Raw genomic sequence first — 144,179 nt, forward strand, 5'->3', positions numbered from 1 at the left:
AATATACTAGTTTTATCCAAAATCTAATGTTTTTGGACCTTCCAAACTATACACATGAACTTAGTGATTAATATAACTCATAAGTCTCATTCACGTTGTAATTTACGTGAAGGGTGACTACGGTCCTTGCCAATTTGAGAAAAATATCGAATTTACGACTCTTGATTTTTCTAAATAAAATATTTTAAATTAAATAAAAATTATCAATAATTAATGTTTGTTAGTTTTTACCTTAGTTAGTCTTTAGTTAGTAATCTTACTAGCTTATTAATTTGACTAACTAACTTACAAACCAACCAACTAACTTGTATTGTGCGGAGATATTACATCCTCCTCCCCTTAGAGAAATCGAGATGTCCTCATCTCGAGAGAAACAGGGGGTATCATCTTGGAATATGTGGGTTATGGAACACCACGCTTCTAATGCGCTACTTTGATCTCTCACAGACATACGGTCTTTTGAAAAAAACAACCTATGATATTTGATATATTTGAGTCTTGGTTACAATAGAAAATTTATTGTAGTTACATCTCATGGATATCTTCTAGGTTTTTCCTAAGCACTCGGTATATTCTAGATCATTGGAGCTTGTACGACTTCTTTTCCTGTAAGCTTAAGTTCTCTTCGAGCTCTGTTGGGACAATTGATATAGTTATGTCCAATGTTGTGGCACTCGGAGCATCGGTGTTTAGGGTGCTTTGGACATTCCCTTTTGAAATGACCTAACTCCCTGCAATAGGAAACAACGCGGAGCTTTATCACTTGTGGTCACAAGATTTTTGGTTGTCCTTGGTAGGATTTTCTTCTTTAGACCAAAGTGTTCTAGGATTCTTTTAGCAGATTGGAGTGGTTCTTTATCCCGGAAACTACATTTCCAAATTTTCATGCCCTTAGTTCGAGACTGAGCTCCATGGACAATTGGCTTTGCTTGTAATACTAAAGAATACTTCCAAGCTTCGACATTCTGGTAAGACCCAGTCTATATTAGTTGAGAAGGAATGACTTAAGAGAAATTCATTGCACATTATGACTATCATTCCTTGCCAGAGTATCTCTAATCATTTGCAAGTTCTAGGCTCAAAATAGATGCAACTCATATTACTCAAGTTAACTGTAGTCACAAGAGTAAGGTTTATTCCAATACAAGTTGTATTTCATGTCGACAAAATTTCTAGGATTTCTAATAATCCTAAAGTGGTGTAGTAGGTTCTAAGTTTCCATCTTCATCTGATTCCTCTATATATCCGAAGACTGCAGTTGTGTAACTTCGTTTTCTTGGAGACTCCGTATCTTTTGGAGACTTAAGTCAGGGCAGTCTACTTGGACATGTCCTAGCTCATTGCAATGGAAACATTGACGGTAGGGACATCTCCTACGGATGTGCCCTATCTCTCCACATGTATGGCATCTCTTACCCAGATCTTGGGAGTCATCTTTACTAAAATTTTCCGATTTAAATTCTTGGACGATTGGATTCGCTCGGAGTAATGCGTCTTGCAAGTCTGTTGGATGCATTGCTTCAAGACGATGGTTCAAAGGAGTGTTTAGGCCATGGCAAAACTTGGATACTTGCTGCGCAATATCCATAGGTGGTGCATATTTTAGTAGGGTTACAAACTTTGAGTAGTAAGCTTCCAAAGTTAATTCTAGTTGCTTTAGCCTGAAGAATTCATTCATCTTCAAAGTCTGGTAGGTTGGCGGAAGGTATCGTCTGCGTACAGCATCTTTCAGCTGAACCCAAGTAACAGCGGCTTCAGAAACACCTTCATCTTTGCACCATTGCTTCCACCATAATCGAGCCTGGCCAACTAACTAAAGTTTGGCTATCATTGCTTGATTGGTAGAGGCAGTTCCTGAAGCAAAGAAATAGTCATCCATCGACTCAATCCATATCTCTGCCTCTGCTGCAATGTCTATCCCTTCTCCATCAAACTTGGGTACCTTAATTTGCTTGAGAAAGAATTTCTTCTCTTGCATGTCAACATTCATGGGTGCAGAAGGTGCCTAACAATCAAGCCATACTGCTTAGATTATTTTGTTTAGGATATGTCTACAAACCATTCGTTAATCAATCACGTATCATTACAAAATTTTGCTCTGATACCAACTGTGAGGTGCCTGCCCATCGGCTTTCCAGGCACTCTTTTAGCGGCCTATCGAGAAACGAATCTAAGCATCGCTACTCGGCACTCCCAGGGAATGTTCCGAGTTTTGTTGCCTAGGGTTTCCCGAATCCGCCTCGCAACGGAACGTTCACGACCGACCCACTAGGATTGACCTGAAATTTGAGTTCCTAGTTGTCAAGGCCTCCTGTTAGCATTCTAGCGTCGGGTATTGGACATCCTACTTTACACAGAGATACCCAACCCGAAGCAGATCTATGCCGCACTTGGTTCAAAGAGAATGGGAAACGAGAGGGATGTGTTGCTCAACCTCTCTGCCCATAGGGCATAGTCCCATTTCGGTCCCCTAAAACAGCATGAATCGGGTTCTAACCTATCAATACCTAAAGGTCGAATGACGATAAAAACTTGTGAGAAGCCTCCCAGTTCTCTGGGACCACCCTGCCGTAGGATAGACCCATCGGGGATTCCGTCCACCCGCTTCCCTTGATAGCTTTAGTTTTCTAATTAGGTCCTACCACATTTATGTGTGACACTTAAAATCAGCTTCATTAATTAAGCCTTTTAGGGAACAAGGTTCGTTCGCGTAAATTATAGCACAGACACGAAAACAGAGCAAAGCAATCTATTGACAAACAAGATCAAACAAGTTCCTTAACTTATCTTCAAGTTAATCTTTGTCTCCCGCCCATACAGGAGAAATTATGTTTCGCTTCTGTCCAATAGAAGTATCCCTTCTGCCCTGCAGAAGTAACTGGTCCAATTCACATGGCACCAAAACTCAATCCTTTATCTAGAATAGGATCTCCCAACATGCCTAGATGTTGGGGGCCACGAAGGTTTTCAACTCCATTCTCGACCTAGCAAGGGGTGTCCAGAGCTCCAACTGACCTACAAGCTGTCTAGGAGCGAAACATCATTCCCGTGGTTGGCCTTTTCACCACTCGACCTTCGGCCCGTGAATCGAGCAGTGCCCTTTTGGGTTAATACGCGGTGCGACCATGGAGGTGATCCACCCGTACAATATATCCTTCCTTAATTAAATCCTTTAAGAATCAAGCACAAACAAGGCATTCAGCCTAATAACATTTTCTAAGAAAAGATTCCTTTATTCCCATGGCGACTTGTCATCACAGACTCTTGCCATGCATTTGCCATAAATCACAAGCACTTGGAATAATCATCCAAACAATAACTAACAACCAATTGAATGTAAAAAAATTTAGGATGTTGTTCGATCAATCAACAAAACCAATTGCATTCTTTCCAAACAATGCAAGAATAGATGATATAACATTTCCATCGTATATTTGCTCCCTCCCTTGGGATCTAAGAGCAATACCATGCAAACATGTTCTTAACACTTCCTTCCTTCGGCTAGGGCATATGTTAAGGGCTCAAACACTATTCATGATGTAAGTTCTATAGGTCACTTACCTTGATTGATAACCCAACCCTGAATTTGGATTGGCAAAAGTCATCCTTATCCAACGGATCTCAAGACATCCTAGTTTTAACCCTTATGATCAATTTCTTGTACTAGCTCTTAGTCAAGTCATGAGGCAAATAGAAATTTATCCTCATATATCAAATATGTTATAGGCATAACATATAAATACTTGATAAGATAAGTGCGAGATGATCTCAAGTAATTAGACTCCAATAGGCCTCGCATTGACCTAGAATCTAGTTTTTCTTAGTATTTGGCCTGTTAGGCTAAGTACTTTTGAAGTATCTAAACTTTAAACTAGTACTTCTCCATTCACGATTCTTAATGTCATATTCTTTTAGCAATTATGCTATCTATAACCCTTGACTATACTTTAATCTAGCATTTCTATGCCCAATCTTTTTTATGTCGTTCTTTTGACGACTATGCCATTCATAACGCTTGACTAATTCTTCCTTGTAATTGCTCTACTAGCAAATAAGTTATATGTAACTAGGTGCAATTATCTTCCCTTGATATATGCACTTCACAAGCTCCATCTTTCGAGTAAGCGAGATGAAATTTATCCTTTCCCATGACCTATACTCGTGCATCGTAGTATGGGGCCTAACGTATCTCATACGAGAATCAAAGCAAGAATCTATCAATTTGAAAATACATTACTTACGACCGGAACCGCAGTTGGATTGACGATGATGCCTTTGCCCGAAGCCTTGTTGCTAGTTGCAAGATTGTCATCCACACGCGACATTCTTTGCTTGGAGGCCATCGTCCGCAAATAGACTCAAGAGATTAAGAAGGTAGAATAGATTCAAGATAAAAGATCGTAAGAGAAGATGGTTAAGTCGAGGACCGAGATAGAGGGAATTGAGCTAATTCTCTTCCTTGCAGCCTGCGCTCTCGCGCTCTCTCTCTCTCTCTCTCTCTCTCTCTCTCTCTCTCTCTCTCTCTCTCTCTCTCTCTCTCTCTCTCTCTCTCTCTCTCTCTCTCTCTCAAGCTCTCTTTCAAGCTCTTCCTCACAATCTCTTGGAGGGGTATCCTTCTCTCTACCTCTCTCTCGCAGCCTCTCGGTGTCTCCTTATGCTTCTTATGCCTCTCCCATGCCTCATATTTATAGTGAATTAGAGAAGAGGGCTTGTGGTTGAGAAGTGGAGCTCTTTATGGAGGGGAATCTTGGAAAGATCAGTGATCTGATGCTCAGATCATAAATCTGATGGTTCCATTGGCTCCGAAAGGGGGGTAAGACCCCAAGACACTTGATTAGAAAGCTCTCAGTTCACTCTTTCTTCTTTTCTCTGTTCGAAGTGCTGTCTACTGCCTGTAAACCGCGATCGCGGCGCGCACCATTTCGCCAGTCACTTTTCTTTATTTTTCTTTTTATAAAATCTTCAAACTAACTAAAATATCACTTGTCTTTTCTTTTTAAATGACATCCAGTTCTAAAAATCTCCATATCTTTTTCTTTTAGGATAATATCTAAAGTATCTAAAATATACTAGTTTTATCCAAAATCTAATGTTTTTGGACCTTCCAAACTATACACATGAACTTAGTGATTAATATAACTCATAAGTCTCATTCACGTTGTAATTTACGTGAAGGGTGACTACGGTCCTTGCCAATTTGAGAAAAATATCGAATTTACGACTCTTGATTTTTCTAAATAAAATATTTTAAATTAAATAAAAATTATCAATAATTAATGTTTGTTAGTTTTTACCTTAGTTAGTCTTTAGTTAGTAATCTTACTAGCTTATTAATTTGACTAACTAACTTACAAACCAACCAACTAACTTGTATTGTGCGGAGATATTACATCCTCCTCCCCTTAGAGAAATCGAGATGTCCTCATCTCGAGAGAAACAGGGGGTATCATCTTGGAATATGTGGGTTATGGAACACCACGCTTCTAATGCGCTACTTTGATCTCTCACAGACATACGGTCTTTTGAAAAAAACAACCTATGATATTTGATATATTTGAGTCTTGGTTACAATAGAAAATTTATTGTAGTTACATCTCATGGATATCTTCTAGGTTTTTCCTAAGCACTCGGTATATTCTAGATCATTGGAGCTTGTACGACTTCTTTTCCTGTAAGCTTAAGTTCTCTTCGAGCTCTGTTGGGACAATTGATATAGTTATGTCCAATGTTGTGGCACTCGGAGCATCGGTGTTTAGGGTGCTTTGGACATTCCCTTTTGAAATGACCTAACTCCCTGCAATAGGAAACAACGCGGAGCTTTATCACTTGTGGTCACAAGATTTTTGGTTGTCCTTGGTAGGATTTTCTTCTTTAGACCAAAGTGTTCTAGGATTCTTTTAGCAGATTGGAGTGGTTCTTTATCCCGGAAACTACATTTCCAAATTTTCATGCCCTTAGTTCGAGACTGAGCTCCATGGACAATTGGCTTTGCTTGTAATACTAAAGAATACTTCCAAGCTTCGACATTCTGGTAAGACCCAGTCTATATTAGTTGAGAAGGAATGACTTAAGAGAAATTCATTGCACATTATGACTATCATTCCTTGCCAGAGTATCTCTAATCATTTGCAAGTTCTAGGCTCAAAATAGATGCAACTCATATTACTCAAGTTAACTGTAGTCACAAGAGTAAGGTTTATTCCAATACAAGTTGTATTTCATGTCGACAAAATTTCTAGGATTTCTAATAATCCTAAAGTGGTGTAGTAGGTTCTAAGTTTCCATCTTCATCTGATTCCTCTATATATCCGAAGACTGCAGTTGTGTAACTTCGTTTTCTTGGAGACTCCGTATCTTTTGGAGACTTAAGTCAGGGCAGTCTACTTGGACATGTCCTAGCTCATTGCAATGGAAACATTGACGGTAGGGACATCTCCTACGGATGTGCCCTATCTCTCCACATGTATGGCATCTCTTACCCAGATCTTGGGAGTCATCTTTACTAAAATTTTCCGATTTAAATTCTTGGACGATTGGATTCGCTCGGAGTAATGCGTCTTGCAAGTCTGTTGGATGCATTGCTTCAAGACGATGGTTCAAAGGAGTGTTTAGGCCATGGCAAAACTTGGATACTTGCTGCGCAATATCCATAGGTGGTGCATATTTTAGTAGGGTTACAAACTTTGAGTAGTAAGCTTCCAAAGTTAATTCTAGTTGCTTTAGCCTGAAGAATTCATTCATCTTCAAAGTCTGGTAGGTTGGCGGAAGGTATCGTCTGCGTACAGCATCTTTCAGCTGAACCCAAGTAACAGCGGCTTCAGAAACACCTTCATCTTTGCACCATTGCTTCCACCATAATCGAGCCTGGCCAACTAACTAAAGTTTGGCTATCATTGCTTGATTGGTAGAGGCAGTTCCTGAAGCAAAGAAATAGTCATCCATCGACTCAATCCATATCTCTGCCTCTGCTGCAATGTCTATCCCTTCTCCATCAAACTTGGGTACCTTAATTTGCTTGAGAAAGAATTTCTTCTCTTGCATGTCAACATTCATGGGTGCAGAAGGTGCCTAACAATCAAGCCATACTGCTTAGATTAATTTTGTTTAGGATATGTCTACAAACCATTCGTTAATCAATCACGTATCATTACAAAATTTTGCTCTGATACCAACTGTGAGGTGCCTGCCCATCGGCTTTCCAGGCACTCTTTTAGCGGCCTATCGAGAAACGAATCTAAGCATCGCTACTCGGCACTCCCAGGGAATGTTCCGAGTTTTGTTGCCTAGGGTTTCCCGAATCCGCCTCGCAACGGAACGTTCACGACCGACCCACTAGGATTGACCTGAAATTTGAGTTCCTAGTTGTCAAGGCCTCCTGTTAGCATTCTAGCGTCGGGTATTGGACATCCTACTTTACACAGAGATACCCAACCCGAAGCAGATCTATGCCGCACTTGGTTCAAAGAGAATGGGAAACGAGAGGGATGTGTTGCTCAACCTCTCTGCCCATAGGGCATAGTCCCATTTCGGTCCCCTAAAACAGCATGAATCGGGTTCTAACCTATCAATACCTAAAGGTCGAATGACGATAAAAACTTGTGAGAAGCCTCCCAGTTCTCTGGGACCACCCTGCCGTAGGATAGACCCATCGGGGATTCCGTCCACCCGCTTCCCTTGATAGCTTTAGTTTTCTAATTAGGTCCTACCACATTTATGTGTGACACTTAAAATCAGCTTCATTAATTAAGCCTTTTAGGGAACAAGGTTCGTTCGCGTAAATTATAGCACAGACACGAAAACAGAGCAAAGCAATCTATTGACAAACAAGATCAAACAAGTTCCTTAACTTATCTTCAAGTTAATCTTTGTCTCCCGCCCATACAGGAGAAATTATGTTTCGCTTCTGTCCAATAGAAGTATCCCTTCTGCCCTGCAGAAGTAACTGGTCCAATTCACATGGCACCAAAACTCAATCCTTTATCTAGAATAGGATCTCCCAACATGCCTAGATGTTGGGGGCCACGAAGGTTTTCAACTCCATTCTCGACCTAGCAAGGGGTGTCCAGAGCTCCAACTGACCTACAAGCTGTCTAGGAGCGAAACATCATTCCCGTGGTTGGCCTTTTCACCACTCGACCTTCGGCCCGTGAATCGAGCAGTGCCCTTTTGGGTTAATACGCGGTGCGACCATGGAGGTGATCCACCCGTACAATATATCCTTCCTTAATTAAATCCTTTAAGAATCAAGCACAAACAAGGCATTCAGCCTAATAACATTTTCTAAGAAAAGATTCCTTTATTCCCATGGCGACTTGTCATCACAGACTCTTGCCATGCATTTGCCATAAATCACAAGCACTTGGAATAATCATCCAAACAATAACTAACAACCAATTGAATGTAAAAAAATTTAGGATGTTGTTCGATCAATCAACAAAACCAATTGCATTCTTTCCAAACAATGCAAGAATAGATGATATAACATTTCCATCGTATATTTGCTCCCTCCCTTGGGATCTAAGAGCAATACCATGCAAACATGTTCTTAACACTTCCTTCCTTCGGCTAGGGCATATGTTAAGGGCTCAAACACTATTCATGATGTAAGTTCTATAGGTCACTTACCTTGATTGATAACCCAACCCTGAATTTGGATTGGCAAAAGTCATCCTTATCCAACGGATCTCAAGACATCCTAGTTTTAACCCTTATGATCAATTTCTTGTACTAGCTCTTAGTCAAGTCATGAGGCAAATAGAAATTTATCCTCATATATCAAATATGTTATAGGCATAACATATAAATACTTGATAAGATAAGTGCGAGATGATCTCAAGTAATTAGACTCCAATAGGCCTCGCATTGACCTAGAATCTAGTTTTTCTTAGTATTTGGCCTGTTAGGCTAAGTACTTTTGAAGTATCTAAACTTTAAACTAGTACTTCTCCATTCACGATTCTTAATGTCATATTCTTTTAGCAATTATGCTATCTATAACCCTTGACTATACTTTAATCTAGCATTTCTATGCCCAATCTTTTTTATGTCGTTCTTTTGACGACTATGCCATTCATAACGCTTGACTAATTCTTCCTTGTAATTGCTCTACTAGCAAATAAGTTATATGTAACTAGGTGCAATTATCTTCCCTTGATATATGCACTTCACAAGCTCCATCTTTCGAGTAAGCGAGATGAAATTTATCCTTTCCCATGACCTATACTCGTGCATCGTAGTATGGGGCCTAACGTATCTCATACGAGAATCAAAGCAAGAATCTATCAATTTGAAAATACATTACTTACGACCGGAACCGCAGTTGGATTGACGATGATGCCTTTGCCCGAAGCCTTGTTGCTAGTTGCAAGATTGTCATCCACACGCGACATTCTTTGCTTGGAGGCCATCGTCCGCAAATAGACTCAAGAGATTAAGAAGGTAGAATAGATTCAAGATAAAAGATCGTAAGAGAAGATGGTTAAGTCGAGGACCGAGATAGAGGGAATTGAGCTAATTCTCTTCCTTGCAGCCTCTCGGGGTGACTCTCTCTCTCTCTCTCTCTCTCTCTCTCTCTCTCTCTCTCTCTCTCTCTCTCTCTCTCTCAAGCTCTCTTTCAAGCTCTTCCTCACAATCTCTTGGAGGGGTATCCTTCTCTCTACCTCTCTCTCGCAGCCTCTCGGTGTCTCCTTATGCTTCTTATGCCTCTCCCATGCCTCATATTTATAGTGAATTAGAGAAGAGGGCTTGTGGTTGAGAAGTGGAGCTCTTTATGGAGGGGAATCTTGGAAAGATCAGTGATCTGATGCTCAGATCATAAATCTGATGGTTCCATTGGCTCCGAAAGGGGGGTAAAACCCCAAGACACTTGATTAGAAAGCTCTCAGTTCACTCTTTCTTCTTTTCTCTGTTCGAAGTGCTGTCTACTGCCTGTAAACCGCGATCGCGGCGCGCACCATTTCGCCAGTCACTTTTCTTTATTTTTCTTTTTATAAAATCTTCAAACTAACTAAAATATCACTTGTCTTTTCTTTTTAAATGACATCCAGTTCTAAAAATCTCCATATATTTTTCTTTTAGGATAATATCTAAAGTATCTAAAATATACTAGTTTTATCCAAAATCTAATGTTTTTGGACCTTCCAAACTATACACATGAACTTAGTGATTAATATAACTCATAAGTCTCATTCACGTTGTAATTTACGTGAAGGGTGACTACGGTCCTTGCCAATTTGAGAAAAATATCGAATTTACGACTCTTGATTTTTCTAAATAAAATATTTTAAATTAAATAAAAATTATCAATAATTAATGTTTGTTAGTTTTTACCTTAGTTAGTCTTTAGTTAGTAATCTTACTAGCTTATTAATTTGACTAACTAACTTACAAACCAACCAACTAACTTGTATTGTGCGGAGATATTACATCCTCCTCCCCTTAGAGAAATCGAGATGTCCTCATCTCGAGAGAAACAGGGGGTATCATCTTGGAATATGTGGGTTATGGAACACCACGCTTCTAATGCGCTACTTTGATCTCTCACAGACATACGGTCTTTTGAAAAAAACAACCTATGATATTTGATATATTTGAGTCTTGGTTACAATAGAAAATTTATTGTAGTTACATCTCATGGATATCTTCTAGGTTTTTCCTAAGCACTCGGTATATTCTAGATCATTGGAGCTTGTACGACTTCTTTTCCTGTAAGCTTAAGTTCTCTTCGAGCTCTGTTGGGACAATTGATATAGTTATGTCCAATGTTGTGGCACTCGGAGCATCGGTGTTTAGGGTGCTTTGGACATTCCCTTTTGAAATGACCTAACTCCCTGCAATAGGAAACAACGCGGAGCTTTATCACTTGTGGTCACAAGATTTTTGGTTGTCCTTGGTAGGATTTTCTTCTTTAGACCAAAGTGTTCTAGGATTCTTTTAGCAGATTGGAGTGGTTCTTTATCTTGGAAACTACATTTCCAAATTTTCATGCCCTTAGTTCGAGACTGAGCTCCATGGACAATTGGCTTTGCTTGTAATACTAAAGAATACTTCCAAGCTTCGACATTCTGGTAAGACCCAGTCTATATTAGTTGAGAAGGAATGACTTAAGAGAAATTCATTGCACATTATGACTATCATTCCTTGCCAGAGTATCTCTAATCATTTGCAAGTTCTAGGCTCAAAATAGATGCAACTCATATTACTCAAGTTAACTGTAGTCACAAGAGTAAGGTTTATTCCAATACAAGTTGTATTTCATGTCGACAAAATTTCTAGGATTTCTAATAATCCTAAAGTGGTGTAGTAGGTTCTAAGTTTCCATCTTCATCTGATTCCTCTATATATCCGAAGACTGCAGTTGTGTAACTTCGTTTTCTTGGAGACTCCGTATCTTTTGGAGACTTAAGTCAGGGCAGTCTACTTGGACATGTCCTAGCTCATTGCAATGGAAACATTGACGGTAGGGACATCTCCTACGGATGTGCCCTATCTCTCCACATGTATGGCATCTCTTACCCAGATCTTGGGAGTCATCTTTACTAAAATTTTCCGATTTAAATTCTTGGACGATTGGATTCGCTCGGAGTAATGCGTCTTGCAAGTCTGTTGGATGCATTGCTTCAAGACGATGGTTCAAAGGAGTGTTTAGGCCATGGCAAAACTTGGATACTTGCTGCGCAATATCCATAGGTGGTGCATATTTTAGTAGGGTTACAAACTTTGAGTAGTAAGCTTCCAAAGTTAATTCTAGTTGCTTTAGCCTGAAGAATTCATTCATCTTCAAAGTCTGGTAGGTTGGCGGAAGGTATCGTCTGCGTACAGCATCTTTCAGCTGAACCCAAGTAACAGCGGCTTCAGAAACACCTTCATCTTTGCACCATTGCTTCCACCATAATCGAGCCTGGCCAACTAACTAAAGTTTGGCTATCATTGCTTGATTGGTAGAGGCAGTTCCTGAAGCAAAGAAATAGTCATCCATCGACTCAATCCATATCTCTGCCTCTGCTGCAATGTCTATCCCTTCTCCATCAAACTTGGGTACCTTAATTTGCTTGAGAAAGAATTTCTTCTCTTGCATGTCAACATTCATGGGTGCAGAAGGTGCCTAACAATCAAGCCATACTGCTTAGATTATTTTGTTTAGGATATGTCTACAAACCATTCGTTAATCAATCACGTATCATTACAAAATTTTGCTCTGATACCAACTGTGAGGTGCCTGCCCATCGGCTTTCCAGGCACTCTTTTAGCGGCCTATCGAGAAACGAATCTAAGCATCGCTACTCGGCACTCCCAGGGAATGTTTCGAGTTTTGTTGCCTAGGGTTTCCCGAATCCGCCTCGCAACGGAACGTTCACGACCGACCCACTAGGATTGACCTGAAATTTGAGTTCCTAGTTGTCAAGGCCTCCTGTTAGCATTCTAGCGTCGGGTATTGGACATCCTACTTTACACAGAGATACCCAACCCGAAGCAGATCTATGCCGCACTTGGTTCAAAGAGAATGGGAAACGAGAGGGATGTGTTGCTCAACCTCTCTGCCCATAGGGCATAGTCCCATTTCGGTCCCCTAAAACAGCATGAATCGGGTTCTAACCTATCAATACCTAAAGGTCGAATGACGATAAAAACTTGTGAGAAGCCTCCCAGTTCTCTGGGACCACCCTGCCGTAGGATAGACCCATCGGGGATTCCGTCCACCCGCTTCCCTTGATAGCTTTAGTTTTCTAATTAGGTCCTACCACATTTATGTGTGACACTTAAAATCAGCTTCATTAATTAAGCCTTTTAGGGAACAAGGTTCGTTCGCGTAAATTATAGCACAGACACGAAAACAGAGCAAAGCAATCTATTGACAAACAAGATCAAACAAGTTCCTTAACTTATCTTCAAGTTAATCTTTGTCTCCCGCCCATACAGGAGAAATTATGTTTCGCTTCTGTCCAATAGAAGTATCCCTTCTGCCCTGCAGAAGTAACTGGTCCAATTCACATGGCACCAAAACTCAATCCTTTATCTAGAATAGGATCTCCCAACATGCCTAGATGTTGGGGGCCACGAAGGTTTTCAACTCCATTCTCGACCTAGCAAGGGGTGTCCAGAGCTCCAACTGACCTACAAGCTGTCTAGGAGCGAAACATCATTCCCGTGGTTGGCCTTTTCACCACTCGACCTTCGGCCCGTGAATCGAGCAGTGCCCTTTTGGGTTAATACGCGGTGCGACCATGGAGGTGATCCACCCGTACAATATATCCTTCCTTAATTAAATCCTTTAAGAATCAAGCACAAACAAGGCATTCAACCTAATAACATTTTCTAAGAAAAGATTCCTTTATTCCCATGGCGACTTGTCATCACAGACTCTTGCCATGCATTTGCCATAAATCACAAGCACTTGGAATAATCATCCAAACAATAACTAACAACCAATTGAATGTAAAAAAATTTAGGATGTTGTTCGATCAATCAACAAAACCAATTGCATTCTTTCCAAACAATGCAAGAATAGATGATATAACATTTCCATCGTATATTTGCTCCCTCCCTTGGGATCTAAGAGCAATACCATGCAAACATGTTCTTAACACTTCCTTCCTTCGGCTAGGGCATATGTTAAGGGCTCAAACACTATTCATGATGTAAGTTCTATAGGTCACTTACCTTGATTGATAACCCAACCCTGAATTTGGATTGGCAAAAGTCATCCTTATCCAACGGATCTCAAGACATCCTAGTTTTAACCCTTATGATCAATTTCTTGTACTAGCTCTTAGTCAAGTCATGAGGCAAATAGAAATTTATCCTCATATATCAAATATGTTATAGGCATAACATATAAATACTTGATAAGATAAGTGCGAGATGATCTCAAGTAATTAGACTCCAATAGGCCTCGCATTGACCTAGAATCTAGTTTTTCTTAGTATTTGGCCTGTTAGGCTAAGTACTTTTGAAGTATCTAAACTTTAAACTAGTACTTCTCCATTCACGATTCTTAATGTCATATTCTTTTAGCAATTATGCTATCTATAACCCTTGACTATACTTTAATCTAGCATTTCTATGCCCAATCTTTTTTATGTCGTTCTTTTGACGACTATGCCATTCATAACGCTTGACTAATTCTTCCTTGTAATTGCTCTACTAGCAAATAAGTTATATGTAACTAGGTGCAATTATCTTCCCTTGATATATGCACTTCACAAGCTCCATCTTTCGAGTAAGCGAGATGAAATTTATCCTTTCCCATGACCTATACTCGTGCATCGTAGTATGGGGCCTAACGTATCTCATACGAGAATCAAAGCAAGAATCTATCAATTTGAAAATACATTACTTACGACCGGAACCGCAGTTGGATTGACGATGATGCCTTTGCCCGAAGCCTTGTTGCTAGTTGCAAGATTGTCATCCACACGCGACATTCTTTGCTTGGAGGCCATCGTCCGCAAATAGACTCAAGAGATTAAGAAGGTAGAATAGATTCAAGATAAAAGATCGTAAGAGAAGATGGTTAAGTCGAGGACCGAGATAGAGGGAATTGAGCTAATTCTCTTCCTTGCAGCCTCTCGGGGTGACTCTCTCTCTCTCTCTCTCTCTCTCTCTCTCTCTCTCTCTCTCTCTCTCTCTCTCTCTCTCTCTCAAGCTCTCTTTCAAGCTCTTCCTCACAATCTCTTGGAGGGGTATCCTTCTCTCTACCTCTCTCTCGCAGCCTCTCGGTGTCTCCTTATGCTTCTTATGCCTCTCCCATGCCTCATATTTATAGTGAATTAGAGAAGAGGGCTTGTGGTTGAGAAGTGGAGCTCTTTATGGAGGGGAATCTTGGAAAGATCAGTGATCTGATGCTCAGATCATAAATCTGATGGTTCCATTGGCTCCGAAAGGGGGGTAAAACCCCAAGACACTTGATTAGAAAGCTCTCAGTTCACTCTTTCTTCTTTTCTCTGTTCGAAGTGCTGTCTACTGCCTGTAAACCGCGATCGCGGCGCGCACCATTTCGCCAGTCACTTTTCTTTATTTTTCTTTTTATAAAATCTTCAAACTAACTAAAATATCACTTGTCTTTTCTTTTTAAATGACATCCAGTTCTAAAAATCTCCATATATTTTTCTTTTAGGATAATATCTAAAGTATCTAAAATATACTAGTTTTATCCAAAATCTAATGTTTTTGGACCTTCCAAACTATACACATGAACTTAGTGATTAATATAACTCATAAGTCTCATTCACGTTGTAATTTACGTGAAGGGTGACTACGGTCCTTGCCAATTTGAGAAAAATATCGAATTTACGACTCTTGATTTTTCTAAATAAAATATTTTAAATTAAATAAAAATTATCAATAATTAATGTTTGTTAGTTTTTACCTTAGTTAGTCTTTAGTTAGTAATCTTACTAGCTTATTAATTTGACTAACTAACTTACAAACCAACCAACTAACTTGTATTGTGCGGAGATATTACATCCTCCTCCCCTTAGAGAAATCGAGATGTCCTCATCTCGAGAGAAACAGGGGGTATCATCTTGGAATATGTGGGTTATGGAACACCACGCTTCTAATGCGCTACTTTGATCTCTCACAGACATACGGTCTTTTGAAAAAAACAACCTATGATATTTGATATATTTGAGTCTTGGTTACAATAGAAAATTTATTGTAGTTACATCTCATGGATATCTTCTAGGTTTTTCCTAAGCACTCGGTATATTCTAGATCATTGGAGCTTGTACGACTTCTTTTCCTGTAAGCTTAAGTTCTCTTCGAGCTCTGTTGGGACAATTGATATAGTTATGTCCAATGTTGTGGCACTCGGAGCATCGGTGTTTAGGGTGCTTTGGACATTCCCTTTTGAAATGACCTAACTCCCTGCAATAGGAAACAACGCGGAGCTTTATCACTTGTGGTCACAAGATTTTTGGTTGTCCTTGGTAGGATTTTCTTCTTTAGACCAAAGTGTTCTAGGATTCTTTTAGCAGATTGGAGTGGTTCTTTATCCCGGAAACTACATTTCCAAATTTTCATGCCCTTAGTTCGAGACTGAGCTCCATGGACAATTGGCTTTGCTTGTAATACTAAAGAATACTTCCAAGCTTCGACATTCTGGTAAGACCCAGTCTATATTAGTTGAGAAGGAATGACTTAAGAGAAATTCATTGCACATTATGACTATCATTCCTTGCCAGAGTATCTCTAATCATTTGCAAGTTCTAGGCTCAAAATAGATGCAACTCATATTACTCAAGTTAACTGTAGTCACAAGAGTAAGGTTTATTCCAATACAAGTTGTATTTCATGTCGACAAAATTTCTAGGATTTCTAATAATCCTAAAGTGGTGTAGTAGGTTCTAAGTTTCCATCTTCATCTGATTCCTCTATATATCCGAAGACTGCAGTTGTGTAACTTCGTTTTCTTGGAGACTCCGTATCTTTTGGAGACTTAAGTCAGGGCAGTCTACTTGGACATGTCCTAGCTCATTGCAATGGAAACATTGACGGTAGGGACATCTCCTACGGATGTGCCCTATCTCTCCACATGTATGGCATCTCTTACCCAGATCTTGGGAGTCATCTTTACTAAAATTTTCCGATTTAAATTCTTGGACGATTGGATTCGCTCGGAGTAATGCGTCTTGCAAGTCTGTTGGATGCATTGCTTCAAGACGATGGTTCAAAGGAGTGTTTAGGCCATGGCAAAACTTGGATACTTGCTGCGCAATATCCATAGGTGGTGCATATTTTAGTAGGGTTACAAACTTTGAGTAGTAAGCTTCCAAAGTTAATTCTAGTTGCTTTAGCCTGAAGAATTCATTCATCTTCAAAGTCTGGTAGGTTGGCGGAAGGTATCGTCTGCGTACAGCATCTTTCAGCTGAACCCAAGTAACAGCGGCTTCAGAAACACCTTCATCTTTGCACCATTGCTTCCACCATAATCGAGCCTGGCCAACTAACTAAAGTTTGGCTATCATTGCTTGATTGGTAGAGGCAGTTCCTGAAGCAAAGAAATAGTCATCCATCGACTCAATCCATATCTCTGCCTCTGCTGCAATGTCTATCCCTTCTCCATCAAACTTGGGTACCTTAATTTGCTTGAGAAAGAATTTCTTCTCTTGCATGTCAACATTCATGGGTGCAGAAGGTGCCTAACAATCAAGCCATACTGCTTAGATTATTTTGTTTAGGATATGTCTACAAACCATTCGTTAATCAATCACGTATCATTACAAAATTTTGCTCTGATACCAACTGTGAGGTGCCTGCCCATCGGCTTTCCAGGCACTCTTTTAGCGGCCTATCGAGAAACGAATCTAAGCATCGCTACTCGGCACTCCCAGGGAATGTTCCGAGTTTTGTTGCCTAGGGTTTCCCGAATCCGCCTCGCAACGGAACGTTCACGACCGACCCACTAGGATTGACCTGAAATTTGAGTTCCTAGTTGTCAAGGCCTCCTGTTAGCATTCTAGCGTCGGGTATTGGACATCCTACTTTACACAGAGATACCCAACCCGAAGCAGATCTATGCCGCACTTGGTTCAAAGAGAATGGGAAACGAGAGGGATGTGTTGCTCAACCTCTCTGCCCATAGGGCATAGTCCCATTTCGGTCCCCTAAAACAGCATGAATCGGGTTCTAACCTATCAATACCTAAAGGTCGAATGACGATAAAAACTTGTGAGAAGCCTCCCAGTTCTCTGGGACCACCCTGCCGTAGGATAGACCCATCGGGGATTCCGTCCACCCGCTTCCCTTGATAGCTTTAGTTTTCTAATTAGGTCCTACCACATTTATGTGTGACACTTAAAATCAGCTTCATTAATTAAGCCTTTTAGGGAACAAGGTTCGTTCGCGTAAATTATAGCACAGACACGAAAACAGAGCAAAGCAATCTATTGACAAACAAGATCAAACAAGTTCCTTAACTTATCTTCAAGTTAATCTTTGTCTCCCGCCCATACAGGAGAAATTATGTTTCGCTTCTGTCCAATAGAAGTATCCCTTCTGCCCTGCAGAAGTAACTGGTCCAATTCACATGGCACCAAAACTCAATCCTTTATCTAGAATAGGATCTCCCAACATGCCTAGATGTTGGGGGCCACGAAGGTTTTCAACTCCATTCTCGACCTAGCAAGGGGTGTCCAGAGCTCCAACTGACCTACAAGCTGTCTAGGAGCGAAACATCATTCCCGTGGTTGGCCTTTTCACCACTCGACCTTCGGCCCGTGAATCGAGCAGTGCCCTTTTGGGTTAATACGCGGTGCGACCATGGAGGTGATCCACCCGTACAATATATCCTTCCTTAATTAAATCCTTTAAGAATCAAGCACAAACAAGGCATTCAGCCTAATAACATTTTCTAAGAAAAGATTCCTTTATTCCCATGGCGACTTGTCATCACAGACTCTTGCCATGCATTTGCCATAAATCACAAGCACTTGGAATAATCATCCAAACAATAACTAACAACCAATTGAATGTAAAAAAATTTAGGATGTTGTTCGATCAATCAACAAAACCAATTGCTTTCTTTCCAAACAATGCAAGAATAGATGATATAACATTTCCATCGTATATTTGCTCCCTCCCTTGGGATCTAAGAGCAATACCATGCAAACATGTTCTTAACACTTCCTTCCTTCGGCTAGGGCATATGTTAAGGGCTCAAACACTATTCATGATGTAAGTTCTATAGGTCACTTACCTTGATTGATAACCCAACCCTGAATTTGGATTGGCAAAAGTCATCCTTATCCAACGGATCTCAAGACATCCTAGTTTTAACCCTTATGATCAATTTCTTGTACTAGCTCTTAGTCAAGTCATGAGGCAAATAGAAATTTATCCTCATATATCAAATATGTTATAGGCATAACATATAAATACTTGATAAGATAAGTGCGAGATGATCTCAAGTAATTAGACTCCAATAGGCCTCGCATTGACCTAGAATCTAGTTTTTCTTAGTATTTGGCCTGTTAGGCTAAGTACTTTTGAAGTATCTAAACTTTAAACTAGTACTTCTCCATTCACGATTCTTAATGTCATATTCTTTTAGCAATTATGCTATCTATAACCCTTGACTATACTTTAATCTAGCATTTCTATGCCCAATCTTTTTTATGTCGTTCTTTTGACGACTATGCCATTCATAACGCTTGACTAATTCTTCCTTGTAATTGCTCTACTAGCAAATAAGTTATATGTAACTAGGTGCAATTATCTTCCCTTGATATATGCACTTCACAAGCTCCATCTTTCGAGTAAGCGAGATGAAATTTATCCTTTCCCATGACCTATACTCGTGCATCGTAGTATGGGGCCTAACGTATCTCATACGAGAATCAAAGCAAGAATCTATCAATTTGAAAATACATTACTTACGACCGGAACCGCAGTTGGATTGACGATGATGCCTTTGCCCGAAGCCTTGTTGCTAGTTGCAAGATTGTCATCCACACGCGACATTCTTTGCTTGGAGGCCATCGTCCGCAAATAGACTCAAGAGATTAAGAAGGTAGAATAGATTCAAGATAAAAGATCGTAAGAGAAGATGGTTAAGTCGAGGACCGAGATAGAGGGAATTGAGCTAATTCTCTTCCTTGCAGCCTCTCGGGGTGATCTCTCTCTCTCTCTCTCTCTCTCTCTCTCTCTCTCTCTCTCTCTCTCTCTCTCTCTCTCAAGCTCTCTTTCAAGCTCTTCCTCACAATCTCTTGGAGGGGTATCCTTCTCTCTACCTCTCTCTCGCAGCCTCTCGGTGTCTCCTTATGCTTCTTATGCCTCTCCCATGCCTCATATTTATAGTGAATTAGAGAAGAGGGCTTGTGGTTGAGAAGTGGAGCTCTTTATGGAGGGGAATCTTGGAAAGATCAGTGATCTGATGCTCAGATCATAAATCTGATGGTTCCATTGGCTCCGAAAGGGGGGTAAAACCCCAAGACACTTGATTAGAAAGCTCTCAGTTCACTCTTTCTTCTTTTCTCTGTTCGAAGTGCTGTCTACTGCCTGTAAACCGCGATCGCGGCGCGCACCATTTCGCCAGTCACTTTTCTTTATTTTTCTTTTTATAAAATCTTCAAACTAACTAAAATATCACTTGTCTTTTCTTTTTAAATGACATCCAGTTCTAAAAATCTCCATATATTTTTCTTTTAGGATAATATCTAAAGTATCTAAAATATACTAGTTTTATCCAAAATCTAATGTTTTTGGACCTTCCAAACTATACACATGAACTTAGTGATTAATATAACTCATAAGTCTCATTCACGTTGTAATTTACGTGAAGGGTGACTACGGTCCTTGCCAATTTGAGAAAAATATCGAATTTACGACTCTTGATTTTTCTAAATAAAATATTTTAAATTAAATAAAAATTATCAATAATTAATGTTTGTTAGTTTTTACCTTAGTTAGTCTTTAGTTAGTAATCTTACTAGCTTATTAATTTGACTAACTAACTTACAAACCAACCAACTAACTTGTATTGTGCGGAGATATTACATCCTCCTCCCCTTAGAGAAATCGAGATGTCCTCATCTCGAGAGAAACAGGGGGTATCATCTTGGAATATGTGGGTTATGGAACACCACGCTTCTAATGCGCTACTTTGATCTCTCACAGACATACGGTCTTTTGAAAAAAACAACCTATGATATTTGATATATTTGAGTCTTGGTTACAATAGAAAATTTATTGTAGTTACATCTCATGGATATCTTCTAGGTTTTTCCTAAGCACTCGGTATATTCTAGATCATTGGAGCTTGTACGACTTCTTTTCCTGTAAGCTTAAGTTCTCTTCGAGCTCTGTTGGGACAATTGATATAGTTATGTCCAATGTTGTGGCACTCGGAGCATCGGTGTTTAGGGTGCTTTGGACATTCCCTTTTGAAATGACCTAACTCCCTGCAATAGGAAACAACGCGGAGCTTTATCACTTGTGGTCACAAGATTTTTGGTTGTCCTTGGTAGGATTTTCTTCTTTAGACCAAAGTGTTCTAGGATTCTTTTAGCAGATTGGAGTGGTTCTTTATCCCGGAAACTACATTTCCAAATTTTCATGCCCTTAGTTCGAGACTGAACTGAGCTCCATGGACAATTGGCTTTGCTTGTAATACTAAAGAATACTTCCAAGCTTCGACATTCTGGTAAGACCCAGTCTATATTAGTTGAGAAGGAATGACTTAAGAGAAATTCATTGCACATTATGACTATCATTCCTTGCCAGAGTATCTCTAATCATTTGCAAGTTCTAGGCTCAAAATAGATGCAACTCATATTACTCAAGTTAACTGTAGTCACAAGAGTAAGGTTTATTCCAATACAAGTTGTATTTCATGTCGACAAAATTTCTAGGATTTCTAATAATCCTAAAGTGGTGTAGTAGGTTCTAAGTTTCCATCTTCATCTGATTCCTCTATATATCCGAAGACTGCAGTTGTGTAACTTCGTTTTCTTGGAGACTCCGTATCTTTTGGAGACTTAAGTCAGGGCAGTCTACTTGGACATGTCCTAGCTCATTGCAATGGAAACATTGACGGTAGGGACATCTCCTACGGATGTGCCCTATCTCTCCACATGTATGGCATCTCTTACCCAGATCTTGGGAGTCATCTTTACTAAAATTTTCCGATTTAAATTCTTGGACGATTGGATTCGCTCGGAGTAATGCGTCTTGCAAGTCTGTTGGATGCATTGCTTCAAGACGATGGTTCAAAGGAGTGTTTAGGCCATGGCAAAACTTGGATACTTGCTGCGCAATATCCATAGGTGGTGCATATTTTAGTAGGGTTACAAACTTTGAGTAGTAAGCTTCCAAAGTTAATTCTAGTTGCTTTAGCCTGAAGAATTCATTCATCTTCAAAGTCTGGTAGGTTGGCGGAAGGTATCGTCTGCGTACAGCATCTTTCAGCTGAACCCAAGTAACAGCGGCTTCAGAAACACCTTCATCTTTGCACCATTGCTTCCACCATAATCGAGCCTGGCCAACTAACTAAAGTTTGGCTATCATTGCTTGATTGGTAGAGGCAGTTCCTGAAGCAAAGAAATAGTCATCCATCGACTCAATCCATATCTCTGCCTCTGCTGCAATGTCTATCCCTTCTCCATCAAACTTGGGTACCTTAATTTGCTTGAGAAAGAATTTCTTCTCTTGCATGTCAACATTCATGGGTGCAGAAGGTGCCTAACAATCAAGCCATACTGCTTAGATTATTTTGTTTAGGATATGTCTACAAACCATTCGTTAATCAATCACGTATCATTACAAAATTTTGCTCTGATACCAACTGTGAGGTGCCTGCCCATCGGCTTTCCAGGCACTCTTTTAGCGGCCTATCGAGAAACGAATCTAAGCATCGCTACTCGGCACTCCCAGGGAATGTTCCGAGTTTTGTTGCCTAGGGTTTCCCGAATCCGCCTCGCAACGGAACGTTCACGACCGACCCACTAGGATTGACCTGAAATTTGAGTTCCTAGTTGTCAAGGCCTCCTGTTAGCATTCTAGCGTCGGGTATTGGACATCCTACTTTACACAGAGATACCCAACCCGAAGCAGATCTATGCCGCACTTGGTTCAAAGAGAATGGGAAACGAGAGGGATGTGTTGCTCAACCTCTCTGCCCATAGGGCATAGTCCCATTTCGGTCCCCTAAAACAGCATGAATCGGGTTCTAACCTATCAATACCTAAAGGTCGAATGACGATAAAAACTTGTGAGAAGCCTCCCAGTTCTCTGGGACCACCCTGCCGTAGGATAGACCCATCGGGGATTCCGTCCACCCGCTTCCCTTGATAGCTTTAGTTTTCTAATTAGGTCCTACCACATTTATGTGTGACACTTAAAATCAGCTTCATTAATTAAGCCTTTTAGGGAACAAGGTTCGTTCGCGTAAATTATAGCACAGACACGAAAACAGAGCAAAGCAATCTATTGACAAACAAGATCAAACAAGTTCCTTAACTTATCTTCAAGTTAATCTTTGTCTCCCGCCCATACAGGAGAAATTATGTTTCGCTTCTGTCCAATAGAAGTATCCCTTCTGCCCTGCAGAAGTAACTGGTCCAATTCACATGGCACCAAAACTCAATCCTTTATCTAGAATAGGATCTCCCAACATGCCTAGATGTTGGGGGCCACGAAGGTTTTCAACTCCATTCTCGACCTAGCAAGGGGTGTCCAGAGCTCCAACTGACCTACAAGCTGTCTAGGAGCGAAACATCATTCCCGTGGTTGGCCTTTTCACCACTCGACCTTCGGCCCGTGAATCGAGCAGTGCCCTTTTGGGTTAATACGCGGTGCGACCATGGAGGTGATCCACCCGTACAATATATCCTTCCTTAATTAAATCCTTTAAGAATCAAGCACAAACAAGGCATTCAGCCTAATAACATTTTCTAAGAAAAGATTCCTTTATTCCCATGGCGACTTGTCATCACAGACTCTTGCCATGCATTTGCCATAAATCACAAGCACTTGGAATAATCATCCAAACAATAACTAACAACCAATTGAATGTAAAAAAATTTAGGATGTTGTTCGATCAATCAACAAAACCAATTGCATTCTTTCCAAACAATGCAAGAATAGATGATATAACATTTCCATCGTATATTTGCTCCCTCCCTTGGGATCTAAGAGCAATACCATGCAAACATGTTCTTAACACTTCCTTCCTTCGGCTAGGGCATATGTTAAGGGCTCAAACACTATTCATGATGTAAGTTCTATAGGTCACTTACCTTGATTGATAACCCAACCCTGAATTTGGATTGGCAAAAGTCATCCTTATCCAACGGATCTCAAGACATCCTAGTTTTAACCCTTATGATCAATTTCTTGTACTAGCTCTTAGTCAAGTCATGAGGCAAATAGAAATTTATCCTCATATATCAAATATGTTATAGGCATAACATATAAATACTTGATAAGATAAGTGCGAGATGATCTCAAGTAATTAGACTCCAATAGGCCTCGCATTGACCTAGAATCTAGTTTTTCTTAGTATTTGGCCTGTTAGGCTAAGTACTTTTGAAGTATCTAAACTTTAAACTAGTACTTCTCCATTCACGATTCTTAATGTCATATTCTTTTAGCAATTATGCTATCTATAACCCTTGACTATACTTTAATCTAGCATTTCTATGCCCAATCTTTTTTATGTCGTTCTTTTGACGACTATGCCATTCATAACGCTTGACTAATTCTTCCTTGTAATTGCTCTACTAGCAAATAAGTTATATGTAACTAGGTGCAATTATCTTCCCTTGATATATGCACTTCACAAGCTCCATCTTTCGAGTAAGCGAGATGAAATTTATCCTTTCCCATGACCTATACTCGTGCATCGTAGTATGGGGCCTAACGTATCTCATACGAGAATCAAAGCAAGAATCTATCAATTTGAAAATACATTACTTACGACCGGAACCGCAGTTGGATTGACGATGATGCCTTTGCCCGAAGCCTTGTTGCTAGTTGCAAGATTGTCATCCACACGCGACATTCTTTGCTTGGAGGCCATCGTCCGCAAATAGACTCAAGAGATTAAGAAGGTAGAATAGATTCAAGATAAAAGATCGTAAGAGAAGATGGTTAAGTCGAGGACCGAGATAGAGGGAATTGAGCTAATTCTCTTCCTTGCAGCCTCTCGGGGTGACTCTCTCTCTCTCTCTCTCTCTCTCTCTCTCTCTCTCTCTCTCTCTCTCTCTCTCTCAAGCTCTCTTTCAAGCTCTTCCTCACAATCTCTTGGAGGGGTATCCTTCTCTCTACCTCTCTCTCGCAGCCTCTCGGTGTCTCCTTATGCTTCTTATGCCTCTCCCATGCCTCATATTTATAGTGAATTAGAGAAGAGGGCTTGTGGTTGAGAAGTGGAGCTCTTTATGGAGGGGAATCTTGGAAAGATCAGTGATCTGATGCTCAGATCATAAATCTGATGGTTCCATTGGCTCCGAAAGGGGGGTAAAACCCCAAGACACTTGATTAGAAAGCTCTCAGTTCACTCTTTCTTCTTTTCTCTGTTCGAAGTGCTGTCTACTGCCTGTAAACCGCGATCGCGGCGCGCACCATTTCGCCAGTCACTTTTCTTTATTTTTCTTTTTATAAAATCTTCAAACTAACTAAAATATCACTTGTCTTTTCTTTTTAAATGACATCCAGTTCTAAAAATCTCCATATATTTTTCTTTTAGGATAATATCTAAAGTATCTAAAATATACTAGTTTTATCCAAAATCTAATGTTTTTGGACCTTCCAAACTATACACATGAACTTAGTGATTAATATAACTCATAAGTCTCATTCACGTTGTAATTTACGTGAAGGGTGACTACGGTCCTTGCCAATTTGAGAAAAATATCGAATTTACGACTCTTGATTTTTCTAAATAAAATATTTTAAATTAAATAAAAATTATCAATAATTAATGTTTGTTAGTTTTTACCTTAGTTAGTCTTTAGTTAGTAATCTTACTAGCTTATTAATTTGACTAACTAACTTACAAACCAACCAACTAACTTGTATTGTGCGGAGATATTACATCCTCCTCCCCTTAGAGAAATCGAGATGTCCTCATCTCGAGAGAAACAGGGGGTATCATCTTGGAATATGTGGGTTATGGAACACCACGCTTCTAATGCGCTACTTTGATCTCTCACAGACATACGGTCTTTTGAAAAAAACAACCTATGATATTTGATATATTTGAGTCTTGGTTACAATAGAAAATTTATTGTAGTTACATCTCATGGATATCTTCTAGGTTTTTCCTAAGCACTCGGTATATTCTAGATCATTGGAGCTTGTACGACTTCTTTTCCTGTAAGCTTAAGTTCTCTTCGAGCTCTGTTGGGACAATTGATATAGTTATGTCCAATGTTGTGGCACTCGGAGCATCGGTGTTTAGGGTGCTTTGGACATTCCCTTTTGAAATGACCTAACTCCCTGCAATAGGAAACAACGCGGAGCTTTATCACTTGTGGTCACAAGATTTTTGGTTGTCCTTGGTAGGATTTTCTTCTTTAGACCAAAGTGTTCTAGGATTCTTTTAGCAGATTGGAGTGGTTCTTTATCCCGGAAACTACATTTCCAAATTTTCATGCCCTTAGTTCGAGACTGAGCTCCATGGACAATTGGCTTTGCTTGTAATACTAAAGAATACTTCCAAGCTTCGACATTCTGGTAAGACCCAGTCTATATTAGTTGAGAAGGAATGACTTAAGAGAAATTCATTGCACATTATGACTATCATTCCTTGCCAGAGTATCTCTAATCATTTGCAAGTTCTAGGCTCAAAATAGATGCAACTCATATTACTCAAGTTAACTGTAGTCACAAGAGTAAGGTTTATTCCAATACAAGTTGTATTTCATGTCGACAAAATTTCTAGGATTTCTAATAATCCTAAAGTGGTGTAGTAGGTTCTAAGTTTCCATCTTCATCTGATTCCTCTATATATCCGAAGACTGCAGTTGTGTAACTTCGTTTTCTTGGAGACTCCGTATCTTTTGGAGACTTAAGTCAGGGCAGTCTACTTGGACATGTCCTAGCTCATTGCAATGGAAACATTGACGGTAGGGACATCTCCTACGGATGTGCCCTATCTCTCCACATGTATGGCATCTCTTACCCAGATCTTGGGAGTCATCTTTACTAAAATTTTCCGATTTAAATTCTTGGACGATTGGATTCGCTCGGAGTAATGCGTCTTGCAAGTCTGTTGGATGCATTGCTTCAAGACGATGGTTCAAAGGAGTGTTTAGGCCATGGCAAAACTTGGATACTTGCTGCGCAATATCCATAGGTGGTGCATATTTTAGTAGGGTTACAAACTTTGAGTAGTAAGCTTCCAAAGTTAATTCTAGTTGCTTTAGCCTGAAGAATTCATTCATCTTCAAAGTCTGGTAGGTTGGCGGAAGGTATCGTCTGCGTACAGCATCTTTCAGCTGAACCCAAGTAACAGCGGCTTCAGAAACACCTTCATCTTTGCACCATTGCTTCCACCATAATCGAGCCTGGCCAACTAACTAAAGTTTGGCTATCATTGCTTGATTGGTAGAGGCAGTTCCTGAAGCAAAGAAATAGTCATCCATCGACTCAATCCATATCTCTGCCTCTGCTGCAATGTCTATCCCTTCTCCATCAAACTTGGGTACCTTAATTTGCTTGAGAAAGAATTTCTTCTCTTGCATGTCAACATTCATGGGTGCAGAAGGTGCCTAACAATCAAGCCATACTGCTTAGATTATTTTGTTTAGGATATGTCTACAAACCATTCGTTAATCAATCACGTATCATTACAAAATTTTGCTCTGATACCAACTGTGAGGTGCCTGCCCATCGGCTTTCCAGGCACTCTTTTAGCGGCCTATCGAGAAACGAATCTAAGCATCGCTACTCGGCACTCCCAGGGAATGTTCCGAGTTTTGTTGCCTAGGGTTTCCCGAATCCGCCTCGCAACGGAACGTTCACGACCGACCCACTAGGATTGACCTGAAATTTGAGTTCCTAGTTGTCAAGGCCTCCTGTTAGCATTCTAGCGTCGGGTATTGGACATCCTACTTTACACAGAGATACCCAACCCGAAGCAGATCTATGCCGCACTTGGTTCAAAGAGAATGGGAAACGAGAGGGATGTGTTGCTCAACCTCTCTGCCCATAGGGCATAGTCCCATTTCGGTCCCCTAAAACAGCATGAATCGGGTTCTAACCTATCAATACCTAAAGGTCGAATGACGATAAAAACTTGTGAGAAGCCTCCCAGTTCTCTGGGACCACCCTGCCGTAGGATAGACCCATCGGGGATTCCGTCCACCCGCTTCCCTTGATAGCTTTAGTTTTCTAATTAGGTCCTACCACATTTATGTGTGACACTTAAAATCAGCTTCATTAATTAAGCCTTTTAGGGAACAAGGTTCGTTCGCGTAAATTATAGCACAGACACGAAAACAGAGCAAAGCAATCTATTGACAAACAAGATCAAACAAGTTCCTTAACTTATCTTCAAGTTAATCTTTGTCTCCCGCCCATACAGGAGAAATTATGTTTCGCTTCTGTCCAATAGAAGTATCCCTTCTGCCCTGCAGAAGTAACTGGTCCAATTCACATGGCACCAAAACTCAATCCTTTATCTAGAATAGGATCTCCCAACATGCCTAGATGTTGGGGGCCACGAAGGTTTTCAACTCCATTCTCGACCTAGCAAGGGGTGTCCAGAGCTCCAACTGACCTACAAGCTGTCTAGGAGCGAAACATCATTCCCGTGGTTGGCCTTTTCACCACTCGACCTTCGGCCCGTGAATCGAGCAGTGCCCTTTTGGGTTAATACGCGGTGCGACCATGGAGGTGATCCACCCGTACAATATATCCTTCCTTAATTAAATCCTTTAAGAATCAAGCACAAACAAGGCATTCAGCCTAATAACATTTTCTAAGAAAAGATTCCTTTATTCCCATGGCGACTTGTCATCACAGACTCTTGCCATGCATTTGCCATAAATCACAAGCACTTGGAATAATCATCCAAACAATAACTAACAACCAATTGAATGTAAAAAAATTTAGGATGTTGTTCGATCAATCAACAAAACCAATTGCATTCTTTCCAAACAATGCAAGAATAGATGATATAACATTTCCATCGTATATTTGCTCCCTCCCTTGGGATCTAAGAGCAATACCATGCAAACATGTTCTTAACACTTCCTTCCTTCGGCTAGGGCATATGTTAAGGGCTCAAACACTATTCATGATGTAAGTTCTATAGGTCACTTACCTTGATTGATAACCCAACCCTGAATTTGGATTGGCAAAAGTCATCCTTATCCAACGGATCTCAAGACATCCTAGTTTTAACCCTTATGATCAATTTCTTGTACTAGCTCTTAGTCAAGTCATGAGGCAAATAGAAATTTATCCTCATATATCAAATATGTTATAGGCATAACATATAAATACTTGATAAGATAAGTGCGAGATGATCTCAAGTAATTAGACTCCAATAGGCCTCGCATTGACCTAGAATCTAGTTTTTCTTAGTATTTGGCCTGTTAGGCTAAGTACTTTTGAAGTATCTAAACTTTAAACTAGTACTTCTCCATTCACGATTCTTAATGTCATATTCTTTTAGCAATTATGCTATCTATAACCCTTGACTATACTTTAATCTAGCATTTCTATGCCCAATCTTTTTTATGTCGTTCTTTTGACGACTATGCCATTCATAACGCTTGACTAATTCTTCCTTGTAATTGCTCTACTAGCAAATAAGTTATATGTAACTAGGTGCAATTATCTTCCCTTGATATATGCACTTCACAAGCTCCATCTTTCGAGTAAGCGAGATGAAATTTATCCTTTCCCATGACCTATACTCGTGCATCGTAGTATGGGGCCTAACGTATCTCATACGAGAATCAAAGCAAGAATCTATCAATTTGAAAATACATTACTTACGACCGGAACCGCAGTTGGATTGACGATGATGCCTTTGCCCGAAGCCTTGTTGCTAGTTGCAAGATTGTCATCCACACGCGACATTCTTTGCTTGGAGGCCATCGTCCGCAAATAGACTCAAGAGATTAAGAAGGTAGAATAGATTCAAGATAAAAGATCGTAAGAGAAGATGGTTAAGTCGAGGACCGAGATAGAGGGAATTGAGCTAATTCTCTTCCTTGCAGCCTCTCGGGGTGACTCTCTCTCTCTCTCTCTCTCTCTCTCTCTCTCTCTCTCTCTCTCTCTCTCTCTCTCAAGCTCTCTTTCAAGCTCTTCCTCACAATCTCTTGGAGGGGTATCCTTCTCTCTACCTCTCTCTCGCAGCCTCTCGGTGTCTCCTTATGCTTCTTATGCCTCTCCCATGCCTCATATTTATAGTGAATTAGAGAAGAGGGCTTGTGGTTGAGAAGTGGAGCTCTTTATGGAGGGGAATCTTGGAAAGATCAGTGATCTGATGCTCAGATCATAAATCTGATGGTTCCATTGGCTCCGAAAGGGGGGTAAAACCCCAAGACACTTGATTAGAAAGCTCTCAGTTCACTCTTTCTTCTTTTCTCTGTTCGAAGTGCTGTCTACTGCCTGTAAACCGCGATCGCGGCGCGCACCATTTCGCCAGTCACTTTTCTTTATTTTTCTTTTTATAAAATCTTCAAACTAACTAAAATATCACTTGTCTTTTCTTTTTAAATGACATCCAGTTCTAAAAATCTCCATATATTTTTCTTTTAGGATAATATCTAAAGTATCTAAAATATACTAGTTTTATCCAAAATCTAATGTTTTTGGACCTTCCAAACTATACACATGAACTTAGTGATTAATATAACTCATAAGTCTCATTCACGTTGTAATTTACGTGAAGGGTGACTACGGTCCTTGCCAATTTGAGAAAAATATCGAATTTACGACTCTTGATTTTTCTAAATAAAATATTTTAAATTAAATAAAAATTATCAATAATTAATGTTTGTTAGTTTTTACCTTAGTTAGTCTTTAGTTAGTAATCTTACTAGCTTATTAATTTGACTAACTAACTTACAAACCAACCAACTAACTTGTATTGTGCGGAGATATTACATCCTCCTCCCCTTAGAGAAATCGAGATGTCCTCATCTCGAGAGAAACAGGGGGTATCATCTTGGAATATGTGGGTTATGGAACACCACGCTTCTAATGCGCTACTTTGATCTCTCACAGACATACGGTCTTTTGAAAAAAACAACCTATGATATTTGATATATTTGAGTCTTGGTTACAATAGAAAATTTATTGTAGTTACATCTCATGGATATCTTCTAGGTTTTTCCTAAGCACTCGGTATATTCTAGATCATTGGAGCTTGTACGACTTCTTTTCCTGTAAGCTTAAGTTCTCTTCGAGCTCTGTTGGGACAATTGATATAGTTATGTCCAATGTTGTGGCACTCGGAGCATCGGTGTTTAGGGTGCTTTGGACATTCCCTTTTGAAATGACCTAACTCCCTGCAATAGGAAACAACGCGGAGCTTTATCACTTGTGGTCACAAGATTTTTGGTTGTCCTTGGTAGGATTTTCTTCTTTAGACCAAAGTGTTCTAGGATTCTTTTAGCAGATTGGAGTGGTTCTTTATCTTGGAAACTACATTTCCAAATTTTCATGCCCTTAGTTCGAGACTGAGCTCCATGGACAATTGGCTTTGCTTGTAATACTAAAGAATACTTCCAAGCTTCGACATTCTGGTAAGACCCAGTCTATATTAGTTGAGAAGGAATGACTTAAGAGAAATTCATTGCACATTATGACTATCATTCCTTGCCAGAGTATCTCTAATCATTTGCAAGTTCTAGGCTCAAAATAGATGCAACTCATATTACTCAAGTTAACTGTAGTCACAAGAGTAAGGTTTATTCCAATACAAGTTGTATTTCATGTCGACAAAATTTCTAGGATTTCTAATAATCCTAAAGTGGTGTAGTAGGTTCTAAGTTTCCATCTTCATCTGATTCCTCTATATATCCGAAGACTGCAGTTGTGTAACTTCGTTTTCTTGGAGACTCCGTATCTTTTGGAGACTTAAGTCAGGGCAGTCTACTTGGACATGTCCTAGCTCATTGCAATGGAAACATTGACGGTAGGGACATCTCCTACGGATGTGCCCTATCTCTCCACATGTATGGCATCTCTTACCCAGATCTTGGGAGTCATCTTTACTAAAATTTTCCGATTTAAATTCTTGGACGATTGGATTCGCTCGGAGTAATGCGTCTTGCAAGTCTGTTGGATGCATTGCTTCAAGACGATGGTTCAAAGGAGTGTTTAGGCCATGGCAAAACTTGGATACTTGCTGCGCAATATCCATAGGTGGTGCATATTTTAGTAGGGTTACAAACTTTGAGTAGTAAGCTTCCAAAGTTAATTCTAGTTGCTTTAGCCTGAAGAATTCATTCATCTTCAAAGTCTGGTAGGTTGGCGGAAGGTATCGTCTGCGTACAGCATCTTTCAGCTGAACCCAAGTAACAGCGGCTTCAGAAACACCTTCATCTTTGCACCATTGCTTCCACCATAATCGAGCCTGGCCAACTAACTAAAGTTTGGCTATCATTGCTTGATTGGTAGAGGCAGTTCCTGAAGCAAAGAAATAGTCATCCATCGACTCAATCCATATCTCTGCCTCTGCTGCAATGTCTATCCCTTCTCCATCAAACTTGGGTACCTTAATTTGCTTGAGAAAGAATTTCTTCTCTTGCATGTCAACATTCATGGGTGCAGAAGGTGCCTAACAATCAAGCCATACTGCTTAGATTATTTTGTTTAGGATATGTCTACAAACCATTCGTTAATCAATCACGTATCATTACAAAATTTTGCTCTGATACCAACTGTGAGGTGCCTGCCCATCGGCTTTCCAGGCACTCTTTTAGCGGCCTATCGAGAAACGAATCTAAGCATCGCTACTCGGCACTCCCAGGGAATGTTCCGAGTTTTGTTGCCTAGGGTTTCCCGAATCCGCCTCGCAACGGAACGTTCACGACCGACCCACTAGGATTGACCTGAAATTTGAGTTCCTAGTTGTCAAGGCCTCCTGTTAGCATTCTAGCGTCGGGTATTGGACATCCTACTTTACACAGAGATACCCAACCCGAAGCAGATCTATGCCGCACTTGGTTCAAAGAGAATGGGAAACGAGAGGGATGTGTTGCTCAACCTCTCTGCCCATAGGGCATAGTCCCATTTCGGTCCCCTAAAACAGCATGAATCGGGTTCTAACCTATCAATACCTAAAGGTCGAATGACGATAAAAACTTGTGAGAAGCCTCCCAGTTCTCTGGGACCACCCTGCCGTAGGATAGACCCATCGGGGATTCCGTCCACCCGCTTCCCTTGATAGCTTTAGTTTTCTAATTAGGTCCTACCACATTTATGTGTGACACTTAAAATCAGCTTCATTAATTAAGCCTTTTAGGGAACAAGGTTCGTTCGCGTAAATTATAGCACAGACACGAAAACAGAGCAAAGCAATCTATTGACAAACAAGATCAAACAAGTTCCTTAACTTATCTTCAAGTTAATCTTTGTCTCCCGCCCATACAGGAGAAATTATGTTTCGCTTCTGTCCAATAGAAGTATCCCTTCTGCCCTGCAGAAGTAACTGGTCCAATTCACATGGCACCAAAACTCAATCCTTTATCTAGAATAGGATCTCCCAACATGCCTAGATGTTGGGGGCCACGAAGGTTTTCAACTCCATTCTCGACCTAGCAAGGGGTGTCCAGAGCTCCAACTGACCTACAAGCTGTCTAGGAGCGAAACATCATTCCCGTGGTTGGCCTTTTCACCACTCGACCTTCGGCCCGTGAATCGAGCAGTGCCCTTTTGGGTTAATACGCGGTGCGACCATGGAGGTGATCCACCCGTACAATATATCCTTCCTTAATTAAATCCTTTAAGAATCAAGCACAAACAAGGCATTCAGCCTAATAACATTTTCTAAGAAAAGATTCCTTTATTCCCATGGCGACTTGTCATCACAGACTCTTGCCATGCATTTGCCATAAATCACAAGCACTTGGAATAATCATCCAAACAATAACTAACAACCAATTGAATGTAAAAAAATTTAGGATGTTGTTCGATCAATCAACAAAACCAATTGCATTCTTTCCAAACAATGCAAGAATAGATGATATAACATTTCCATCGTATATTTGCTCCCTCCCTTGGGATCTAAGAGCAATACCATGCAAACATGTTCTTAACACTTCCTTCCTTCGGCTAGGGCATATGTTAAGGGCTCAAACACTATTCATGATGTAAGTTCTATAGGTCACTTACCTTGATTGATAACCCAACCCTGAATTTGGATTGGCAAAAGTCATCCTTATCCAACGGATCTCAAGACATCCTAGTTTTAACCCTTATGATCAATTTCTTGTACTAGCTCTTAGTCAAGTCATGAGGCAAATAGAAATTTATCCTCATATATCAAATATGTTATAGGCATAACATATAAATACTTGATAAGATAAGTGCGAGATGATCTCAAGTAATTAGACTCCAATAGGCCTCGCATTGACCTAGAATCTAGTTTTTCTTAGTATTTGGCCTGTTAGGCTAAGTACTTTTGAAGTATCTAAACTTTAAACTAGTACTTCTCCATTCACGATTCTTAATGTCATATTCTTTTAGCAATTATGCTATCTATAACCCTTGACTATACTTTAATCTAGCATTTCTATGCCCAATCTTTTTTATGTCGTTCTTTTGACGACTATGCCATTCATAACGCTTGACTAATTCTTCCTTGTAATTGCTCTACTAGCAAATAAGTTATATGTAACTAGGTGCAATTATCTTCCCTTGATATATGCACTTCACAAGCTCCATCTTTCGAGTAAGCGAGATGAAATTTATCCTTTCCCATGACCTATACTCGTGCATCGTAGTATGGGGCCTAACGTATCTCATACGAGAATCAAAGCAAGAATCTATCAATTTGAAAATACATTACTTACGACCGGAACCGCAGTTGGATTGACGATGATGCCTTTGCCCGAAGCCTTGTTGCTAGTTGCAAGATTGTCATCCACACGCGACATTCTTTGCTTGGAGGCCATCGTCCGCAAATAGACTCAAGAGATTAAGAAGGTAGAATAGATTCAAGATAAAAGATCGTAAGAGAAGATGGTTAAGTCGAGGACCGAGATAGAGGGAATTGAGCTAATTCTCTTCCTTGCAGCCTCTCGGGGTGACTCTCTCCTCTCTCTCTCTCTCTCTCTCTCTCTCTCTCTCTCTCTCTCTCTCTCTCTCTCAAGCTCTCTTTCAAGCTCTTCCTCACAATCTCTTGGAGGGGTATCCTTCTCTCTACCTCTCTCTCGCAGCCTCTCGGTGTCTCCTTATGCTTCTTATGCCTCTCCCATGCCTCATATTTATAGTGAATTAGAGAAGAGGGCTTGTGGTTGAGAAGTGGAGCTCTTTATGGAGGGGAATCTTGGAAAGATCAGTGATCTGATGCTCAGATCATAAATCTGATGGTTCCATTGGCTCCGAAAGGGGGGTAAAACCCCAAGACACTTGATTAGAAAGCTCTCAGTTCACTCTTTCTTCTTTTCTCTGTTCGAAGTGCTGTCTACTGCCTGTAAACCGCGATCGCGGCGCGCACCATTTCGCCAGTCACTTTTCTTTATTTTTCTTTTTATAAAATCTTCAAACTAACTAAAATATCACTTGTCTTTTCTTTTTAAATGACATCCAGTTCTAAAAATCTCCATATATTTTTCTTTTAGGATAATATCTAAAGTATCTAAAATATACTAGTTTTATCCAAAATCTAATGTTTTTGGACCTTCCAAACTATACACATGAACTTAGTGATTAATATAACTCATAAGTCTCATTCACGTTGTAATTTACGTGAAGGGTGACTACGGTCCTTGCCAATTTGAGAAAAATATCGAATTTACGACTCTTGATTTTTCTAAATAAAATATTTTAAATTAAATAAAAATTATCAATAATTAATGTTTGTTAGTTTTTACCTTAGTTAGTCTTTAGTTAGTAATCTTACTAGCTTATTAATTTGACTAACTAACTTACAAACCAACCAACTAACTTGTATTGTGCGGAGATATTACATCCTCCTCCCCTTAGAGAAATCGAGATGTCCTCATCTCGAGAGAAACAGGGGGTATCATCTTGGAATATGTGGGTTATGGAACACCACGCTTCTAATGCGCTACTTTGATCTCTCACAGACATACGGTCTTTTGAAAAAAACAACCTATGATATTTGATATATTTGAGTCTTGGTTACAATAGAAAATTTATTGTAGTTACATCTCATGGATATCTTCTAGGTTTTTCCTAAGCACTCGGTATATTCTAGATCATTGGAGCTTGTACGACTTCTTTTCCTGTAAGCTTAAGTTCTCTTCGAGCTCTGTTGGGACAATTGATATAGTTATGTCCAATGTTGTGGCACTCGGAGCATCGGTGTTTAGGGTGCTTTGGACATTCCCTTTTGAAATGACCTAACTCCCTGCAATAGGAAACAACGCGGAGCTTTATCACTTGTGGTCACAAGATTTTTGGTTGTCCTTGGTAGGATTTTCTTCTTTAGACCAAAGTGTTCTAGGATTCTTTTAGCAGATTGGAGTGGTTCTTTATCCCGGAAACTACATTTCCAAATTTTCATGCCCTTAGTTCGAGACTGAGCTCCATGGACAATTGGCTTTGCTTGTAATACTAAAGAATACTTCCAAGCTTCGACATTCTGGTAAGACCCAGTCTATATTAGTTGAGAAGGAATGACTTAAGAGAAATTCATTGCACATTATGACTATCATTCCTTGCCAGAGTATCTCTAATCATTTGCAAGTTCTAGGCTCAAAATAGATGCAACTCATATTACTCAAGTTAACTGTAGTCACAAGAGTAAGGTTTATTCCAATACAAGTTGTATTTCATGTCGACAAAATTTCTAGGATTTCTAATAATCCTAAAGTGGTGTAGTAGGTTCTAAGTTTCCATCTTCATCTGATTCCTCTATATATCCGAAGACTGCAGTTGTGTAACTTCGTTTTCTTGGAGACTCCGTATCTTTTGGAGACTTAAGTCAGGGCAGTCTACTTGGACATGTCCTAGCTCATTGCAATGGAAACATTGACGGTAGGGACATCTCCTACGGATGTGCCCTATCTCTCCACATGTATGGCATCTCTTACCCAGATCTTGGGAGTCATCTTTACTAAAATTTTCCGATTTAAATTCTTGGACGATTGGATTCGCTCGGAGTAATGCGTCTTGCAAGTCTGTTGGATGCATTGCTTCAAGACGATGGTTCAAAGGAGTGTTTAGGCCATGGCAAAACTTGGATACTTGCTGCGCAATATCCATAGGTGGTGCATATTTTAGTAGGGTTACAAACTTTGAGTAGTAAGCTTCCAAAGTTAATTCTAGTTGCTTTAGCCTGAAGAATTCATTCATCTTCAAAGTCTGGTAGGTTGGCGGAAGGTATCGTCTGCGTACAGCATCTTTCAGCTGAACCCAAGTAACAGCGGCTTCAGAAACACCTTCATCTTTGCACCATTGCTTCCACCATAATCGAGCCTGGCCAACTAACTAAAGTTTGGCTATCATTGCTTGATTGGTAGAGGCAGTTCCTGAAGCAAAGAAATAGTCATCCATCGACTCAATCCATATCTCTGCCTCTGCTGCAATGTCTATCCCTTCTCCATCAAACTTGGGTACCTTAATTTGCTTGAGAAAGAATTTCTTCTCTTGCATGTCAACATTCATGGGTGCAGAAGGTGCCTAACAATCAAGCCATACTGCTTAGATTATTTTGTTTAGGATATGTCTACAAACCATTCGTTAATCAATCACGTATCATTACAAAATTTTGCTCTGATACCAACTGTGAGGTGCCTGCCCATCGGCTTTCCAGGCACTCTTTTAGCGGCCTATCGAGAAACGAATCTAAGCATCGCTACTCGGCACTCCCAGGGAATGTTCCGAGTTTTGTTGCCTAGGGTTTCCCGAATCCGCCTCGCAACGGAACGTTCACGACCGACCCACTAGGATTGACCTGAAATTTGAGTTCCTAGTTGTCAAGGCCTCCTGTTAGCATTCTAGCGTCGGGTATTGGACATCCTACTTTACACAGAGATACCCAACCCGAAGCAGATCTATGCCGCACTTGGTTCAAAGAGAATGGGAAACGAGAGGGATGTGTTGCTCAACCTCTCTGCCCATAGGGCATAGTCCCATTTCGGTCCCCTAAAACAGCATGAATCGGGTTCTAACCTATCAATACCTAAAGGTCGAATGACGATAAAAACTTGTGAGAAGCCTCCCAGTTCTCTGGGACCACCCTGCCGTAGGATAGACCCATCGGGGATTCCGTCCACCCGCTTCCCTTGATAGCTTTAGTTTTCTAATTAGGTCCTACCACATTTATGTGTGACACTTAAAATCAGCTTCATTAATTAAGCCTTTTAGGGAACAAGGTTCGTTCGCGTAAATTATAGCACAGACACGAAAACAGAGCAAAGCAATCTATTGACAAACAAGATCAAACAAGTTCCTTAACTTATCTTCAAGTTAATCTTTGTCTCCCGCCCATACAGGAGAAATTATGTTTCGCTTCTGTCCAATAGAAGTATCCCTTCTGCCCTGCAGAAGTAACTGGTCCAATTCACATGGCACCAAAACTCAATCCTTTATCTAGAATAGGATCTCCCAACATGCCTAGATGTTGGGGGCCACGAAGGTTTTCAACTCCATTCTCGACCTAGCAAGGGGTGTCCAGAGCTCCAACTGACCTACAAGCTGTCTAGGAGCGAAACATCATTCCCGTGGTTGGCCTTTTCACCACTCGACCTTCGGCCCGTGAATCGAGCAGTGCCCTTTTGGGTTAATACGCGGTGCGACCATGGAGGTGATCCACCCGTACAATATATCCTTCCTTAATTAAATCCTTTAAGAATCAAGCACAAACAAGGCATTCAGCCTAATAACATTTTCTAAGAAAAGATTCCTTTATTCCCATGGCGACTTGTCATCACAGACTCTTGCCATGCATTTGCCATAAATCACAAGCACTTGGAATAATCATCCAAACAATAACTAACAACCAATTGAATGTAAAAAAATTTAGGATGTTGTTCGATCAATCAACAAAACCAATTGCTTTCTTTCCAAACAATGCAAGAATAGATGATATAACATTTCCATCGTATATTTGCTCCCTCCCTTGGGATCTAAGAGCAATACCATGCAAACATGTTCTTAACACTTCCTTCCTTCGGCTAGGGCATATGTTAAGGGCTCAAACACTATTCATGATGTAAGTTCTATAGGTCACTTACCTTGATTGATAACCCAACCCTGAATTTGGATTGGCAAAAGTCATCCTTATCCAACGGATCTCAAGACATCCTAGTTTTAACCCTTATGATCAATTTCTTGTACTAGCTCTTAGTCAAGTCATGAGGCAAATAGAAATTTATCCTCATATATCAAATATGTTATAGGCATAACATATAAATACTTGATAAGATAAGTGCGAGATGATCTCAAGTAATTAGACTCCAATAGGCCTCGCATTGACCTAGAATCTAGTTTTTCTTAGTATTTGGCCTGTTAGGCTAAGTACTTTTGAAGTATCTAAACTTTAAACTAGTACTTCTCCATTCACGATTCTTAATGTCATATTCTTTTAGCAATTATGCTATCTATAACCCTTGACTATACTTTAATCTAGCATTTCTATGCCCAATCTTTTTTATGTCGTTCTTTTGACGACTATGCCATTCATAACGCTTGACTAATTCTTCCTTGTAATTGCTCTACTAGCAAATAAGTTATATGTAACTAGGTGCAATTATCTTCCCTTGATATATGCACTTCACAAGCTCCATCTTTCGAGTAAGCGAGATGAAATTTATCCTTTCCCATGACCTATACTCGTGCATCGTAGTATGGGGCCTAACGTATCTCATACGAGAATCAAAGCAAGAATCTATCAATTTGAAAATACATTACTTACGACCGGAACCGCAGTTGGATTGACGATGATGCCTTTGCCCGAAGCCTTGTTGCTAGTTGCAAGATTGTCATCCACACGCGACATTCTTTGCTTGGAGGCCATCGTCCGCAAATAGACTCAAGAGATTAAGAAGGTAGAATAGATTCAAGATAAAAGATCGTAAGAGAAGATGGTTAAGTCGAGGACCGAGATAGAGGGAATTGAGCTAATTCTCTTCCTTGCAGCCTCTCGGGGTGACTCTCTCCTCTCTCTCTCTCTCTCTCTCTCTCTCTCTCTCTCTCTCTCTCTCTCTCTCTCTCAAGCTCTCTTTCAAGCTCTTCCTCACAATCTCTTGGAGGGGTATCCTTCTCTCTACCTCTCTCTCGCAGCCTCTCGGTGTCTCCTTATGCTTCTTATGCCTCTCCCATGCCTCATATTTATAGTGAATTAGAGAAGAGGGCTTGTGGTTGAGAAGTGGAGCTCTTTATGGAGGGGAATCTTGGAAAGATCAGTGATCTGATGCTCAGATCATAAATCTGATGGTTCCATTGGCTCCGAAAGGGGGGTAAAACCCCAAGACACTTGATTAGAAAGCTCTCAGTTCACTCTTTCTTCTTTTCTCTGTTCGAAGTGCTGTCTACTGCCTGTAAACCGCGATCGCGGCGCGCACCATTTCGCCAGTCACTTTTCTTTATTTTTCTTTTTATAAAATCTTCAAACTAACTAAAATATCACTTGTCTTTTCTTTTTAAATGACATCCAGTTCTAAAAATCTCCATATCTTTTTCTTTTAGGATAATATCTAAAGTATCTAAAATATACTAGTTTTATCCAAAATCTAATGTTTTTGGACCTTCCAAACTATACACATGAACTTAGTGATTAATATAACTCATAAGTCTCATTCACGTTGTAATTTACGTGAAGGGTGACTACGGTCCTTGCCAATTTGAGAAAAATATCGAATTTACGACTCTTGATTTTTCTAAATAAAATATTTTAAATTAAATAAAAATTATCAATAATTAATGTTTGTTAGTTTTTACCTTAGTTAGTCTTTAGTTAGTAATCTTACTAGCTTATTAATTTGACTAACTAACTTACAAACCAACCAACTAACTTGTATTGTGCGGAGATATTACATCCTCCTCCCCTTAGAGAAATCGAGATGTCCTCATCTCGAGAGAAACAGGGGGTATCATCTTGGAATATGTGGGTTATGGAACACCACGCTTCTAATGCGCTACTTTGATCTCTCACAGACATACGGTCTTTTGAAAAAAACAACCTATGATATTTGATATATTTGAGTCTTGGTTACAATAGAAAATTTATTGTAGTTACATCTCATGGATATCTTCTAGGTTTTTCCTAAGCACTCGGTATATTCTAGATCATTGGAGCTTGTACGACTTCTTTTCCTGTAAGCTTAAGTTCTCTTCGAGCTCTGTTGGGACAATTGATATAGTTATGTCCAATGTTGTGGCACTCGGAGCATCGGTGTTTAGGGTGCTTTGGACATTCCCTTTTGAAATGACCTAACTCCCTGCAATAGGAAACAACGCGGAGCTTTATCACTTGTGGTCACAAGATTTTTGGTTGTCCTTGGTAGGATTTTCTTCTTTAGACCAAAGTGTTCTAGGATTCTTTTAGCAGATTGGAGTGGTTCTTTATCTTGGAAACTACATTTCCAAATTTTCATGCCCTTAGTTCGAGACTGAGCTCCATGGACAATTGGCTTTGCTTGTAATACTAAAGAATACTTCCAAGCTTCGACATTCTGGTAAGACCCAGTCTATATTAGTTGAGAAGGAATGACTTAAGAGAAATTCATTGCACATTATGACTATCATTCCTTGCCAGAGTATCTCTAATCATTTGCAAGTTCTAGGCTCAAAATAGATGCAACTCATATTACTCAAGTTAACTGTAGTCACAAGAGTAAGGTTTATTCCAATACAAGTTGTATTTCATGTCGACAAAATTTCTAGGATTTCTAATAATCCTAAAGTGGTGTAGTAGGTTCTAAGTTTCCATCTTCATCTGATTCCTCTATATATCCGAAGACTGCAGTTGTGTAACTTCGTTTTCTTGGAGACTCCGTATCTTTTGGAGACTTAAGTCAGGGCAGTCTACTTGGACATGTCCTAGCTCATTGCAATGGAAACATTGACGGTAGGGACATCTCCTACGGATGTGCCCTATCTCTCCACATGTATGGCATCTCTTACCCAGATCTTGGGAGTCATCTTTACTAAAATTTTCCGATTTAAATTCTTGGACGATTGGATTCGCTCGGAGTAATGCGTCTTGCAAGTCTGTTGGATGCATTGCTTCAAGACGATGGTTCAAAGGAGTGTTTAGGCCATGGCAAAACTTGGATACTTGCTGCGCAATATCCATAGGTGGTGCATATTTTAGTAGGGTTACAAACTTTGAGTAGTAAGCTTCCAAAGTTAATTCTAGTTGCTTTAGCCTGAAGAATTCATTCATCTTCAAAGTCTGGTAGGTTGGCGGAAGGTATCGTCTGCGTACAGCATCTTTCAGCTGAACCCAAGTAACAGCGGCTTCAGAAACACCTTCATCTTTGCACCATTGCTTCCACCATAATCGAGCCTGGCCAACTAACTAAAGTTTGGCTATCATTGCTTGATTGGTAGAGGCAGTTCCTGAAGCAAAGAAATAGTCATCCATCGACTCAATCCATATCTCTGCCTCTGCTGCAATGTCTATCCCTTCTCCATCAAACTTGGGTACCTTAATTTGCTTGAGAAAGAATTTCTTCTCTTGCATGTCAACATTCATGGGTGCAGAAGGTGCCTAACAATCAAGCCATACTGCTTAGATTATTTTGTTTAGGATATGTCTACAAACCATTCGTTAATCAATCACGTATCATTACAAAATTTTGCTCTGATACCAACTGTGAGGTGCCTGCCCATCGGCTTTCCAGGCACTCTTTTAGCGGCCTATCGAGAAACGAATCTAAGCATCGCTACTCGGCACTCCCAGGGAATGTTCCGAGTTTTGTTGCCTAGGGTTTCCCGAATCCGCCTCGCAACGGAACGTTCACGACCGACCCACTAGGATTGACCTGAAATTTGAGTTCCTAGTTGTCAAGGCCTCCTGTTAGCATTCTAGCGTCGGGTATTGGACATCCTACTTTACACAGAGATACCCAACCCGAAGCAGATCTATGCCGCACTTGGTTCAAAGAGAATGGGAAACGAGAGGGATGTGTTGCTCAACCTCTCTGCCCATAGGGCATAGTCCCATTTCGGTCCCCTAAAACAGCATGAATCGGGTTCTAACCTATCAATACCTAAAGGTCGAATGACGATAAAAACTTGTGAGAAGCCTCCCAGTTCTCTGGGACCACCCTGCCGTAGGATAGACCCATCGGGGATTCCGTCCACCCGCTTCCCTTGATAGCTTTAGTTTTCTAATTAGGTCCTACCACATTTATGTGTGACACTTAAAATCAGCTTCATTAATTAAGCCTTTTAGGGAACAAGGTTCGTTCGCGTAAATTATAGCACAGACACGAAAACAGAGCAAAGCAATCTATTGACAAACAAGATCAAACAAGTTCCTTAACTTATCTTCAAGTTAATCTTTGTCTCCCGCCCATACAGGAGAAATTATGTTTCGCTTCTGTCCAATAGAAGTATCCCTTCTGCCCTGCAGAAGTAACTGGTCCAATTCACATGGCACCAAAACTCAATCCTTTATCTAGAATAGGATCTCCCAACATGCCTAGATGTTGGGGGCCACGAAGGTTTTCAACTCCATTCTCGACCTAGCAAGGGGTGTCCAGAGCTCCAACTGACCTACAAGCTGTCTAGGAGCGAAACATCATTCCCGTGGTTGGCCTTTTCACCACTCGACCTTCGGCCCGTGAATCGAGCAGTGCCCTTTTGGGTTAATACGCGGTGCGACCATGGAGGTGATCCACCCGTACAATATATCCTTCCTTAATTAAATCCTTTAAGAATCAAGCACAAACAAGGCATTCAGCCTAATAACATTTTCTAAGAAAAGATTCCTTTATTCCCATGGCGACTTGTCATCACAGACTCTTGCCATGCATTTGCCATAAATCACAAGCACTTGGAATAATCATCCAAACAATAACTAACAACCAATTGAATGTAAAAAAATTTAGGATGTTGTTCGATCAATCAACAAAACCAATTGCATTCTTTCCAAACAATGCAAGAATAGATGATATAACATTTCCATCGTATATTTGCTCCCTCCCTTGGGATCTAAGAGCAATACCATGCAAACATGTTCTTAACACTTCCTTCCTTCGGCTAGGGCATATGTTAAGGGCTCAAACACTATTCATGATGTAAGTTCTATAGGTCACTTACCTTGATTGATAACCCAACCCTGAATTTGGATTGGCAAAAGTCATCCTTATCCAACGGATCTCAAGACATCCTAGTTTTAACCCTTATGATCAATTTCTTGTACTAGCTCTTAGTCAAGTCATGAGGCAAATAGAAATTTATCCTCATATATCAAATATGTTATAGGCATAACATATAAATACTTGATAAGATAAGTGCGAGATGATCTCAAGTAATTAGACTCCAATAGGCCTCGCATTGACCTAGAATCTAGTTTTTCTTAGTATTTGGCCTGTTAGGCTAAGTACTTTTGAAGTATCTAAACTTTAAACTAGTACTTCTCCATTCACGATTCTTAATGTCATATTCTTTTAGCAATTATGCTATCTATAACCCTTGACTATACTTTAATCTAGCATTTCTATGCCCAATCTTTTTTATGTCGTTCTTTTGACGACTATGCCATTCATAACGCTTGACTAATTCTTCCTTGTAATTGCTCTACTAGCAAATAAGTTATATGTAACTAGGTGCAATTATCTTCCCTTGATATATGCACTTCACAAGCTCCATCTTTCGAGTAAGCGAGATGAAATTTATCCTTTCCCATGACCTATACTCGTGCATCGTAGTATGGGGCCTAACGTATCTCATACGAGAATCAAAGCAAGAATCTATCAATTTGAAAATACATTACTTACGACCGGAACCGCAGTTGGATTGACGATGATGCCTTTGCCCGAAGCCTTGTTGCTAGTTGCAAGATTGTCATCCACACGCGACATTCTTTGCTTGGAGGCCATCGTCCGCAAATAGACTCAAGAGATTAAGAAGGTAGAATAGATTCAAGATAAAAGATCGTAAGAGAAGATGGTTAAGTCGAGGACCGAGATAGAGGGAATTGAGCTAATTCTCTTCCTTGCAGCCTCTCGGGGTGACTCTCTCTCTCTCTCTCTCTCTCTCTCTCTCTCTCTCTCTCTCTCTCTCTCTCTCTCTCTCTCTCAAGCTCTCTTTCAAGCTCTTCCTCACAATCTCTTGGAGGGGTATCCTTCTCTCTACCTCTCTCTCGCAGCCTCTCGGTGTCTCCTTATGCTTCTTATGCCTCTCCCATGCCTCATATTTATAGTGAATTAGAGAAGAGGGCTTGTGGTTGAGAAGTGGAGCTCTTTATGGAGGGGAATCTTGGAAAGATCAGTGATCTGATGCTCAGATCATAAATCTGATGGTTCCATTGGCTCCGAAAGGGGGGTAAAACCCCAAGACACTTGATTAGAAAGCTCTCAGTTCACTCTTTCTTCTTTTCTCTGTTCGAAGTGCTGTCTACTGCCTGTAAACCGCGATCGCGGCGCGCACCATTTCGCCAGTCACTTTTCTTTATTTTTCTTTTTATAAAATCTTCAAACTAACTAAAATATCACTTGTCTTTTCTTTTTAAATGACATCCAGTTCTAAAAATCTCCATATATTTTTCTTTTAGGATAATATCTAAAGTATCTAAAATATACTAGTTTTATCCAAAATCTAATGTTTTTGGACCTTCCAAACTATACACATGAACTTAGTGATTAATATAACTCATAAGTCTCATTCACGTTGTAATTTACGTGAAGGGTGACTACGGTCCTTGCCAATTTGAGAAAAATATCGAATTTACGACTCTTGATTTTTCTAAATAAAATATTTTAAATTAAATAAAAATTATCAATAATTAATGTTTGTTAGTTTTTACCTTAGTTAGTCTTTAGTTAGTAATCTTACTAGCTTATTAATTTGACTAACTAACTTACAAACCAACCAACTAACTTGTATTGTGCGGAGATATTACATCCTCCTCCCCTTAGAGAAATCGAGATGTCCTCATCTCGAGAGAAACAGGGGGTATCATCTTGGAATATGTGGGTTATGGAACACCACGCTTCTAATGCGCTACTTTGATCTCTCACAGACATACGGTCTTTTGAAAAAAACAACCTATGATATTTGATATATTTGAGTCTTGGTTACAATAGAAAATTTATTGTAGTTACATCTCATGGATATCTTCTAGGTTTTTCCTAAGCACTCGGTATATTCTAGATCATTGGAGCTTGTACGACTTCTTTTCCTGTAAGCTTAAGTTCTCTTCGAGCTCTGTTGGGACAATTGATATAGTTATGTCCAATGTTGTGGCACTCGGAGCATCGGTGTTTAGGGTGCTTTGGACATTCCCTTTTGAAATGACCTAACTCCCTGCAATAGGAAACAACGCGGAGCTTTATCACTTGTGGTCACAAGATTTTTGGTTGTCCTTGGTAGGATTTTCTTCTTTAGACCAAAGTGTTCTAGGATTCTTTTAGCAGATTGGAGTGGTTCTTTATCTTGGAAACTACATTTCCAAATTTTCATGCCCTTAGTTCGAGACTGAGCTCCATGGACAATTGGCTTTGCTTGTAATACTAAAGAATACTTCCAAGCTTCGACATTCTGGTAAGACCCAGTCTATATTAGTTGAGAAGGAATGACTTAAGAGAAATTCATTGCACATTATGACTATCATTCCTTGCCAGAGTATCTCTAATCATTTGCAAGTTCTAGGCTCAAAATAGATGCAACTCATATTACTCAAGTTAACTGTAGTCACAAGAGTAAGGTTTATTCCAATACAAGTTGTATTTCATGTCGACAAAATTTCTAGGATTTCTAATAATCCTAAAGTGGTGTAGTAGGTTCTAAGTTTCCATCTTCATCTGATTCCTCTATATATCCGAAGACTGCAGTTGTGTAACTTCGTTTTCTTGGAGACTCCGTATCTTTTGGAGACTTAAGTCAGGGCAGTCTACTTGGACATGTCCTAGCTCATTGCAATGGAAACATTGACGGTAGGGACATCTCCTACGGATGTGCCCTATCTCTCCACATGTATGGCATCTCTTACCCAGATCTTGGGAGTCATCTTTACTAAAATTTTCCGATTTAAATTCTTGGACGATTGGATTCGCTCGGAGTAATGCGTCTTGCAAGTCTGTTGGATGCATTGCTTCAAGACGATGGTTCAAAGGAGTGTTTAGGCCATGGCAAAACTTGGATACTTGCTGCGCAATATCCATAGGTGGTGCATATTTTAGTAGGGTTACAAACTTTGAGTAGTAAGCTTCCAAAGTTAATTCTAGTTGCTTTAGCCTGAAGAATTCATTCATCTTCAAAGTCTGGTAGGTTGGCGGAAGGTATCGTCTGCGTACAGCATCTTTCAGCTGAACCCAAGTAACAGCGGCTTCAGAAACACCTTCATCTTTGCACCATTGCTTCCACCATAATCGAGCCTGGCCAACTAACTAAAGTTTGGCTATCATTGCTTGATTGGTAGAGGCAGTTCCTGAAGCAAAGAAATAGTCATCCATCGACTCAATCCATATCTCTGCCTCTGCTGCAATGTCTATCCCTTCTCCATCAAACTTGGGTACCTTAATTTGCTTGAGAAAGAATTTCTTCTCTTGCATGTCAACATTCATGGGTGCAGAAGGTGCCTAACAATCAAGCCATACTGCTTAGATTATTTTGTTTAGGATATGTCTACAAACCATTCGTTAATCAATCACGTATCATTACAAAATTTTGCTCTGATACCAACTGTGAGGTGCCTGCCCATCGGCTTTCCAGGCACTCTTTTAGCGGCCTATCGAGAAACGAATCTAAGCATCGCTACTCGGCACTCCCAGGGAATGTTCCGAGTTTTGTTGCCTAGGGTTTCCCGAATCCGCCTCGCAACGGAACGTTCACGACCGACCCACTAGGATTGACCTGAAATTTGAGTTCCTAGTTGTCAAGGCCTCCTGTTAGCATTCTAGCGTCGGGTATTGGACATCCTACTTTACACAGAGATACCCAACCCGAAGCAGATCTATGCCGCACTTGGTTCAAAGAGAATGGGAAACGAGAGGGATGTGTTGCTCAACCTCTCTGCCCATAGGGCATAGTCCCATTTCGGTCCCCTAAAACAGCATGAATCGGGTTCTAACCTATCAATACCTAAAGGTCGAATGACGATAAAAACTTGTGAGAAGCCTCCCAGTTCTCTGGGACCACCCTGCCGTAGGATAGACCCATCGGGGATTCCGTCCACCCGCTTCCCTTGATAGCTTTAGTTTTCTAATTAGGTCCTACCACATTTATGTGTGACACTTAAAATCAGCTTCATTAATTAAGCCTTTTAGGGAACAAGGTTCGTTCGCGTAAATTATAGCACAGACACGAAAACAGAGCAAAGCAATCTATTGACAAACAAGATCAAACAAGTTCCTTAACTTATCTTCAAGTTAATCTTTGTCTCCCGCCCATACAGGAGAAATTATGTTTCGCTTCTGTCCAATAGAAGTATCCCTTCTGCCCTGCAGAAGTAACTGGTCCAATTCACATGGCACCAAAACTCAATCCTTTATCTAGAATAGGATCTCCCAACATGCCTAGATGTTGGGGGCCACGAAGGTTTTCAACTCCATTCTCGACCTAGCAAGGGGTGTCCAGAGCTCCAACTGACCTACAAGCTGTCTAGGAGCGAAACATCATTCCCGTGGTTGGCCTTTTCACCACTCGACCTTCGGCCCGTGAATCGAGCAGTGCCCTTTTGGGTTAATACGCGGTGCGACCATGGAGGTGATCCACCCGTACAATATATCCTTCCTTAATTAAATCCTTTAAGAATCAAGCACAAACAAGGCATTCAGCCTAATAACATTTTCTAAGAAAAGATTCCTTTATTCCCATGGCGACTTGTCATCACAGACTCTTGCCATGCATTTGCCATAAATCACAAGCACTTGGAATAATCATCCAAACAATAACTAACAACCAATTGAATGTAAAAAAATTTAGGATGTTGTTCGATCAATCAACAAAACCAATTGCTTTCTTTCCAAACAATGCAAGAATAGATGATATAACATTTCCATCGTATATTTGCTCCCTCCCTTGGGATCTAAGAGCAATACCATGCAAACATGTTCTTAACACTTCCTTCCTTCGGCTAGGGCATATGTTAAGGGCTCAAACACTATTCATGATGTAAGTTCTATAGGTCACTTACCTTGATTGATAACCCAACCCTGAATTTGGATTGGCAAAAGTCATCCTTATCCAACGGATCTCAAGACATCCTAGTTTTAACCCTTATGATCAATTTCTTGTACTAGCTCTTAGTCAAGTCATGAGGCAAATAGAAATTTATCCTCATATATCAAATATGTTATAGGCATAACATATAAATACTTGATAAGATAAGTGCGAGATGATCTCAAGTAATTAGACTCCAATAGGCCTCGCATTGACCTAGAATCTAGTTTTTCTTAGTATTTGGCCTGTTAGGCTAAGTACTTTTGAAGTATCTAAACTTTAAACTAGTACTTCTCCATTCACGATTCTTAATGTCATATTCTTTTAGCAATTATGCTATCTATAACCCTTGACTATACTTTAATCTAGCATTTCTATGCCCAATCTTTTTTATGTCGTTCTTTTGACGACTATGCCATTCATAACGCTTGACTAATTCTTCCTTGTAATTGCTCTACTAGCAAATAAGTTATATGTAACTAGGTGCAATTATCTTCCCTTGATATATGCACTTCACAAGCTCCATCTTTCGAGTAAGCGAGATGAAATTTATCCTTTCCCATGACCTATACTCGTGCATCGTAGTATGGGGCCTAACGTATCTCATACGAGAATCAAAGCAAGAATCTATCAATTTGAAAATACATTACTTACGACCGGAACCGCAGTTGGATTGACGATGATGCCTTTGCCCGAAGCCTTGTTGCTAGTTGCAAGATTGTCATCCACACGCGACATTCTTTGCTTGGAGGCCATCGTCCGCAAATAGACTCAAGAGATTAAGAAGGTAGAATAGATTCAAGATAAAAGATCGTAAGAGAAGATGGTTAAGTCGAGGACCGAGATAGAGGGAATTGAGCTAATTCTCTTCCTTGCAGCCTCTCGGGGTGACTCTCTCTCTCTCTCTCTCTCTCTCTCTCTCTCTCTCTCTCTCTCTCTCTCTCTCTCTCTCTCAAGCTCTCTTTCAAGCTCTTCCTCACAATCTCTTGGAGGGGTATCCTTCTCTCTACCTCTCTCTCGCAGCCTCTCGGTGTCTCCTTATGCTTCTTATGCCTCTCCCATGCCTCATATTTATAGTGAATTAGAGAAGAGGGCTTGTGGTTGAGAAGTGGAGCTCTTTATGGAGGGGAATCTTGGAAAGATCAGTGATCTGATGCTCAGATCATAAATCTGATGGTTCCATTGGCTCCGAAAGGGGGGTAAAACCCCAAGACACTTGATTAGAAAGCTCTCAGTTCACTCTTTCTTCTTTTCTCTGTTCGAAGTGCTGTCTACTGCCTGTAAACCGCGATCGCAGCGCGCACCATTTCGCCAGTCACTTTTCTTTATTTTTCTTTTTATAAAATCTTCAAACTAACTAAAATATCACTTGTCTTTTCTTTTTAAATGACATCCAGTTCTAAAAATCTCCATATATTTTTCTTTTAGGATAATATCTAAAGTATCTAAAATATACTAGTTTTATCCAAAATCTAATGTTTTTGGACCTTCCAAACTATACACATGAACTTAGTGATTAATATAACTCATAAGTCTCATTCACGTTGTAATTTACGTGAAGGGTGACTACGGTCCTTGCCAATTTGAGAAAAATATCGAATTTACGACTCTTGATTTTTCTAAATAAAATATTTTAAATTAAATAAAAATTATCAATAATTAATGTTTGTTAGTTTTTACCTTAGTTAGTCTTTAGTTAGTAATCTTACTAGCTTATTAATTTGACTAACTAACTTACAAACCAACCAACTAACTTGTATTGTGCGGAGATATTACATCCTCCTCCCCTTAGAGAAATCGAGATGTCCTCATCTCGAGAGAAACAGGGGGTATCATCTTGGAATATGTGGGTTATGGAACACCACGCTTCTAATGCGCTACTTTGATCTCTCACAGACATACGGTCTTTTGAAAAAAACAACCTATGATATTTGATATATTTGAGTCTTGGTTACAATAGAAAATTTATTGTAGTTACATCTCATGGATATCTTCTAGGTTTTTCCTAAGCACTCGGTATATTCTAGATCATTGGAGCTTGTACGACTTCTTTTCCTGTAAGCTTAAGTTCTCTTCGAGCTCTGTTGGGACAATTGATATAGTTATGTCCAATGTTGTGGCACTCGGAGCATCGGTGTTTAGGGTGCTTTGGACATTCCCTTTTGAAATGACCTAACTCCCTGCAATAGGAAACAACGCGGAGCTTTATCACTTGTGGTCACAAGATTTTTGGTTGTCCTTGGTAGGATTTTCTTCTTTAGACCAAAGTGTTCTAGGATTCTTTTAGCAGATTGGAGTGGTTCTTTATCCCGGAAACTACATTTCCAAATTTTCATGCCCTTAGTTCGAGACTGAGCTCCATGGACAATTGGCTTTGCTTGTAATACTAAAGAATACTTCCAAGCTTCGACATTCTGGTAAGACCCAGTCTATATTAGTTGAGAAGGAATGACTTAAGAGAAATTCATTGCACATTATGACTATCATTCCTTGCCAGAGTATCTCTAATCATTTGCAAGTTCTAGGCTCAAAATAGATGCAACTCATATTACTCAAGTTAACTGTAGTCACAAGAGTAAGGTTTATTCCAATACAAGTTGTATTTCATGTCGACAAAATTTCTAGGATTTCTAATAATCCTAAAGTGGTGTAGTAGGTTCTAAGTTTCCATCTTCATCTGATTCCTCTATATATCCGAAGACTGCAGTTGTGTAACTTCGTTTTCTTGGAGACTCCGTATCTTTTGGAGACTTAAGTCAGGGCAGTCTACTTGGACATGTCCTAGCTCATTGCAATGGAAACATTGACGGTAGGGACATCTCCTACGGATGTGCCCTATCTCTCCACATGTATGGCATCTCTTACCCAGATCTTGGGAGTCATCTTTACTAAAATTTTCCGATTTAAATTCTTGGACGATTGGATTCGCTCGGAGTAATGCGTCTTGCAAGTCTGTTGGATGCATTGCTTCAAGACGATGGTTCAAAGGAGTGTTTAGGCCATGGCAAAACTTGGATACTTGCTGCGCAATATCCATAGGTGGTGCATATTTTAGTAGGGTTACAAACTTTGAGTAGTAAGCTTCCAAAGTTAATTCTAGTTGCTTTAGCCTGAAGAATTCATTCATCTTCAAAGTCTGGTAGGTTGGCGGAAGGTATCGTCTGCGTACAGCATCTTTCAGCTGAACCCAAGTAACAGCGGCTTCAGAAACACCTTCATCTTTGCACCATTGCTTCCACCATAATCGAGCCTGGCCAACTAACTAAAGTTTGGCTATCATTGCTTGATTGGTAGAGGCAGTTCCTGAAGCAAAGAAATAGTCATCCATCGACTCAATCCATATCTCTGCCTCTGCTGCAATGTCTATCCCTTCTCCATCAAACTTGGGTACCTTAATTTGCTTGAGAAAGAATTTCTTCTCTTGCATGTCAACATTCATGGGTGCAGAAGGTGCCTAACAATCAAGCCATACTGCTTAGATTATTTTGTTTAGGATATGTCTACAAACCATTCGTTAATCAATCACGTATCATTACAAAATTTTGCTCTGATACCAACTGTGAGGTGCCTGCCCATCGGCTTTCCAGGCACTCTTTTAGCGGCCTATCGAGAAACGAATCTAAGCATCGCTACTCGGCACTCCCAGGGAATGTTCCGAGTTTTGTTGCCTAGGGTTTCCCGAATCCGCCTCGCAACGGAACGTTCACGACCGACCCACTAGGATTGACCTGAAATTTGAGTTCCTAGTTGTCAAGGCCTCCTGTTAGCATTCTAGCGTCGGGTATTGGACATCCTACTTTACACAGAGATACCCAACCCGAAGCAGATCTATGCCGCACTTGGTTCAAAGAGAATGGGAAACGAGAGGGATGTGTTGCTCAACCTCTCTGCCCATAGGGCATAGTCCCATTTCGGTCCCCTAAAACAGCATGAATCGGGTTCTAACCTATCAATACCTAAAGGTCGAATGACGATAAAAACTTGTGAGAAGCCTCCCAGTTCTCTGGGACCACCCTGCCGTAGGATAGACCCATCGGGGATTCCGTCCACCCGCTTCCCTTGATAGCTTTAGTTTTCTAATTAGGTCCTACCACATTTATGTGTGACACTTAAAATCAGCTTCATTAATTAAGCCTTTTAGGGAACAAGGTTCGTTCGCGTAAATTATAGCACAGACACGAAAACAGAGCAAAGCAATCTATTGACAAACAAGATCAAACAAGTTCCTTAACTTATCTTCAAGTTAATCTTTGTCTCCCGCCCATACAGGAGAAATTATGTTTCGCTTCTGTCCAATAGAAGTATCCCTTCTGCCCTGCAGAAGTAACTGGTCCAATTCACATGGCACCAAAACTCAATCCTTTATCTAGAATAGGATCTCCCAACATGCCTAGATGTTGGGGGCCACGAAGGTTTTCAACTCCATTCTCGACCTAGCAAGGGGTGTCCAGAGCTCCAACTGACCTACAAGCTGTCTAGGAGCGAAACATCATTCCCGTGGTTGGCCTTTTCACCACTCGACCTTCGGCCCGTGAATCGAGCAGTGCCCTTTTGGGTTAATACGCGGTGCGACCATGGAGGTGATCCACCCGTACAATATATCCTTCCTTAATTAAATCCTTTAAGAATCAAGCACAAACAAGGCATTCAGCCTAATAACATTTTCTAAGAAAAGATTCCTTTATTCCCATGGCGACTTGTCATCACAGACTCTTGCCATGCATTTGCCATAAATCACAAGCACTTGGAATAATCATCCAAACAATAACTAACAACCAATTGAATGTAAAAAAATTTAGGATGTTGTTCGATCAATCAACAAAACCAATTGCATTCTTTCCAAACAATGCAAGAATAGATGATATAACATTTCCATCGTATATTTGCTCCCTCCCTTGGGATCTAAGAGCAATACCATGCAAACATGTTCTTAACACTTCCTTCCTTCGGCTAGGGCATATGTTAAGGGCTCAAACACTATTCATGATGTAAGTTCTATAGGTCACTTACCTTGATTGATAACCCAACCCTGAATTTGGATTGGCAAAAGTCATCCTTATCCAACGGATCTCAAGACATCCTAGTTTTAACCCTTATGATCAATTTCTTGTACTAGCTCTTAGTCAAGTCATGAGGCAAATAGAAATTTATCCTCATATATCAAATATGTTATAGGCATAACATATAAATACTTGATAAGATAAGTGCGAGATGATCTCAAGTAATTAGACTCCAATAGGCCTCGCATTGACCTAGAATCTAGTTTTTCTTAGTATTTGGCCTGTTAGGCTAAGTACTTTTGAAGTATCTAAACTTTAAACTAGTACTTCTCCATTCACGATTCTTAATGTCATATTCTTTTAGCAATTATGCTATCTATAACCCTTGACTATACTTTAATCTAGCATTTCTATGCCCAATCTTTTTTATGTCGTTCTTTTGACGACTATGCCATTCATAACGCTTGACTAATTCTTCCTTGTAATTGCTCTACTAGCAAATAAGTTATATGTAACTAGGTGCAATTATCTTCCCTTGATATATGCACTTCACAAGCTCCATCTTTCGAGTAAGCGAGATGAAATTTATCCTTTCCCATGACCTATACTCGTGCATCGTAGTATGGGGCCTAACGTATCTCATACGAGAATCAAAGCAAGAATCTATCAATTTGAAAATACATTACTTACGACCGGAACCGCAGTTGGATTGACGATGATGCCTTTGCCCGAAGCCTTGTTGCTAGTTGCAAGATTGTCATCCACACGCGACATTCTTTGCTTGGAGGCCATCGTCCGCAAATAGACTCAAGAGATTAAGAAGGTAGAATAGATTCAAGATAAAAGATCGTAAGAGAAGATGGTTAAGTCGAGGACCGAGATAGAGGGAATTGAGCTAATTCTCTTCCTTGCAGCCTCTCGGGGTGACTCTCTCCTCTCTCTCTCTCTCTCTCTCTCTCTCTCTCTCTCTCTCTCTCTCTCTCTCTCTCAAGCTCTCTTTCAAGCTCTTCCTCACAATCTCTTGGAGGGGTATCCTTCTCTCTACCTCTCTCTCGCAGCCTCTCGGTGTCTCCTTATGCTTCTTATGCCTCTCCCATGCCTCATATTTATAGTGAATTAGAGAAGAGGGCTTGTGGTTGAGAAGTGGAGCTCTTTATGGAGGGGAATCTTGGAAAGATCAGTGATCTGATGCTCAGATCATAAATCTGATGGTTCCATTGGCTCCGAAAGGGGGGTAAAACCCCAAGACACTTGATTAGAAAGCTCTCAGTTCACTCTTTCTTCTTTTCTCTGTTCGAAGTGCTGTCTACTGCCTGTAAACCGCGATCGCGGCGCGCACCATTTCGCCAGTCACTTTTCTTTATTTTTCTTTTTATAAAATCTTCAAACTAACTAAAATATCACTTGTCTTTTCTTTTTAAATGACATCCAGTTCTAAAAATCTCCATATATTTTTCTTTTAGGATAATATCTAAAGTATCTAAAATATACTAGTTTTATCCAAAATCTAATGTTTTTGGACCTTCCAAACTATACACATGAACTTAGTGATTAATATAACTCATAAGTCTCATTCACGTTGTAATTTACGTGAAGGGTGACTACGGTCCTTGCCAATTTGAGAAAAATATCGAATTTACGACTCTTGATTTTTCTAAATAAAATATTTTAAATTAAATAAAAATTATCAATAATTAATGTTTGTTAGTTTTTACCTTAGTTAGTCTTTAGTTAGTAATCTTACTAGCTTATTAATTTGACTAACTAACTTACAAACCAACCAACTAACTTGTATTGTGCGGAGATATTACATCCTCCTCCCCTTAGAGAAATCGAGATGTCCTCATCTCGAGAGAAACAGGGGGTATCATCTTGGAATATGTGGGTTATGGAACACCACGCTTCTAATGCGCTACTTTGATCTCTCACAGACATACGGTCTTTTGAAAAAAACAACCTATGATATTTGATATATTTGAGTCTTGGTTACAATAGAAAATTTATTGTAGTTACATCTCATGGATATCTTCTAGGTTTTTCCTAAGCACTCGGTATATTCTAGATCATTGGAGCTTGTACGACTTCTTTTCCTGTAAGCTTAAGTTCTCTTCGAGCTCTGTTGGGACAATTGATATAGTTATGTCCAATGTTGTGGCACTCGGAGCATCGGTGTTTAGGGTGCTTTGGACATTCCCTTTTGAAATGACCTAACTCCCTGCAATAGGAAACAACGCGGAGCTTTATCACTTGTGGTCACAAGATTTTTGGTTGTCCTTGGTAGGATTTTCTTCTTTAGACCAAAGTGTTCTAGGATTCTTTTAGCAGATTGGAGTGGTTCTTTATCTTGGAAACTACATTTCCAAATTTTCATGCCCTTAGTTCGAGACTGAGCTCCATGGACAATTGGCTTTGCTTGTAATACTAAAGAATACTTCCAAGCTTCGACATTCTGGTAAGACCCAGTCTATATTAGTTGAGAAGGAATGACTTAAGAGAAATTCATTGCACATTATGACTATCATTCCTTGCCAGAGTATCTCTAATCATTTGCAAGTTCTAGGCTCAAAATAGATGCAACTCATATTACTCAAGTTAACTGTAGTCACAAGAGTAAGGTTTATTCCAATACAAGTTGTATTTCATGTCGACAAAATTTCTAGGATTTCTAATAATCCTAAAGTGGTGTAGTAGGTTCTAAGTTTCCATCTTCATCTGATTCCTCTATATATCCGAAGACTGCAGTTGTGTAACTTCGTTTTCTTGGAGACTCCGTATCTTTTGGAGACTTAAGTCAGGGCAGTCTACTTGGACATGTCCTAGCTCATTGCAATGGAAACATTGACGGTAGGGACATCTCCTACGGATGTGCCCTATCTCTCCACATGTATGGCATCTCTTACCCAGATCTTGGGAGTCATCTTTACTAAAATTTTCCGATTTAAATTCTTGGACGATTGGATTCGCTCGGAGTAATGCGTCTTGCAAGTCTGTTGGATGCATTGCTTCAAGACGATGGTTCAAAGGAGTGTTTAGGCCATGGCAAAACTTGGATACTTGCTGCGCAATATCCATAGGTGGTGCATATTTTAGTAGGGTTACAAACTTTGAGTAGTAAGCTTCCAAAGTTAATTCTAGTTGCTTTAGCCTGAAGAATTCATTCATCTTCAAAGTCTGGTAGGTTGGCGGAAGGTATCGTCTGCGTACAGCATCTTTCAGCTGAACCCAAGTAACAGCGGCTTCAGAAACACCTTCATCTTTGCACCATTGCTTCCACCATAATCGAGCCTGGCCAACTAACTAAAGTTTGGCTATCATTGCTTGATTGGTAGAGGCAGTTCCTGAAGCAAAGAAATAGTCATCCATCGACTCAATCCATATCTCTGCCTCTGCTGCAATGTCTATCCCTTCTCCATCAAACTTGGGTACCTTAATTTGCTTGAGAAAGAATTTCTTCTCTTGCATGTCAACATTCATGGGTGCAGAAGGTGCCTAACAATCAAGCCATACTGCTTAGATTATTTTGTTTAGGATATGTCTACAAACCATTCGTTAATCAATCACGTATCATTACAAAATTTTGCTCTGATACCAACTGTGAGGTGCCTGCCCATCGGCTTTCCAGGCACTCTTTTAGCGGCCTATCGAGAAACGAATCTAAGCATCGCTACTCGGCACTCCCAGGGAATGTTCCGAGTTTTGTTGCCTAGGGTTTCCCGAATCCGCCTCGCAACGGAACGTTCACGACCGACCCACTAGGATTGACCTGAAATTTGAGTTCCTAGTTGTCAAGGCCTCCTGTTAGCATTCTAGCGTCGGGTATTGGACATCCTACTTTACACAGAGATACCCAACCCGAAGCAGATCTATGCCGCACTTGGTTCAAAGAGAATGGGAAACGAGAGGGATGTGTTGCTCAACCTCTCTGCCCATAGGGCATAGTCCCATTTCGGTCCCCTAAAACAGCATGAATCGGGTTCTAACCTATCAATACCTAAAGGTCGAATGACGATAAAAACTTGTGAGAAGCCTCCCAGTTCTCTGGGACCACCCTGCCGTAGGATAGACCCATCGGGGATTCCGTCCACCCGCTTCCCTTGATAGCTTTAGTTTTCTAATTAGGTCCTACCACATTTATGTGTGACACTTAAAATCAGCTTCATTAATTAAGCCTTTTAGGGAACAAGGTTCGTTCGCGTAAATTATAGCACAGACACGAAAACAGAGCAAAGCAATCTATTGACAAACAAGATCAAACAAGTTCCTTAACTTATCTTCAAGTTAATCTTTGTCTCCCGCCCATACAGGAGAAATTATGTTTCGCTTCTGTCCAATAGAAGTATCCCTTCTGCCCTGCAGAAGTAACTGGTCCAATTCACATGGCACCAAAACTCAATCCTTTATCTAGAATAGGATCTCCCAACATGCCTAGATGTTGGGGGCCACGAAGGTTTTCAACTCCATTCTCGACCTAGCAAGGGGTGTCCAGAGCTCCAACTGACCTACAAGCTGTCTAGGAGCGAAACATCATTCCCGTGGTTGGCCTTTTCACCACTCGACCTTCGGCCCGTGAATCGAGCAGTGCCCTTTTGGGTTAATACGCGGTGCGACCATGGAGGTGATCCACCCGTACAATATATCCTTCCTTAATTAAATCCTTTAAGAATCAAGCACAAACAAGGCATTCAGCCTAATAACATTTTCTAAGAAAAGATTCCTTTATTCCCATGGCGACTTGTCATCACAGACTCTTGCCATGCATTTGCCATAAATCACAAGCACTTGGAATAATCATCCAAACAATAACTAACAACCAATTGAATGTAAAAAAATTTAGGATGTTGTTCGATCAATCAACAAAACCAATTGCATTCTTTCCAAACAATGCAAGAATAGATGATATAACATTTCCATCGTATATTTGCTCCCTCCCTTGGGATCTAAGAGCAATACCATGCAAACATGTTCTTAACACTTCCTTCCTTCGGCTAGGGCATATGTTAAGGGCTCAAACACTATTCATGATGTAAGTTCTATAGGTCACTTACCTTGATTGATAACCCAACCCTGAATTTGGATTGGCAAAAGTCATCCTTATCCAACGGATCTCAAGACATCCTAGTTTTAACCCTTATGATCAATTTCTTGTACTAGCTCTTAGTCAAGTCATGAGGCAAATAGAAATTTATCCTCATATATCAAATATGTTATAGGCATAACATATAAATACTTGATAAGATAAGTGCGAGATGATCTCAAGTAATTAGACTCCAATAGGCCTCGCATTGACCTAGAATCTAGTTTTTCTTAGTATTTGGCCTGTTAGGCTAAGTACTTTTGAAGTATCTAAACTTTAAACTAGTACTTCTCCATTCACGATTCTTAATGTCATATTCTTTTAGCAATTATGCTATCTATAACCCTTGACTATACTTTAATCTAGCATTTCTATGCCCAATCTTTTTTATGTCGTTCTTTTGACGACTATGCCATTCATAACGCTTGACTAATTCTTCCTTGTAATTGCTCTACTAGCAAATAAGTTATATGTAACTAGGTGCAATTATCTTCCCTTGATATATGCACTTCACAAGCTCCATCTTTCGAGTAAGCGAGATGAAATTTATCCTTTCCCATGACCTATACTCGTGCATCGTAGTATGGGGCCTAACGTATCTCATACGAGAATCAAAGCAAGAATCTATCAATTTGAAAATACATTACTTACGACCGGAACCGCAGTTGGATTGACGATGATGCCTTTGCCCGAAGCCTTGTTGCTAGTTGCAAGATTGTCATCCACACGCGACATTCTTTGCTTGGAGGCCATCGTCCGCAAATAGACTCAAGAGATTAAGAAGGTAGAATAGATTCAAGATAAAAGATCGTAAGAGAAGATGGTTAAGTCGAGGACCGAGATAGAGGGAATTGAGCTAATTCTCTTCCTTGCAGCCTCTCGGGGTGATCTCTCTCTCTCTCTCTCTCTCTCTCTCTCTCTCTCTCTCTCTCTCTCTCTCTCTCTAAGCTCTCTTTCAAGCTCTTCCTCACAATCTCTTGGAGGGGTATCCTTCTCTCTACCTCTCTCTCGCAGCCTCTCGGTGTCTCCTTATGCTTCTTATGCCTCTCCCATGCCTCATATTTATAGTGAATTAGAGAAGAGGGCTTGTGGTTGAGAAGTGGAGCTCTTTATGGAGGGGAATCTTGGAAAGATCAGTGATCTGATGCTCAGATCATAAATCTGATGGTTCCATTGGCTCCGAAAGGGGGGTAAAACCCCAAGACACTTGATTAGAAAGCTCTCAGTTCACTCTTTCTTCTTTTCTCTGTTCGAAGTGCTGTCTACTGCCTGTAAACCGCGATCGCGGCGCGCACCATTTCGCCAGTCACTTTTCTTTATTTTTCTTTTTATAAAATCTTCAAACTAACTAAAATATCACTTGTCTTTTCTTTTTAAATGACATCCAGTTCTAAAAATCTCCATATATTTTTCTTTTAGGATAATATCTAAAGTATCTAAAATATACTAGTTTTATCCAAAATCTAATGTTTTTGGACCTTCCAAACTATACACATGAACTTAGTGATTAATATAACTCATAAGTCTCATTCACGTTGTAATTTACGTGAAGGGTGACTACGGTCCTTGCCAATTTGAGAAAAATATCGAATTTACGACTCTTGATTTTTCTAAATAAAATATTTTAAATTAAATAAAAATTATCAATAATTAATGTTTGTTAGTTTTTACCTTAGTTAGTCTTTAGTTAGTAATCTTACTAGCTTATTAATTTGACTAACTAACTTACAAACCAACCAACTAACTTGTATTGTGCGGAGATATTACATCCTCCTCCCCTTAGAGAAATCGAGATGTCCTCATCTCGAGAGAAACAGGGGGTATCATCTTGGAATATGTGGGTTATGGAACACCACGCTTCTAATGCGCTACTTTGATCTCTCACAGACATACGGTCTTTTGAAAAAAACAACCTATGATATTTGATATATTTGAGTCTTGGTTACAATAGAAAATTTATTGTAGTTACATCTCATGGATATCTTCTAGGTTTTTCCTAAGCACTCGGTATATTCTAGATCATTGGAGCTTGTACGACTTCTTTTCCTGTAAGCTTAAGTTCTCTTCGAGCTCTGTTGGGACAATTGATATAGTTATGTCCAATGTTGTGGCACTCGGAGCATCGGTGTTTAGGGTGCTTTGGACATTCCCTTTTGAAATGACCTAACTCCCTGCAATAGGAAACAACGCGGAGCTTTATCACTTGTGGTCACAAGATTTTTGGTTGTCCTTGGTAGGATTTTCTTCTTTAGACCAAAGTGTTCTAGGATTCTTTTAGCAGATTGGAGTGGTTCTTTATCCCGGAAACTACATTTCCAAATTTTCATGCCCTTAGTTCGAGACTGAGCTCCATGGACAATTGGCTTTGCTTGTAATACTAAAGAATACTTCCAAGCTTCGACATTCTGGTAAGACCCAGTCTATATTAGTTGAGAAGGAATGACTTAAGAGAAATTCATTGCACATTATGACTATCATTCCTTGCCAGAGTATCTCTAATCATTTGCAAGTTCTAGGCTCAAAATAGATGCAACTCATATTACTCAAGTTAACTGTAGTCACAAGAGTAAGGTTTATTCCAATACAAGTTGTATTTCATGTCGACAAAATTTCTAGGATTTCTAATAATCCTAAAGTGGTGTAGTAGGTTCTAAGTTTCCATCTTCATCTGATTCCTCTATATATCCGAAGACTGCAGTTGTGTAACTTCGTTTTCTTGGAGACTCCGTATCTTTTGGAGACTTAAGTCAGGGCAGTCTACTTGGACATGTCCTAGCTCATTGCAATGGAAACATTGACGGTAGGGACATCTCCTACGGATGTGCCCTATCTCTCCACATGTATGGCATCTCTTACCCAGATCTTGGGAGTCATCTTTACTAAAATTTTCCGATTTAAATTCTTGGACGATTGGATTCGCTCGGAGTAATGCGTCTTGCAAGTCTGTTGGATGCATTGCTTCAAGACGATGGTTCAAAGGAGTGTTTAGGCCATGGCAAAACTTGGATACTTGCTGCGCAATATCCATAGGTGGTGCATATTTTAGTAGGGTTACAAACTTTGAGTAGTAAGCTTCCAAAGTTAATTCTAGTTGCTTTAGCCTGAAGAATTCATTCATCTTCAAAGTCTGGTAGGTTGGCGGAAGGTATCGTCTGCGTACAGCATCTTTCAGCTGAACCCAAGTAACAGCGGCTTCAGAAACACCTTCATCTTTGCACCATTGCTTCCACCATAATCGAGCCTGGCCAACTAACTAAAGTTTGGCTATCATTGCTTGATTGGTAGAGGCAGTTCCTGAAGCAAAGAAATAGTCATCCATCGACTCAATCCATATCTCTGCCTCTGCTGCAATGTCTATCCCTTCTCCATCAAACTTGGGTACCTTAATTTGCTTGAGAAAGAATTTCTTCTCTTGCATGTCAACATTCATGGGTGCAGAAGGTGCCTAACAATCAAGCCATACTGCTTAGATTATTTTGTTTAGGATATGTCTACAAACCATTCGTTAATCAATCACGTATCATTACAAAATTTTGCTCTGATACCAACTGTGAGGTGCCTGCCCATCGGCTTTCCAGGCACTCTTTTAGCGGCCTATCGAGAAACGAATCTAAGCATCGCTACTCGGCACTCCCAGGGAATGTTCCGAGTTTTGTTGCCTAGGGTTTCCCGAATCCGCCTCGCAACGGAACGTTCACGACCGACCCACTAGGATTGACCTGAAATTTGAGTTCCTAGTTGTCAAGGCCTCCTGTTAGCATTCTAGCGTCGGGTATTGGACATCCTACTTTACACAGAGATACCCAACCCGAAGCAGATCTATGCCGCACTTGGTTCAAAGAGAATGGGAAACGAGAGGGATGTGTTGCTCAACCTCTCTGCCCATAGGGCATAGTCCCATTTCGGTCCCCTAAAACAGCATGAATCGGGTTCTAACCTATCAATACCTAAAGGTCGAATGACGATAAAAACTTGTGAGAAGCCTCCCAGTTCTCTGGGACCACCCTGCCGTAGGATAGACCCATCGGGGATTCCGTCCACCCGCTTCCCTTGATAGCTTTAGTTTTCTAATTAGGTCCTACCACATTTATGTGTGACACTTAAAATCAGCTTCATTAATTAAGCCTTTTAGGGAACAAGGTTCGTTCGCGTAAATTATAGCACAGACACGAAAACAGAGCAAAGCAATCTATTGACAAACAAGATCAAACAAGTTCCTTAACTTATCTTCAAGTTAATCTTTGTCTCCCGCCCATACAGGAGAAATTATGTTTCGCTTCTGTCCAATAGAAGTATCCCTTCTGCCCTGCAGAAGTAACTGGTCCAATTCACATGGCACCAAAACTCAATCCTTTATCTAGAATAGGATCTCCCAACATGCCTAGATGTTGGGGGCCACGAAGGTTTTCAACTCCATTCTCGACCTAGCAAGGGGTGTCCAGAGCTCCAACTGACCTACAAGCTGTCTAGGAGCGAAACATCATTCCCGTGGTTGGCCTTTTCACCACTCGACCTTCGGCCCGTGAATCGAGCAGTGCCCTTTTGGGTTAATACGCGGTGCGACCATGGAGGTGATCCACCCGTACAATATATCCTTCCTTAATTAAATCCTTTAAGAATCAAGCACAAACAAGGCATTCAGCCTAATAACATTTTCTAAGAAAAGATTCCTTTATTCCCATGGCGACTTGTCATCACAGACTCTTGCCATGCATTTGCCATAAATCACAAGCACTTGGAATAATCATCCAAACAATAACTAACAACCAATTGAATGTAAAAAAATTTAGGATGTTGTTCGATCAATCAACAAAACCAATTGCATTCTTTCCAAACAATGCAAGAATAGATGATATAACATTTCCATCGTATATTTGCTCCCTCCCTTGGGATCTAAGAGCAATACCATGCAAACATGTTCTTAACACTTCCTTCCTTCGGCTAGGGCATATGTTAAGGGCTCAAACACTATTCATGATGTAAGTTCTATAGGTCACTTACCTTGATTGATAACCCAACCCTGAATTTGGATTGGCAAAAGTCATCCTTATCCAACGGATCTCAAGACATCCTAGTTTTAACCCTTATGATCAATTTCTTGTACTAGCTCTTAGTCAAGTCATGAGGCAAATAGAAATTTATCCTCATATATCAAATATGTTATAGGCATAACATATAAATACTTGATAAGATAAGTGCGAGATGATCTCAAGTAATTAGACTCCAATAGGCCTCGCATTGACCTAGAATCTAGTTTTTCTTAGTATTTGGCCTGTTAGGCTAAGTACTTTTGAAGTATCTAAACTTTAAACTAGTACTTCTCCATTCACGATTCTTAATGTCATATTCTTTTAGCAATTATGCTATCTATAACCCTTGACTATACTTTAATCTAGCATTTCTATGCCCAATCTTTTTTATGTCGTTCTTTTGACGACTATGCCATTCATAACGCTTGACTAATTCTTCCTTGTAATTGCTCTACTAGCAAATAAGTTATATGTAACTAGGTGCAATTATCTTCCCTTGATATATGCACTTCACAAGCTCCATCTTTCGAGTAAGCGAGATGAAATTTATCCTTTCCCATGACCTATACTCGTGCATCGTAGTATGGGGCCTAACGTATCTCATACGAGAATCAAAGCAAGAATCTATCAATTTGAAAATACATTACTTACGACCGGAACCGCAGTTGGATTGACGATGATGCCTTTGCCCGAAGCCTTGTTGCTAGTTGCAAGATTGTCATCCACACGCGACATTCTTTGCTTGGAGGCCATCGTCCGCAAATAGACTCAAGAGATTAAGAAGGTAGAATAGATTCAAGATAAAAGATCGTAAGAGAAGATGGTTAAGTCGAGGACCGAGATAGAGGGAATTGAGCTAATTCTCTTCCTTGCAGCCTCTCGGGGTGACTCTCTCCTCTCTCTCTCTCTCTCTCTCTCTCTCTCTCTCTCTCTCTCTCTCTCTCTCTCTCAAGCTCTCTTTCAAGCTCTTCCTCACAATCTCTTGGAGGGGTATCCTTCTCTCTACCTCTCTCTCGCAGCCTCTCGGTGTCTCCTTATGCTTCTTATGCCTCTCCCATGCCTCATATTTATAGTGAATTAGAGAAGAGGGCTTGTGGTTGAGAAGTGGAGCTCTTTATGGAGGGGAATCTTGGAAAGATCAGTGATCTGATGCTCAGATCATAAATCTGATGGTTCCATTGGCTCCGAAAGGGGGGTAAAACCCCAAGACACTTGATTAGAAAGCTCTCAGTTCACTCTTTCTTCTTTTCTCTGTTCGAAGTGCTGTCTACTGCCTGTAAACCGCGATCGCGGCGCGCACCATTTCGCCAGTCACTTTTCTTTATTTTTCTTTTTATAAAATCTTCAAACTAACTAAAATATCACTTGTCTTTTCTTTTTAAATGACATCCAGTTCTAAAAATCTCCATATATTTTTCTTTTAGGATAATATCTAAAGTATCTAAAATATACTAGTTTTATCCAAAATCTAATGTTTTTGGACCTTCCAAACTATACACATGAACTTAGTGATTAATATAACTCATAAGTCTCATTCACGTTGTAATTTACGTGAAGGGTGACTACGGTCCTTGCCAATTTGAGAAAAATATCGAATTTACGACTCTTGATTTTTCTAAATAAAATATTTTAAATTAAATAAAAATTATCAATAATTAATGTTTGTTAGTTTTTACCTTAGTTAGTCTTTAGTTAGTAATCTTACTAGCTTATTAATTTGACTAACTAACTTACAAACCAACCAACTAACTTGTATTGTGCGGAGATATTACATCCTCCTCCCCTTAGAGAAATCGAGATGTCCTCATCTCGAGAGAAACAGGGGGTATCATCTTGGAATATGTGGGTTATGGAACACCACGCTTCTAATGCGCTACTTTGATCTCTCACAGACATACGGTCTTTTGAAAAAAACAACCTATGATATTTGATATATTTGAGTCTTGGTTACAATAGAAAATTTATTGTAGTTACATCTCATGGATATCTTCTAGGTTTTTCCTAAGCACTCGGTATATTCTAGATCATTGGAGCTTGTACGACTTCTTTTCCTGTAAGCTTAAGTTCTCTTCGAGCTCTGTTGGGACAATTGATATAGTTATGTCCAATGTTGTGGCACTCGGAGCATCGGTGTTTAGGGTGCTTTGGACATTCCCTTTTGAAATGACCTAACTCCCTGCAATAGGAAACAACGCGGAGCTTTATCACTTGTGGTCACAAGATTTTTGGTTGTCCTTGGTAGGATTTTCTTCTTTAGACCAAAGTGTTCTAGGATTCTTTTAGCAGATTGGAGTGGTTCTTTATCTCGGAAACTACATTTCCAAATTTTCATGCCCTTAGTTCGAGACTGAGCTCCATGGACAATTGGCTTTGCTTGTAATACTAAAGAATACTTCCAAGCTTCGACATTCTGGTAAGACCCAGTCTATATTAGTTGAGAAGGAATGACTTAAGAGAAATTCATTGCACATTATGACTATCATTCCTTGCCAGAGTATCTCTAATCATTTGCAAGTTCTAGGCTCAAAATAGATGCAACTCATATTACTCAAGTTAACTGTAGTCACAAGAGTAAGGTTTATTCCAATACAAGTTGTATTTCATGTCGACAAAATTTCTAGGATTTCTAATAATCCTAAAGTGGTGTAGTAGGTTCTAAGTTTCCATCTTCATCTGATTCCTCTATATATCCGAAGACTGCAGTTGTGTAACTTCGTTTTCTTGGAGACTCCGTATCTTTTGGAGACTTAAGTCAGGGCAGTCTACTTGGACATGTCCTAGCTCATTGCAATGGAAACATTGACGGTAGGGACATCTCCTACGGATGTGCCCTATCTCTCCACATGTATGGCATCTCTTACCCAGATCTTGGGAGTCATCTTTACTAAAATTTTCCGATTTAAATTCTTGGACGATTGGATTCGCTCGGAGTAATGCGTCTTGCAAGTCTGTTGGATGCATTGCTTCAAGACGATGGTTCAAAGGAGTGTTTAGGCCATGGCAAAACTTGGATACTTGCTGCGCAATATCCATAGGTGGTGCATATTTTAGTAGGGTTACAAACTTTGAGTAGTAAGCTTCCAAAGTTAATTCTAGTTGCTTTAGCCTGAAGAATTCTCATCTTCAAAGTCTGGTAGGTTGGCGGAAGGTATCGTCTGCGTACAGCATCTTTCAGCTGAACCCAAGTAACAGCGGCTTCAGAAACACCTTCATCTTTGCACCATTGCTTCCACCATAATCGAGCCTGGCCAACTAACTAAAGTTTGGCTATCATTGCTTGATTGGTAGAGGCAGTTCCTGAAGCAAAGAAATAGTCATCCATCGACTCAATCCATATCTCTGCCTCTGCTGCAATGTCTATCCCTTCTCCATCAAACTTGGGTACCTTAATTTGCTTGAGAAAGAATTTCTTCTCTTGCATGTCAACATTCATGGGTGCAGAAGGTGCCTAACAATCAAGCCATACTGCTTAGATTATTTTGTTTAGGATATGTCTACAAACCATTCGTTAATCAATCACGTATCATTACAAAATTTTGCTCTGATACCAACTGTGAGGTGCCTGCCCATCGGCTTTCCAGGCACTCTTTTAGCGGCCTATCGAGAAACGAATCTAAGCATCGCTACTCGGCACTCCCAGGGAATGTTCCGAGTTTTGTTGCCTAGGGTTTCCCGAATCCGCCTCGCAACGGAACGTTCACGACCGACCCACTAGGATTGACCTGAAATTTGAGTTCCTAGTTGTCAAGGCCTCCTGTTAGCATTCTAGCGTCGGGTATTGGACATCCTACTTTACACATACACAGAGATACCCAACCCGAAGCAGATCTATGCCGCACTTGGTTCAAAGAGAATGGGAAACGAGAGGGATGTGTTGCTCAACCTCTCTGCCCATAGGGCATAGTCCCATTTCGGTCCCCTAAAACAGCATGAATCGGGTTCTAACCTATCAATACCTAAAGGTCGAATGACGATAAAAACTTGTGAGAAGCCTCCCAGTTCTCTGGGACCACCCTGCCGTAGGATAGACCCATCGGGGATTCCGTCCACCCGCTTCCCTTGATAGCTTTAGTTTTCTAATTAGGTCCTACCACATTTATGTGTGACACTTAAAATCAGCTTCATTAATTAAGCCTTTTAGGGAACAAGGTTCGTTCGCGTAAATTATAGCACAGACACGAAAACAGAGCAAAGCAATCTATTGACAAACAAGATCAAACAAGTTCCTTAACTTATCTTCAAGTTAATCTTTGTCTCCCGCCCATACAGGAGAAATTATGTTTCGCTTCTGTCCAATAGAAGTATCCCTTCTGCCCTGCAGAAGTAACTGGTCCAATTCACATGGCACCAAAACTCAATCCTTTATGGATCTCCCAACATGCCTAGATGTTGGGGGCCACGAAGGTTTTCAACTCCATTCTCGACCTAGCAAGGGGTGTCCAGAGCTCCAACTGACCTACAAGCTGTCTAGGAGCGAAACATCATTCCCGTGGTTGGCCTTTTCACCACTCGACCTTCGGCCCGTGAATCGAGCAGTGCCCTTTTGGGTTAATACGCGGTGCGACCATGGAGGTGATCCACCCGTACAATATATCCTTCCTTAATTAAATCCTTTAAGAATCAAGCACAAACAAGGCATTCAGCCTAATAACATTTTCTAAGAAAAGATTCCTTTATTCCCATGGCGACTTGTCATCACAGACTCTTGCCATGCATTTGCCATAAATCACAAGCACTTGGAATAATCATCCAAACAATAACTAACAACCAATTGAATGTAAAAAAATTTAGGATGTTGTTCGATCAATCAACAAAACCAATTGCATTCTTTCCAAACAATGCAAGAATAGATGATATAACATTTCCATCGTATATTTGCTCCCTCCCTTGGGATCTAAGAGCAATACCATGCAAACATGTTCTTAACACTTCCTTCCTTCGGCTAGGGCATATGTTAAGGGCTCAAACACTATTCATGATGTAAGTTCTATAGGTCACTTACCTTGATTGATAACCCAACCCTGAATTTGGATTGGCAAAAGTCATCCTTATCCAACGGATCTCAAGACATCCTAGTTTTAACCCTTATGATCAATTTCTTGTACTAGCTCTTAGTCAAGTCATGAGGCAAATAGAAATTTATCCTCATATATCAAATATGTTATAGGCATAACATATAAATACTTGATAAGATAAGTGCGAGATGATCTCAAGTAATTAGACTCCAATAGGCCTCGCATTGACCTAGAATCTAGTTTTTCTTAGTATTTGGCCTGTTAGGCTAAGTACTTTTGAAGTATCTAAACTTTAAACTAGTACTTCTCCATTCACGATTCTTAATGTCATATTCTTTTAGCAATTATGCTATCTATAACCCTTGACTATACTTTAATCTAGCATTTCTATGCCCAATCTTTTTTATGTCGTTCTTTTGACGACTATGCCATTCATAACGCTTGACTAATTCTTCCTTGTAATTGCTCTACTAGCAAATAAGTTATATGTAACTAGGTGCAATTATCTTCCCTTGATATATGCACTTCACAAGCTCCATCTTTCGAGTAAGCGAGATGAAATTTATCCTTTCCCATGACCTATACTCGTGCATCGTAGTATGGGGCCTAACGTATCTCATACGAGAATCAAAGCAAGAATCTATCAATTTGAAAATACATTACTTACGACCGGAACCGCAGTTGGATTGACGATGATGCCTTTGCCCGAAGCCTTGTTGCTAGTTGCAAGATTGTCATCCACACGCGACATTCTTTGCTTGGAGGCCATCGTCCGCAAATAGACTCAAGAGATTAAGAAGGTAGAATAGATTCAAGATAAAAGATCGTAAGAGAAGATGGTTAAGTCGAGGACCGAGATAGAGGGAATTGAGCTAATTCTCTTCCTTGCAGCCTCTCGGGGTGACTCTCTCCTCTCTCTCTCTCTCTCTCTCTCTCTCTCTCTCTCTCTCTCTCTCTCTCTCTAAGCTCTCTTTCAAGCTCTTCCTCACAATCTCTTGGAGGGGTATCCTTCTCTCTACCTCTCTCTCGCAGCCTCTCGGTGTCTCCTTATGCTTCTTATGCCTCTCCCATGCCTCATATTTATAGTGAATTAGAGAAGAGGGCTTGTGGTTGAGAAGTGGAGCTCTTTATGGAGGGGAATCTTGGAAAGATCAGTGATCTGATGCTCAGATCATAAATCTGATGGTTCCATTGGCTCCGAAAGGGGGGTAAAACCCCAAGACACTTGATTAGAAAGCTCTCAGTTCACTCTTTCTTCTTTTCTCTGTTCGAAGTGCTGTCTACTGCCTGTAAACCGCGATCGCGGCGCGCACCATTTCGCCAGTCACTTTTCTTTATTTTTCTTTTTATAAAATCTTCAAACTAACTAAAATATCACTTGTCTTTTCTTTTTAAATGACATCCAGTTCTAAAAATCTCCATATATTTTTCTTTTAGGATAATATCTAAAGTATCTAAAATATACTAGTTTTATCCAAAATCTAATGTTTTTGGACCTTCCAAACTATACACATGAACTTAGTGATTAATATAACTCATAAGTCTCATTCACGTTGTAATTTACGTGAAGGGTGACTACGGTCCTTGCCAATTTGAGAAAAATATCGAATTTACGACTCTTGATTTTTCTAAATAAAATATTTTAAATTAAATAAAAATTATCAATAATTAATGTTTGTTAGTTTTTACCTTAGTTAGTCTTTAGTTAGTAATCTTACTAGCTTATTAATTTGACTAACTAACTTACAAACCAACCAACTAACTTGTATTGTGCGGAGATATTACATCCTCCTCCCCTTAGAGAAATCGAGATGTCCTCATCTCGAGAGAAACAGGGGGTATCATCTTGGAATATGTGGGTTATGGAACACCACGCTTCTAATGCGCTACTTTGATCTCTCACAGACATACGGTCTTTTGAAAAAAACAACCTATGATATTTGATATATTTGAGTCTTGGTTACAATAGAAAATTTATTGTAGTTACATCTCATGGATATCTTCTAGGTTTTTCCTAAGCACTCGGTATATTCTAGATCATTGGAGCTTGTACGACTTCTTTTCCTGTAAGCTTAAGTTCTCTTCGAGCTCTGTTGGGACAATTGATATAGTTATGTCCAATGTTGTGGCACTCGGAGCATCGGTGTTTAGGGTGCTTTGGACATTCCCTTTTGAAATGACCTAACTCCCTGCAATAGGAAACAACGCGGAGCTTTATCACTTGTGGTCACAAGATTTTTGGTTGTCCTTGGTAGGATTTTCTTCTTTAGACCAAAGTGTTCTAGGATTCTTTTAGCAGATTGGAGTGGTTCTTTATCCCGGAAACTACATTTCCAAATTTTCATGCCCTTAGTTCGAGACTGAGCTCCATGGACAATTGGCTTTGCTTGTAATACTAAAGAATACTTCCAAGCTTCGACATTCTGGTAAGACCCAGTCTATATTAGTTGAGAAGGAATGACTTAAGAGAAATTCATTGCACATTATGACTATCATTCCTTGCCAGAGTATCTCTAATCATTTGCAAGTTCTAGGCTCAAAATAGATGCAACTCATATTACTCAAGTTAACTGTAGTCACAAGAGTAAGGTTTATTCCAATACAAGTTGTATTTCATGTCGACAAAATTTCTAGGATTTCTAATAATCCTAAAGTGGTGTAGTAGGTTCTAAGTTTCCATCTTCATCTGATTCCTCTATATATCCGAAGACTGCAGTTGTGTAACTTCGTTTTCTTGGAGACTCCGTATCTTTTGGAGACTTAAGTCAGGGCAGTCTACTTGGACATGTCCTAGCTCATTGCAATGGAAACATTGACGGTAGGGACATCTCCTACGGATGTGCCCTATCTCTCCACATGTATGGCATCTCTTACCCAGATCTTGGGAGTCATCTTTACTAAAATTTTCCGATTTAAATTCTTGGACGATTGGATTCGCTCGGAGTAATGCGTCTTGCAAGTCTGTTGGATGCATTGCTTCAAGACGATGGTTCAAAGGAGTGTTTAGGCCATGGCAAAACTTGGATACTTGCTGCGCAATATCCATAGGTGGTGCATATTTTAGTAGGGTTACAAACTTTGAGTAGTAAGCTTCCAAAGTTAATTCTAGTTGCTTTAGCCTGAAGAATTCATTCATCTTCAAAGTCTGGTAGGTTGGCGGAAGGTATCGTCTGCGTACAGCATCTTTCAGCTGAACCCAAGTAACAGCGGCTTCAGAAACACCTTCATCTTTGCACCATTGCTTCCACCATAATCGAGCCTGGCCAACTAACTAAAGTTTGGCTATCATTGCTTGATTGGTAGAGGCAGTTCCTGAAGCAAAGAAATAGTCATCCATCGACTCAATCCATATCTCTGCCTCTGCTGCAATGTCTATCCCTTCTCCATCAAACTTGGGTACCTTAATTTGCTTGAGAAAGAATTTCTTCTCTTGCATGTCAACATTCATGGGTGCAGAAGGTGCCTAACAATCAAGCCATACTGCTTAGATTATTTTGTTTAGGATATGTCTACAAACCATTCGTTAATCAATCACGTATCATTACAAAATTTTGCTCTGATACCAACTGTGAGGTGCCTGCCCATCGGCTTTCCAGGCACTCTTTTAGCGGCCTATCGAGAAACGAATCTAAGCATCGCTACTCGGCACTCCCAGGGAATGTTCCGAGTTTTGTTGCCTAGGGTTTCCCGAATCCGCCTCGCAACGGAACGTTCACGACCGACCCACTAGGATTGACCTGAAATTTGAGTTCCTAGTTGTCAAGGCCTCCTGTTAGCATTCTAGCGTCGGGTATTGGACATCCTACTTTACACAGAGATACCCAACCCGAAGCAGATCTATGCCGCACTTGGTTCAAAGAGAATGGGAAACGAGAGGGATGTGTTGCTCAACCTCTCTGCCCATAGGGCATAGTCCCATTTCGGTCCCCTAAAACAGCATGAATCGGGTTCTAACCTATCAATACCTAAAGGTCGAATGACGATAAAAACTTGTGAGAAGCCTCCCAGTTCTCTGGGACCACCCTGCCGTAGGATAGACCCATCGGGGATTCCGTCCACCCGCTTCCCTTGATAGCTTTAGTTTTCTAATTAGGTCCTACCACATTTATGTGTGACACTTAAAATCAGCTTCATTAATTAAGCCTTTTAGGGAACAAGGTTCGTTCGCGTAAATTATAGCACAGACACGAAAACAGAGCAAAGCAATCTATTGACAAACAAGATCAAACAAGTTCCTTAACTTATCTTCAAGTTAATCTTTGTCTCCCGCCCATACAGGAGAAATTATGTTTCGCTTCTGTCCAATAGAAGTATCCCTTCTGCCCTGCAGAAGTAACTGGTCCAATTCACATGGCACCAAAACTCAATCCTTTATCTAGAATAGGATCTCCCAACATGCCTAGATGTTGGGGGCCACGAAGGTTTTCAACTCCATTCTCGACCTAGCAAGGGGTGTCCAGAGCTCCAACTGACCTACAAGCTGTCTAGGAGCGAAACATCATTCCCGTGGTTGGCCTTTTCACCACTCGACCTTCGGCCCGTGAATCGAGCAGTGCCCTTTTGGGTTAATACGCGGTGCGACCATGGAGGTGATCCACCCGTACAATATATCCTTCCTTAATTAAATCCTTTAAGAATCAAGCACAAACAAGGCATTCAGCCTAATAACATTTTCTAAGAAAAGATTCCTTTATTCCCATGGCGACTTGTCATCACAGACTCTTGCCATGCATTTGCCATAAATCACAAGCACTTGGAATAATCATCCAAACAATAACTAACAACCAATTGAATGTAAAAAAATTTAGGATGTTGTTCGATCAATCAACAAAACCAATTGCATTCTTTCCAAACAATGCAAGAATAGATGATATAACATTTCCATCGTATATTTGCTCCCTCCCTTGGGATCTAAGAGCAATACCATGCAAACATGTTCTTAACACTTCCTTCCTTCGGCTAGGGCATATGTTAAGGGCTCAAACACTATTCATGATGTAAGTTCTATAGGTCACTTACCTTGATTGATAACCCAACCCTGAATTTGGATTGGCAAAAGTCATCCTTATCCAACGGATCTCAAGACATCCTAGTTTTAACCCTTATGATCAATTTCTTGTACTAGCTCTTAGTCAAGTCATGAGGCAAATAGAAATTTATCCTCATATATCAAATATGTTATAGGCATAACATATAAATACTTGATAAGATAAGTGCGAGATGATCTCAAGTAATTAGACTCCAATAGGCCTCGCATTGACCTAGAATCTAGTTTTTCTTAGTATTTGGCCTGTTAGGCTAAGTACTTTTGAAGTATCTAAACTTTAAACTAGTACTTCTCCATTCACGATTCTTAATGTCATATTCTTTTAGCAATTATGCTATCTATAACCCTTGACTATACTTTAATCTAGCATTTCTATGCCCAATCTTTTTTATGTCGTTCTTTTGACGACTATGCCATTCATAACGCTTGACTAATTCTTCCTTGTAATTGCTCTACTAGCAAATAAGTTATATGTAACTAGGTGCAATTATCTTCCCTTGATATATGCACTTCACAAGCTCCATCTTTCGAGTAAGCGAGATGAAATTTATCCTTTCCCATGACCTATACTCGTGCATCGTAGTATGGGGCCTAACGTATCTCATACGAGAATCAAAGCAAGAATCTATCAATTTGAAAATACATTACTTACGACCGGAACCGCAGTTGGATTGACGATGATGCCTTTGCCCGAAGCCTTGTTGCTAGTTGCAAGATTGTCATCCACACGCGACATTCTTTGCTTGGAGGCCATCGTCCGCAAATAGACTCAAGAGATTAAGAAGGTAGAATAGATTCAAGATAAAAGATCGTAAGAGAAGATGGTTAAGTCGAGGACCGAGATAGAGGGAATTGAGCTAATTCTCTTCCTTGCAGCCTCTCGGGGTGACTCTCTCCTCTCTCTCTCTCTCTCTCTCTCTCTCTCTCTCTCTCTCTCTCTCTCTCTCAAGCTCTCTTTCAAGCTCTTCCTCACAATCTCTTGGAGGGGTATCCTTCTCTCTACCTCTCTCTCGCAGCCTCTCGGTGTCTCCTTATGCTTCTTATGCCTCTCCCATGCCTCATATTTATAGTGAATTAGAGAAGAGGGCTTGTGGTTGAGAAGTGGAGCTCTTTATGGAGGGGAATCTTGGAAAGATCAGTGATCTGATGCTCAGATCATAAATCTGATGGTTCCATTGGCTCCGAAAGGGGGGTAAAACCCCAAGACACTTGATTAGAAAGCTCTCAGTTCACTCTTTCTTCTTTTCTCTGTTCGAAGTGCTGTCTACTGCCTGTAAACCGCGATCGCGGCGCGCACCATTTCGCCAGTCACTTTTCTTTATTTTTCTTTTTATAAAATCTTCAAACTAACTAAAATATCACTTGTCTTTTCTTTTTAAATGACATCCAGTTCTAAAAATCTCCATATATTTTTCTTTTAGGATAATATCTAAAGTATCTAAAATATACTAGTTTTATCCAAAATCTAATGTTTTTGGACCTTCCAAACTATACACATGAACTTAGTGATTAATATAACTCATAAGTCTCATTCACGTTGTAATTTACGTGAAGGGTGACTACGGTCCTTGCCAATTTGAGAAAAATATCGAATTTACGACTCTTGATTTTTCTAAATAAAATATTTTAAATTAAATAAAAATTATCAATAATTAATGTTTGTTAGTTTTTACCTTAGTTAGTCTTTAGTTAGTAATCTTACTAGCTTATTAATTTGACTAACTAACTTACAAACCAACCAACTAACTTGTATTGTGCGGAGATATTACATCCTCCTCCCCTTAGAGAAATCGAGATGTCCTCATCTCGAGAGAAACAGGGGGTATCATCTTGGAATATGTGGGTTATGGAACACCACGCTTCTAATGCGCTACTTTGATCTCTCACAGACATACGGTCTTTTGAAAAAAACAACCTATGATATTTGATATATTTGAGTCTTGGTTACAATAGAAAATTTATTGTAGTTACATCTCATGGATATCTTCTAGGTTTTTCCTAAGCACTCGGTATATTCTAGATCATTGGAGCTTGTACGACTTCTTTTCCTGTAAGCTTAAGTTCTCTTCGAGCTCTGTTGGGACAATTGATATAGTTATGTCCAATGTTGTGGCACTCGGAGCATCGGTGTTTAGGGTGCTTTGGACATTCCCTTTTGAAATGACCTAACTCCCTGCAATAGGAAACAACGCGGAGCTTTATCACTTGTGGTCACAAGATTTTTGGTTGTCCTTGGTAGGATTTTCTTCTTTAGACCAAAGTGTTCTAGGATTCTTTTAGCAGATTGGAGTGGTTCTTTATCTTGGAAACTACATTTCCAAATTTTCATGCCCTTAGTTCGAGACTGAGCTCCATGGACAATTGGCTTTGCTTGTAATACTAAAGAATACTTCCAAGCTTCGACATTCTGGTAAGACCCAGTCTATATTAGTTGAGAAGGAATGACTTAAGAGAAATTCATTGCACATTATGACTATCATTCCTTGCCAGAGTATCTCTAATCATTTGCAAGTTCTAGGCTCAAAATAGATGCAACTCATATTACTCAAGTTAACTGTAGTCACAAGAGTAAGGTTTATTGTAAGGTTTATTCCAATACAAGTTGTATTTCATGTCGACAAAATTTCTAGGATTTCTAATAATCCTAAAGTGGTGTAGTAGGTTCTAAGTTTCCATCTTCATCTGATTCCTCTATATATCCGAAGACTGCAGTTGTGTAACTTCGTTTTCTTGGAGACTCCGTATCTTTTGGAGACTTAAGTCAGGGCAGTCTACTTGGACATGTCCTAGCTCATTGCAATGGAAACATTGACGGTAGGGACATCTCCTACGGATGTGCCCTATCTCTCCACATGTATGGCATCTCTTACCCAGATCTTGGGAGTCATCTTTACTAAAATTTTCCGATTTAAATTCTTGGACGATTGGATTCGCTCGGAGTAATGCGTCTTGCAAGTCTGTTGGATGCATTGCTTCAAGACGATGGTTCAAAGGAGTGTTTAGGCCATGGCAAAACTTGGATACTTGCTGCGCAATATCCATAGGTGGTGCATATTTTAGTAGGGTTACAAACTTTGAGTAGTAAGCTTCCAAAGTTAATTCTAGTTGCTTTAGCCTGAAGAATTCATTCATCTTCAAAGTCTGGTAGGTTGGCGGAAGGTATCGTCTGCGTACAGCATCTTTCAGCTGAACCCAAGTAACAGCGGCTTCAGAAACACCTTCATCTTTGCACCATTGCTTCCACCATAATCGAGCCTGGCCAACTAACTAAAGTTTGGCTATCATTGCTTGATTGGTAGAGGCAGTTCCTGAAGCAAAGAAATAGTCATCCATCGACTCAATCCATATCTCTGCCTCTGCTGCAATGTCTATCCCTTCTCCATCAAACTTGGGTACCTTAATTTGCTTGAGAAAGAATTTCTTCTCTTGCATGTCAACATTCATGGGTGCAGAAGGTGCCTAACAATCAAGCCATACTGCTTAGATTATTTTGTTTAGGATATGTCTACAAACCATTCGTTAATCAATCACGTATCATTACAAAATTTTGCTCTGATACCAACTGTGAGGTGCCTGCCCATCGGCTTTCCAGGCACTCTTTTAGCGGCCTATCGAGAAACGAATCTAAGCATCGCTACTCGGCACTCCCAGGGAATGTTCCGAGTTTTGTTGCCTAGGGTTTCCCGAATCCGCCTCGCAACGGAACGTTCACGACCGACCCACTAGGATTGACCTGAAATTTGAGTTCCTAGTTGTCAAGGCCTCCTGTTAGCATTCTAGCGTCGGGTATTGGACATCCTACTTTACACAGAGATACCCAACCCGAAGCAGATCTATGCCGCACTTGGTTCAAAGAGAATGGGAAACGAGAGGGATGTGTTGCTCAACCTCTCTGCCCATAGGGCATAGTCCCATTTCGGTCCCCTAAAACAGCATGAATCGGGTTCTAACCTATCAATACCTAAAGGTCGAATGACGATAAAAACTTGTGAGAAGCCTCCCAGTTCTCTGGGACCACCCTGCCGTAGGATAGACCCATCGGGGATTCCGTCCACCCGCTTCCCTTGATAGCTTTAGTTTTCTAATTAGGTCCTACCACATTTATGTGTGACACTTAAAATCAGCTTCATTAATTAAGCCTTTTAGGGAACAAGGTTCGTTCGCGTAAATTATAGCACAGACACGAAAACAGAGCAAAGCAATCTATTGACAAACAAGATCAAACAAGTTCCTTAACTTATCTTCAAGTTAATCTTTGTCTCCCGCCCATACAGGAGAAATTATGTTTCGCTTCTGTCCAATAGAAGTATCCCTTCTGCCCTGCAGAAGTAACTGGTCCAATTCACATGGCACCAAAACTCAATCCTTTATCTAGAATAGGATCTCCCAACATGCCTAGATGTTGGGGGCCACGAAGGTTTTCAACTCCATTCTCGACCTAGCAAGGGGTGTCCAGAGCTCCAACTGACCTACAAGCTGTCTAGGAGCGAAACATCATTCCCGTGGTTGGCCTTTTCACCACTCGACCTTCGGCCCGTGAATCGAGCAGTGCCCTTTTGGGTTAATACGCGGTGCGACCATGGAGGTGATCCACCCGTACAATATATCCTTCCTTAATTAAATCCTTTAAGAATCAAGCACAAACAAGGCATTCAGCCTAATAACATTTTCTAAGAAAAGATTCCTTTATTCCCATGGCGACTTGTCATCACAGACTCTTGCCATGCATTTGCCATAAATCACAAGCACTTGGAATAATCATCCAAACAATAACTAACAACCAATTGAATGTAAAAAAATTTAGGATGTTGTTCGATCAATCAACAAAACCAATTGCTTTCTTTCCAAACAATGCAAGAATAGATGATATAACATTTCCATCGTATATTTGCTCCCTCCCTTGGGATCTAAGAGCAATACCATGCAAACATGTTCTTAACACTTCCTTCCTTCGGCTAGGGCATATGTTAAGGGCTCAAACACTATTCATGATGTAAGTTCTATAGGTCACTTACCTTGATTGATAACCCAACCCTGAATTTGGATTGGCAAAAGTCATCCTTATCCAACGGATCTCAAGACATCCTAGTTTTAACCCTTATGATCAATTTCTTGTACTAGCTCTTAGTCAAGTCATGAGGCAAATAGAAATTTATCCTCATATATCAAATATGTTATAGGCATAACATATAAATACTTGATAAGATAAGTGCGAGATGATCTCAAGTAATTAGACTCCAATAGGCCTCGCATTGACCTAGAATCTAGTTTTTCTTAGTATTTGGCCTGTTAGGCTAAGTACTTTTGAAGTATCTAAACTTTAAACTAGTACTTCTCCATTCACGATTCTTAATGTCATATTCTTTTAGCAATTATGCTATCTATAACCCTTGACTATACTTTAATCTAGCATTTCTATGCCCAATCTTTTTTATGTCGTTCTTTTGACGACTATGCCATTCATAACGCTTGACTAATTCTTCCTTGTAATTGCTCTACTAGCAAATAAGTTATATGTAACTAGGTGCAATTATCTTCCCTTGATATATGCACTTCACAAGCTCCATCTTTCGAGTAAGCGAGATGAAATTTATCCTTTCCCATGACCTATACTCGTGCATCGTAGTATGGGGCCTAACGTATCTCATACGAGAATCAAAGCAAGAATCTATCAATTTGAAAATACATTACTTACGACCGGAACCGCAGTTGGATTGACGATGATGCCTTTGCCCGAAGCCTTGTTGCTAGTTGCAAGATTGTCATCCACACGCGACATTCTTTGCTTGGAGGCCATCGTCCGCAAATAGACTCAAGAGATTAAGAAGGTAGAATAGATTCAAGATAAAAGATCGTAAGAGAAGATGGTTAAGTCGAGGACCGAGATAGAGGGAATTGAGCTAATTCTCTTCCTTGCAGCCTCTCGGGGTGACTCTCTCTCTCTCTCTCTCTCTCTCTCTCTCTCTCTCTCTCTCTCTCTCTCTCTCAAGCTCTCTTTCAAGCTCTTCCTCACAATCTCTTGGAGGGGTATCCTTCTCTCTACCTCTCTCTCGCAGCCTCTCGGTGTCTCCTTATGCTTCTTATGCCTCTCCCATGCCTCATATTTATAGTGAATTAGAGAAGAGGGCTTGTGGTTGAGAAGTGGAGCTCTTTATGGAGGGGAATCTTGGAAAGATCAGTGATCTGATGCTCAGATCATAAATCTGATGGTTCCATTGGCTCCGAAAGGGGGGTAAAACCCCAAGACACTTGATTAGAAAGCTCTCAGTTCACTCTTTCTTCTTTTCTCTGTTCGAAGTGCTGTCTACTGCCTGTAAACCGCGATCGCGGCGCGCACCATTTCGCCAGTCACTTTTCTTTATTTTTCTTTTTATAAAATCTTCAAACTAACTAAAATATCACTTGTCTTTTCTTTTTAAATGACATCCAGTTCTAAAAATCTCCATATATTTTTCTTTTAGGATAATATCTAAAGTATCTAAAATATACTAGTTTTATCCAAAATCTAATGTTTTTGGACCTTCCAAACTATACACATGAACTTAGTGATTAATATAACTCATAAGTCTCATTCACGTTGTAATTTACGTGAAGGGTGACTACGGTCCTTGCCAATTTGAGAAAAATATCGAATTTACGACTCTTGATTTTTCTAAATAAAATATTTTAAATTAAATAAAAATTATCAATAATTAATGTTTGTTAGTTTTTACCTTAGTTAGTCTTTAGTTAGTAATCTTACTAGCTTATTAATTTGACTAACTAACTTACAAACCAACCAACTAACTTGTATTGTGCGGAGATATTACATCCTCCTCCCCTTAGAGAAATCGAGATGTCCTCATCTCGAGAGAAACAGGGGGTATCATCTTGGAATATGTGGGTTATGGAACACCACGCTTCTAATGCGCTACTTTGATCTCTCACAGACATACGGTCTTTTGAAAAAAACAACCTATGATATTTGATATATTTGAGTCTTGGTTACAATAGAAAATTTATTGTAGTTACATCTCATGGATATCTTCTAGGTTTTTCCTAAGCACTCGGTATATTCTAGATCATTGGAGCTTGTACGACTTCTTTTCCTGTAAGCTTAAGTTCTCTTCGAGCTCTGTTGGGACAATTGATATAGTTATGTCCAATGTTGTGGCACTCGGAGCATCGGTGTTTAGGGTGCTTTGGACATTCCCTTTTGAAATGACCTAACTCCCTGCAATAGGAAACAACGCGGAGCTTTATCACTTGTGGTCACAAGATTTTTGGTTGTCCTTGGTAGGATTTTCTTCTTTAGACCAAAGTGTTCTAGGATTCTTTTAGCAGATTGGAGTGGTTCTTTATCCCGGAAACTACATTTCCAAATTTTCATGCCCTTAGTTCGAGACTGAGCTCCATGGACAATTGGCTTTGCTTGTAATACTAAAGAATACTTCCAAGCGACATTCTGGTAAGACCCAGTCTATATTAGTTGAGAAGGAATGACTTAAGAGAAATTCATTGCACATTATGACTATCATTCCTTGCCAGAGTATCTCTAATCATTTGCAAGTTCTAGGCTCAAAATAGATGCAACTCATATTACTCAAGTTAACTGTAGTCACAAGAGTAAGGTTTATTCCAATACAAGTTGTATTTCATGTCGACAAAATTTCTAGGATTTCTAATAATCCTAAAGTGGTGTAGTAGGTTCTAAGTTTCCATCTTCATCTGATTCCTCTATATATCCGAAGACTGCAGTTGTGTAACTTCGTTTTCTTGGAGACTCCGTATCTTTTGGAGACTTAAGTCAGGGCAGTCTACTTGGACATGTCCTAGCTCATTGCAATGGAAACATTGACGGTAGGGACATCTCCTACGGATGTGCCCTATCTCTCCACATGTATGGCATCTCTTACCCAGATCTTGGGAGTCATCTTTACTAAAATTTTCCGATTTAAATTCTTGGACGATTGGATTCGCTCGGAGTAATGCGTCTTGCAAGTCTGTTGGATGCATTGCTTCAAGACGATGGTTCAAAGGAGTGTTTAGGCCATGGCAAAACTTGGATACTTGCTGCGCAATATCCATAGGTGGTGCATATTTTAGTAGGGTTACAAACTTTGAGTAGTAAGCTTCCAAAGTTAATTCTAGTTGCTTTAGCCTGAAGAATTCATTCATCTTCAAAGTCTGGTAGGTTGGCGGAAGGTATCGTCTGCGTACAGCATCTTTCAGCTGAACCCAAGTAACAGCGGCTTCAGAAACACCTTCATCTTTGCACCATTGCTTCCACCATAATCGAGCCTGGCCAACTAACTAAAGTTTGGCTATCATTGCTTGATTGGTAGAGGCAGTTCCTGAAGCAAAGAAATAGTCATCCATCGACTCAATCCATATCTCTGCCTCTGCTGCAATGTCTATCCCTTCTCCATCAAACTTGGGTACCTTAATTTGCTTGAGAAAGAATTTCTTCTCTTGCATGTCAACATTCATGGGTGCAGAAGGTGCCTAACAATCAAGCCATACTGCTTAGATTATTTTGTTTAGGATATGTCTACAAACCATTCGTTAATCAATCACGTATCATTACAAAATTTTGCTCTGATACCAACTGTGAGGTGCCTGCCCATCGGCTTTCCAGGCACTCTTTTAGCGGCCTATCGAGAAACGAATCTAAGCATCGCTACTCGGCACTCCCAGGGAATGTTCCGAGTTTTGTTGCCTAGGGTTTCCCGAATCCGCCTCGCAACGGAACGTTCACGACCGACCCACTAGGATTGACCTGAAATTTGAGTTCCTAGTTGTCAAGGCCTCCTGTTAGCATTCTAGCGTCGGGTATTGGACATCCTACTTTACACAGAGATACCCAACCCGAAGCAGATCTATGCCGCACTTGGTTCAAAGAGAATGGGAAACGAGAGGGATGTGTTGCTCAACCTCTCTGCCCATAGGGCATAGTCCCATTTCGGTCCCCTAAAACAGCATGAATCGGGTTCTAACCTATCAATACCTAAAGGTCGAATGACGATAAAAACTTGTGAGAAGCCTCCCAGTTCTCTGGGACCACCCTGCCGTAGGATAGACCCATCGGGGATTCCGTCCACCCGCTTCCCTTGATAGCTTTAGTTTTCTAATTAGGTCCTACCACATTTATGTGTGACACTTAAAATCAGCTTCATTAATTAAGCCTTTTAGGGAACAAGGTTCGTTCGCGTAAATTATAGCACAGACACGAAAACAGAGCAAAGCAATCTATTGACAAACAAGATCAAACAAGTTCCTTAACTTATCTTCAAGTTAATCTTTGTCTCCCGCCCATACAGGAGAAATTATGTTTCGCTTCTGTCCAATAGAAGTATCCCTTCTGCCCTGCAGAAGTAACTGGTCCAATTCACATGGCACCAAAACTCAATCCTTTATCTAGAATAGGATCTCCCAACATGCCTAGATGTTGGGGGCCACGAAGGTTTTCAACTCCATTCTCGACCTAGCAAGGGGTGTCCAGAGCTCCAACTGACCTACAAGCTGTCTAGGAGCGAAACATCATTCCCGTGGTTGGCCTTTTCACCACTCGACCTTCGGCCCGTGAATCGAGCAGTGCCCTTTTGGGTTAATACGCGGTGCGACCATGGAGGTGATCCACCCGTACAATATATCCTTCCTTAATTAAATCCTTTAAGAATCAAGCACAAACAAGGCATTCAGCCTAATAACATTTTCTAAGAAAAGATTCCTTTATTCCCATGGCGACTTGTCATCACAGACTCTTGCCATGCATTTGCCATAAATCACAAGCACTTGGAATAATCATCCAAACAATAACTAACAACCAATTGAATGTAAAAAAATTTAGGATGTTGTTCGATCAATCAACAAAACCAATTGCATTCTTTCCAAACAATGCAAGAATAGATGATATAACATTTCCATCGTATATTTGCTCCCTCCCTTGGGATCTAAGAGCAATACCATGCAAACATGTTCTTAACACTTCCTTCCTTCGGCTAGGGCATATGTTAAGGGCTCAAACACTATTCATGATGTAAGTTCTATAGGTCACTTACCTTGATTGATAACCCAACCCTGAATTTGGATTGGCAAAAGTCATCCTTATCCAACGGATCTCAAGACATCCTAGTTTTAACCCTTATGATCAATTTCTTGTACTAGCTCTTAGTCAAGTCATGAGGCAAATAGAAATTTATCCTCATATATCAAATATGTTATAGGCATAACATATAAATACTTGATAAGATAAGTGCGAGATGATCTCAAGTAATTAGACTCCAATAGGCCTCGCATTGACCTAGAATCTAGTTTTTCTTAGTATTTGGCCTGTTAGGCTAAGTACTTTTGAAGTATCTAAACTTTAAACTAGTACTTCTCCATTCACGATTCTTAATGTCATATTCTTTTAGCAATTATGCTATCTATAACCCTTGACTATACTTTAATCTAGCATTTCTATGCCCAATCTTTTTTATGTCGTTCTTTTGACGACTATGCCATTCATAACGCTTGACTAATTCTTCCTTGTAATTGCTCTACTAGCAAATAAGTTATATGTAACTAGGTGCAATTATCTTCCCTTGATATATGCACTTCACAAGCTCCATCTTTCGAGTAAGCGAGATGAAATTTATCCTTTCCCATGACCTATACTCGTGCATCGTAGTATGGGGCCTAACGTATCTCATACGAGAATCAAAGCAAGAATCTATCAATTTGAAAATACATTACTTACGACCGGAACCGCAGTTGGATTGACGATGATGCCTTTGCCCGAAGCCTTGTTGCTAGTTGCAAGATTGTCATCCACACGCGACATTCTTTGCTTGGAGGCCATCGTCCGCAAATAGACTCAAGAGATTAAGAAGGTAGAATAGATTCAAGATAAAAGATCGTAAGAGAAGATGGTTAAGTCGAGGACCGAGATAGAGGGAATTGAGCTAATTCTCTTCCTTGCAGCCTCTCGGGGTGACTCTCTCCTCTCTCTCTCTCTCTCTCTCTCTCTCTCTCTCTCTCTCTCTCTCTCTCTCTCTCTCTCAAGCTCTCTTTCAAGCTCTTCCTCACAATCTCTTGGAGGGGTATCCTTCTCTCTACCTCTCTCTCGCAGCCTCTCGGTGTCTCCTTATGCTTCTTATGCCTCTCCCATGCCTCATATTTATAGTGAATTAGAGAAGAGGGCTTGTGGTTGAGAAGTGGAGCTCTTTATGGAGGGGAATCTTGGAAAGATCAGTGATCTGATGCTCAGATCATAAATCTGATGGTTCCATTGGCTCCGAAAGGGGGGTAAAACCCCAAGACACTTGATTAGAAAGCTCTCAGTTCACTCTTTCTTCTTTTCTCTGTTCGAAGTGCTGTCTACTGCCTGTAAACCGCGATCGCGGCGCGCACCATTTCGCCAGTCACTTTTCTTTATTTTTCTTTTTATAAAATCTTCAAACTAACTAAAATATCACTTGTCTTTTCTTTTTAAATGACATCCAGTTCTAAAAATCTCCATATATTTTTCTTTTAGGATAATATCTAAAGTATCTAAAATATACTAGTTTTATCCAAAATCTAATGTTTTTGGACCTTCCAAACTATACACATGAACTTAGTGATTAATATAACTCATAAGTCTCATTCACGTTGTAATTTACGTGAAGGGTGACTACGGTCCTTGCCAATTTGAGAAAAATATCGAATTTACGACTCTTGATTTTTCTAAATAAAATATTTTAAATTAAATAAAAATTATCAATAATTAATGTTTGTTAGTTTTTACCTTAGTTAGTCTTTAGTTAGTAATCTTACTAGCTTATTAATTTGACTAACTAACTTACAAACCAACCAACTAACTTGTATTGTGCGGAGATATTACATCCTCCTCCCCTTAGAGAAATCGAGATGTCCTCATCTCGAGAGAAACAGGGGGTATCATCTTGGAATATGTGGGTTATGGAACACCACGCTTCTAATGCGCTACTTTGATCTCTCACAGACATACGGTCTTTTGAAAAAAACAACCTATGATATTTGATATATTTGAGTCTTGGTTACAATAGAAAATTTATTGTAGTTACATCTCATGGATATCTTCTAGGTTTTTCCTAAGCACTCGGTATATTCTAGATCATTGGAGCTTGTACGACTTCTTTTCCTGTAAGCTTAAGTTCTCTTCGAGCTCTGTTGGGACAATTGATATAGTTATGTCCAATGTTGTGGCACTCGGAGCATCGGTGTTTAGGGTGCTTTGGACATTCCCTTTTGAAATGACCTAACTCCCTGCAATAGGAAACAACGCGGAGCTTTATCACTTGTGGTCACAAGATTTTTGGTTGTCCTTGGTAGGATTTTCTTCTTTAGACCAAAGTGTTCTAGGATTCTTTTAGCAGATTGGAGTGGTTCTTTATCTTGGAAACTACATTTCCAAATTTTCATGACCTTAGTTCGAGACTGAGCTCCATGGACAATTGGCTTTGCTTGTAATACTAAAGAATACTTCCAAGCTTCGACATTCTGGTAAGACCCAGTCTATATTAGTTGAGAAGGAATGACTTAAGAGAAATTCATTGCACATTATGACTATCATTCCTTGCCAGAGTATCTCTAATCATTTGCAAGTTCTAGGCTCAAAATAGATGCAACTCATATTACTCAAGTTAACTGTAGTCACAAGAGTAAGGTTTATTCCAATACAAGTTGTATTTCATGTCGACAAAATTTCTAGGATTTCTAATAATCCTAAAGTGGTGTAGTAGGTTCTAAGTTTCCATCTTCATCTGATTCCTCTATATATCCGAAGACTGCAGTTGTGTAACTTCGTTTTCTTGGAGACTCCGTATCTTTTGGAGACTTAAGTCAGGGCAGTCTACTTGGACATGTCCTAGCTCATTGCAATGGAAACATTGACGGTAGGGACATCTCCTACGGATGTGCCCTATCTCTCCACATGTATGGCATCTCTTACCCAGATCTTGGGAGTCATCTTTACTAAAATTTTCCGATTTAAATTCTTGGACGATTGGATTCGCTCGGAGTAATGCGTCTTGCAAGTCTGTTGGATGCATTGCTTCAAGACGATGGTTCAAAGGAGTGTTTAGGCCATGGCAAAACTTGGATACTTGCTGCGCAATATCCATAGGTGGTGCATATTTTAGTAGGGTTACAAACTTTGAGTAGTAAGCTTCCAAAGTTAATTCTAGTTGCTTTAGCCTGAAGAATTCATTCATCTTCAAAGTCTGGTAGGTTGGCGGAAGGTATCGTCTGCGTACAGCATCTTTCAGCTGAACCCAAGTAACAGCGGCTTCAGAAACACCTTCATCTTTGCACCATTGCTTCCACCATAATCGAGCCTGGCCAACTAACTAAAGTTTGGCTATCATTGCTTGATTGGTAGAGGCAGTTCCTGAAGCAAAGAAATAGTCATCCATCGACTCAATCCATATCTCTGCCTCTGCTGCAATGTCTATCCCTTCTCCATCAAACTTGGGTACCTTAATTTGCTTGAGAAAGAATTTCTTCTCTTGCATGTCAACATTCATGGGTGCAGAAGGTGCCTAACAATCAAGCCATACTGCTTAGATTATTTTGTTTAGGATATGTCTACAAACCATTCGTTAATCAATCACGTATCATTACAAAATTTTGCTCTGATACCAACTGTGAGGTGCCTGCCCATCGGCTTTCCAGGCACTCTTTTAGCGGCCTATCGAGAAACGAATCTAAGCATCGCTACTCGGCACTCCCAGGGAATGTTCCGAGTTTTGTTGCCTAGGGTTTCCCGAATCCGCCTCGCAACGGAACGTTCACGACCGACCCACTAGGATTGACCTGAAATTTGAGTTCCTAGTTGTCAAGGCCTCCTGTTAGCATTCTAGCGTCGGGTATTGGACATCCTACTTTACACAGAGATACCCAACCCGAAGCAGATCTATGCCGCACTTGGTTCAAAGAGAATGGGAAACGAGAGGGATGTGTTGCTCAACCTCTCTGCCCATAGGGCATAGTCCCATTTCGGTCCCCTAAAACAGCATGAATCGGGTTCTAACCTATCAATACCTAAAGGTCGAATGACGATAAAAACTTGTGAGAAGCCTCCCAGTTCTCTGGGACCACCCTGCCGTAGGATAGACCCATCGGGGATTCCGTCCACCCGCTTCCCTTGATAGCTTTAGTTTTCTAATTAGGTCCTACCACATTTATGTGTGACACTTAAAATCAGCTTCATTAATTAAGCCTTTTAGGGAACAAGGTTCGTTCGCGTAAATTATAGCACAGACACGAAAACAGAGCAAAGCAATCTATTGACAAACAAGATCAAACAAGTTCCTTAACTTATCTTCAAGTTAATCTTTGTCTCCCGCCCATACAGGAGAAATTATGTTTCGCTTCTGTCCAATAGAAGTATCCCTTCTGCCCTGCAGAAGTAACTGGTCCAATTCACATGGCACCAAAACTCAATCCTTTATCTAGAATAGGATCTCCCAACATGCCTAGATGTTGGGGGCCACGAAGGTTTTCAACTCCATTCTCGACCTAGCAAGGGGTGTCCAGAGCTCCAACTGACCTACAAGCTGTCTAGGAGCGAAACATCATTCCCGTGGTTGGCCTTTTCACCACTCGACCTTCGGCCCGTGAATCGAGCAGTGCCCTTTTGGGTTAATACGCGGTGCGACCATGGAGGTGATCCACCCGTACAATATATCCTTCCTTAATTAAATCCTTTAAGAATCAAGCACAAACAAGGCATTCAGCCTAATAACATTTTCTAAGAAAAGATTCCTTTATTCCCATGGCGACTTGTCATCACAGACTCTTGCCATGCATTTGCCATAAATCACAAGCACTTGGAATAATCATCCAAACAATAACTAACAACCAATTGAATGTAAAAAAATTTAGGATGTTGTTCGATCAATCAACAAAACCAATTGCTTTCTTTCCAAACAATGCAAGAATAGATGATATAACATTTCCATCGTATATTTGCTCCCTCCCTTGGGATCTAAGAGCAATACCATGCAAACATGTTCTTAACACTTCCTTCCTTCGGCTAGGGCATATGTTAAGGGCTCAAACACTATTCATGATGTAAGTTCTATAGGTCACTTACCTTGATTGATAACCCAACCCTGAATTTGGATTGGCAAAAGTCATCCTTATCCAACGGATCTCAAGACATCCTAGTTTTAACCCTTATGATCAATTTCTTGTACTAGCTCTTAGTCAAGTCATGAGGCAAATAGAAATTTATCCTCATATATCAAATATGTTATAGGCATAACATATAAATACTTGATAAGATAAGTGCGAGATGATCTCAAGTAATTAGACTCCAATAGGCCTCGCATTGACCTAGAATCTAGTTTTTCTTAGTATTTGGCCTGTTAGGCTAAGTACTTTTGAAGTATCTAAACTTTAAACTAGTACTTCTCCATTCACGATTCTTAATGTCATATTCTTTTAGCAATTATGCTATCTATAACCCTTGACTATACTTTAATCTAGCATTTCTATGCCCAATCTTTTTTATGTCGTTCTTTTGACGACTATGCCATTCATAACGCTTGACTAATTCTTCCTTGTAATTGCTCTACTAGCAAATAAGTTATATGTAACTAGGTGCAATTATCTTCCCTTGATATATGCACTTCACAAGCTCCATCTTTCGAGTAAGCGAGATGAAATTTATCCTTTCCCATGACCTATACTCGTGCATCGTAGTATGGGGCCTAACGTATCTCATACGAGAATCAAAGCAAGAATCTATCAATTTGAAAATACATTACTTACGACCGGAACCGCAGTTGGATTGACGATGATGCCTTTGCCCGAAGCCTTGTTGCTAGTTGCAAGATTGTCATCCACACGCGACATTCTTTGCTTGGAGGCCATCGTCCGCAAATAGACTCAAGAGATTAAGAAGGTAGAATAGATTCAAGATAAAAGATCGTAAGAGAAGATGGTTAAGTCGAGGACCGAGATAGAGGGAATTGAGCTAATTCTCTTCCTTGCAGCCTCTCGGGGTGACTCTCTCTCTCTCTCTCTCTCTCTCTCTCTCTCTCTCTCTCTCTCTCTCTCTCTCTCAAGCTCTCTTTCAAGCTCTTCCTCACAATCTCTTGGAGGGGTATCCTTCTCTCTACCTCTCTCTCGCAGCCTCTCGGTGTCTCCTTATGCTTCTTATGCCTCTCCCATGCCTCATATTTATAGTGAATTAGAGAAGAGGGCTTGTGGTTGAGAAGTGGAGCTCTTTATGGAGGGGAATCTTGGAAAGATCAGTGATCTGATGCTCAGATCATAAATCTGATGGTTCCATTGGCTCCGAAAGGGGGGTAAAACCCCAAGACACTTGATTAGAAAGCTCTCAGTTCACTCTTTCTTCTTTTCTCTGTTCGAAGTGCTGTCTACTGCCTGTAAACCGCGATCGCGGCGCGCACCATTTCGCCAGTCACTTTTCTTTATTTTTCTTTTTATAAAATCTTCAAACTAACTAAAATATCACTTGTCTTTTCTTTTTAAATGACATCCAGTTCTAAAAATCTCCATATATTTTTCTTTTAGGATAATATCTAAAGTATCTAAAATATACTAGTTTTATCCAAAATCTAATGTTTTTGGACCTTCCAAACTATACACATGAACTTAGTGATTAATATAACTCATAAGTCTCATTCACGTTGTAATTTACGTGAAGGGTGACTACGGTCCTTGCCAATTTGAGAAAAATATCGAATTTACGACTCTTGATTTTTCTAAATAAAATATTTTAAATTAAATAAAAATTATCAATAATTAATGTTTGTTAGTTTTTACCTTAGTTAGTCTTTAGTTAGTAATCTTACTAGCTTATTAATTTGACTAACTAACTTACAAACCAACCAACTAACTTGTATTGTGCGGAGATATTACATCCTCCTCCCCTTAGAGAAATCGAGATGTCCTCATCTCGAGAGAAACAGGGGGTATCATCTTGGAATATGTGGGTTATGGAACACCACGCTTCTAATGCGCTACTTTGATCTCTCACAGACATACGGTCTTTTGAAAAAAACAACCTATGATATTTGATATATTTGAGTCTTGGTTACAATAGAAAATTTATTGTAGTTACATCTCATGGATATCTTCTAGGTTTTTCCTAAGCACTCGGTATATTCTAGATCATTGGAGCTTGTACGACTTCTTTTCCTGTAAGCTTAAGTTCTCTTCGAGCTCTGTTGGGACAATTGATATAGTTATGTCCAATGTTGTGGCACTCGGAGCATCGGTGTTTAGGGTGCTTTGGACATTCCCTTTTGAAATGACCTAACTCCCTGCAATAGGAAACAACGCGGAGCTTTATCACTTGTGGTCACAAGATTTTTGGTTGTCCTTGGTAGGATTTTCTTCTTTAGACCAAAGTGTTCTAGGATTCTTTTAGCAGATTGGAGTGGTTCTTTATCCCGGAAACTACATTTCCAAATTTTCATGCCCTTAGTTCGAGACTGAGCTCCATGGACAATTGGCTTTGCTTGTAATACTAAAGAATACTTCCAAGCTTCGACATTCTGGTAAGACCCAGTCTATATTAGTTGAGAAGGAATGACTTAAGAGAAATTCATTGCACATTATGACTATCATTCCTTGCCAGAGTATCTCTAATCATTTGCAAGTTCTAGGCTCAAAATAGATGCAACTCATATTACTCAAGTTAACTGTAGTCACAAGAGTAAGGTTTATTCCAATACAAGTTGTATTTCATGTCGACAAAATTTCTAGGATTTCTAATAATCCTAAAGTGGTGTAGTAGGTTCTAAGTTTCCATCTTCATCTGATTCCTCTATATATCCGAAGACTGCAGTTGTGTAACTTCGTTTTCTTGGAGACTCCGTATCTTTTGGAGACTTAAGTCAGGGCAGTCTACTTGGACATGTCCTAGCTCATTGCAATGGAAACATTGACGGTAGGGACATCTCCTACGGATGTGCCCTATCTCTCCACATGTATGGCATCTCTTACCCAGATCTTGGGAGTCATCTTTACTAAAATTTTCCGATTTAAATTCTTGGACGATTGGATTCGCTCGGAGTAATGCGTCTTGCAAGTCTGTTGGATGCATTGCTTCAAGACGATGGTTCAAAGGAGTGTTTAGGCCATGGCAAAACTTGGATACTTGCTGCGCAATATCCATAGGTGGTGCATATTTTAGTAGGGTTACAAACTTTGAGTAGTAAGCTTCCAAAGTTAATTCTAGTTGCTTTAGCCTGAAGAATTCATTCATCTTCAAAGTCTGGTAGGTTGGCGGAAGGTATCGTCTGCGTACAGCATCTTTCAGCTGAACCCAAGTAACAGCGGCTTCAGAAACACCTTCATCTTTGCACCATTGCTTCCACCATAATCGAGCCTGGCCAACTAACTAAAGTTTGGCTATCATTGCTTGATTGGTAGAGGCAGTTCCTGAAGCAAAGAAATAGTCATCCATCGACTCAATCCATATCTCTGCCTCTGCTGCAATGTCTATCCCTTCTCCATCAAACTTGGGTACCTTAATTTGCTTGAGAAAGAATTTCTTCTCTTGCATGTCAACATTCATGGGTGCAGAAGGTGCCTAACAATCAAGCCATACTGCTTAGATTATTTTGTTTAGGATATGTCTACAAACCATTCGTTAATCAATCACGTATCATTACAAAATTTTGCTCTGATACCAACTGTGAGGTGCCTGCCCATCGGCTTTCCAGGCACTCTTTTAGCGGCCTATCGAGAAACGAATCTAAGCATCGCTACTCGGCACTCCCAGGGAATGTTCCGAGTTTTGTTGCCTAGGGTTTCCCGAATCCGCCTCGCAACGGAACGTTCACGACCGACCCACTAGGATTGACCTGAAATTTGAGTTCCTAGTTGTCAAGGCCTCCTGTTAGCATTCTAGCGTCGGGTATTGGACATCCTACTTTACACAGAGATACCCAACCCGAAGCAGATCTATGCCGCACTTGGTTCAAAGAGAATGGGAAACGAGAGGGATGTGTTGCTCAACCTCTCTGCCCATAGGGCATAGTCCCATTTCGGTCCCCTAAAACAGCATGAATCGGGTTCTAACCTATCAATACCTAAAGGTCGAATGACGATAAAAACTTGTGAGAAGCCTCCCAGTTCTCTGGGACCACCCTGCCGTAGGATAGACCCATCGGGGATTCCGTCCACCCGCTTCCCTTGATAGCTTTAGTTTTCTAATTAGGTCCTACCACATTTATGTGTGACACTTAAAATCAGCTTCATTAATTAAGCCTTTTAGGGAACAAGGTTCGTTCGCGTAAATTATAGCACAGACACGAAAACAGAGCAAAGCAATCTATTGACAAACAAGATCAAACAAGTTCCTTAACTTATCTTCAAGTTAATCTTTGTCTCCCGCCCATACAGGAGAAATTATGTTTCGCTTCTGTCCAATAGAAGTATCCCTTCTGCCCTGCAGAAGTAACTGGTCCAATTCACATGGCACCAAAACTCAATCCTTTATCTAGAATAGGATCTCCCAACATGCCTAGATGTTGGGGGCCACGAAGGTTTTCAACTCCATTCTCGACCTAGCAAGGGGTGTCCAGAGCTCCAACTGACCTACAAGCTGTCTAGGAGCGAAACATCATTCCCGTGGTTGGCCTTTTCACCACTCGACCTTCGGCCCGTGAATCGAGCAGTGCCCTTTTGGGTTAATACGCGGTGCGACCATGGAGGTGATCCACCCGTACAATATATCCTTCCTTAATTAAATCCTTTAAGAATCAAGCACAAACAAGGCATTCAGCCTAATAACATTTTCTAAGAAAAGATTCCTTTATTCCCATGGCGACTTGTCATCACAGACTCTTGCCATGCATTTGCCATAAATCACAAGCACTTGGAATAATCATCCAAACAATAACTAACAACCAATTGAATGTAAAAAAATTTAGGATGTTGTTCGATCAATCAACAAAACCAATTGCTTTCTTTCCAAACAATGCAAGAATAGATGATATAACATTTCCATCGTATATTTGCTCCCTCCCTTGGGATCTAAGAGCAATACCATGCAAACATGTTCTTAACACTTCCTTCCTTCGGCTAGGGCATATGTTAAGGGCTCAAACACTATTCATGATGTAAGTTCTATAGGTCACTTACCTTGATTGATAACCCAACCCTGAATTTGGATTGGCAAAAGTCATCCTTATCCAACGGATCTCAAGACATCCTAGTTTTAACCCTTATGATCACTAGCTCTTAGTCAAGTCATGAGGCAAATAGAAATTTATCCTCATATATCAAATATGTTATAGGCATAACATATAAATACTTGATAAGATAAGTGCGAGATGATCTCAAGTAATTAGACTCCAATAGGCCTCGCATTGACCTAGAATCTAGTTTTTCTTAGTATTTGGCCTGTTAGGCTAAGTACTTTTGAAGTATCTAAACTTTAAACTAGTACTTCTCCATTCACGATTCTTAATGTCATATTCTTTTAGCAATTATGCTATCTATAACCCTTGACTATACTTTAATCTAGCATTTCTATGCCCAATCTTTTTTATGTCGTTCTTTTGACGACTATGCCATTCATAACGCTTGACTAATTCTTCCTTGTAATTGCTCTACTAGCAAATAAGTTATATGTAACTAGGTGCAATTATCTTCCCTTGATATATGCACTTCACAAGCTCCATCTTTCGAGTAAGCGAGATGAAATTTATCCTTTCCCATGACCTATACTCGTGCATCGTAGTATGGGGCCTAACGTATCTCATACGAGAATCAAAGCAAGAATCTATCAATTTGAAAATACATTACTTACGACCGGAACCGCAGTTGGATTGACGATGATGCCTTTGCCCGAAGCCTTGTTGCTAGTTGCAAGATTGTCATCCACACGCGACATTCTTTGCTTGGAGGCCATCGTCCGCAAATAGACTCAAGAGATTAAGAAGGTAGAATAGATTCAAGATAAAAGATCGTAAGAGAAGATGGTTAAGTCGAGGACCGAGATAGAGGGAATTGAGCTAATTCTCTTCCTTGCAGCCTCTCGGGGTGACTCTCTCTCTCTCTCTCTCTCTCTCTCTCTCTCTCTCTCTCTCTCTCTCTCAAGCTCTCTTTCAAGCTCTTCCTCACAATCTCTTGGAGGGGTATCCTTCTCTCTACCTCTCTCTCGCAGCCTCTCGGTGTCTCCTTATGCTTCTTATGCCTCTCCCATGCCTCATATTTATAGTGAATTAGAGAAGAGGGCTTGTGGTTGAGAAGTGGAGCTCTTTATGGAGGGGAATCTTGGAAAGATCAGTGATCTGATGCTCAGATCATAAATCTGATGGTTCCATTGGCTCCGAAAGGGGGGTAAAACCCCAAGACACTTGATTAGAAAGCTCTCAGTTCACTCTTTCTTCTTTTCTCTGTTCGAAGTGCTGTCTACTGCCTGTAAACCGCGATCGCGGCGCGCACCATTTCGCCAGTCACTTTTCTTTATTTTTCTTTTTATAAAATCTTCAAACTAACTAAAATATCACTTGTCTTTTCTTTTTAAATGACATCCAGTTCTAAAAATCTCCATATATTTTTCTTTTAGGATAATATCTAAAGTATCTAAAATATACTAGTTTTATCCAAAATCTAATGTTTTTGGACCTTCCAAACTATACACATGAACTTAGTGATTAATATAACTCATAAGTCTCATTCACGTTGTAATTTACGTGAAGGGTGACTACGGTCCTTGCCAATTTGAGAAAAATATCGAATTTACGACTCTTGATTTTTCTAAATAAAATATTTTAAATTAAATAAAAATTATCAATAATTAATGTTTGTTAGTTTTTACCTTAGTTAGTCTTTAGTTAGTAATCTTACTAGCTTATTAATTTGACTAACTAACTTACAAACCAACCAACTAACTTGTATTGTGCGGAGATATTACATCCTCCTCCCCTTAGAGAAATCGAGATGTCCTCATCTCGAGAGAAACAGGGGGTATCATCTTGGAATATGTGGGTTATGGAACACCACGCTTCTAATGCGCTACTTTGATCTCTCACAGACATACGGTCTTTTGAAAAAAACAACCTATGATATTTGATATATTTGAGTCTTGGTTACAATAGAAAATTTATTGTAGTTACATCTCATGGATATCTTCTAGGTTTTTCCTAAGCACTCGGTATATTCTAGATCATTGGAGCTTGTACGACTTCTTTTCCTGTAAGCTTAAGTTCTCTTCGAGCTCTGTTGGGACAATTGATATAGTTATGTCCAATGTTGTGGCACTCGGAGCATCGGTGTTTAGGGTGCTTTGGACATTCCCTTTTGAAATGACCTAACTCCCTGCAATAGGAAACAACGCGGAGCTTTATCACTTGTGGTCACAAGATTTTTGGTTGTCCTTGGTAGGATTTTCTTCTTTAGACCAAAGTGTTCTAGGATTCTTTTAGCAGATTGGAGTGGTTCTTTATCTTGGAAACTACATTTCCAAATTTTCATGCCCTTAGTTCGAGACTGAGCTCCATGGACAATTGGCTTTGCTTGTAATACTAAAGAATACTTCCAAGCTTCGACATTCTGGTAAGACCCAGTCTATATTAGTTGAGAAGGAATGACTTAAGAGAAATTCATTGCACATTATGACTATCATTCCTTGCCAGAGTATCTCTAATCATTTGCAAGTTCTAGGCTCAAAATAGATGCAACTCATATTACTCAAGTTAACTGTAGTCACAAGAGTAAGGTTTATTCCAATACAAGTTGTATTTCATGTCGACAAAATTTCTAGGATTTCTAATAATCCTAAAGTGGTGTAGTAGGTTCTAAGTTTCCATCTTCATCTGATTCCTCTATATATCCGAAGACTGCAGTTGTGTAACTTCGTTTTCTTGGAGACTCCGTATCTTTTGGAGACTTAAGTCAGGGCAGTCTACTTGGACATGTCCTAGCTCATTGCAATGGAAACATTGACGGTAGGGACATCTCCTACGGATGTGCCCTATCTCTCCACATGTATGGCATCTCTTACCCAGATCTTGGGAGTCATCTTTACTAAAATTTTCCGATTTAAATTCTTGGACGATTGGATTCGCTCGGAGTAATGCGTCTTGCAAGTCTGTTGGATGCATTGCTTCAAGACGATGGTTCAAAGGAGTGTTTAGGCCATGGCAAAACTTGGATACTTGCTGCGCAATATCCATAGGTGGTGCATATTTTAGTAGGGTTACAAACTTTGAGTAGTAAGCTTCCAAAGTTAATTCTAGTTGCTTTAGCCTGAAGAATTCATTCATCTTCAAAGTCTGGTAGGTTGGCGGAAGGTATCGTCTGCGTACAGCATCTTTCAGCTGAACCCAAGTAACAGCGGCTTCAGAAACACCTTCATCTTTGCACCATTGCTTCCACCATAATCGAGCCTGGCCAACTAACTAAAGTTTGGCTATCATTGCTTGATTGGTAGAGGCAGTTCCTGAAGCAAAGAAATAGTCATCCATCGACTCAATCCATATCTCTGCCTCTGCTGCAATGTCTATCCCTTCTCCATCAAACTTGGGTACCTTAATTTGCTTGAGAAAGAATTTCTTCTCTTGCATGTCAACATTCATGGGTGCAGAAGGTGCCTAACAATCAAGCCATACTGCTTAGATTATTTTGTTTAGGATATGTCTACAAACCATTCGTTAATCAATCACGTATCATTACAAAATTTTGCTCTGATACCAACTGTGAGGTGCCTGCCCATCGGCTTTCCAGGCACTCTTTTAGCGGCCTATCGAGAAACGAATCTAAGCATCGCTACTCGGCACTCCCAGGGAATGTTCCGAGTTTTGTTGCCTAGGGTTTCCCGAATCCGCCTCGCAACGGAACGTTCACGACCGACCCACTAGGATTGACCTGAAATTTGAGTTCCTAGTTGTCAAGGCCTCCTGTTAGCATTCTAGCGTCGGGTATTGGACATCCTACTTTACACAGAGATACCCAACCCGAAGCAGATCTATGCCGCACTTGGTTCAAAGAGAATGGGAAACGAGAGGGATGTGTTGCTCAACCTCTCTGCCCATAGGGCATAGTCCCATTTCGGTCCCCTAAAACAGCATGAATCGGGTTCTAACCTATCAATACCTAAAGGTCGAATGACGATAAAAACTTGTGAGAAGCCTCCCAGTTCTCTGGGACCACCCTGCCGTAGGATAGACCCATCGGGGATTCCGTCCACCCGCTTCCCTTGATAGCTTTAGTTTTCTAATTAGGTCCTACCACATTTATGTGTGACACTTAAAATCAGCTTCATTAATTAAGCCTTTTAGGGAACAAGGTTCGTTCGCGTAAATTATAGCACAGACACGAAAACAGAGCAAAGCAATCTATTGACAAACAAGATCAAACAAGTTCCTTAACTTATCTTCAAGTTAATCTTTGTCTCCCGCCCATACAGGAGAAATTATGTTTCGCTTCTGTCCAATAGAAGTATCCCTTCTGCCCTGCAGAAGTAACTGGTCCAATTCACATGGCACCAAAACTCAATCCTTTATCTAGAATAGGATCTCCCAACATGCCTAGATGTTGGGGGCCACGAAGGTTTTCAACTCCATTCTCGACCTAGCAAGGGGTGTCCAGAGCTCCAACTGACCTACAAGCTGTCTAGGAGCGAAACATCATTCCCGTGGTTGGCCTTTTCACCACTCGACCTTCGGCCCGTGAATCGAGCAGTGCCCTTTTGGGTTAATACGCGGTGCGACCATGGAGGTGATCCACCCGTACAATATATCCTTCCTTAATTAAATCCTTTAAGAATCAAGCACAAACAAGGCATTCAGCCTAATAACATTTTCTAAGAAAAGATTCCTTTATTCCCATGGCGACTTGTCATCACAGACTCTTGCCATGCATTTGCCATAAATCACAAGCACTTGGAATAATCATCCAAACAATAACTAACAACCAATTGAATGTAAAAAAATTTAGGATGTTGTTCGATCAATCAACAAAACCAATTGCATTCTTTCCAAACAATGCAAGAATAGATGATATAACATTTCCATCGTATATTTGCTCCCTCCCTTGGGATCTAAGAGCAATACCATGCAAACATGTTCTTAACACTTCCTTCCTTCGGCTAGGGCATATGTTAAGGGCTCAAACACTATTCATGATGTAAGTTCTATAGGTCACTTACCTTGATTGATAACCCAACCCTGAATTTGGATTGGCAAAAGTCATCCTTATCCAACGGATCTCAAGACATCCTAGTTTTAACCCTTATGATCAATTTCTTGTACTAGCTCTTAGTCAAGTCATGAGGCAAATAGAAATTTATCCTCATATATCAAATATGTTATAGGCATAACATATAAATACTTGATAAGATAAGTGCGAGATGATCTCAAGTAATTAGACTCCAATAGGCCTCGCATTGACCTAGAATCTAGTTTTTCTTAGTATTTGGCCTGTTAGGCTAAGTACTTTTGAAGTATCTAAACTTTAAACTAGTACTTCTCCATTCACGATTCTTAATGTCATATTCTTTTAGCAATTATGCTATCTATAACCCTTGACTATACTTTAATCTAGCATTTCTATGCCCAATCTTTTTTATGTCGTTCTTTTGACGACTATGCCATTCATAACGCTTGACTAATTCTTCCTTGTAATTGCTCTACTAGCAAATAAGTTATATGTAACTAGGTGCAATTATCTTCCCTTGATATATGCACTTCACAAGCTCCATCTTTCGAGTAAGCGAGATGAAATTTATCCTTTCCCATGACCTATACTCGTGCATCGTAGTATGGGGCCTAACGTATCTCATACGAGAATCAAAGCAAGAATCTATCAATTTGAAAATACATTACTTACGACCGGAACCGCAGTTGGATTGACGATGATGCCTTTGCCCGAAGCCTTGTTGCTAGTTGCAAGATTGTCATCCACACGCGACATTCTTTGCTTGGAGGCCATCGTCCGCAAATAGACTCAAGAGATTAAGAAGGTAGAATAGATTCAAGATAAAAGATCGTAAGAGAAGATGGTTAAGTCGAGGACCGAGATAGAGGGAATTGAGCTAATTCTCTTCCTTGCAGCCTCTCGGGGTGACTCTCTCCTCTCTCTCTCTCTCTCTCTCTCTCTCTCTCTCTCTCTCTCTCTCAAGCTCTCTTTCAAGCTCTTCCTCACAATCTCTTGGAGGGGTATCCTTCTCTCTACCTCTCTCTCGCAGCCTCTCGGTGTCTCCTTATGCTTCTTATGCCTCTCCCATGCCTCATATTTATAGTGAATTAGAGAAGAGGGCTTGTGGTTGAGAAGTGGAGCTCTTTATGGAGGGGAATCTTGGAAAGATCAGTGATCTGATGCTCAGATCATAAATCTGATGGTTCCATTGGCTCCGAAAGGGGGGTAAAACCCCAAGACACTTGATTAGAAAGCTCTCAGTTCACTCTTTCTTCTTTTCTCTGTTCGAAGTGCTGTCTACTGCCTGTAAACCGCGATCGCGGCGCGCACCATTTCGCCAGTCACTTTTCTTTATTTTTCTTTTTATAAAATCTTCAAACTAACTAAAATATCACTTGTCTTTTCTTTTTAAATGACATCCAGTTCTAAAAATCTCCATATATTTTTCTTTTAGGATAATATCTAAAGTATCTAAAATATACTAGTTTTATCCAAAATCTAATGTTTTTGGACCTTCCAAACTATACACATGAACTTAGTGATTAATATAACTCATAAGTCTCATTCACGTTGTAATTTACGTGAAGGGTGACTACGGTCCTTGCCAATTTGAGAAAAATATCGAATTTACGACTCTTGATTTTTCTAAATAAAATATTTTAAATTAAATAAAAATTATCAATAATTAATGTTTGTTAGTTTTTACCTTAGTTAGTCTTTAGTTAGTAATCTTACTAGCTTATTAATTTGACTAACTAACTTACAAACCAACCAACTAACTTGTATTGTGCGGAGATATTACATCCTCCTCCCCTTAGAGAAATCGAGATGTCCTCATCTCGAGAGAAACAGGGGGTATCATCTTGGAATATGTGGGTTATGGAACACCACGCTTCTAATGCGCTACTTTGATCTCTCACAGACATACGGTCTTTTGAAAAAAACAACCTATGATATTTGATATATTTGAGTCTTGGTTACAATAGAAAATTTATTGTAGTTACATCTCATGGATATCTTCTAGGTTTTTCCTAAGCACTCGGTATATTCTAGATCATTGGAGCTTGTACGACTTCTTTTCCTGTAAGCTTAAGTTCTCTTCGAGCTCTGTTGGGACAATTGATATAGTTATGTCCAATGTTGTGGCACTCGGAGCATCGGTGTTTAGGGTGCTTTGGACATTCCCTTTTGAAATGACCTAACTCCCTGCAATAGGAAACAACGCGGAGCTTTATCACTTGTGGTCACAAGATTTTTGGTTGTCCTTGGTAGGATTTTCTTCTTTAGACCAAAGTGTTCTAGGATTCTTTTAGCAGATTGGAGTGGTTCTTTATCTTGGAAACTACATTTCCAAATTTTCATGCCCTTAGTTCGAGACTGAGCTCCATGGACAATTGGCTTTGCTTGTAATACTAAAGAATACTTCCAAGCTTCGACATTCTGGTAAGACCCAGTCTATATTAGTTGAGAAGGAATGACTTAAGAGAAATTCATTGCACATTATGACTATCATTCCTTGCCAGAGTATCTCTAATCATTTGCAAGTTCTAGGCTCAAAATAGATGCAACTCATATTACTCAAGTTAACTGTAGTCACAAGAGTAAGGTTTATTCCAATACAAGTTGTATTTCATGTCGACAAAATTTCTAGGATTTCTAATAATCCTAAAGTGGTGTAGTAGGTTCTAAGTTTCCATCTTCATCTGATTCCTCTATATATCCGAAGACTGCAGTTGTGTAACTTCGTTTTCTTGGAGACTCCGTATCTTTTGGAGACTTAAGTCAGGGCAGTCTACTTGGACATGTCCTAGCTCATTGCAATGGAAACATTGACGGTAGGGACATCTCCTACGGATGTGCCCTATCTCTCCACATGTATGGCATCTCTTACCCAGATCTTGGGAGTCATCTTTACTAAAATTTTCCGATTTAAATTCTTGGACGATTGGATTCGCTCGGAGTAATGCGTCTTGCAAGTCTGTTGGATGCATTGCTTCAAGACGATGGTTCAAAGGAGTGTTTAGGCCATGGCAAAACTTGGATACTTGCTGCGCAATATCCATAGGTGGTGCATATTTTAGTAGGGTTACAAACTTTGAGTAGTAAGCTTCCAAAGTTAATTCTAGTTGCTTTAGCCTGAAGAATTCATTCATCTTCAAAGTCTGGTAGGTTGGCGGAAGGTATCGTCTGCGTACAGCATCTTTCAGCTGAACCCAAGTAACAGCGGCTTCAGAAACACCTTCATCTTTGCACCATTGCTTCCACCATAATCGAGCCTGGCCAACTAACTAAAGTTTGGCTATCATTGCTTGATTGGTAGAGGCAGTTCCTGAAGCAAAGAAATAGTCATCCATCGACTCAATCCATATCTCTGCCTCTGCTGCAATGTCTATCCCTTCTCCATCAAACTTGGGTACCTTAATTTGCTTGAGAAAGAATTTCTTCTCTTGCATGTCAACATTCATGGGTGCAGAAGGTGCCTAACAATCAAGCCATACTGCTTAGATTATTTTGTTTAGGATATGTCTACAAACCATTCGTTAATCAATCACGTATCATTACAAAATTTTGCTCTGATACCAACTGTGAGGTGCCTGCCCATCGGCTTTCCAGGCACTCTTTTAGCGGCCTATCGAGAAACGAATCTAAGCATCGCTACTCGGCACTCCCAGGGAATGTTCCGAGTTTTGTTGCCTAGGGTTTCCCGAATCCGCCTCGCAACGGAACGTTCACGACCGACCCACTAGGATTGACCTGAAATTTGAGTTCCTAGTTGTCAAGGCCTCCTGTTAGCATTCTAGCGTCGGGTATTGGACATCCTACTTTACACAGAGATACCCAACCCGAAGCAGATCTATGCCGCACTTGGCTCAAAGAGAATGGGAAACGAGAGGGATGTGTTGCTCAACCTCTCTGCCCATAGGGCATAGTCCCATTTCGGTCCCCTAAAACAGCATGAATCGGGTTCTAACCTATCAATACCTAAAGGTCGAATGACGATAAAAACTTGTGAGAAGCCTCCCAGTTCTCTGGGACCACCCTGCCGTAGGATAGACCCATCGGGGATTCCGTCCACCCGCTTCCCTTGATAGCTTTAGTTTTCTAATTAGGTCCTACCACATTTATGTGTGACACTTAAAATCAGCTTCATTAATTAAGCCTTTTAGGGAACAAGGTTCGTTCGCGTAAATTATAGCACAGACACGAAAACAGAGCAAAGCAATCTATTGACAAACAAGATCAAACAAGTTCCTTAACTTATCTTCAAGTTAATCTTTGTCTCCCGCCCATACAGGAGAAATTATGTTTCGCTTCTGTCCAATAGAAGTATCCCTTCTGCCCTGCAGAAGTAACTGGTCCAATTCACATGGCACCAAAACTCAATCCTTTATCTAGAATAGGATCTCCCAACATGCCTAGATGTTGGGGGCCACGAAGGTTTTCAACTCCATTCTTGACCTAGCAAGGGGTGTCCAGAGCTCCAACTGACCTACAAGCTGTCTAGGAGCGAAACATCATTCCCGTGGTTGGCCTTTTCACCACTCGACCTTCGGCCCGTGAATCGAGCAGTGCCCTTTTGGGTTAATACGCGGTGCGACCATGGAGGTGATCCACACGTACAATATATCCTTCCTTAATTAAATCCTTTAAGAATCAAGCACAAACAAGGCATTCAGCCTAATAACATTTTCTAAGAAAAGATTCCTTTATTCCCATGGCGACTTGTCATCACAGACTCTTGCCATGCATTTGCCATAAATCACAAGCACTTGGAATAATCATCCAAACAATAACTAACAACCAATTGAATGTAAAAAAATTTAGGATGTTGTTCGATCAATCAACAAAACCAATTGCATTCTTTCCAAACAATGCAAGAATAGATGATATAACATTTCCATCGTATATTTGCTCCCTCCCTTGGGATCTAAGAGCAATACCATGCAAACATGTTCTTAACACTTCCTTCCTTCGGCTAGGGCATATGTTAAGGGCTCAAACACTATTCATGATGTAAGTTCTATAGGTCACTTACCTTGATTGATAACCCAACCCTGAATTTGGATTGGCAAAAGTCATCCTTATCCAACGGATCTCAAGACATCCTAGTTTTAACCCTTATGATCAATTTCTTGTACTAGCTCTTAGTCAAGTCATGAGGCAAATAGAAATTTATCCTCATATATCAAATATGTTATAGGCATAACATATAAATACTTGATAAGATAAGTGCGAGATGATCTCAAGTAATTAGACTCCAATAGGCCTCGCATTGACCTAGAATCTAGTTTTTCTTAGTATTTGGCCTGTTAGGCTAAGTACTTTTGAAGTATCTAAACTTTAAACTAGTACTTCTCCATTCACGATTCTTAATGTCATATTCTTTTAGCAATTATGCTATCTATAACCCTTGACTATACTTTAATCTAGCATTTCTATGCCCAATCTTTTTTATGTCGTTCTTTTGACGACTATGCCATTCATAACGCTTGACTAATTCTTCATTGTAATTGCTCTACTAGCAAATAAGTCATATGTAACTAGGTGCAATTATCTTCCCTTGATATATGCACTTCACAAGCTCCATCTTCGGAGTAAGCGAGATGAAATTTATCCTTTCCCATGACCTATACTCGTGCATCGTAGTATGGGGCCTAACGTATCTCATACGAGAATCAAAGCAAGAATCTATCAATTTGAAAATACATTACTTACGACTGGAACCGCAGTTGGATTGACGATGATGCCTTTGCCCAAAGCCTTGTTGCTAGTTGCAAGATTGTCATCCACACGCGACATTCTTTGCTTGGAGGCCATCCTCCGCAAATAGACTCAAGAGATTAAGAAGGTAGAATAGATTCAAGATGGAAGATCGTAAGAGAAGATGTTTAAGTCGAGGACCGAGATAGAGGGAATTGAGCTAATTCTCTTCCTTGCAGCCTCTCGGGGCGACTCTCTTCTCTCTCTCTCTCTCTCTCAAGCTCTCTTTCAAGCTCTTCCTCACAATCTCTTGGAGGGGTATCCTTCTCTCTACCTCTCTCTCGCAGGCTCTCGATGTCTCCTTATGCTTCTTATGCCTCTCCCATGCCTCATATTTATAGTGAATTAGAGAAGAGGGCTTGTGGTTGAGAAGTGGAGCTCTCTATGGAGGGGAATCTTGGAAAGATCAGTGATCCGATGCTCAGATCATAAATCTGATGGTTCCATTGGCTCCGAAAGGGGGGTAAAACCCCAAGACACTTGATTAGAAAGCTCTCAGTTCACTCTTTCTTCTTTTCTCTGTTCGAAGTGCTGTCTACTGCCTGTAAACTACAATCGCGGCGCGCGCCATTTCGCCAGTCACTTTTCTTTATTTTTCTTTTTATAAAATCTTCAAACTAACTAAAATATCACTTGTCTTTTCTTTTTAAATGACATCCAGTTCTAAAAATCTCCATATCTTTTTCTTTTAGGATAATATCTAAAGTATCTAAAATATACTAGTTTTATCCAAAATCTAATGTTTTTGGACCTTCCAAACTATACACATGAACTTAGTGATTAATATAACTCATAAGTCTCGTTCACGTTGTAATTTACGTGAAGGGTGACTACGGTCCTTGCCAATTTGAGAAAAATATCGAATTTACGACTCTTGATTTTTCTAAATAAAATATTTTAAATTAAATAAAAATTATCAATAATTAATGTTTTTTAGTTTTTACCTTAGTTAGTCTTTAGTTAGTAATCTTACTAGCTTATTAATTTGACTAACTAACTTACGAACCAACCAACTAACTTTTATTGTGCGGAGATATTACATCCTCCTCCCCTTAGAGAAATCGAGATGTCCTCATCTCGAGAGAAACAGGGGGTATCATCTTGGAATATGTGGGTTATGGAACACCAGGCTTCTACTGCGCTACTTTGATCTCTCACAGACATACGGTCTTTTGAAAAAAACAACCTATGGTATTTGATATATTTGAGTCTTGGTTACAATAGAAAATTTATTGTAGTTACATCTCATGGATATCTTCTAGGTTTTTCCTAAGCACACGGTATATTCTAGATCATTGGAGCTTGTATGACTTCTTTTCCTGTAAGCTTAAGTCCTCTTCAAGCTCTGTTGGGACAATTGATATAGTTATGTCCAATGTTGTGGCACTCGGAGCATCGGTGTTTGGGGTGCTTTGGACATATCTCCATATCTTTTTCTTTTAGGATAATATCTAAAGTATCTAAAATATACTAGTTTTATCCAAAATCTAATGTTTTTGGACCTTCCAAACTATACACATGAACTTAGTGATTAATATAACTCATAAGTCTCATTCACGTTGTAATTTACGTGAAGGGTGACTACGGTCCTTGCCAATTTGAGAAAAATATCGAATTTACGACTCTTGATTTTTCCAAATAAAATATTTTAAATTAAATAAAAATTATCAATAATTAATTTTTGTTAGTTTTTACCTTAGTTAGTCTTTAGTTAGTAATCTTACTAGCTTATTAATTTGACTAACTAACTTACGAACCAACCAACTAACTTTTATTGTGCGGAGATATTACACGTTTATAATCCATACATCTACGTCCTACTTTCTTCCTCATCTTTTGGACTTGGCCAAGATACCATGTGCCACGAGACTTATCCATTTTATTTAAGTTTGTGACTTTTTCATCTCTCTTTGAATCCCAAAGAAATTTACATTGCTTGATGATTGTGATTTTGATTTGTGAATGAAATAGACACCTTGCCTCACTCTTGTCAATCGATCTTTTGACAATGTTGAATTCCCATTCAATTGGCTAACCAATGTGGACTTAAAGATATACTTTCCATCAACTTCTACTATTGGGTTGATATTCTGTCTCTTTGCAATAATGCCTGAGTCATGAACTTCATCCAAGAGCCCATCGATTTCATGTTGAATCTCACTAAGAGCAATGATCTCATCATCTCCATTTGGAACCTCTTGTAATTGCTGGTCATCATCGCTTGGTTGTGCAAAGTCATCGTACTCATCAGCCTCCCCCATCTTAGCATCTAGTTTTGACCATGTCAAATTTGTATCCTCCCAAGGGTGTAACCACCAATTCAAGTTATCTTCTTTGCTAGGTTTTAATCCCAATGACAGACACAACATTTGTGCTTAATGCAAGCCCTCTTTCAAGGCATCCACTATTACATCATCTGAAGACACACATTCATAGTTGCCTAAATCTACTTCTACAATTCATCTTTTTTATTCAAACATTTCCATATATGCTATTTTTTTTAATGAGCCCTTGAGAAAACCAACCCATTTGAACCACATTCATGCATGGCAATCTTATTCAAAGTACCAATACTATACAACAAATCTCCAAAGTTAAAGGCTCTCTCTTGTCCCACCATACCTCCAATTTTACTGAAATAAATTTCAACTACATCCGATCCAATGAGATGCAATAGGCACTTGAGAGTAGGATAAAAGTCATGAAAAACCTTTATGAGAAGGACGAAAAAAATGGCATGAGAGTTGAATATCTGTGTAGGCCTCTCTACTTATGAGATTTATCTTCAAGTTGTATGTTGCATATTGATGTATCCACAACCTCCAAAGCTTGAAGAAGAAACTAACCTTAGCTGCCATCACCACAAGATTCTTCAAGTTTAGATATGGTGATAGGAAAACAACAATGTAATGAGCCACAATATGCAAATATGCCACAGTTCCTCGCATACTTCTCTCTTTCTTCTGTAATTGTCTCATACAACATTGCACTTGTCTGCTTGCAATCCTTTGGGAAGCTACCCAATTTTGATGATCATTTCTTTGTATATCTCCATCCTGTAGCTTGTGTTTATCAATGGAAAATGAGTTATAGACCATTGTAATCCAAACTTTACTAATCACAAGTTGTCGAGTAGGGCTATCAAGTGGACTAAAAATATTTTTTCCACAATGTACAAAGTCTTGATCATGTAAACCATACACATGCCCTTCCACTATTCTCCCTCTTAATTTCCATCCACACCAATTAATAAAGAGTTGGTCGCTATGCTCTCCAAGGTAATCTTCAAGCATGAGCTTGCGCCGTCTACTATCTCAATCTGAAGCATGCCCAATTATTGGACATATTGTATCCTTTAGCTTTGCACTCCATAAATTCTCCATAAGATTCCATTGATTTCCAATAAAAACACTATCAAAGCGATTAGATGTGACTTGCACTACCAAAACTAGTCATGGAAAACTCTCGTGAAGAGGGTTTACTATCAAAAGTCCTACATAATTTCCCACCACATGATTTTGAAAGGCATCCACTATCGTATTATAACCCTATGACCCCTCTCCCACAATAATTGTGTTGTTTGTAAGGCATTGGTGACATTCTCCTTTACTTCCACAGAATCCAATAAGAGTGTCATCCTTTACATTCCACTTGCATAAATAAAAGTTTGCTTTAACTTTCAATATCTTACAAACTTCCTTTACATGATTGAAAGTAAAAAACGTTGCAAACTACAAGACATTAGATCTATTAAGCTCACCTTATGCGACATTTGATGGCTGTCTCATCTTCAACAATGATAATCAATACCATTGACATTACTCCATGTTTACTTTTTGCATCCATGTATATCTTACCCACTGCCTCAAATATATACTCGTGCTCTCCAAGCATGAAGTGAATTGCTTTCTTCCCTTGCCTTCTTATAGTGCACATGGATGGCCCTCCAAGGTTAATACTCATAAATTCATGCAAGCGTGACCCGACCCAAATCTTAAAAACTCAAACATGTCCTTTTTGGACTCATTGAATCGTTGTGCTTTTTTTGTTCGCACTATATTCTTTGCTACATCTTGAAAAAAGTCCCACAAAGCTTGTTTACCTCCAAATTTACATTATCAATGGGCCTCAACTATATTATTACAAAAGCACCACACATCCTTCCTATTAAAGCATTAAAACTTTGCTTCTTTCAAGGACCTAATCCTCATGGAAAGCACGTCAATTCTTGCTTCTAACCACCATAGATTTCTCTTGCTTCTTTCAAGTCTTTCTTGGACTTAACTGTCACGTTTTTCAACTCTTCACTGCTAAGATAATCTAATCACCTTCCTCCTCTTGTATTCCTAACCCCACTCTTCTCAATAGCAATACTCTCTCTGTATACTCTCACACGAAAATCATCAGAATTGGGAATTTTTTTACAATACTCACAAGCAAAACTTTCAAAGGGATTTCCACCACATGAAATATGAAGGCAATTTATGTACCTGTAGCATCCATCTACCTTAATTTCAAGAGATCCGTCATATAAGATAGCTTTTGTATATGCCTCTGGATACCATTCCTTTCCTATTTTAAGGTCGTGTAGGATTTTATGTTGACATCACATGCTTTGTAAGGCACGGTCCTTTTCCATAATCCCCAACAAAGCAAATTTAAATGACAAGAAGAAGGCATATATGGGTCATCTGTACAAGTAGAAGGTCCTTCTGAATTTGTTAGTATGGTACTTTCTTTGGTTGGGTGAAGAAAAGAGCTCATTGACTTTTGTTGTGGATCTGCATGAAAGAGCTTCTTTGGTCACCCTCTAGCATTTGCCAAAACTACATGGTTGGTGGATTTTTTTTGGATATAGCCATGTTGTGAGACTTTGACTTGATATGCTCTATGAGAATCGTGTGCAAGTCTGATCTTGAAGGGCACAAATGCAACCATTTTTTCTCATACTTGCATACAACTCTTACTCTCCCTTTATCTTTGTAGTCATTCAATGTTGCCTCAATAAGCTCAAAATCAGATCCTATGTGATTTCAAGTCAAGATTCACAAATTAATCTCCAAAATGATTAGAAATGAGCCCTAAGATACATATACAAAAGTGATTTTAAAACAAACCCAAACCTTACTAAAGGTCAACTCTTTCATAAACCAGTAATTGTAGTATATGAAAATAACATTTTATTGGAGGTTTCAATGGTTAAAAAGATGCCACTTGCCTTCATGAGTGTTATTAAAAATATCCATCTCCTTTACTACAGCTGAAATCGCAACCATATTATCTTCATTGCTTTCTTCTACATCTTTTGAGCTAGATGTCACTCCCACCTTCAACCCTTGATTTGCCAAATATCTTATTTGATGCGCTTGACCTTCTAATATATGGGTTTTCATGAAATTAGAAAGACACGAGTAAGCGGATTGCTTGCCAATGACTCCTGATCCATAAGGAGCTTCACATTCATGGCACCATACTCGAGCCAAGGGTGCACCGTTAAGATCTTCTGTGGCAAGCTCAAACCTATCATCTCTTGGTGGGTTTTGCTCCCTCAACTTCTTGCAAGTCTTCTCACATTGGTTTAGCCAACTTTCAAGAGTAGACTTTGAAATCAATGTGCTCTTGAGCATGCTTTTAACATGCTTTAGGTTGTCACATGACTTGTGCAAACTATGATCGCCTTCATCGCTTGCATTGAAGTTAGTGTCCTTGAGAGTATCCTTCAAGCCTTCACATATGCATTTTCTAGGCTTTCCCTCATCCCCAACCTTATCTACCATGCTTGAATGTCTCTTTATACCAATAAACTTGACATTCTCTACATGCAACGTTCTTCTTATACTGGGTTTAGGGTGCAACCATTATCATCATCTTCATCTTCAATTATGAATTTAAAGGGACCAGATATAAGCTCATCTTGTGTAATCTCTTGTCGTATTGCACTATATGTGGAATCAACCATAACTTGGACATAACCCAAAAGTTTCTTCTCGCTAGACCCATAATCAAAGACCTTCATGCGAGTTCTTGAAGCCATGAATAATCAACCTTATAACCAAATACAAAGCAAAAAATAATTTAGTAACTTATCATATGTAAAAAATACACTAATATTTAAAAAATAAATTAGAAGTGTTTCCATCACATACACAAGCATCAATTTCTACTCAATGGAAAATACACCCCACGTTTTTAGCTTGTAACTATAAAAGCAATGCATCTAGTAAAGACTTAAATATTTATCTAATAAATCCTATCCATAGAAAATAAAGTACATAGCATTAGAAATGATAACAAGATATAAAATTCACCAATACATTCTGCACACTTGATCATGTTGATGACTAAGCTTACAAAACTAGGGTATTTTTCATAGCAGAGTGCTTACTTACACTAGTGGAGGTGACAAGTTATTGCATCACTTCAAAAGCAATAGTTTGTCGGGGAAAGTTTAAGAGGTTTGGTATCATCTATAATTTCTGGGTACACTTGGTCATTAGTTTTTTAATCATTCATTTATAATGTATTATTGTTTTCTAATCATTAATAATTTAAAATGCAATATGAATACAATGTGAAAATCATAGCTTTTTAAACCATTGAAGTAGTTCTCTTTCTTGCACGCTTGTGTGTTTACAACAACAATATATCTCTTCGGCAACTTTTAAAAATCGCATGTATACAGCACTCCACTTGCACAATCATATTTAGCAAAGAAAATAAGAGATATTGAAACTTTTTATATACATTAAATGGTTCGTTAATGTTTCACATATGCTAGCTAGAGACTATTTATAGATATAAAATCTACACCATGATACTAAATATGAAACAATGTGGTTATTAAATTTCAAAACTTGAGAAAGTCAACCATGCAAATTGCTGACAAGACACATAAAGACACGTAATCTTGAAATAATTGCTCTTGAAGACGTACATCCACATAACTAACTTAACCTTAAAGCACAAATTACAAGCTTATTCTATAGAGCATAGAGCTTTACAAAAAATATACAACTATCCTTGGTTTCATGAGTCATAGAGACTCAAAAAAGTGACAAGTTGTTTTACAAAATACAAGGAGAGATTACAAGAGGTGGGATGTTCAAAAAGGGTGAGCTAGAATAGGGCCAAGCTCTACAAGCGATCTTTGTGCCTCTGTAGGATCAGTGCTGCACTGTGCTCTCAAAAAGTCATCGAAATTTGCAAAGGACATTCACATGGCCTTATCATCTAACAACATGCGATCCCTTGCCTTGAACTCTATTAAGTGCATGATGAATTCATTTTGGGTATCTCTCGACTTCCTACGCAACCACAGACGTTGGCCTAAGCACCAAAACTCAACGAGACAGATGATGAGCCAACCAATTGTGTATACATCAGACTCCTTGTTGTAAGCAGACTCACACAATGGATCATAGATATCGGGAACAATCCACGGCCTTCTTTTCCTTTCCAACACTCCTTTCTGTTCGGCGCTCATCTATGATTTGCATGGGCTCATTTGGTCCCCGAGATGAGAAGTTGAGAGTTCGTCTTTTCATGCCAGAAATAAGCATGAGATCCCAATCTATGATGCCCACCCTGGGGGTGTTCCAACACCATGTTCCTGGCATGTAAGTCCAAATGGATGATACTAGCACTATGCACGGCCTTCATCCCATCCACCAATGCATGAATAATGTTTGGCATATTATTGATGAGGCCCACGATCCTAGCCCTCTCCTTTGTAGTAGGCACCCTATCAGGATCAGGTCTGAATCCCATTGATGGCTTGTGGAGGTGCTCGATGGTTTTCCTGTATTTACATTTTTGAAAAGGGCCCCACATCAATATATCATCTATTGTACCACCATTGAAAAAGGGAAAGATCGTAACCCAAGGGGGCTCATAAGTAAAGGCAATGCATCGTACAGTGGACGCATTGATCTTTTGTATCCCACACTACACTTGGAATTGTTGTAGCTTACCATTGTTGAAGCCCTTGTACATTTTGGCACAATATGTTAAATCTAAAGAAAAATAAGCAATATTATCTATAGTAACTTGGACACACTGTCCAAAGGAACCTTCACCAATGACTCTATCTAGCTTGATGGCATTAAAGGGAATGCCAATTGTTGGTGCATATTGGTGATTTCTCAATGTGTGCAACATAGTTACAGCCCCTGATGGATTCTCTCTCTACCTTGCGGGACTAGAACTGGGACTTGCATTTATAGTGGTCTTTAGATGCTTTGGTAGAGAGGTTGTCCTGGACAAGTCCTTTGCTCGCTTTAAGCATGCCACCTCTTCTCTCCACTTCATGTTTCAAAAGACTAACCTCTCCTTCGATGCAGACACTGGTGCTAACTCCTTAAGATCTTCAACCATCTTGGGTGCATTCTCGAGCAGTGTACGACAAAGATGCAAGTTCTTCTCAGGGTCCCAAAGTGCATCAGCACTGACTAGGTACAAAAGTCCTTGCTGCTACAACATGGTCTGCATGGATGTACATGTTGAATTGCAGAAATTGACAAAGACAATTTCATTACTATTGACGAGCGATACCTGCTTTGGCAACGTTTAAGGCCATCTTCACAAATTGTAAACTCTCTACAATAAAGAAAAGAAGTGTATAAGCATAATGGCCAAGGCTTAAGCTACCAATTGTAAGTTAAGCTACATAACTTTAATATAAATGTATGACATATAATCTTTGATTAAGAGTACAATTGTATGATATCAATCTTAATTTATATTGGTGTTGCATATGAACTTCAATTGCATGATACCATCTAAACATTGAAAAGATAACACAAATTACATCAAGTCATAACTTATAAAAAACATACAAATGCAAGAACATGATAGATTTAAAAAAAACTACAAAATAGGTCAGGACATTTTTTGGCTGAATAGACGACCTAAATGCCCATCCCATTGAACAATAGCAAACAATTAGTGTATCTGGACATTAAGAAAGAAAATACACGATCAAATACCCATCACTTATTTTATGTGTAGCTTGTCAAGACACTATTTAGCTGAATTCACGATCAAGTGCCCATCTACATCCAGGGGGGAAGGGAGGGTATCACAACCAAAGTAACACCTCTATGCTGAGCTCACGACACGGTGCCAAGTCAATTGTGACATACTTATCAAAAGACACTCACTTGCCGAGTTCACGATTAAGTGCCTATTTGACAAGCACCTTTTGGCCTTACGAACTCATCACAAGATAAACGTATCATGACACACTCATCCCCCGAGATTCTTGTACATAGTGATGATACTAATCATGTGTGTGTACCTATGTTATGCATTCAAGGAGGCAAGGGAGCACTAAGTGTTAATCATAGAAGTACATATACATAAATACATAAATCTATTAAGATAGAAGTACATATACATAAATACATACATATATCTATTAAGATATTAGTACATAAGAAATCTTTTAAATTATACATGTTACTTTACACATTTGTCATAAAATTCTTTTTCCCAATCCTCTTCTTATCCCCCCTTTCTCTTAATCAAAGGGATTCTCATTACAATTTTGAAGCTTTTAAATCAATTTGTAGGTCCTAGGGAGGGTCTAAGCAATAATATATCTTATCCTATTTTCAATATTGCAAAAGTAAATCTCCATTCATGCTAATTCAACCAAAATAGGAGAGGTGCATGCTGAATAGAAAGATCAAAACACCAGTACGAGAAAACCATCTATGTTGGAAAGCATTTCTTTGTGACATATAATAGACCAAGCATCTCAAAGTAGATGTCTTAATTATTCTTAAAATAACAACACAAAGTTGGATTGTTGAAACTGCGTATAGCTCAAAGAAGAGCGTGCACTCGATCAACCAGAACTACTCACCCTTGTGCAGGCTTGACAGCCTTCTCCTTGTTCTAGGTCACCAAGGTGTACCTACAAATTATACAGAGTAAGATAAAGATGATGGCAAAGAGTTGAATATATGTCCTACACGGGATGCTTTTACAAGGGAACGATTATATTCAATGAGTAAATAAATACCTCCTTAAGCTTTATTGCCATTCATTCGATGAAGTGTCTATTATGTTCTTCCTAGTCACATGCTAGTCAATGTAGCAGCTATCACATGGCGCAATGCTTATACATGTTTTTCCTTCCATTTTTAATCACCACTACTTTGGCTCTGAGTTAACTTTGGTGCCAATAAATTGCATTGGGAAAGAGCACAGGTAGTGGAGGTGATATAGCATGGTAATTATTTCTAGCAAATCCTCTCGTTGGAGAATGACAAATCATACAATATTATCCGGATGTCGCTTGTTTGCTAGCACAGAGTAGCTAGAAAGGGATTAGCTGAGAGGATAAAGTAAGACTCTTTAGATAATTTTTGAATAAAAAAGAAATAAATTTGGACTTAAATAGGCATCATCGTTGGGGCATGGGGCAGCTTAGCGAGAGGGCAGGAGCTCACGTGTGCTCAGCAGCATGGGGTAGCTTGTTGGCGAGAGGCAAGGTTACCTGCGGAGGGGCAACTTGGCGAGAGGATAGGAGCTCACGTGTGCTCAGTAGCATGGGGTAGCTTGTTGGCGAGAGGCAAGGTCACTTGCGGAGGACTTCTCGTATGTTGGGCAGCTTAGCAACAGCATCGAGCAGCTCCAAGAAGTCGTCAACTCAGTAGCAGCATCGAGCAACTCTAAGTAGCAGCACCGAGCAATGACCATCAGCTCAGCGATCATCAGCTTAGTAGCAACAACCGTCAACCCCGCAACTATCAGATAGCAGCAACCGTCAACAAAATGACCGTTAGGTAGCAGTGACCATCATCTCAAAACCAGCAGCTTAGTAGCAACGACTGTCAAGTAGTAGCGACCGTCAACAAAACGACAGTCAGGTAGCAACGACCATCATCTCAAAACTAGTAACTTAGTAGCAGCGACCCACAGCTCAGCAACCATTAGCTTTGTAGCAGCATTGGGCAATGATCGTTGCCAGCTCAGTAGCAACATCGACAACTCCAAGAAGTATCGACAACATCAACATCATTGACAACAAGTAGGAGGCAGCATCGACAACATTATCGACAGTAGCATTGACTTGGTAGCAGTATCGACAACAGGTAGGAAGGCTGGAGAGAGAGAGAGAGAGAGAGAGAGAGAGAGAGAGAGAGAAGCTGATGGGGGGATAGAGAGGACCTAATCATGATTTAGTGACCTCTAGGAAATTTCAACCATCAAATCACTATCTTTATAGAGAGTGGGCAATTATGAGAGAAATAGAAGGTGGAAAATTATGATAGAAAACATGTTTTAAAAAAAATTAAAGGAATGAAGCACCTAATATGCAAAGATGCTTACTTGGTGTAGCAACCTCGAGTAAAGTTATTGGCAACATTCTCCTTGCCATTGATTAGTTGTTCAATGTGAAGTATGTTCATGTGCGCACTTCATCGATCATAGCGGCCTCCACATCAACAAGCACAACCCATGGTACATGCTTTCTTTCCCGAAACATTGTTTAAAGAATTGTTAAATAAGGTTAAGAAAGTATCATAAACTTACAAGTCACTTGTTAGATTTGAAAGAAGTTCACCAAGCCCCTCGTTGTATGACCTTTACTCCAACCCTACACCTTTTCACTCTTCTTCTTTTTCACTTTTCACGGATTCCTCATGCTACATGATAGTTTTTGTTTTACAAAACTTTTATATTCATCAACCTAGTCAACAAACCTAGGGATTACATAAACTATATCCCGCACTACATCCCACACACAGGATGTTTATCAAACACATCCCGTGATTTTGTGAATTTTCCACGCTTAGCATACATATCCACTAGAGCATTTCTAAGCACAACATTTCCCTCCAACAATCCTAGCCTAGCAATCTCTTCATGAATTTCTTTGTCCTTGTTAATGGCTCTTATGTCAGCACACATGCTTTCAAGGCGCTCAAGAAGGTGACTCCATTAGGAATGTGACCCTCCTGTCATGGCTTGTCAAAACATTTTAGTGCTTCCTTACATTGCCATGTTGTGCATTACTTATGATAAGTGAACTCCAAGAAACTTTCCTAATAGGGAGCTACTCGATCTGCCTTTGCAAATGCACTACACTTGGCATACATATATTCACCATAAAATTGTTAGGCACACACTCTCTCTCCAACCACACTAGTCTATTTATCTCATCATGAATTTCTTCACCCTTTACAATTGTTTTTACATCTCCACATGCTTTCAAGGCACAAGCAAAGGAAACTGTAGTGGGGTAGTGCCCCTCATATCGCGTCTTAGTGAAACATTTCAATGCCTCCTTCCCTTGCCCATGATGTGCATACCCTACACTCACCCTACAATTTATGCACTCCAAGACACTACATAGTGCACAGGAAGCTTGCCCAAGAGCTCGTGCACTTCTACAAGTGCACCAAATTTGGCATATGTGTCCACCAAAGAATTGCCAAGCATTACATTTCAGCCTAGCCACCCCAATCTAATGATCCAGTCACAAATTTGTTCGCCCTTGTCAAGTGCTCCTACATTTGCACATGCTTTTAAGGCACAAATAAAGGTGACTAAAGTGGGGGAGTGTCCCTCATGTTGCATCTTATTAAAACATTTTAATGCTTCCTTGCCTTGCCCATGTTGTGCATACCTTGCAACAACTATTGCATTCCAAGTGACTACATCTTGGACAGGAAGTTCATCCAACACTCGTGTTTTTCCCAATGCACCACGAGTGGCACACATGTTCACCAAAGCAGCATTACTAACGAGTACAATATATTTCTCCAACAACTTTGATCAGACAATCTCATCACAAATTCATTCACCCTTATTGAGTGATTCTACACAAGTATAGGCTTTCAATGCACATGCAAAGGTAACTGAATGTGGAAAGTGGCCTTTGTGCTACATCTTATCAAAGCATTTTAGAGCTTCATCATCATGGCCATTTTGTGCATATCTTGCAATCAATGCAATTCATGAGAATCTATCCATGAACAATACCTTCACCAAGGTACTTGTTGTGCTTTTGCAAGAGCACCACATTTAGCATACATAGTTATTAAAGTGCTTGTAGCATAGGGGCTTCTTTCAAGTAAGCGTAGTTTGCAAATGTCCTTGCGTAGCCTTGTGCCCTTGAATAGAGTGGTTTGCTTTGCACAAGCCTCAAAAAGGACCACAACATGAGCAGTCTCCTATCAAAAGATAGCTCCTATGATTTGTTTTTCTAAGCTCTTCAAAAACCTAGGTTGGATTGTACTGGCAATCCAACCACAAGACTTCTATTGTCACTTTGTGCTTGAAATCTAGAGACCTTTGCACTGACTTGTAGTTGGAATGGGGTTAGAGAAAAAGCCATGTCTCTATGATAGCTCATAGGATTTCATGTTTTGCAGAGGTTGAATATGTCATGATGAGATATGTCGGGGCAAACTAACTTATTGTTATAATTGTTTTGCCACAATGAGGGATCTTTAAACTACTGCGTCCATAACAACTCTATCTTCACTTTCTTGATATTTGATTGAATGCAAAGGGGAGCTACCAATTGCCAGACCATCTCTCTTACTGAGACTTATAGAAATGCTATTGGTAAGAATGATGATATGATTGATGATAATGGTGAATGATGATGATGATGATACCTCCTCTTCTACATCTCTAATTGTAGGAAATCATGGAGAAAATTTGTATAGTATCAACCCATCAAGCGGCCATTTGATGGTCTAGTATCAAGCCATCAAGCGGCCATTTGATGGTCTAGTATGCCATTTGATGGAGAAAATTTGTCTAGTATCAAGCCATTTGACGGTCTAGTATACGTTAACCTAAAATCAAGGACTCCTTTTTTGAAGGTGACTAAGTATTGTATTATTATTAATTGTGTCAAAAAAGAATCTCTGGGTTACCAAATTGGAAGCCATTTGGTTAGCTCATTTAGCTCATTATTGCTAAAGTGATTCTCCTTACAAAGTCCCCTAAGATATCACCAAACTTTTGGCCATACTGCAACCTAGACAACTTGCCCATCTCCTTCTCCTAAGAGGAGTTTAATGTGTGCCTACCATATCTCATGTAGTGTAAATCACCTAGTTATGTTAACAACAAAAGTTTGTGGGTTGGGATATAGGATTTTGGGTTGTGAATAGTTAATCCCCATTGAATCAATTCGGGAAGAACCTCCCTCCAAATATGGGGGCCATGGAAACCATCCCAGAATAAGTGTGAAGGCGTTTCACTCCTCCATAGACACATAGGCCATCTAAGATGCCTTTGTTCTTTAATTATTTAAACATATAAAAAGAGCACCTGAAATTAGTTTCTAGTCAAATAATCTATCTCTGAGAGGAGCCCTAATGTTCCAAAGATGAACAAGTGTCCCCTCAATCTCAACGTCTGACAATTCAACGCCCCAGATTCTGCAAATGTGGCTAAAATCAAGTCTGCACCTTAACAATAGCTTTCTAACATGAGTGGAAGACAATGATTGGCTGATCTTCTTGCCTTCTATGCAGAGAGAGGGGGGTGCTATCCATACTAAGATGCGATTTACTACCACACCATTGTACCACTTCTATTTTGACCACTATCCATGATAGTTTACAAGGTTGAGTGAGTTGAGCAACCTCTTGATTGCCCTCCTCCATGGAGCCCCAAGAGGAACACCAAGGAAAAGGGAATTCTCTTGCAAGAAAATCTATCTTGTAACATCAACAAGATTTTTTATTAGGGTTTATATGATCACAATGAAGAAAAGAACACCAGGCACAACAAATCTTCATGCAGCATCATGTAGATCTCCCACGTATTTGATAGAATCAACTATATTCTTCAACATCTTCACAAAATCCATCAATAGAACAAAGAAAGCAAAGGAATACACCATCTTTGAATGGAAATACATCACATAGTATTCATCTTCAATATCTTCATAGTCTTCTCTCTCAATCTCTCATATACAATCACTCTATTTTAGTAGAATTGGCTATCTCTGACTCTCTCTCTCTCTCTCCATCAATAGTACATCATATCCTCACTACAATCTCTCATAATCACTCACAATAATCCTTCTTAGGTCGTGGATACCCCTCCCAAGAGGTATGTCTGATATGAAGAGGCACCAGAGCCACTACAGTGTCCTTTCGTAGCTCACCACTGTCACTTCACTCCAGTCTTTACTTGAGTCTTCAGCAGCTACTTCTTTCACTTCTTTTGGCTCTTTTGAACTTGTATTCACCTCTTTCCAAGGTTACAAAACTTTCCCAAGCTACACTCTCATCCATCAGAACACATACAAAAGCATACAGAAGGTCTACAGAAGCTCATCAGAGAGTTACAGAAGGTCAACAGAAAGCATCAGAACCACATAACTCATACCGAAACCATTCCAAACCATCAAAAATCACTCAATAAGCTTTCAAACAATCTCAAACCCTATCAATCAATACTCCATCCCTCCTTATAGAGAGAAAACAGAACAAAACAGGACAAAACAGAAGCTCAACAGAAGCTATTAGGACCAATCAGAACATATCAGAACATCATCAGAACTTCACATCTCTACTAATAAACATCATGAGCTTAATAAAACCATTCCAACCTATCCAAAACACTCTCAAAACACTTCCAAACCAATCAATCATCTCATAAAAAATCAACCATTCAACTCTCAAAAACAACAAAAATCAACCAAAAAATAGGTCATTTCAACACTCAACATATCCCCACACTTAATAAGGAAGCGTCCTTGCGACCCAGGAAAAAGGGAATACAAGTTCATTCAAGAGCTCAACTTTGATCTTCAATAAATCTTCAAAAACAGTCCATCCAACCACGACCTCAACTTATAACCTGTATCTGAGATAAAAATACAACGAAAGGAAAACCCTTTATACATTAACACGTCTTATCAAACTGGAAATCACAACAAACTTGTAAAGGATATAAGAGGTTTCTTTTTCTTCTGCATCAGCATCTTCAACCATCCAACCAGCAACACCATCACCACCATTCTCCAAAAATGTAGCTCGCACGAAAGCAAATCGAATAGGCAACCACCACGATCTTATCACATCAATTAACCCACAACACAAACACTGCACACAACACAACCATCTGAATTACTCCTCCAAAAAGAGATATTTATCATTAAAAATCATCCACCATATATGGCAAAGGTATCAATGAAGATGATCCCTCTTGAAAGATTGGTGATTTTGGAAACGATCCATGGATAAGGATTCATCTACAAATGTCTTGGGAGGATTCTGAAAAAACTGAAGGCAGCACATCCTTTCCAACATGACAAGGTATCTGCTTAGCAAACAGAGGGCATGAAAGTACAATACATCCAATTTGCTGGGAATCAATGCTCACATTGACATTCATGCACAACTTTGGAATAGGCTTTGAATCATTATGAGAATGCCTATGCATATACGCCAAGTACCAAGTAAAATGAGCAGTTAAGCGCACAGAAGGATCTGCAGACTGGGAATACTACTGAGCAAAATGCAGATAATTCTGATAAGCCTGACTAGCACTTATCCATTCTCCTGGGATCAATGGCCAATTGATTTGAGGTCTAGTAAGGGAATCATTTGAACTCTAGCCTCTTCTTTGAAGAATCTTCTGATCAAATCTTGGATACCCACTAACCAACTGAGGAGGATTAGGAATAGAAGTGTTAGGAGACGGAAGAGGGACTAATGAAAGAGGATGAAGTGATGGATAGGCAAAATCATAAAATGAAGAATGGATTAAAGATGGATTAGCTGAAAATTGAGGAGATTTTGTTAAGAAAGGTATTAAAAGATAAGCAGGAAAAGTTGAGAGAATGTAAAGGGATGGGGAAGGACAAGGATCAGGAGGTAGAAAAACCCTATCTTCAATAAAAGAACAATGGGTAAATATAGGAATTTGAGGAGATCCTTGAGGTTGGAAAAGAAGGGGTAAAATGACTTTTGGGTTAGATTGAAAAAGGGAAATATAAGCATCATACCTATGAGCCATTTGTTGATAATGAGTTAAGCATGGTAAGGATGGACCTAAAGCTGATCTACGATTATAGGCTTCAAAGAAAGAAGTATCAAATGGAGGTTGATTGGAAAGATAGGCTAAAAGATCCACCCTCAGTTGGTTAGTGTTTTGAGCATAAGCTGAAGCTTTGACCTGTCGGTGATTCAAAATGACAGAATCAACCATAGTGTGCCATGAAAACTCAAGATACTCAGCCACCTTTGAAAAATATCCCTGGAACATCTCATCAATCCTCAACTCCAAATGTCGGACATACAAAGAAGCTTGCAATACCACATCTCCGACATATCAAGCCAGATCTTCCTCATCTGGAATTAGTAAATCACCCCTCAAATACATGTAGGATAAAAGCATGGTATCTGGAGTGACAGAGTCTTCAAAAACCATCCTCACTACTTCGATCAGCAAATCTCATAACCAGGCTCCACTCCATCCATTCTCTGGAATAGGTAAATCCATCGTGGAAAGCTTTGTATAGAAGGCCAACTTCTGTTGTTGATAATGGACAAAAAAGGAATGATCTGGTGGAAAATATTCTTGATATTGCTCAAAAAAAGACCATAACAAATCCATATGAGATTGCAATCTTTCCACCTTGGCCTGGAATAAGGGACATAAGGTAGCCTGTCTTTGAAGAGCTGCCAAGTCTGCAGGGGATAAAAGAGAAATTGGTTGCACATGACTCTGTGTATTAGACCGAGACTGAGCCAACTGATCTTGGAGTTGCTGGATTTGAACATTGCTCTGGTCTAAAATAGTTGTGGTGGATTTTAACTTCTCTGCTTGGGCAGCTATCACCTCCGTCATCTCTTGACTCTCCTTCTGTAACTTATCCCTCTCCTCTGTCACAGCAACCACTTGAGACCTAGCTTCTGCCAACTCAGCTTTCAACTTAGAAATTTGAGCTTTTTGAGTATCCACGAGCTTAGTCTGCTGCTCCATTTGCATACAAAGGTCAGAGAATTTCTCCTGAGCAGAGGCTAACTCAGTATTGGTCTTATTCAGTGCCTCCTTAGATTGCTGAACTTCATTATAAAATGAAGAATATAATTGCTGGATACAAGCAGTCATCGAAAGTTCAATAGAACTTTGGATATCCTTGCACAGGAACGGAATAGCATCTCCTGTTACCAGGCGGTGAACAGAAGGAATATTAAGGTTGAGCGTCCCATCTCTATGGGCTCTGAAAAGATTTGGCGTCTGAAGGAATGCAGGCAAGTTGCTGCAAGACTGGGCAGGAATTTTCACTGGAACTGAAGGAATAGGCACTGAATCAGCCACCCTCTTGAGGTGTTTTCTCTGAATGACCAGGGGAGGAGGAGAATCATCATCCTCAATTTTCACTTCATCATCTTCATTATGAGGCAGAGGAGGAACTTCTGGAGGATCAACTGGAGGTAAAGGAACTTCCTTTGCTGGGGTAGCATGTAGCAAGAAGATATAGAGGAAGGACCCAAATGTAACATTAGTCACATTTCCTCGAGTAGCTCGAATAAAATGGTGATCCATCTTGGAGAGGAGGTAGGTACTCCAATCAATGGCTATGCCTTTCAAAATCATTCGGGAAGCTGTAAACAGCTCCTTGGAAAGATAATGAGATGGGAATTTTGCATGCATGAACCTATCCTAAAGGAATTGGCAAATCTGTTTCCATAAGGGATTGGAAATCATGGAAACACCCACTCCTGACGTGGTAATGACCTTCTTCGGATCAAGAATATCTTGAGTCTGCTTCTGCAACAGCTTCAAAATATCATCATTGATAAACAACTGTCTGGCAGCACGGATAGACTCCCCACAATATGGCAGACCAAGAGCCTTGCCTAGACTCTTCGGTGTTAGAAGAATAGTAGTACCACGGACTGGACCAGACCTCTTACTGTAAGAGGTTAGAAACTCATCACAAAGGGAAGGATCATTTGGAACCAGTGGGAAAGATAGGCTGACGAACTTGGACAAGCCCGCTTTAGCAACAACGTCCGAATCCAGTAACAAAGAATAATCATGGACAACCAAAGGAACATACTGAATTGGGGGAGGAGTACGAGAGGGCACCATTCAGATGGTTACACACACACCACAAACACAGACAAACCAAGAGAATGCCTGCAAAGCAACAGACAAAAACCAAGGATAAGATATCAACCAATATGGTAAAACGTGACTCGACCAACTATCTCCAAGCAAACCACAGCCTAGAAAAAATTCGACATGACCTCTAGACATATGCGACCGAAAGCTTCATGCTATGCAACATGTAAACACCCAAATCCCCGTATCAGGCAATAAAGAAAAAAAACTACACACCGTACCCTTAACCGTATCAAAGAAACTGAACCAAAACATAACAACAACCCACACATATCAAGACCACAACTTTGATAATCAGGTTTGACCATGGAGACAACTCCGAAGACTTCGCATACCCATCCCACGAAACGAGTTCATTAAAAAGGGGAAATAAGTGCAGTGAGGGGGAATTAATTTAATTGAAAGGTTCATTTTAATAAATTATTAAGAAATGGGTGAATTTTTATTAAGTGATAAACTTTATCAAGAAAATGGCGGTTCCTTCTTAAAATTTTAATTACAAATTATTAGGTTGAAGTGGTACATTAATCCGAATCCCGGACTTCGATACCCAGACTGGGTCTCTAAATGCAAATTCATTTATTAAAAATTAAGGTGATGTGGAGCGCTTTTTTGCCAGCGTGTGCTTTTGTGACGACTGGTTCATTTTAATTAAAAATATTAAAGTGCCTCTTAAGTGCACTTAGCGCGTGCTAAGTGAACGGTGAGTTTATTTTTATTTAAACAAATGGTGTGTTTAGCGCGAACGCGCATGCCATGGTGGTGTTTAGGGTTCATTTTAAAAATAAAACGTGGATTTTGGGGTAGCCGAAAAAAAAAATAAAAATATAAAAGGAAAAAATACCTGGTAGTGGATGTATGTGAATGCAATGAATGCGCACTTCTCAATCCCAAAATATACGTCAGCAATCCAAAAAGAACCAAGGTATCTGGATTTTTCTAGAATTTTCAGTTTGTGTTTTGAATGAAAGAGGATTTTGTATGAATTTAGCATTTAATGAAATATTTTTACCATAAAATAATCATGGAATAAAAGGACACATAATTTGCAGCTTAGAAAATCTTTCAAAAATAAGTAAAAAAGTTAATGTAATTTTTAGGAATTTTTTGCAATTAAATTAGAAAATTTTACCATTTTTAATGATTTTTTTTTATTTTGGGGTATTTTTAAAAGAATTTTTAATTTTAAAATTGTCTGAATTTTTTTCCAAAATTTTCAGTTCAAAAAAATATGGCAATTTACTGTAGAAATATTGAGAATTTTTGAAGATTTTTTTGTATTTTAAGTGTTTTTAAATGATTTTTTTGTAGGTTTTCAATGTATTTTGAAGGTTTTCGGGTTTTGGAATTAAAAATCTGGGAATATACCCAGGAATAGACTGTGTGTCAGCTGCATGTGAACAGCCGGCTGCACATCACCTTACGGACCAGCTAACGCGCGTCCCCGCGCGTGAACAGCTGCGAACGGACTCTCGCACACGAACACGAACAATCATGAACACAACCACACGTTCGTGTGTCAAGGGGTTGAGAAAAGGTGCCTACAGGTTTCTGCGTGGTTTGGTGGGGTGCTGCTGGTTGTGTGACTGTGGGGGGGGGAAGGGGGGTTGGGTGGGTTGTGTGTGTGTGTGTGTGTGTGTGTGTGTGTGTGTGTGTGTGTGTCCCTCTATGAAAAGGAACACAAACATTTATCTTCCCTCCTTTTTCCATTAAGGATTGCAGCTTCAATGTTGTGATAAGGTAAGTATATTTTCCAGGTAACCCGTTTTTGATATATTTTTTCACCTGGAAAAGATCACTGCATTTGTGCCTTCTTAGATATTTGAAGTTTTGGATGTGTTTTGTCTTGAAAAGGCTTAGCTCGTGAAGCCTCAGGGGCACCTTTGAAAATGTGTTGGATTGCAACTAATTGTTTTTCCTAGTTTTGAAGAGTTTCTCATCTTCATCCTCAACATTAGTGGTCCTCTGTTTATTCAAGCCATATGTTCCATAAACTTATTTTTCTAAAGCGTGTAACTATTGCTTCTTGGCCCGAGTCTGAGGCCATCAACCTATAAATTGGCTTTTTTATTTTTTGATATAAAAAAAGGTTGAGCTTGAGGGGATCGTGTTAAGGATTGGGAAGCAATATACAACTTAGTGGTAGCACCTTTCCAATACTATGAATAGGCTTTGGAGACACTTGGATTGTGCCAACCTTGCATTCCACACTATGTTACAATTTATATAGGGGGTTCTGACCTCTGCCTCCTACTTCTTGCTACAAAATTCTTCGAAGTGGATGTGATACTTAGAGTTGGTTTGACTTTGGAACATCCACAACAATGGTAAACAACTTTGATCTAGAGAAGTGAGCCTTCCAGATTCCAAAATGGCTAAAGGAAGTGCCTATTGGTGGTTCAATGGCATCTTGACTAGGTCTTTACAAAGGTATGGAAAGGCTATGGGAGTTTTTTAATATTGCAAATGTAGTCCATGTTACTATAGGATGATTCTACAAATTTTGTTTATGACTTTGTGTAGAAAATGCAGGAAACATACTTATTCCTAAACATAGAGTGACCAAGAAATGAAACACATGTGCAAGCAAACATCCAAAGTATGATTCACCCTACAAATTTTCATATGTTTTGATAGGGTGTTTTCTTCCTCATGCAAGTGCCATTATAGTAATAGTAGTTTGATTGAAAGAGGAGCCTTTAGAAGAGATCATTTTTCTATTGAAATATCTCATTTTAGTTTGATACATAGGTCATCACATCCTGGCCATGACATGCCAGAGTGTAAGAGGGGGATGGCTATTGTGGTGATGACTCTTGAATTGAACGAAACTGGGAATGAGATAGTCATAGAGACTTCAAGTCTATGGAAAGGGACTAGCTTCTTGGGTTTCCATCAGATGACCATGAAAGGGAAAGAGAACGTCAAGAGAATAGGATGCTCCACCCTGCAGCCACCATTGAGTCACTACATTCATAGGAAAATTTGATACTAATTCCAAGTTGAAGCACAAACAATCCATGGGACTATCACTTAGGATTTCTTAAACTGGTGAAGAAAAGTTAGTTAGGGGTTTCCATTAGCTTTAAGCATTCAAAAACTTGCTTTTGAGAAGAATTTGTTTTCCCTTGAGTTAAGGAGAAATTAGAGGCTCTCTTATTGACTCCAACTAATGTTTCTATATCAAGCCAGTGTCCTCTTTGGTAGTGGCCTTTTAGCATGGACTTATATTATAATAGCTTCATTGCCTAGACAACTTGGGAGTTTAAGAAGACCTCTCTCAACTACACTGGTTCTTGGTGGGGGACTTGGAAACACTTATGTTTGGAGCTTAGCACTTTCTTGCAAAGGCTCCTTCCTCCAATGGAAGTGTTCCTAAAAGTAGCTCTACAACAAGTATTCATCCTACTAGCAACTTAGGCTTGATGTCACCTATTTCTACTATTCTCATTCCTCCAATTGACAACCTTCAATATGGGTAAGACTTTGACTTAGAACCCCCCTATTTGGTTTGGACTTTTGCAATTGAACCATACATGTTCATTAGTTGGTCACTTCTTAATGCTAATCTCTTAATTGTTCCAAGGCAAGCCAACTAAGGCATGGGATCAAGAAAATGTTACGAGAACTAGCTTTGAATAAGGATATTCAATTAATATTATTTAATTGAATATTTTTAGTTTGAGTAGATACTGTATTTATTTCTATGGACTCAAATAAAAATGGTCTTTCTTGATTACATTATTAACCATTTCTGGAACATTTATATTTTCAATAGATTTAACTCTTGATACACAATCAGATATCCTTAATAAAATTTAAGAAATTATTATCAATTCTTTCTTCTATTTGATATAAATTATTTGTTGTATTTCTTAAATCATACAAAGAATATCCATAAACATCGGAAACAGATCGCGTAGAGCTTAAGTAAGTCTTTGCTATACCGTTGTATTTTAAAGAAAAATTGAAAATATGGATCCATTTTTTAGGAATTTGAAAGAATATTAGACATTGAAGAACTCTTTCGACACTCATCTTAATCATATTATATACCTTACTGAAAATCTAACTTTTTAAATTAGATAATAGCAAACAATAATTGTATTGATTTAACACATTTAAGAAACATATAGGCAAGACTTTTTATATCATAAACTAAAAAGCTTTATCATAACATGTTGGATGTTAATTTATGCAAAAATTTTGAAAATATATAACAAATATGCTAAATCAATTTTAGAATTTTAAAATTGCAATATGTTATAGATATGTTTTTTAAATCATTATGATTATTCATTAATGCAATTAAATTTATAATGACAGTGTTTGTGCTGGAGTAGTTTTACATGTGCACATGCATATGCTTGCTTACATATAAATCATTAAATTTTGTGCACATGTGTGCAATCATATATGTTTTTTGTTTGCACACTCACATATGTGCATGCAAACATACATGGACCCTTGTGTGCATGTGTGCATGTATACATGTGCCCATAAATGTGCAAGTGCATGTGCTCATGTGTGAGTCATGTGTGCATATGCGTCTACATGTATGTACATGCATGTTATTATAATAATAAATTGCATAGCCTTGAATTATGGCATGAATTATTGAATGAATTAACCGATGTTAGCATTGAACCTATTAAATATTAGTACTCATTTTCAAAAAATTGTGTTCTTTTGAAACTTTCAATGCAATTATTGAATATAGAAAGTACTTAGAGCTTATGTGGTACTAGATAACTTATATTGACTTGATTTTGATCAATTTGATCATAACACTTGAACCACATTAATAAAATTGTACATCATTTGATTCTAAGTTCCAAACATAAAGAATCTATTCACATTTCTAGAAAATGAGAAAACATAGAGTTTCTCTATTTGAAAGAACATTTTCCTATAAACAAGAGAGACCCCTACTTAGAAGCTCAAATTCTTAAGACCCCTATGACATCTTTAGAGTTGAAGATACAATTGATTTGAAATTAGACTTATATTTATTGTGTCTCTTCAAAGATCTTGGATTTTCTTTTCCTATAAATATTTAAGAATATTATCCACAATTAATCTTATATTTTAAAACTCAATATACCCTTTGCAATCTCTTGAAAAATTGCTTACACTTCTTTCTTATTTGGCTCAAAAGTTATTTCTCCTTGACAAAATAATCTTTGTAGTTCCCAAAGAACAATTTAGCCATGAAAAGTTCCTTGAGATCATCACAATCTTTTTATTTCCATCTATTAATTAGGAAATGGAATATCAACTTCTAAATATATTTAAAAAATTTAGAGGACGTTAACCTATAGATACAATTAGACTTTGTCAATTTAAAGCATCAACGTATGATTTCAAACTAGGCTATGCTCAAATAACAAGCTCATAAATACTTGAGTTTGTTATATCACATCCCCATTTGAATAGGACAAGTTAATATATTTATCTTTTTTTTTTTAGTTTCCCAACTTTCTAAAGTTCCCAAGTAAAATTAAAACATTAAATCTAGTATAATGTCTTCATACAATACATAGGGTTTGATACCATACAAAAACCTCAACTTACACTTATTTTTTAATAGTCTTTCCATAGGTTTAGGTCTTCAATATATAGTTTACAATCTATATACAATTTATTCTAACTTTGCACTTCCCTTTTGTTTCACTTTAGGTTATCCTTTGAGTTTTTTTGTGTGTATTTTATAGGGACTTGTTCAGTTATCAAGAATTTCTTAAAATTTCAAGTTTTTAAATTTTAAGTATTATTGAGTAGATGCAATATCAAACCCAATGTATTCTACAAATGACAATGATTACGACCTACAAATTTCATAGGGTTAGAGCAGTTTTTAAAGTCTATTCACAATTTGTTCTAAATTTCCACTTTTGTTATCTCACTTTAGGCTATTCTTCAACAAAATTTTCTATGATAATATTTTAAAAATTTTCCTAAAGAACCACATGGCTCTCAGGCTTAAATTTTTAAAAAAAAATTCCTAAAGAACCACATAGCTCTCGGGCTTAGGCCTAGTTGCATTATTTCATGCTATTAGTATTTGCCTTTTTATCTAAATACAACTTTCCATATTCAAACAAAAACTTTGTATATATTCTATAGATCAACTACAAGTTGTAAATTCAACAATTCAATGCAAATTTTAATCCATCCCCATTTGAATTAAACACCTTGAATATGATAGAAAGTGAATGCTAAGGTGCACAACCATCACTTCAAAAACAAATGTGCCATGTGGAGGAGCGTTTCTTTCTTTTATAACTGTGTTTTATTGCAAACATGCAAACATTAAAATTAGTTAATACGTTGTAATGACACAATGATGTACGATACCAAGGAGACTCGTGAGGCTCACACGACACATATATTACTTGATGTTTTTGTACATATTCAGTTTTTCTCTATAAGTACGAAACATCAAACATCATCTAAGTTTTACCATTATTTATTTTTTAGTGTCTTTGATGCACATACTAATTTTATTATATAAGTTGAAAACATCATATGTTACCTAACTTGTACTATTATTTGCTTATTTTATTAACCAAAACATTTCGTCTCTTTTTTACATCGATCGTGCATAAACAAAGGACTCATAAAGCAATAAAAATACACAATGATGGAATGCCTCACCAAATATGAGTTGAATTACTAGTAACCGACCGCTTCATGATCTCCAATCCAAACGCATGAGCTACTCCGCACACAAACTGGCTACCAAAGCAATGACTTCCTACAAACATTATCCATGCCTCCTACATGGGTTTTGATAGATCCTCGATAAGATTATTTAAGAAAGCTTCCAAGCTTCTTTTGCTCAACGTTCAGTCAGTGCCTTCAACATGAAGGCGAGGAGATGAGTCGAAGCGAACGCAGCTACCTCTCTTCGCTGCTAGCTAGACCTACTGATGACGAAATGAGAAGATCGTTGACAACAATCCCACTTTTGCAAGGGAATTGAATCCTTAAAAATATTGATATATGGCGAGATGTTCAGGTGAAAATGGCATCACTCACCAGTGGCATCAACAACAACAACAAATGTTACGTCGATAGGCGTTGACAATAGAGCTACTGTGACATACATTCGGGGTCCCAGCACCCCCCTAACCCGCTCTGTGAATAGGGCTTAGCTGGGGGGAATTTAAAGAAAGGAAAAGGAAAATTAAACAAGAGCTTACCTTAGGGCCGTTACACACCGGTCCGCGGCCGCCCAAGAATACCTAATCCGGCCAATAAGAAGGCCGGATTTTTAAAAGAGGGCGCCCCCCTCTTACACATTGGGGGTGCGCGGCACGTCGCTTTCTCTCTGTCTTCAATGCTCCCCCCCCCCGCCCCCTTTCTGTGTTCCGCAGGGCGGGGGAGCTCCCCCGTCCTGTTCCGTCCTCCCCTGGAGACATCGATCGTGATTGGCCGCTCCTCCTCTGTTGGCCCCAAGGTGGGCTCCAGGAACCATTCCCATTGCTGTAGCAGCCCGTTCCCGTTGCACGTTTCCGTTGCAGTGCAGCCCGTTTCCGTTGCTGCCGCCATGCTCATCAGAGCTCTGTTTTCTGCCGACATGAGTGGGCTCCAGGTAGGTGCACCCTGTGGCCGTTGACACACAGGGAGCCGTTGATACACAGGAGCTTCCCTGTGTTGCCCGTTTCACCACATGCATAAATGTACACATCGTGAAGGTTCATCTCTTTGTGTTTTTCTAAATTCATCATCCCTCTCTTAGCATGAAAATGTTCACATCGTGAAGGTGGGAAGGCATATTTCATGATGATGCATCCAGCGAGGTCTCTCTCTCTTCCAGAAACCAGTTTAGGGTTTAATCATGACCAATTGCTTGCATATAATTTAACCAGTTCAGGGTTTGATCATGGCCAATTTCTTGCATGTAATTTGTAGGCTTCGCAGGTGATTTGCAAGCTTCAACCAAGGGTTTTCTCATATCTCTGGCTCGGAGGCAGAGGTCTTTATCAGATCAGTACTTCACAACATTCACAGGTATGCTTTCTCTCTCTCTCTCTCTCTTTTTGATTGCCCTGGTAATGTTTTCACAGGTGATTCTATTGACCTTGATTGACCAGTTTGCAGCATTAACTTTAGGTGTGGTTTCTTCTCCAAAAAGGAAGAAGATATCATGCATTCGTTTTGGGACTGACATTAGAAGAAGTTTGAGAAAGTCATGTTTACATTAAGGTTTCAGAATTTATTACCATATTGTTAGTAGGCAATTTTGGGGGGGAGAGAGAGCTCATAATTGTAAGAAGCTGGGAATAGTTAGAATGCTAATAATATGCCATGTCACATAGACACTGGTATATAAGAAGAGAAGTTGTAATTTTTCATATCTTTTGGCAAATCAATACATTTTACAATCTTTCTCTCCCTTCTTGTTCCAAGCTTCCATGGCTTCCTCATCTTTCCTGTCTTTCTCTCTCCAATTCTAGTCTTTCTCTCTCCTCGTCACTCTTATTCTCTCTCTTCCTACAGACTTTCTCTCTCCTCTGCAGTCTTTCTCTCTCCTCTTTCTCTCTCCTCTTTCTCTCTCCCTGGTTCTCTCTCTGACAAGTGGTATCAGAGCTTCAGTCTTTGATCCATTATTTTCTTCCATTTTCACTCCTATTTTCCTATTTCAAAATCAATTCAGACAAAAATGGTACAAGACAGTGACTAGTGGAGTGCTGCAGGACAACTACACTTAGCAAATGACTACATCTGGAGATATCCAAGGTCAGATATGGCGGATAAGGGCTTAAATGGTTGGACGTCACCAAATTTTATGCAAAATTGAAGGTAACTAAGGTAAAGGATGGTTAACCGGGCTTAGTTTGAGAACAAACTGTGGTTACTTTGAAAAGAGGGGTTTCTCTTTCCCCTTTCCTGGAAATTCCTACAGGTTCCATGGAGGTTCAGCCCCAAGATCTGCTCATATCTCTCTTATCTTTGATCTTCTTGACCAACAACCACCTAGAATAGAACCTATTTAGCATGAGCTTCAAGTTGAGCACCAGCTTGCTCACGATTGAGCAAGTATTCAGCCCAGGAACAGCCCCGAAAATTGCGGCGCAATTTACGGGCTGATTCCAACCCTACCCCTGCTCAGCCTGCCTCACCTCCAGCTCTTGACACTCTCCTTGGTCCTTGGCAAGAGAAATCTTCAGCAACAAGGGAGGATTCAGCTCCATTCATGATTCCTCAGCCTCTCTTGAACCCTAGGTGAACAGTCCATGGGCAGCCATGAAAGCTTCAGCCCAAGCTTCCATTTCTTGACAATTTCTTGAAGATTCTTCATCCTTTTGGCCCGTGGAATCATTTCAGCAAGGATTCTTCAACAAATTGCAAGGATTAAGCACGGTATGGCTAAAGATTGAGGATCAAGAGCTTCTATGGAGCAAAAATTTGGGGGAAAGGGGTTTAATGCTTCAATTTCAAGCATTTGAAGCTTCAAGATTGGTCTCAACCATCAGATAAGAAAGCCTTATGGATTATTTTGCTAACATTGGACAACCGGGAGCCCTATCAAGCATTTGGCAAGTCATTTTCAGCCATGTCAAGGTATTTCTCTTCAATTTTTAATCTCTCTCATTAATCCAATTGCTGAGCTTAAGCCATTTGACTGAGAGATTAAAGAATTGAACATTTTCATCAAATTCTCAGCCAACCATTGCTTGAATTCACCTACTCACGAATGCAGTGCTTGCCTAATGCATATTAGCTTCAATCAGTGAATTAAAGGCCTTAATCTGAGATTTCAGCATAACATTTGAATCTTATTGGCTGAATACATTGATTGATGCCTTTGTTTACTCTAATCCAATTGATTGGTTGATTCTCTTTTGCCTAAATTGGAAAATTGTAAAAGGGTAAGTACTAGCAATCAGTGAGTCACTGAATTGCATAGGTAAACCCTTCTTCCATCTCAAGTTTTCTTATCTCAATCAATTGCATCTCATGAAAGGGTGAATGGATATTTTTGAATTGCATATCATGCTGATTGCTTAGCACACTAGCCTCTGCCATGTTGATATTCCCACCGAGGAAAAAGGTGGATGCCGGGGGAGATAGTGGGACAAAAGAGAGGTGACCCTCCCTCACTATCGAAGATCCCGAAGGGGTGCAACCAACCGACCCGGGGGGAACTTTGCCCACCTCCCGGTGATTCGGAGCCCGTGTAGGGAGCCTGTCCTGCCGTTTTATCCCTCACACAGGTACAACGAGTGGAGGATTGAAGTTTGAAGACTTTCCAACAACTCAAGTACCTACTGGACTAAAACAGGGTAAAACAGGGAATTTACAGGTCACCCACAGGGCATTTACAGGTGGATACAGGTACACCCTTCATTACTAAAGCATAGGTGCAGGTACTACAGGGTATCCACAGGTCCTATATACCCCTTTGCAGGGTTTGGTAGCCATTTGAGGTTACTCTCTTGCATTACAGGGTCAAAACAGGGCACTTACAGGTCTAAACAGGGTGCAGGACTGAACAGTTCAGACTTTGAAATTTAGTTACAGAATTTTCTGTCCTAAACCTGTTACAGTGTGCTATAGCTCATCTCTAAGAGGGCATTGTTATCTTCGATTCGCACAAAAAAGTTTTGCAATCGGAGTTTTCTAGCCAAATTTATAGCCGTTTTACTGACAGGGGGTACTGCAGGACTGCACTAGTATGGCAGGACATAAAGGCAAAAATAAGGTCTAGGAGGACTATGCACAGCAAATCAGGGATTCCATGATGGAAAGTACACTTCAAGAGAACCCTGAAGAGCTTCAACAAAAAGGAGAGATCAGTATACTCAATGATACTCTGTGTGTCCATGAACTAAGACATAGGGAACATCATGAGGCCATTTTGACAGCAATGGAGCAGATGATTCTATCTCATGGTCAAACGAAGTCTACTGTTGAGAAGTTGATGGAATCAACTACCTAAACCAAGGCTTCCATTGATAAATTAGTAGAATCTAATGCTCAACTTATGGCAAAATTCTCTCAATTAATGCAGTCACAAACGGGATCAAAAGAAGCCAATGAGAAGGCTTGTTCAAACAGTGACCCTTCAGTCCCACTTCAGCCATCCAACCAAAATGGTCATGGAGATGGGATCATTGGAAGAAGAGGCATACCAAATAGTCAGTATGAAGTAGGAGAAGCTTCACAAAGGTATGATGACTATTTGGGCAGTTTGAATGGAGCCAATACTCAAACTTTTGGACTGCATACTCAGAATTTCAGGGGTGCCTTACCAACATGAAGATTACATGGTAATTCTCAGCCACCTGTTGGAAGATTTCAGTCTCAATTTGGGGGTTCTGTACTTAGAAATCCTGATCAGCCAGTTTTGGGACATCAACCCTTTCATGATAGAGAATTCAAGGACAAAATTGTTTTATCCAAATTCAATGGCCAGTCATCTTCACCATCAGAATTAGAGGAATGGACCTCTAAGATGGAGTCTTATTTTAACATATTCCCTAAAATTGATGATATGAAGATACACTTTGCCTCCTTGCACTTAGAAGGATTTGCCCACACTTGGTGGAGGTATATAAAAAAAGAGAATGTACTTATTGAGAATTGGGAAGCTTTCAAGGCACTTATGGCTGAAGTCTTTGTTTCGCCTCTTGAAAAAGAGAAGCTAGCACAAAGATGGTATGGTTTGGAACAAAGGGGCCTAAGTGTAAGAGAATATACAAACCAATTCCTCAACTTGACCATGTATGTGGAAAGCATCAGGAGGCCAAGTTACACAAGTTTATGTATGGTTTAGAACCATCCTTGTCAGCTGATGTTATGGCACAGAATCCTACTTCACTTTTCAAGGCTATTGAGCTTGCAGAGCGCTATGGAAGAAAGTATAGGAAAGAGTCTTCATTTCAGCCAAGTTATGGACAGCCAAGGACTATTTTAAAGCAAGGGCAAGTTGGTAGCAATTATGGCAGCAATCATATGCCTAGTGGGAGCTTACGGATACCAACTTATCCTCCATTTAATGCTTCTAGGCTTCAAAGTAATTTCAGGACAACAAACAGTCCAAAGGTTGAATTTAAGCAAGGTGACAATAAGCCTAAGTCCACTTCAGCCAATACAAATTCCAGAAATATTCCCATGGATCTTTACAAGGAAAGAAAGGACAAAGGCTTATGCTTCAAGTGTGGAGAAAAGTATACTCCTGACCATGCTTCAAAGTGTGTATACAAAAATGCCAAGCCAAAGTTTCAGAGTATGCTAGTTCTTGAGGACTTTGAAAATCACATAGATGAAGTTAATGCAGTCACAATCAATGCTGAAAATGAAGATTTCGAGGATGATGGTGGACAGGAGTACTTCTATGATCCATCTGATTCTTTTCCTTTTGATCCAGGTGGTAATATCCCATTTGATCCTGGTGGATTTTGTAATGAGTTGCCTGCTGCCACTAATTGTTCTATCTCTATGGATGCTTGGACAGGATCTAAGAGCCCTAATACACTTCGTATGAAGGGAAGCATATGTGGAAAGCCAGTGTTCATCTTGATAGATAGTGGTAGTACTCACAGTTTTGTCAATAAATCTATTATGTACAAGCTGAATTGTGTTTCCACCGACTTACAGCAGCCCATTCAAGTACAAGTGGCTAATAGTGAAGAGGAAACAAGCACACAGATTTGCCCATAGGTTTCTTTGCAGATGGCTGAAAATTTTGAAGTCAAAGTAAACCTGATCACTTTGGAAATGGGGCCCATAGATATTGTACTTGGTTGTGATTGGTTGATGACCTTAGGCAGGATTACTATGGATTTCTCACAGTTATATATGGAGTTTTTCTCTAATGGACAGCTCATCCGTTTACAGGGAATCCCTAGTAGATCTGATTTTCAGCTTATCACCATTCAACAACTCAAGAAAGAGTACAAAAAGCGCTCACAGATATTTGTATTGCATTTGAACAAAGAAACACAGGATCAGCCCAATAATTCAGCAAACCATCTAGCCTTGACATCTCTTCTTGAGGAGTATAGAGATTTATTTGAAGTACCTACTTCATTGCCTCCTAAGAGAGCAGTGGATCACCCCATTGATTTGGAACCCAACTCAAAGACAATCAATAAGCCACCTTACAGACTATCAAAATGTGAACGAGAGGAAGTAGCCAAGCAAATCAAAGAGCTTCTTGAAATGGGATTTATTGAACCAAGTTCTTCACCTTATGCATCCCCAGTCCTGTTAGTCAAAAAGAAAGATGGATCTTTCAGAATGTGCATTGACTACAGGGATCTCAATAAGATAACAGTGAAGAACATGTATCCTATACCCAGGATAGATTATTTGCTTGATGAGCTTAAGGGGGCTCGATTCTTCACGAAGATTGATTTGAGATCAGGGTATCATCAGATTCGCATGAGAGAGGGTGATGAGGTCAAGACTGCTTTTAGGACTGATCGTGGGCTCTACCATTTCTTGGTGATGCCATTTGGCCTTACAAACGCTCTAGCTACCTTTCAAAGCCTGATGAATAAGATTCTGCAACCTTTCCTCTTTCAGTTTGTCTTGGTGTTCTTTGACGACATTTTGATCTACAGCAAGACTTTACAGGATCATTTGTTGCATATGAGGAAGGTTTTTGATGTGTTGAGACATCATAGGCTTTTTGCTAAGGAGAAGAAGTGTTCTTTCATGCAGACTGAAGTGGAATACTTGGGACATATAGTCAGTGAAAAAGGAATACAGGCTGATCCCAAGAAGGTGCAATGCATAAAAGATTGGCCAACGCCTACTACTACTACCTCTCTTAGAGGATTTCTTGGTTTGTCTTCATTCTATCGCAGATTTATAAAGGATTATGCGGCAATTGCAGCCCCTTTAACTGACAGGTTGAAGAAAGAGGCTTTCTTTTGGGATGCTCTTGCAGATAGCAGCTTCAACCAGTTAAAGGAATTACTTACCTCTGCTCCTATTCTTGTATGCCCGGATTTCTCTAAAGAGTTTACTATACAATGTGATGCTAGTGGCCGTGGCATTGGGGCTGTTTTGCTTTAGGAGCATGGAGTAATTGCATTTGAAAGCCGTAAGCTTACTGATAAGGAGATGGCCATGAATGTTTATGACCAGGAAATGTTGGCTATTCTGCATGCAATCAAGAAATGGCACCATTACTTATATGGCAGCCGATTCAGAGTACATAGTGATCATCGGGTACCCAAGTATTTCCTTACTCAGTCAAATCTCACTCCAAAGCAATGACGATGGGTAGCAACATTACAAAATTATGACTTTTACATCACTCATACAAGGGGCAAAGATAATATAGTGGCTGATTCTCTTTCTTGTATGTGGGCCTGCAAAGTGTCAGCCATGACAGAACTACATAGTGATTGGATTGAAGAGCTACAAGAGGCATATCTCTTAGATGAGGAATTCAGCCAAATCTTTCAAAAATTACAGCAAGGTCTTATGGAAGAAAACTCACATTACCAGCTTAAAAATGGTCTTATTTGGTGGAAGGGCAAGATTGTTATTCCCTCTACTTCTTCTTTCAAGCGGAAAATTATGGAGGAGTTACCTTCTTCCCCTTTAGCTGGACATTTGGGAGTTTTCAAGACTTATGACAGGATCAACAAGAGCTTTTATTGGAAAGGACTATGGAAAGATGTTAAGGACTTTGTTATGAAGTGTATGCCTTGTCAGCAAAATAAGGATAGCATCCATAAGCCAGGAGGTTTGTTGCAGCCATTGCCTATTCCTATGGGTAAATGGACTCATATTACTATGGACTTTATCACTGGCTTACCTACTACCAAGAAGGGGTGGAATAGTATTTATATGGTGGTTGACAGACTCACCAAAGCAGCTCATTTTATCCAAACAAAAATTCAGTTTACTGCTTCTCAAGTGGCCAACCAGTTTATGGAGCATATTTTCAGATTACATGGATTACCGCAGGTGATTGTCCATGATAGGGACTTAAAGTTTATGAGTAACTTTTGGCAAGCGGTATTTATATCTATGGGTACTAAGTTGGCTCCATCTACGGCTTATCATCCCCAAACTGATGGACAGAGAGAGAGAGTTAATAAATGGTTGGAGACTTATCTTCGCCATTTTTGCTATGATGTCCAAACCTCATGGGATTCCTGGTTACACCTGGCTGAGTTTGCTTATAACAATTCCACTCATGCGAGCATAGGAGTTTCACCCTTTGAGGCTTTGTATGGTTACAAGGTGCCCTTACCCACAGTCATTTTTAATGAAAAGATCAACCCTCATGGGAAGGAAGAGTTGGAAAGAATGCAGACCCTTCTTCAGCAATGCAAGGTGAATCTAAGGAAGGCTCAAGATCAGATGAAGATGTATGCTGATGAGAAGAGGAGGCCTTTAGAGTTCCAGGAAGGAGAGCTGGTTTTGTTGAAGGTGACCAAATCTAAGTATTCTACATTGAAAGATGGATCCAGTAATAAGCTTGCCCACAGATTTTATGGCCCTTACAGGATCCTTAAGCAGATTGGAGATTTGGCATACATACTAGAGCTTTCCTCTTCTACAAAGATTCATAACGTCTTCCATGTTAGTCAGCTCTAGCCCTATTATGGCGATCCAGTGGATATAGTTGATGAGCTGCCACCTATTGATGAAGATGGTCTTGTTCAGTACGTCCCAGAGGCTATTATAGGTCAGCGTGAAAAGAAGCTTCAATCACGCTCTATTGTGGAATATTTGATTAAATGGAGACGTTTACCCTATGAAGAGGCTTCTTGGAGACCTGATTCAATATTGGATGAGTATCCATACTTGAGGGATACATTGGTGGCTGAAGCCAATTGCTTATGGAACTAGTATTGATGCAGACTGGTTCAGGACAACACGCTGTTTTAGAACAGTTTTTGTCGTACTTCATTTTCAAAATTGAGCTATCTACATGAGCTTAAAGTACTCTTCAAGAGCTTTGTTTTGATATGTGGTACATCTCATTTGGACACTTCTATCAAAAGTCATGGCAAATTTGGTCCAGCAGGGAATGTTATTTCAGCAAGCTGTCTACTTTCTTCTGGAACTATTTGTTGAAGATTCTATGGCTCCATTTTCTTCTGAAGTTCTTCAAATCATGTATATAGTTGGGTCCTCTTTCCATTCTTCGAATTTAGCCCTTGTAATGATAATTCTTCATTCATTTCCCATTTGTAAAGCTGTAAAACAGAGTAGTACTCTATTCTATCCATCTCTTCTTTAGTTCTTTCTAGGTTTTTTTTAAGGATAAAAACTTTTGGGAAGGGATGGATTGTAAGAAGCTGGGAATAGTTAGAATGCTAATAATATGCCATGTCACATAGACACTGGTATATAAGGAGAGAAGTTGTAATTTTTCATATCTTTTGGCAAATCAATACATTTTACAATCTTTCACTCCCTTCTTGTTCCAAGCTTCCATGGCTTCCTCATCTTTCTTGTCTTTCTCTCTCCAATTCTATTCTTTCTCTCTCCTCATCACTCTTATTCTCTCTCTTTCTGCAGACTTTCTCTCTCCTCTGCAGTCTTTCTCTCTCCTCTCTCTCTCTCCCTGGTTCTCTCTCTGAAAATAATAGAGAAAGCATTGTACTTGTATGCTATGATAAGAGCATTAGTTATAAGGAGGGTATGATATATAAAACATAAAACAAGGCACAAGGAATTTGTAGATTGTGTAAGTCGGATGTTGAAAATGCCTTTGACATATCCATTTAGTCTATAAGATAGCACTTAGGGCTTTTAAGAAAATATGAACTACCTTGAAGGCTGAAGACATCTTTACACACATAATGTTTTGTAACACTCGAGAAGTAGAACTTAAGATTTGAACTTACATACCTTCAGCACTCAACCCATACTCAAACCACTAGGCTATAACCCCATTGGCTCTCTTGTCCTTGAGAACCACTAGGTTACAACCCCATTTACAATCTTAAGTGTAAAAGGGTATGGGCTTGAATGGGGTACACACTAGTTATCCATATGTAAAAGGGTATACTTTAAGTGCATGTGGCTCTCGGGTTAAGAGTATCTATATGAAGTCTCGAGTGATCATAACTCGAGTCAAGAGCCATCCTAGTATTTTAGTGGACTAGAGTTGAGCACTTTAGAGATGTTCACTTGAGCACATGACTTGATTGTGTTGTGGCTCCTCTTGTCTATGGTAGTACTCACATCCTACAAGAAAAATGTGCTCTCTTCTTGCCTTTTGCTTGATTGGTCTCTGTGTGCTCATAGTGATCAACATTAATTTCTTTTGGATTCTATGCCATAGCACCTAATGGGTGTAATTAAAATTTAAGTTAAATTACTCGAGCAGCAAATCTGATGGTGATTGTGCAAAGGTTGTGGTTATACGGACAAGTAGTGGTTGTATGGCCTTAATTATTCTTTATTGGAAGCAGTGACTGTTATTGGGTTGAAACATGATTCACTAGGTACTTGGGCTAAATTACTTGGCCTTAATTACGTTGCGATGAATCCTTTCTTAGTTTCGCTATATATATTTGGCATCTATTACAGGTTGACAATGGCTAAAACTTCTTGTCTATACATACATCCCATCATTTTGTTTGAATCAATGTATATGTATAACATTTCCTTTTCTTTATTGTTCTTTAACCATATTGTTTGATATATGTTCATCGTTGCAACGAATCCTTTTTTAGTTCCGCTATATATGTTTGGCATCTATTACAGGTTGACAATGGCTAAAACATCTTGTCTATACATACATCCCATCATTTTGTTTGAATCAATGTATATGTATAACATTTCCTTTTCTTTATTGTTCTTAAACCATATTGTTTGATATATGTTCATCATTGCAATGAATCCTTTCTTAGTTCCGTTATATATGTTTGGCATCTATTACAGGTTGACAATGGCTAAAACTTCTTGTCTATACATACAACCCATCATTTTGTTTGAATCAATGTATATGTATAACATTTCATTTTCTTTATTGAAATCAATTATTGAAATGTAAATTAAAAAAATGGAGTGCATTATGTAAAGAACAATAAACTTGTCTATACCTCACAATCAATTATTGAAATGTAAATTAAAAAAATGGAGTGCATTATGTAAAGAACAATAAACTTGTTTGTCCATTCACATAGTGTAAATGATGAATCAATTTTCATGCATAAGGTGGACGATTGGAATGGATTCTCAAGAGAGCACTCCCATGGAGGAGTATCACCAGTTTGTGTCTCAAATGAGCCAAGATGCAATATCCAATAATGACTTCATGTACTTTTCGAGCCAAAGTGTGGGTGTTCCAAACCACATGCCAAGCCACACCGCCATTGGCAATATCCATGTAAATGTGTTTCCAAACCGCCCTCCTTTGATCAATCCCCGTCCTCCTCAATTCGTCCCTTTCCAACGACCAAGACAATTAGGTATAGAGAGACCCACAACAGTACACAATAATGTAATTCTTCGTCCAGTTGCACATAGTCCTCAACATGGTCTCTCAGCACCACGACAACAAGAACCACAAGCAATAAGTTCTTGTGATGCCAACCAAGACTCATGTGAAGAGGTTGACTTGGTTCAGGCTCAAGAACCAATGGTTCCATCTTCTGAGAATGCCACCAAACAACGTCCACGACGAACATCATCGGAGTCTGATGCTCTTAAACCTCCTAAACCAAAGAGGGCGCAGAAAGGAAAGAATCAGAATGACGGTCTTGAGACACAAGATCATACAATAGCCACAAAAAAACCATTTGCGCAATGGAAGGATGCATGGACAATACAACTCATTCACATCCGAGGATCCATGAGTGTGGAGTTCTCAAAGCCACCGAAGCAAGGAGTGGATATATGGTCTAAGGTTGCCACCCAGCTAGCATCGCTATTTCCAGAGTTTGACAAAGATGGTGAGGCATGCAGAAAATGTTGGGGACACGTTTATGAGTCATACAGAAAGGATAAGGCCCACAATGCCATATCAGGCAATGATCGCAGAGTCAGTGGTATGATATTGTGGATGAATATATGTGGAATCGTGCCAATGTTGTTAGCGATGCACATGCCTCGTCTGTTGGTGGGTTGTCTTCGTCAGAAGACAACAATACATCAATCTCCAATTATCAAGGTGACCACACCCAAGAAGACATTGGCTCCAATGAGCCTTCGAAGATCGTGCATGATCAAACAACCAACCAAGGAGCACGCAATAAAAAGGGTAGAAAGATAGAGGAGTCTCTCAGTGACATGGCTAGCACCACCCGATCAATGTTAGCCAACCAAAAATCAAACCTTGAGGAAAAAAAAACATTTGAAGAGCGCAAGCTTGTTATCATGGATACACTTGCCTCCTCGGTATCTGGTCTATTAGATGTAATCAAAAGTCTTAAAAAGGAATGATGAATTCAACTGTAGATGAATTTGGAACTTTTTAAAAAACAAGTTTTTTATTCTACCTTCACATCTCTCTTCAAGTGTCTCATAAGGTTTCGTCTAATCTTTTGACAGGTGAATGGACGACGAAAGTCTTTTGATAATGTGTGTCATCGGTGTTGTAGTCGCTGTCATAGCAATGTTTCAACTTTTGTTGAGTGATTTGGATGACGGGGACGATGACAGCATGCTATTGCATACTTTGATGGAGTGCATGGCTCAAGGTTACGTTGCACGTCGAGCCAAGATAGGTCAGCGAAGGCACGATCGACGGTCATGTTGGGCCTATCAAAGACCACAAACTTTTATGGAGCAGGGGCTTATGGGGAGTTATACAAACCGAATGTTTAAAAGAAGGTTACGAGTTAGCAGGAGTACATTTGAATATCTCATCGCGAAATTAGCACCACAAATGCGACGCAAGAATACGAACTATAGAAGGGCAGTACCTGTGGAGAAGTGGGTCTGTGTGGCTTTGCATTGCTTGGCAAGCGGCTCAAGTTTGGGACTAATAGCCGATTTGTACGGAGTCTCAACTTCGTTTACACAATGGCTGTTTTGGAGTTTTGCGATGCACTGGGTGCTTCTGGGTTGCATAGTATGTATGTAAAGTGGCCTTCCCCACAACAAATGCAAAAATATGCTGGTGCATTTCAAGCCCTTCGAGGCATACCATATGTTATT

The sequence above is a fragment of the Lygodium microphyllum genome, chromosome 28 (genome assembly GCF_053477565.2).
Source record: "Lygodium microphyllum isolate KBCC chromosome 28, Lygodium_microphyllum_v1.1.10, whole genome shotgun sequence".
NCBI lineage: Eukaryota > Viridiplantae > Streptophyta > Polypodiopsida > Schizaeales > Lygodiaceae > Lygodium > Lygodium microphyllum.